The 144,179-nt window shown below is 41.6% G+C and overlaps 3 protein-coding genes across 6 annotated transcripts in view; 2 read left to right on the forward strand and 1 right to left on the reverse strand.

The window, feature by feature from the left end:
• The first annotated feature begins 23,917 nt into the window (after positions 1-23,917).
• RSPO3 (R-spondin 3) lies at positions 23,918-87,251 on the forward strand. The gene is made up of 5 exons (XM_083731493.1): positions 23,918-25,040; positions 56,107-56,295; positions 57,278-57,424; positions 59,905-60,102; positions 86,000-87,251. Exons 1-5 carry the CDS (start codon positions 24,944-24,946, stop codon positions 86,188-86,190), a joined length of 822 nt encoding a protein of 273 aa, XP_083587619.1. The 5' UTR covers positions 23,918-24,943; the 3' UTR covers positions 86,191-87,251.
• A 12,177-nt stretch (positions 87,252-99,428) lies between these two features.
• Positions 99,429-115,354, forward strand: RNF146 (ring finger protein 146). 2 transcript variants are annotated; one of them, XM_083731440.1, is made up of 4 exons: positions 99,429-99,778; positions 110,310-110,464; positions 111,111-111,282; positions 113,607-115,354. In XM_083731440.1, the coding sequence occupies exon 4, from the start codon at positions 113,608-113,610 to the stop codon at positions 114,655-114,657; it is 1,050 nt and encodes a 349-aa protein (XP_083587566.1). In that variant the 5' UTR covers positions 99,429-99,778; positions 110,310-110,464; positions 111,111-111,282; position 113,607; the 3' UTR covers positions 114,658-115,354. The 2 variants fall into 2 exon arrangements, with proteins under 2 accessions (XP_083587566.1, XP_083587565.1); XM_083731439.1 differs by lacking the exon at positions 111,111-111,282 and having other exon boundaries at positions 99,430-99,778.
• Positions 115,355-119,241: 3,887 nt separating this feature from the next.
• Positions 119,242-144,179, reverse strand: part of ECHDC1 (ethylmalonyl-CoA decarboxylase 1) — a 25,450-nt gene continuing 512 nt past the window's right edge. The window contains exons 1-6 of one of the 3 annotated variants that reach the window (XM_083731464.1): positions 140,030-144,179; positions 135,008-135,229; positions 133,186-133,328; positions 128,487-128,539; positions 126,944-127,024; positions 119,242-119,664 (exon numbers count right to left, since the gene is read on the reverse strand). The exon at positions 140,030-144,179 is cut by the window's right edge and continues 198 nt beyond it. In XM_083731464.1, coding sequence (XP_083587590.1) covers positions 119,259-119,664; positions 126,944-127,024; positions 128,487-128,539; positions 133,186-133,328; positions 135,008-135,229; positions 140,030-140,090 — 966 coding nt within the window. In that variant the 5' untranslated portion in view covers positions 140,091-144,179 and the 3' untranslated portion in view covers positions 119,242-119,258. The remainder of the gene's footprint in view (positions 119,665-126,943; positions 127,025-128,486; positions 128,540-133,185; positions 133,329-135,007; positions 135,230-140,029) is intronic. The other 2 variants (XM_083731466.1, XM_083731465.1) reach the window with 2 other exon arrangements.

Raw genomic sequence — 144,179 nt, forward strand, 5'->3', positions numbered from 1 at the left:
CTTTTAAAGATGTCACAACAGATAGCCACTTCAATATTATTATTATTATTATTATTATTATTATTATTATTATTATTTATACCCCGCCCATCTGGCTGAATTTCCCCAGCCACTCTGGGCGGCTCCCAATCAAGTGTTAAAAACAGTACAGTGTCAAATATTTCATTGCAGTTGATCTCAGAGAAAGGTGCAAATAGCAATAACATATCCAACTGAAAACCATCCATCCACTAAATCCCACGCTATCATAAACATCAGCTCAGAAGAAAACCCAGTAAGTAACAGTGGTCTTTGTGCATCATCATCGTTCAGGATAAAGTCACAACTAATACCCTGAGTAAAAGCATTTTAAGCTGGCACTGAAATAAGGAATAAGCATTACGATAAAGTTCAGAGCAGCTAATCAATATATGAATAGTAGATGTCATTAAAAAAAATCGAAGTGTTCTAGAATTTTTGGATGGAAGAGATTTTTTTAATTTTAAAAATTGTGCATTTGAAACTCTTTTTCAAAACATTCAAAGCACATATGCTTTGATGCACACACTGAGTCTCTGTGGCTAAAGGATTCCACTTTCACTTGAGCACATAGAATAGCATGCTCCATTGAACCATATGAAGACACTCATGTACAGGAGCTCAGTAGGTACATCAGAGTTTCAACATGTGCACAGAGCCACTAGATTGGAACAAAGTATACAGGCCACCCCAATCTACAGAGCAGTGCAAGATTTCAGGGCTCTTGGCACTTAACCAGGGTTTGTGCTTCCATTGGAAAATTAGACACAGCAGAGACTGTAGTGTCTTTATGAAATATGATTTATTTGCACATCTTTACAACCAAGTCTGGATTGAGAGGGGGTTACAAGCATCTCATCTCAAGAGGGTCTTGCTTCCCACAGTGGCACAGCATTGAATTCAAAGGCAGCCAAAAGGCAACCCTCCCTGTCTCCTCAGCATAAATTATCCGCCCACATATCATCTAGCCCTACCCTTATTTGTCCTCCCCTAACTCTTGCTAAAATGCAGCCCAAGTCTCATACAAAAAGAAAACACACCCCTGTGGTGACATCACACCCACTGTACCTTGGCAACCTCCCATTCCCAACTGTTGTTTTTTGCTAACACATGGCTGGGGGAGGGACTCCACCCCCCCTTCTTGTCTGACACTGAATTGTGTCTCAATGGCCCACCTTTTGTCAGGGGAATGACTTCCATCACTTGTTTTGTTCTTTGGTGGCCCTTCTCTCTGAGAATCTCCTGAGGAAGCTGGACTGGCATCTTTTAGGCCTTGCTAAATCCATTGATCAAACTCCACATTTACTAATTTCTGAAAATATGGAGAGAACCTGGCACCCAGGGAATCTTGCCCTCGGCAAACCCATGGTAGTATTTTATCCTCAAGCAGCAGTGTCTTTTAAAATGTAAAGATACAGAAACCGGGTTTATAGTTTTTACCTTTTTAAATGTATTACATTCACAGCGCCACTTCAATTGCCCAATGAAACAATGATAAAATTCAATCCCAGGCCCTGTCTGATACATAGACACAGAACAAGGTGTTGTAGCTTTTGCCAACTTTCTTGCCATAGCAATTTCATCTTGGGGTTACTTTTACTTCTACTAGTGAAGCAAACGGCAGTGTGATGTTTTTGTGTAGCTAAGATGATGAGAGTCACATGTTCCAAATCTGTTTGCTTTAGGCTGGGTTTGCTGGTAGGATGTAAACCACATCTGAAGTGCTAACACTCTCATAAGCTGGCTTCTCTTCTCTGATCATTTCTTTTACACACAGCTTCTGCTTGGCGTCAAAGAAAGAACCAGACCCTTCAGCGGAGACGCATGGTTTAGCATCATGTTCATTATACAACACATGGCTTCAAAGTCTCTATTGTCATTTTGAAGCTATGCAGTGCTGCACACATACTGTCTGCACTAGAAGATTTCAGTTTATTTTACTGGCAGTGTCGTTTCCTTAGGAGCACAATGGGAGAGAAAGAAATTGTTTTGTTGAGTAATGCGTAAGCAGCCATTTATTATTGACCTGGTATCCATAAAGGCTTGTTATAAGAAATAACTGCCAATGAACCCTTTTGCATAACACCTATATAAATAGTGGGGAACATACAAACTCCCCACAAACTCAGGTTCATTTAAAACAAGTTAACAGGGTTAAGACTGACCTCTAAGTGAGCATAGAATTCCTCCTAAGTCCTGATCCACCTCCACCACATTCACCATCTGCCTATTTTTGTTCCTGTGATGTCTACCGGCATTAGTGTTCCACTGACATAGTAAGAGCCTGACATAATCAGGCCAATGTCCCAGGTATTCCTGCATCCTGTCATCTTGGCGACCAACAAGATGCCGATGAGAAACGGGCAAGCGGGACCCAATCACAAGACCATTCTCTCCAACTGTAGCTTCCAGCAGCTGGTATTCTGAAGCACTGTTGCCTCTGACCATGGAGGCAGAGCATAGCCATTATGTCTAGCAGCCACTGGAAGTTTCCCACAGGTGCAACATTATCATTCAACCCCTGCAGATTTTCCTCAGTCATCTCAGCGCTGTGTTCTCTTGGTGGAGGCAAACCTGGAATTGCTCATTTCTTGATCCAGTGGATGGGATTTAAGAACTGACTTGCACCCTCTGAGTTAGCTAAATGTTTCTGTTTCGCTTAGGGGATGCCAATTAAGGAGGTTATCCTATATCACAGTAGCTTTTTACGAAGAAATATGATACATCAGACTCTTAAGGCTTAGGGTGTGCTGGCAAATTTAGTCAACTACATTTTACTACACATGGTAAACTTAATTGGCTGTAAAACCCAGAAAAGGGGATTTGTTCTCGTAAAATGCAACTTGCATATAAATGGGGAAATCATCTTATGTTTAGCAATCAAAGACATGGGGCACGCAAAATTGGGGCAAAAAACATGTGTGCTTTTTGAAGAACACATGCCACTCTGATGCAAATACACAAGAGACATATTTCTTTTTTTAAAAAAAAACTGTTGACACACAATTTAGTTGAATATCAGTAACCTGATCTTATAGAAATTACACTGAAGTAGGAGAACATTGGAAGTCTATGGCTCAGTGGGCTGATTTGGATGCGCTGGTAAACACTATGGACATGGTGAAAAGGACAATACATTACTATATTAGCATTATGAGAAGGGGCTTCAGTGAGCTCACCTGCCCTCTGTCCCCTCCTGTGGAGTCCCAAGGAGGAGCTCAGAATCTTTCACTAATCATTTTGATTAACCTTGCCATGCCATCTGAACCCAGACAAACTGTAGTTAATTTTTATATGGTCAGTTGGAAAAAGAATAGTTTATGATGATGCCTTGTTTCAACTAACCTGTGTTTGGATGACATGCTAAACTGTGGTCAATCGGAATCAGGAGCAGAAGATTCTGGCTTCTCATGGCTATGTCAGAGAAGGAGAGGCAATGCTTGAGATTGGTGCATACTAAGGCTCATTATCAGAAAGCTAGACCATGTTAAAACTAATCCGAACACAGCCAATGAAGGGGTTTGAATAGTGTTTCAGTGGCCAACTTCTGTCCTTTCTCCTCAGGTACTGCACAAAAGCTTTGCAGAGGGAAAAATCAGAATCCTTCCCATTGTATTTTGCAACATCCTATAGACCATTCAGGGTCACAGAAACCAGTACAAACATTTACCAGCCAATAACTGTGAGCGCATAGGAAGATATGCATAGGAAGATATATTTTAATATATGTAAGATTACCTGTAACTTCCCAAGTGTCACGAATGCCATTTTCTCTTTTACATCTTGGTGTTGCTGTGTTAATTGAATAAATATCAATAGTTTCCAAAATGCTTAACATCATCTTAGAATAGTCTTCCTCTAGTATGTTGTGGCCCTAACGTTTCTTATAGCTCATTCTACTTCTCAGCAATAATTAAATTATGATAGCATGTTTCGATCTGGTTTTTATATAAATAGTTCAAAATCCATTATCTCAAATATATATCAGAATTAAAATAATGTGTTTTACATTAGCAGAGTTAAAATGGTCCATGGTTGTCACCATTATTACTTTATCTGCTTAATTTCACAAGTATGTGGTGTACATTTTTCCAAGTATATGTATATTTTTATGGAGGGAAAAGATTTCCTAATTACACACTAACTGAGGACCATTAAATAATAAATAAACCAAAGGTTGTATAGACATGCAAATGGATTGTGCCTTCAGTGGTACGAAACAGCCTAACTTCCTTTGATTTCACAATAAACTGTCACTTAAACAGCTCCAAAGCAATAACTCCCAAGACATCTATTAGCCAAAGTATACAAATGGTTCTACAAATGACTTGAGAGGGTCAGGCAAATGGTCTCTCTGGGTTTGGCAGGTCTGTTGGCCTGTGTAAATAAAAGAAATATTACTAGAAGTGGGTTGTGTGTCATTTTACATTTACCATTCACTACTGCCACTACCATATGGCCCCAATGCCCTTTCAAGTCCTGCTGTTTCTTTGGGAACAAAACAAACAAACAAACAAACAAAAGCTGTTTCTTGGTGAAATCTAGCCACCCAACACCTAGTGATTATTTGATCATATAGTTTGACAGCTTCAGGATGACTGCCACAATTTAAAGAACTGTGCTCAGACGACATTAAAATAATAATAGTACTAGTAGTAATAGTACTACTACTGGTGGTGGTGGTAGTACTATTAATAGTAGTACTATTGTTAGCATCACTACTAGTAGTATTAGTAGCAGTGGTCTTAACAATAGTATTAGTATTAATTGTACTACTAGTAGTAGTAATGTGTAAAATGCCAATGAAGAAAAATGAGTCATGCAAGCATTCCAGCTTTGTGGTTTTCAAGTACCAGACAATTAATTTGTGTTACATTTTTTTGTCAGTTTGTGCCCAGGATTTGCTGAATAAAGAAATCCATAGCCCTGTCTCTAGGGTTAACACATATTTGATACAGGGATAAAATTAAGTTGATTAATTTATCTGATGAATTATAGCTGAATGGGAGCAGCAACGCATCAACCACTGCAGTTTTACCACATAGTAAACTGGCTGGTGGTACCAATTTCTGTACATAATAACGAGGAAATGTCCTGTATTGATATCAGGTATCAGGTTTCCATTGAATTAAAAGGAAAGTGTACTACCTGCCATTTCAATTTACTTGATGTCATGTTTTTTCCCCTCTTCCTCCTCCCTTGGGAAGTTAGAAATCTTGGAGAAATATGTGCACGCTCTTGAAAAATTTCCTGAAGTCAGCCAGTGCCATATGTTCTTAAGCAACAAACTGTTCTCTCTGTGGGTCATTCCTCATGGCATTTAGGTTTTCTAATTAGTGTGTTTGGACACCATGTAGTTTGCATTTTTCTAGGCTCCAGTGAGATGGTGATTTGTCTTCTCTCCCTGTAAAATGTCTTGGTTCTTAATTATTATCACCATTATCATTTATAATTGCAAACTTGCCTTTCATGAACTATATAAATTATGTGTGGCTGGTGTGAGTGCTCATTTGTCAAGTGCTCCAAGGAAAAGAACTGTTTCATGCCTTCAAAGGTTAAAAGGCTATTTGAGGAACTGTATGACAAGGCACCAGTTATAGGCTTTGGTTCTAGCTGGAGGTGGGTGAAAGTTGGCAAAAGCTCTGGAACTGATTGTTGACAGGTTTGCTGCTGCTCACTACAGACCTATCTAGCTTCAATCAGCTAAACAAATGCATCATTTGTTTTATTTATTAATGGTGCAATCCTATGACAGTATATTCAGAAGTAAGTCCTATTGGGTTTACTTCCAGGTAAGTCTGTAGAGAATTACAGACTTGCAACACAGTCCTAACCATGTCTACTCAGAAGTAAGTCCTCCTGAACCCAGGTAAATGGGGTTTGGTTGCTGGCGGGAGTGCCAACTTGAATAAAATATTGGGGGAGGCTGCAGGCAAGCCCTGCCCCATATTAATTGATCACATGACATGATGCACGCACACTATTTGAATGGCAATGTCCATCAACTTGGGGATGGGGCTCAAATATTTACCGTATTTTTTGCTCTATAAGACGCACCAGACCACAAGACGCACCTAGTTTTTGGAGGAGGAAAACAAGAAAAAAAAATTCTGAATCTCAGAAGCCAGAACACAAGAGGGATTGCTGCGCAGTGAAAGCCTGCATTCGCTCCAAAAGATGCACACACATTTCCCCTTACTTTTTAGGAGGGAAAAAGTGAGTCTTATAGAGCAAAAAATACGGTATTTGGCAGGGTGAAGACCTCTTGGAATTGACAAGCTGTGTCTACTCAGAAGCAAGTCCTATTTAAATCAACGACACTTACTCCCAGGTAAGTGGGCTTAGGATGGTAGCATTAATTATGCTCAGAGTAGAGTTGTTGGCATCTGTCTCGAAAGACAATGGAGTGTTACTCAAGAGGTGTGTGAGATAAAACATTTAGCTCCTTGAAGAAAATATACAGAACTCCCAATGTTGTGTGAATTTCTGCAGAGTCTCTGTTAGAAAAAGTAACCTGTTTGATTTGAAACAAGGATAGTATTTGTGAAAATACTAAAGTCTTTTCCTAAAAATGCTATTATCCATGTACTTCAATTGTATTCTACAACATCCCTTCTAAACCCACCCTACAACTGCTCTAAATAAATTCCATCACATGTGTGGTAGGTTTTCTGATGTAGAGAAAAGTTCACTAGGGACTAATTTGACACCATCAAACTCAATTTCCCTTTATTACCCTTACATAGGATTTAAACTAGTTTTCTAAGGTGAAAGGTTATAACATTAACCTGCTATGCTAGCCCCAGCAGGATTCAACTTCTTCACAAGCTAAAGAATTTTTTTAAAGTGCACTTTGCTCAATGAATGCCTTTGGCAATCTTCTGCATCCCTTCCATGTTTACTTTGGGCTGTTGTTTTCCTCTGCTGTCTGTGAATTCATATAAAGTCATAGGCAATGATCCCATACATCATGGTAAATCGCTTTGAATTCAATAGGTGCCATCCCAGTCCCTTAAATTTGCTGGAGCTTAAGGGCATCCATGAGGATCACATGGAGTAAGTGTCATATATCATTTTTTTGCCATATTTAGAACTAAAAATTAAAAATAAATGAATCCTGGTTTCTTTTATGTGACATAGCTACAAGGGATTGAGACCACAAAAGTAATTCATAATTGTTTTCTGGGTGTCATTGCTCATTCAATTAACCAGAACTTTCATCCTATTAAAAGCTATTTTCTCATGTTCAACTAAGAAATGAAATGAAATGAAATGAAATGTAAGAGGCTTCAGTCTTAGCAAGGGATGAGCCTAACTCCTGCTGGTGACCTGGTGTCATCTGTTCCCTATTACTGTCTGTTCCCAACTTCATTGCTTGGGAGCCCTTCCCATTACCAGTTCCATTACCACTACCCAACAGCACAGAATAGCTGGCCATAAGAATAGCATTAAAATCCTATCTGGTCCAGCATCCTATTTTCTGCAGTGCCCAACCAGATGTCTCCTAAGAAACCCACAAGGAAGACATGAAGGCAACATCTTATGCAGGGCCATCTTAAGCATATCCTGTGCTGTGGTGCAAAGATCCCTCCAGCACCCCCCCCCCCCCCGTTTCCCAGAGTTGCTGACTTTTTTAGGGAGGACAGCGCTGCCAGTGATGTGCCCAGCTTTGCGGGGCTAGAGGAGGTGGGCAGTGGCTGGAGGGCAGCTACTCGGGCAAGGGAAGAGGTGGTGGCTCCCGGCTCAGCCGGCCGCTTCGTGTCATGGTGGCCATGGCAGGTGGAGGCTCCGGGCGTGGTGCTGCTTCAGTGCGGCATGGTGGAGGTGGGTGAGGGTGGTGAGCTGATGCGGGGAGGCGCCCCGTCCAGCCTCCGCCTCTTTCCTGGCGCCCTCCAGAACTTGGCACCCTGGTACCCTGTGCCACTCGCCTCTATGGGTAAGACGCCCCTGATCTTGTGGAAGCAAATTGTGTATCTCCCCAGAACACATTCAGCATCAAAAGTTTTATTGTGAAATCAGCAGCAGGACCAGCAGGAGAGCAAAGCAGATGGCTTTAGCAGGGAAAGGAGAAGTTGGAGATGTTCCACGGATGAAGTGGATGAAGGATGGTAAAGGCTGCAGAAAATACAACTAAATCTGAGCACTTCCAGAATGTCACTATTTTCAACTGAGATTCAACCTTGTTATTGTTGTTGGCATCTGTCTGTCTTGTGAGACAATGGGAGAGAGATTCAGCCAACACCTGTAAGTTCAGGTTGCACAATTATAATTGACTAGCAGCCTCGTACACAGCATCGTTTGGGATTCCTGTCCTTTATTATTTATTTATTTCATTTCATTTCATTTCTATACCGCTTTATGTTTTTAAGAAAAATCTAAAAGCGGTTTACAGCATATTAAAACATCAATAAAACAATCCAGAGTCAAACATTTCTGAAGAAAGTCAAATATAGAGTACACAGTCAAAGCAACATAATTAACAGAAAACTAAAATATTATCTTAAAGATTTCAAAATAAAACATTACAAAAGGAGTTCAACTACAGAATACATATTTAGCATCCCATGGGCGTAGTTCATCCCATAGGCGTGGTTAGGGGTTGCAGCTGTCCCCACATCAAGTAAATAAATAAAAATACTTAACTGACAAATTGAGTTGCAGATAACTCGGTTGTCCCCTCCCCCCCAATGAAGTCTGCCCCACTAAAATAAATCCTGGCTATGCCCGTGCTTCCTCCTGAAGGAGCCCAGGGTAGCAAACAACAAGTGACAAAGCAATAAAAAAACAATTCCAGTACAGGTGCAGAAAAGAAAAGAAATATCAATTTTAAAGGCTTGCTGAAATAGGAAGTTATTCAGTAGGTGCCAAAAAGACAAGAGAGATGGCACCTGTCTAATATTCAAGGGGAGGGAATTCCAAAGGGTAGTTTCCACAACACTCAAGGCCCAATTCTTATACAGTGGTACCTCGGTTTAATAAACCGGTCTAAGAACGGAGGCCGAACGGTGGAAGGGCACCGGCGGCGGGAGGCCTCATTAGGGAAACCGTGCCTCGGTTTAAGAACAGTTTTAGTTTAAGAACGGACTTCCGGAATGGAGTAAGTTCATAAACCGAGGTACCACTGTATTGTGTGGACTGGACCTCTTGATAAGATGCCGTTCTTGAGTAAATGTTACGTTGGAACTCAGCCATAACATCATTTTTATCAGAAGTCTTCTCAAAAATTGTCGCTAGCCGTTTTAGTATGTTTTACTAATCAGCATGACAAATACTTTGAGGCCGAGCCATTGGCTGTTCTTCTCATGTTGCAGGTGTTCAGCTGATCAAGAGAGAATGACCTACATTCATTCGTCCACTGTACATAAGGCTGATACGAGGACTGGAATTGTGGCCACACTTGGAATGGACCAAATCCACGAAGAGTCATTTGCCAAAACAAGCACAAAAATTTTCCTGGTGAAGTGGACTTCCTCTTTGCTTGCTTGCTTGTTTTGTTTCTTAAGAGCATAATACACACTGACCTGATTCTTATGAACTGCCTGCATTAGCTGCCATTGTCACCTGCCAGTGGAGATGCCCTGCTTGAGTGACATTTCATTAGCTGATAGTTATACAAGGATCATGGGGAACAATCCAGCCAAAGTTAATCACTTCTTAATCCCATTCATTTCAATGGGAAAGTTGTTTTTATTCACTTACTTAAGGGATTAACTCTCCTGCTTAAATCAACAGGACATTAAAATGCTAAACTTTGGCTTCAGGGGCCCAATTCTTGACATTTCTTTTCCAAAATTAGTTAATAAAAGGGCATGCCTAAGAGGCAACAGCTGAGAAAATGTCAGATGATTTTGTGTTACAGAGCTATAAATGTATGAATGGTGCTGGAAGAGGAGAAATTAGGACTTTCCACCCTCCCTTTTTCATAATTTTAGACCAGGACATTGTTCAATGCAGTGGGCTTAGAATACACAAAAGGAAGGGGCCACTTCTTCACGCAACTCATAGTAAATTTATGAAGTTCAATGCCACAATACCTCTACTAGCTTAGATAGAACTCTTATGAGCCAGGGGTAGGGAACCTCCAGTCTAATTACTCCAGCCAGGCTTCTCCAATTAGCCTGCTACACACCCCAGCCTTACATACATGACATCAAGTGTGAGACAAGTAAATATGTCGCTGGGCCAAATGCAGTTTGCAAAGCCCTGTGCATAGCACTTTGGAAGTGGCAAAAAATCAGCTCCATGCACAGAACTCCGCAAACCCTGCCAATCAGCTGATCATCCACACAGGCAAAAATGGGATACCCAATGTCATTGTGACCATGAAGTCTCCATTTCTGAAGTGGTAAACATTACAATAATCATGGTACCTTCTTCCAGGGGCCTCTTCTGGATTAATCTTGTCTACAGATTGCTGAGCTAAGTAGTCTTTGGTCTGATTGAGCAAGGCTAATCTTCTGATTTTACATTCACTCAATTACTACTGCAAAAGTTTAAGATGGGAAGAGATATGATGGACCTTAGATGATGATGATGATGATGATTCTGCCGTCTCTATCAAGTAGTTGGAACAGCAAAGCAAGGATTATATATTATTTTTGAAAACTGAAAAGAAATTGCTATTCACTTTCCAAACACCTAGGTGATCTAAACATTTATTTTCAGAACATCCGAAAATCGTACTGTCTTTGGGGAAATGACCCATTTTGAAAACAATACCTCCCCATATTTATTTAGTTTATGAAATTTCTTTCTTCCTCGTTCTTAGTGGGGGAAAACCTGTTGCTTAGTTAAAACTTAAAACCAATTCTTCTTTTTTTCAGACTTAAAACCAATCCTTTTTTTTTTCAAAGACTATTTAATCTTGTGACAATGACACACAACTTTAAATAATGCCTTTTTTGAGTGCTATGTGTTCTTGTCCAATTCGAACATGTACAAATATGTACAAACAAAAGCTACTTATTAATAGGCAGGGATAAAATAGATAAACAGGAAGCACATGGAATGTTTTTAAAAAGGCCCAAGAGCTCAAATGCATGAAACATAAATAAACTTTCTTAGATTTGACTCCCTCTAGAGTATTTTTAAGGGAAAAGCTTCATAGCAGGCTTCATTTTCATTACAGAAAGCAGCGTTCCCACAAAAATGCCCCGATTTTGACTTTCTGACACACTTTTATTTTTACTCAGTATCTTTCCACTTCTGCATAAATGATTCAGGGACACAAATTATAACAACGATTGCTTTCAAGAAAGAATAGAAATAAAATATATGTAAAGACATTGGTAAATACTCAAATTAGTCCTGCAGAAAATCAAAGCCACAATCCAACACAAAGTTAATCACACTGTAGTCCATAGGAATCAGTTATTTTCATCTATCTCTGGCCTAGACTTAGGACTTTAGCAACACTGTGCATATACACATTGATATATCACACAAGCTAGCTCTGTCATCACTTATGCTGTTTTTTGGGACTATCTGTTGCATTACTTTTTTCTACATGAACTTTTCAAGCGTAAGGAGTCAACTGACTAGGAGATTAAAAAAAAAAGGTAAAGGACCCCTGACAGTTAAGTCCAGTCATGAACGACTTTGGGGTTGTGGCGCTCATCTCGCTTTACTGGCCGAGGGAGCCGGCATTTGTCCGCAGACAGTTTTCTGGGTCATGTGGCCAGCATGACTAAGCCACTTCTGGCGAAACCAGAGCATTCCTAGCATGGGGTGTGGAATCCATCGTGCACATGTTTAGCAAATGCCCTGCCAGGGAATTGGCTAAATGCCTAATGACTGATTTCTGATTGATTGAATGAGTGTGTATGACTTAGATGGCCACCTGCCTATTCCCACATTACAAAAATAACTGCTATTGGGATAGTACAGTACCCTGTCCTTCTCCATGCAGGTAAAAGTAATATGAGAATAAGCTTTTATTCTGCGGAGCCAATGTGGCAATAGTACCAAGTCCCCAGGGATGCCAACAGGATTTCTTGGGCTCAGTATGTTGTATGTGGGTTCCCGGGGCCCGTCTCTGCATCTATTGACAAGAACAGCTTATGTACATACTAACTTAGCCTACCTAACAACCTCACAGTATTGTTGCTGCTGGTATTAATTAATATTGCAGCATTATTACTTTGATTTCTTACCCCCTCTTCACCGTATGGTCCCACAGCAGGTTACGACATTGTAGAATTCATTATTAAAACAAATTTTAAAACAAATTGCACTTAGCAATAATAGGGTGGGTCCTATTGCAAAGATAAAAGCAGGGGAAGGGGAGGATAATGTATACAACCTTGAGCTCCTGAGTGGAAATGCAACATTCATATATATCTCATGTCTTCACAGCAGCCCCCTTGCTTTAACTGCAATATTTCAAAGTCCTGATATTGATAGCAAAATCCACTCCCCCCACTTTTTTCCAAACAAGCAAAAAACAAAACCCTCTTATATACAATTTCACAACTTTGGCATCTGAAGTACCAACTCTCAGCCTAGCCTACCTCACAGGGCTCTTATGAAGATAAAAGGATGAAGGGAAAGATGAGAAGCTCCTGGGATAAAATCACGACACAAATCTACAACAACAGATAAATATGTGCAATTTCACAACTCTCAGGAAAACACATACACAAAGCATTTTTTTCTATTTTTGAGAAACAAAAAGTATAATTGTCTTAAAATAGGGAATCTTTTCTGGTAGGAGGGTCAGATCTTTACCCCCACCCCCCACACCTGTCAGGCTGTCTATCTGCCAATCACCAGATGTCTGCCAGTCACCAGGACTAAACTTTATTATGTGGAGATCTTTACAAGAACGTCCAAGTGAAGCACGTTTACCACTTATACATGCTGTAAAATGCTATGGTTGTCATTCTTCTGAATCAATGACAGCTAACAAACTTGTGTGTTGAAAAGGCCCAAAGCTATTTCTCTGATCTCCAATGGCCCCTTCAAAAACCGTTTTCAAGCTGTAAGAAACAGAGATGCTACCTTTAAAATTACATTTCTTGGAGCGGGGATTGCATGTAATCTGTCTTTGCAAATGTACGAGTTGTTACTTCTGGATGGTATAAATGTTATTAAGAAGCTGGCTGTTCCAGGACTAGTCTGGAAAAGAAGGGTTCTTGACACTACTGATGTTGGCTGCTGCTGTTCAAGCTGAATCTTATGTTTATCAGGGGTTTTCCCTGCACATACTACAATATTTCTATAGTTCTGACTTCATTACTAGAGCAAACTCTGCTTTCTGTGTTTGTCATAGAGATCAGTGTACAAATTACAACATGTGCTAAACAATGTGCATGCTATTTCACTGGATAGTTTAAGAGTTGTGTGATGTCCACTAATGCTACCAGACCAACCCTAGTCTGAAGTTGCTTGTCTTTTCTGTTTATTTAAATGACACTGTTGTTTGAATTGATTGGGGGGGGGTCTTCTTAAGTCTTGAGTCATGAATTCTCAGACTGGGATGCTTTGCTGACCTGCTCTTAGCACCTCATTAATTACCAACTGAAGCAAAGTCAAACTGTTTTGCAATTCTGGTGCCTTCCCGTGATCAGATCACAATCCTGTGTCGGAATGTTAAAAAGGTTGATTATCTGCCATATGTCCTATTTGGTTCCATGAAACACAATTGGCATTTTAATCCCTGTAAATATAAATACTCGGGGCATTGGCACCCGTTATCAGTCAAGGCAGGCCCTTGGTGCTTTTTTGTGCAAATAACTCTATTTTGAATGCAATATCACATGATGTTTTCACCATTCCTGACAAATGGGTGCACAGCCACTCAAAGATAGGGATATGAATAAATAGCCCTGATGATGGGTGCTTTGCTCTGGAGATAACCTTAGTGCTCAAGACAGCACTAACCCACCCAAACATGGTTTGAATAAATGCACGCCTTGTGGAAACTGGGAGAAACTGGAGACTGTTCACAGTCTCCAAAGAATAAAAAATAAATACAACTTTAAAGAAGAAACAGATCTCAATTAGTGCAGGCATGGAAGAGTGAAGAGTTGTGAGTCTTATAATTAATTACATCACAAACACCATCCAGGAGTTGGCTGTTGCACTCATCGAAGCAAAAACAACAACAAACACTTCATGCAGCAGTTGTTTCATTTGTTTACTTATTTGATACAGTGACAGAGTGATTAAAACGTATAAAAAAACATAAAATTGCATTAAAATTCCATAAAATAAAATTCACGCATTACAGAGTAATCAGTAGTTTATGCAGCCAAATATCCCACCCTCTATACAACAAGGATGGGAAGCTGTGGCCATATTTCTAGACTACATCACCCATCATTCTGACCATTGGCCATGTTAGCTGAGTCTGATGGAAGGTGGAGTACAACAACTTCTGGATGGCCACAGGTTCCCCCATCCTTGCCTGACAAGATTATATTAGTGGGGGAAGGAATCACCTATTTATTTCCCTAGCAAAAGTTTTCCAATTCAGCACTTCCAACTTCACAAATTGAATAATATTATATACCTTCATTATAAGGGGGCTTTTTACTTTAGGGGGGAAGGTAGGTAAGGGGGAGAACATGGTTATGCATGGTCTGGAGAAAGTATACAGAGGTAGGGCCAAATTCCCTCTCTCATAACATCAAAATCTGGAACCATCCAATGAAGCTGAATTCAGAATGGACAAAAGAAAGCACTTCTTCACACAGCACATAGTTAAACTGCGGAATTTGTTCCCACAATTTGTAGTAATGGCCATCAGCTTCATTGGCATTAAAAAGGGATTAGGCAAAGACCATGGAGGATGAGGCTAACAGTAGTGACTAGTTACGATGGGCTATGTTTTGCCTCCAGAAAAGCAATGACAAACCTAGACAGCATCTTAAAAAGCAGAAACATCACCTTGCCAACAAACAGACGACAGAGGACAAGATGTTTGGACAGTGTTCCCGAAGCTACCAGCATGAGTTTGACCAAACTGCAGGAGGCAGTGGAAGACAGGAGTGCCTGGCATGCTCTGGTCCATGGGGTCATGAAGAGTCGGACACGACTAAATGACTAAACAACAACAACACCAACAACAACAACAACAACAACATGTTTTGCCTCCACTGTCATATGTTGGACTAGATAGGCCTTTTGTCTGATCCAGCAGGGCTCTTCTCATGTTCTTAAATTCCTAATTTTCATACTATGACTGCATTATGTTTTAACGTTAAATATAAAATATATTATCTGTCAGCCAGTCAAAGGCTTATTATTTGTAGCTGCGGAAGGATACACACGGCCCATTTTTTACCACTTATTCGGACTATGATATCGTACCGTAATAAGCCTGTTTGCAATGTTAAATTAACATCTTTTGCAATTTATCTTCAGCATAGCAGAAGATTAATTTCAAAAGCTGAATGTCAGAAACAAAAGATCTATGTCCAAAAACATGTGGGAATTGCAACAGGATAAGGAATATGGGAAAGAACGGTTTGATATAGATTTAAATCATCATACCTATGGCATCTCAGAGTTCAAAGACTGTTATTAGCCATAATAACTAAATGAAACCTGTTCAGAGATGGAATGCCTCTGAACACCAGATGTTGGGGACAACAGCAGAAGAGAGAATTGGTGCCTTCATGCCTTGCTTGTAAGCTTTCCAAAAACATCTGGCTGGCAATTGTTAGAATAGTAGACTAGATGGACTTTCAGTCATATATATTGAGGCTCTTCTTATGTTCTCATTGTCCTACAATATTTCTGGCTTTTCAGAATACTGAGCTTTCACTAGCATTATCTCAGAAGCCCTGTGCATTTTGTCACTTGGGATGGGGGATTCTTAAGTATTGTGTGGTTGAGTACATTTAAATTTGTTTTCTCTCCTGCTCATTCTTGCCTCGTGAGAACATCTTATAGGCAAAATCTTGGTGATGTCCAGCCATATTGAATTCAATGGCAGTATCCCCATTGGCTTAAGTCCAGGGTTGGTTTTTTGTCATAATCTGTGTCTTGTCTAGTTAAGATTCGGGGAGCTTTTGTCAAGAGAATGTTATTGCCTGCCCTGTATACAGGGAAGAACAAAAGGAGTTTTACGTTTGAAATATGAGTTGGAGACAGGCTTGCCCCTCTGCTCATGGAGGGAAAGGATCCAGAAAAGGCTCCCTGCTGAATGAATGTCACATAGTGCTGATTTTTCCCAGTTTTCCCCTTCAGCAGCCAACCCTAGGAAGCTTTTCAGGGGAAACAGGGGTAAAGGATAAATCGGTCAATATCACAACCCCTCCTCCTTCATCCAGTGTAATCAGAACTCCACGGAGTGCAAGTCTTGGTCAAACCCTTCACTTTTCTCTCTCTATATTATATTTGTACTCATCTGTCAACCTGCTGATGATTAAGTGTGCATGCTCAAGTAGAGTGAGCAGGCAAGAAGGTAGGCAGCCTAAGCTTCTCCTGCTAGCTTCTCCTGCCATCGTGCCCACCACTTACAAGGGCAAGCAGAATGAAGAAAGTCCTTCTGCCCTTCATCCATCCTCCCCCCTGCTGCCAACAACAAGAGAAGGAAACCTACATTTTAGAATGCAGGGTTAGTTCTCACAGTAATGGCAAGAAGGTGGACAAAGGGGAGAAATACATTCACTGCTTTATTTCCTCCCCCTCTCCACCACCAGTGAAGGCAGTGACAGTGGGAGTATGGAGATGGGTAAGCTGAGAATGGAGAGGGGGCATTTGGGGGAACTGTGAAGGGGTGAGTTGTGATGAGATGGGAAGGGGAATTGAGGATGGGCAATCAACACGAACAGAAGCAGTAGCCCCTAGTATATTAAAGATATACTAATAGATACTTCTATACTGAATATATTGTATGCTGCCATATCTTTTTTTGGATGAATTGACAGTATAGAAATACTCCTATAGATAAATAAATGAATATGGTAGACTGTGTAATACATTCTCAAGTTGCCAAGCATCTCTTCTCCCTTACATCAGCCAGCTTGTAACAGGTAAGACAATTGCATCGCTCATTAGCAAGACCCAAAAGTGAATGGAGCCAGTGTTTTCATGGCTTTAGGATAAGATAATAAGGAATAATCCAATTACTTTTAATTAATATATTTTCTAACTTCATGGAAAAAAATTAATCCATTGTCGTAATTACTACTAGGATTATGCCATGTGCTCTTTCTGGTAACAACTAAAATATTATTCTGCTGAAAACTGTAGGCAAGTGAGTTATTGAAAATATTTAGGAGTACTCTCATTTTCCTACTCATACTGAAATACTGCCCCTCAATAAGGCCAAATTTAGATTCACAAATGTTTAGGGATAGGCATACCCCTGCGTCCCCCAAGAAAAAAAAAGCACTGCTAGGGTCCATCTCAAATTCTTGTTTTGTACTGATACTAGTTCATTGATTCCAGCTTCTAAGTGCTTTTGAAAATCTTTTCATGACAACATTAACATCATGTTGCATGTTATGGAAAATAAGAGACATAGTTTCGGAGGAGGAGGAGAAGGCAGATATGGAAATAGTGTAGCCTTATCAGTAGTACTACTAAGAACAATAAGTTTCTAAATCACAATTAACATTGTGTTTGTATCTCACAACTGCGGCCACAGGTTCTGGATGATGATTTTATGTTAGACATATGCCCATATCAAACTTTACCAAAATTATATATAATATGCACAAAGCCATTACTTAATTGATTGTCATTTGGAAAATAATGAAAAGTTAATGGGATAGGTTGTTACTGATAATAATTTACTTAAAATCTTATAGATGAACTAAAGCATATTAAAGTCCCATGAATTTCTATGGGATAGTTAAACATGTGCATAATTCTTTTCTAGTAAGATCAGTGGGTCTTAAAATGTTAATGTTGGGTGTATCATGCCCAATATGTTTTCCTGTGCACGGGAGAAACATTTTATAGGTACTTCTAGCACATGCTGACCAATCCAGTTGTGCACAGTTAAGGACTACTGAAATCAACATGTATGCCTAGCTTTAAATTGGATCACAGCTAAGAAATGTTTATGACAATGGATGTTTTCAACTATGTGCATTGAACACAAGCCAAGATCCATTACATATCAAGAATATGTAAAATATTTTGCTTTTCTAAAGCAATGTAAATTTCCACCAGTCAATTCTCGTTTAGTACAGTCCCATTCCATGTCTACGTGAAACGATCTATATCTAATTTTACTGACAAAGATGCCTTTAGCTCTCTATATGTTTGCTTCACAATACTCTGGCTCCTGAAGGCTTCTTTAAATCCTTCATCTCAGAGTCTACAGTCTCCCCACCATCAGCTGCTATGGGTACCAGGGTTTGTGGCAGAACTCTTCCACCAAGATATGCATCCTGTATTTACACTGTCAATGTCAACTTTGCCGGTGGTGTAGTAACATGTTAGCAGACATAAAAATAAAATCCTATGCCTACATTACTGTAAAAAAAACAACAACAACCCACCACACACAGTCTTTCATAATGACAGAACTGGATTTCAGAAATATTGTATGTTCATTTTACCATCATATAAGACAATTAATTAATATACTTGGCCAGGCCTTAAAAGCTAATAAAGTGCAGAACATCTGATTTTGAACAGAACTTCCTTTATTAATCTCCCAGTGTAAAAGAATTCTCCTAAATCAATCAATCAATCAATCAATCAATTATAAATCAATCTCAAAACCTAGTCTTTATTTTGGATTCTTCTATAATCAGCTAATTAAATTCTGATAAAACCCTGTTCATTATTATAGCTGCTTCTATCAGCAGTTGATCTTTTTATAGTTAGAAACAAAGGGCAAGAAAATGAATTTGTTCAGCACCTATAGCTAAAATGGCGTAAGCCTCAATACCAAATTTTACATTTCACTCACTGTCAAAATAGGCACCAGCATGATTTTCTGTTATTTTCTTCTGCAATGCTGGCTTGCTTTATTTATTTATTTATTTATTTATTTATTTATAGCCCACCCTTCATTAGGGCAGGTGACAACTATTTTAAATAGAACATTAAAAACAAATTTTAAACTTAGAATTACAAAAAACCACAAAAATTCTCAATATCAATTCTCAATATCAATATGCAACATGCCTTCCCAATTACCCCCAATGAACTAGGGAATTATTTTGTTTTATTTATTATATTTATATGCCACTTACTACAAAAAGATTTATCTGGGGGCAAATTAACTTTAAAAAAACCCCACCCCACCATACTGTACCAAATTTGAAATACATCAGAAAATATTAACTATGAACTATGAATATTTTAAGATAGTGTTCAAGTTTTATTTTGCTTCTCGTTTTGGAAGAGCTTAGCAAATATTACTGCATTTCCCCTCCAATATAATATCAGAAAGCGGGACGGGACCAAGAATCTAGATAAAACCAAATGCATCAATTAAAATGGTTTTAAACAAAGTGTGTATTCTCCCTGAGATGGTGCAGTGAATACAGGGTATAACCCAGGCTGACGCTGAGAAGCCTTTTATGCGATCTGCCTAATAACTGGGAGCTGTGCATTAACAGCAATATAATGAATCTATGCAATGTGTCTGCATTGTGAAGCACTCTGGTGAAGGTTAGTCTGGAATACCTCGTCCCTGGAGAGAATGTACTGTTTATGTAATGTTTTCCTTATGTTTCCTCAACATTCCCACCCGCTTTTAAAAAACATACTTTTAATGTTAACACTTCTCCAGCAGAGCTGTCCAACTTTGCTGTGGGTTAGTATTGAATGTATATTCCTTTAGTTTCTTCCTGTGATTGTTTATTAACACCATTCCTTCCTCTGGTTACAGCAGACATTTCAAAAGGCAAAAGAGAAAACTGCACACACACACACACACACACACACACACACACACCCATCCCCAAATAATGCAGACTCTGTCTGTGTATGGGTGTATTTCTGAAGTTGAAGGCTGAATTGTCTTTCATTTTTATGTCTGTGGGGCAGTTCTCATCCCATCTAGCTCAAGTATCCTGGATTTAAAAGATTTTCCCTGGATCCCTTTTCAAAGGGAACCTCCCATAGATCTTTAAATCCCCCATATTTTCTGATTCAGATATTTAACAATGCAGTGAGAAGGGGAAAACTACTCTGAAGAAGTATTTTTCAAAGGAAAGCTGCTTTATGATTTCTGGTACAATACAAGTGGTTGTAGGTATTTTCCTTCTCTTAAAATGTAGCTGTATGTTGATAATAGGTAAGAGAAAGTAGATAATGTCTCCCTCCCACAATTCCATTTTCTTACAAAAACATTCCTGTATAAATGACAGTCTTCTGCATAAAAAAAGAGGTGAAAATCAGCATGACTTCTAAATAAATATGTTTGGGATTAAGGTGTGTATGTATTGGGTAATCTTTAGGCTGAAGAAATGCAAATATCAATTATTTGCAAAGCAATCGCCTGCTGACTGTTCTGATCCTGTTGTGTTTTACAAGACTGAATCTCAGTGATGGCATGAATTTTTAATGGGCAGAAACTCTCTCCCAGATTTCTGGCACTGTTTCTGATTCACAAGGACCTGCATTTCTTTTCTTTTCTTTTTTCTAGGAAAACAATGTTTCAGTGTATCGGGTACGGTAATAAAATCACTGGAAATTCTGTAGGAAAAAGATAAAACAGACAAGGAATATGATAATTTTTAATTTAAAATTCAGTATTCTTGGAAATGAAATGAATTAGATGGGGGCTAACTAAACACATTTTTTGACAGTGCAGTTGACTGCAAAGGCACTGCAATGTAGCCTGTGCATTTGTGCCTTGATGCCATTAAAAGATGTACGCACATTTACATGGGAATTTCTTACATACTGAGCACATTTCCATGGGAACATTCTGCATACATTTATTTGGGAAAGGGAACAAGTCCCAGTGAACTCTGTGGGTCTTGCTGGTAAGTAAATATACATAGGATCAGGTTGCTAAGACTGTGCTCAGAACACCATATATTCCAAACATTTCATTTGATTTCAGCAGTACTACTTCTGAGTAAGTTGCTTAAGCCATAGTTAATGATCAAAGTTCATCGGCTTCATAGAAGACTTTGCATGCTATGTTGTGTGCAGTGGAGTACAGTATAGGAGATTTTATTTTGAAGGGGTGCAGTGTGTTGAAACCCAAGTTCAAACTCTAATCTCATGGTGAAGTCACTGTCTTTCAGTCCAATCTCCAATGTGGGGCTCCTGTAAGGAATTATGAATTATTTTGTACACTTGAAAACACTATACGTGTGTGTGTGTGTGTGTGTGTGTGTGTGTTTAGAAATTCCTGCAATGAAAACCTCAGTAGGAGACCGCAGGATATTTAGGTTGACAGTAGGGCAAACATAACAGTTAATAACACAAAAAGTGTATAGGGTGGGGGAAGATCTGAATGATACTTTTCAATCAGGAACGGTGCCACAATACTGTTCTAGAACCCTAATATCACACAGCAGTAAGCTAGTTTTTTATAGTTTCACGGTACACTTTCTCACACACAATTTTAAAAGAGAAAAATGCAGAGAAGAGAAATTATGTGTGGTGGAAGCCCTGTAAGTATGCAATCCGTTATAGTTTTAAGATGATGATCAGGAAGCTGTAGCACTGCACTCCTGGAAGGACTACTGCATTTTTAAACCCTCTTCCCTCATAACCATAAGTTTTGATTAGCACTTCATTCACGTTTGAATAATTGTATTGTTTTTATACTTTCAGAGGAAAGGTGGCCATTGCCTCTTTCTCATACTTCGTTCCGGTGCAACCTGAAATCCTTTTGTACTAGGTACAACCAAAGCTACCAGTAAGTAGCCTAGCTTGGAATGTGTCCTTGACGTGTGATAATACCTCTCACATGCCAGGATGGAGAGCAATGAGTGCAGGTGTAGAAATCTTTTGCACAGCTGGAATTTAGCCTCACAGCCTCTGCACGGCCCAATTTTTTCTTCTGGCCCCATTCAGCAGTCACATGTGGCCCCCCCAGGAGGTTATGAAAAGTTATCCTCTGTTGGAAAAAGATACCCAAATCCTGCTGTGACATATTGCAAACATAAGTTCCCCCTGGTCCTGTACCAATATACTTGGTGACGCATTAGTAGATGAACACATGATCTGCATATGGAAAGTCCGGGTAAGGCTAGGGTCAACTCCCTACCTGAAACCCTGAAGTGCTGCTGCCAGTCAGCATGCAGATAACACCGAACTAGAGGACCAGTAGTCTGATTCAGGGCACTTCCAGATGACCTGTTTAATGAGCATTCATTCTGACTTGTTTGCCAAGACATTAGATGGTGTGGGCTCCTGGATGTGCTCCTGGACTTAGTCCTGAGCCTGGATGCCCAGGTCTCTGCAGAGGCCAGGAGTGCATTTGCACAGTTATTGATTGATTGATTGATTGATTGATTGAATTTATATACCACCCTATACTCGGAGGTCTCAGGGTGTAAATGAGTACCTTGGGTCAGGGACTCAAGGTTTAGGAAGCATATATAAAAACAACAATTGCGTTTAACAATATTCAAACAGCCTCTTCTCAAAGCTACTGCACCAGCTGCACCCATTTCTGGAAATGTCTGATTTGACCATAGTGACACAAATCATTCCGTTTGGATTACTGTAATGTGCTCTGTGTGGGGCTGCCTTTGAAAAGTGCTCAGAAGCTTCAACTGGCCCAAAGAGCCGCAGCCAGACAGTTGACCAGGGCTAGTTATGGGGAGCATATGATGCTTTTGTTCCAACAGCTCCACTGGCTACCGATCTGTTTCCAGGCACAATTCAAACTGCTGGTTATGACCTATTAAGCCCTATATGGCTTAGGTTCAAGATGAAAGACTGTATTCTCTCATTTGAACCTGTTTGGGCTCTGAGATCTTCATGGGAGGCCCTTCTCTGAGTTCTGCCACTCTCACAGGCATGCTTGGTACAGACACAGGAGAGGACCTTTTCGGTGGCTGCTCCCAGACTTTGGAACTTCCCCACCCTGATAAGAAGTTAGACTAGCCTCTTCCTTGTTCTCCTTCTGCCAGCAGATGGATACCTTTTTATTCCAAAAGTCCTTTAGGAACTGACTCTTTTAAAGGAAAGGTCTACTGTGATGTTTTTATCATTATTATATCATTTTTTAATAAACCTTATTATTGTCTATTATTATAAATAGATTATATTAGTGTTTAACTATTTTTAATGACTGTCTCTTCTATATTTTTAGCCTTTTCTATTTTATCTGTGTTTTTTGTCTTATCTGTAAGCCACATTGAGTCCTTTGTCTAGGGGGAAAAGTGGGATGATAATAAAGATATTTAATGAGCATTCACTCTGATTTGCTAATGGGAAGACTAGAAGACAGTGCATCAAAGCAGATATTACCCCACACTTTTCCCAACCCAGTTTTTCCCACTTATTGGAGAAAGTCCAATCTTGGGGGGGGGGGGGCAGGTTACGCAAGCCCTCCCTATCGATTCTAACTTTGCAACATGAATCTGTCTATACTGTATGTGATTAAATCCCTCAAAAAAGTGGCCGCCTGGGAGGGAGCGCCCTCAGTACAACGCAGCTTCTTATCTCTAATCATCAAAAAGGGGGGCTGACCGACTTCTGTGAAATCTGAAATCTAGCTGCACTCGCTGTTTTGTCCTTGTTAGTTGGCCCCAAGAAATGTTTCATGAGGACACGCTCAGGCATCATGCAGACTAACTCCCCATCCCCACCCCCACCGCCGATACTGACAGAGAAAAGCGTGTGGCTCCTCGAATTGTGCGGGAAGCGAAGGCGACGGCGAGCGACGCCCCAGCATCAGCAAGAAGCGAGACTTCTGGGCGCGCTCTCGCACCCCCGCGCGCGCGCACGCTTCCCCGCTCCCGTCGCGCGCCGCGTCCCTCCCTCGGCCGCTAGAGCCAAAGCCGCCCGCCAGCGATTGGAAGTTCCTCGCCCAGGCGGCTGCGCGTCCGATTGGAGTTTTGCTTTCCACACTTCGACGCGGGCTTCAAAAATACCCCTGGACTCCCGGAGAGGGAGGAGTAAGTGGGAAGCGCTCTCTCTCTCTCGCTCGCAGGCAGAGTCCGCGAAGGCAGCGGAAAGAAGCTTTGCTCCGACTCGGGCTGTCGCCCAGCTGTGAGGGACGGTCTGAGGGGGCTGCTGCTGCTGCCGTCGTTCGCCCCGCTGCCTTCCGAAGCCCTCGCCCGCTGGGAACGGAGCCGCTTCTCGCGCTCTGAGGCGCCTCACGCCTAGTGTAGCTGAGGCGGCGCTCCTACTACCCACGCCTTCCCTCAGAAAGATGCTGCTGGGCTTCGAGGCGTCTGAGGCGACAGCTCCCAGCCAGGTCCGAGGAGGGCGCGCTCAGCCCTGAAGCGGAGGGAGAGGGAGAAGCGCTGCCACCGGCTCGCCGGCCCCACAACCACCATCACCACCAGCTGCCCGGGCTCCTTCCCCGCGCCTGCCCTTGCCCTTCTCTATGGGGTTCCTCAGCGAAGGTGAGCAGCGCCCAAGAGGAAGGCACACCTGCCCATGGAGTATCTGACTGGGAGCGCCGACCTGTAGCCGGAGCCGGGTGGGAGCGCCCCGCGCCACGAGCAACCTTTGCCCAACCCTCTTATTGCCCTCTTTCCCCCCACCCCCACCCCCTCGCAACATGGTACCTGCCCTGACATCGACCAGGCGCCTCGCTCCCGGGTTCCCGCCGTTCTCATTCGCCGCCCTTCCGAGGAGGCTGCCCGGAGGCCATCGTCGGGGCGACTTGAAAGTGCAATAATTAAGAGCCCGCGCGCCGCCGCCAGTGACATTTGTTGGCTCGCTTGTTTGTAAACAAGAAGACGCTCGGGAGCCCTTGCCTCCCAGGCAGGTATTTCTGCCGCCCTCCCCCCCTCCCTCCCCACTCCGCCGCCTCCTCTTCCTTCCCCTCCGAAAAGGACGAGAGACGGGAACTTCTTACAGGGTTACTATGCAATTGCGACTGGTTTCTTGGGTCTTTATCACTTTGAACTTGATGGAATACGTCGGCAGCCAGCAGAACCCTTCCAGAGTCCGGCGGCAGGGAAGTAAGTGCGCCCTTTTTCCTGGGTCTCTTCTAAGGCAGGGCTGGGAAGGGGCTGGGGCTCACCTGTTGAGGATCTCTCGCTTCTCTCGTGGTGCCGGGGATGTCAAGCTGAAGGGGGAAAGGTATTCTGGTGCGGCAGCAGCAGGTCTCGGGCAACCCGACCCTCTGCATATTGGCTCGCTTTAAGCCTCGGTGAACGACGCTGTTCCTTAGCCGCGCAGCGCTAAGAAGTAAGTGCCTCTGGCCTCTTCTCGATGAAGCGCCGCGCGCAGGGCTGCGGAACTCAAGGAGACTTGTCTCCAAGGAACGTGGATAGGATCGCACTGCGCAGTTTTTTGTTTTGTTTTGTTTTGTTTTGTTTTTTTAAAAAAAGCTTGCATAGAGGAGAGGAGAAGAGCAAAGGAGGATCACGCCCTTCTTGGGAAGCTTTTTCCCAACCAACTTAGAAACACATCATTGATTCACACTATCATAAAGATTGAACTATAGCTATTTTTCCTCATGTATTGTACGATGCATTCTACATACATGTGGTTCAGGATTAAGGAGGCATCTCGGTGTCCCTCCCTCGGTAATGCAGCAAAGGGTCGCGCAGGTTCCTTTGGGTGCCTCGTGATTTTTGCCCGGCGGTTTGAATGGGATCTGCCTCCCACATAAGTGGATAGGGGGCAAGTTGATACTGTCTTGGATGAGTGCTACTACGATGTACCTAATAAAAAAGGAAGAGTAACGTTGGCCCTAAGCATCTTTTCTCTTTCTCCCTGGTGGTTGCTCGGCTTTGTAATTTCTCTGAAATTTGGGGGTGAGAGAAGCATCCGGTGTACGCATCTCTGTAGGTAATTACAACATCATATTTTTACAATCAGAAGGCGGCGGAGAGGGCCAATCTGAAAAATAGAAACACCAAAGAGAATGTTATGCATCAAATAATGGTGACAATGTTCTACTAGCGAGCAGGAGTTGGCTAAAGTTAAGCACGTTGCATGCTTGCCTCGAAAGCTAAGTGCCTCTGAGTTAAGTTGGACTTACAGGCCCCATTGATTTCAATAGGCGAGATGAAAGCACCGGACAGGAGCCCAGTTGAAGTTTGTGCTTCGAAAAGTGCCCCTGGATCGTGCCCCTGTTTAATTCACACGGGCATCGTCCTCGGAGGAGTTCGGAGACATCGAAGTGTGGGTGTTGGAAGCGTGGGGCTGTGGGTTGTGTGTGAGTTTCCCACCGAAGGAAGGCCAAAGCGACACTGTTTGAACCTTGGATTCCAGTAGATTGGCCTGGTCAGATAACGCAGGAGACACTGGTGAAGATTGCGGTGAATGGGGCCATTCTTTCCAGATTAGACAACACCTAGGTAGGACTTGCCCGTCAATGAGCCTCAAGGGAGAAGGCAGGGCGAGTGGGTAGAGGGGTTGAATGAGATAAACCCAGATGAGCGGGTGCAAATTTGGTCTCTTCATTTCGTGCAAAGCCTACTAGGAATCTCTTTCCTCCATCGACCTCGATAGGGATCCTCCTCCCTTCCCATATCTCCCCAAAGGCCCTTCCTAGAGAGCTGGGCGAGACGTTTCTGAGCTTCCTTTGGCGCTCTGTACTACTTGGTGAAAGGGGCTGTGTATTTCCCTCTTGCTTGACAGCTCTGCCCTGATAGGAAGAGGCCAACACACACAGCAGCCTGTTTTCATTCCGCCGGCCCCCCCTCCAAAAGTACACAAGGTTATTTCCTAGGTTTTGCCCAGCCTTCCCTTTCCCCACCTTGGCACAAGTATCCCTTGAAAGCTTCCTTTGTGCATCGGCTTCTCGAAAACAAGGTCTGATTCACCGAAAGTGCCCTGGAAATATCGCTTTCGCGAGGGATCTCTCCGCGCACGCTCGTGTCCGCTTCGCCAGAATGAAAGGCTGACGACGGGACGCCCTCTTGTTGCCCCGGGGCCACGGAGCGGCTCGTTTCCTCCAGAGCTTCCCAGAGCCCCTTGAGCCCTGTGAGCTGTTGCGAGATCTGGACGTGGTTTCAGACTTGGCAAGTCGAGTTGGGGAAAGGGTACTGGAAGGCACAGCACACCTTTCAGAAAAGGAGGTGCTGAAGGTTCCTGGTTCAAACAGTGCTAAGCTAGATGGACCGATGCTCTGGTTCAGTATAAGGCAGCTTCCTCCGTAGAAGGGGAGACCTTCTTTCTCTCTTTCTCAGACAATAAGCATCTGACTAAGGACTGACCCGAGAAAGACGTTTCGGCATTTGGTTTGCTACACAGCTGGACTCCAGTAAATAGACTTATCCAGGAGAAGTAATGAAATCGTTCTCCAAGACCAAACTAGCCCCGATTCCCGCGCTCCTCTCTCATATATGAGGTGGGGCTGTGGGGCGAGCTGTTTCGCACAGACTTTAGGCTCGCACATCATGCAGCGGTGATCTGCACGCTTGTCTCGGTGGGGCACCACAGATCTAACACGGAGGACTGGACTTTCGCTTCTTCTCCGACGCGGTGCTTACGTCGGGCACGCAGATCAGCCCCATTAAGTTCAACTGGGTAGGATAGGGTTGCTGCCTCAGATAGCTGCCCCTCATTGAGTGCAGAGCGATTAAGTGTATGCCACTGTATGCGAAATGTTCATTCATTTCGTATGTCAGGCAGCCGAGCGAGCGCGAGAGTATCTGATATTACTTACTCATGGAAAAGGAAAGCAACGCCCTGAGTTTTTCTTTTTCCTCTTCTTGGCATATGAGGATATGTTGTTGTCTCTTTTAGTTCGAAAGGACTGAGGATAAATTTGTTAGATGGTGATGGTGGCACGTTGTTTGGGCGTCATCTGCTCAGCCCAAGGTGGTTTGCTTTTCCAAAGCCCAAGGATCTCGCCCTCCTTCCCCCTTGCCCTGAATCTTCAGAGTTGTGAAAGGCGCGACCCCTGGCGTCCGCTGCAATAAGAGGGAGAGGGAGGGAGGGAGGGAGGCAAGGAGGGAGCGCTCTTTGCAGGTGCGGGCTCTTTTCATAGGGAGCTTGTCCCAAAGCTACGGAAAATTCAGGGATGCAGGGGTGTGGTGTGGCCGGCCGAGCTGCGAGCGCCAGTGTGTTGGTTTGACCCCCCACCCACCCACCTGGCTTCGTCCCCTACCGAAGCTTTTCCGTTGACTTCAAAGGCAACTATATCGGGCCTTAAACTTGGATTTGGAGACAATGAAACAACCTCCCCCGCACGCGCGCACACAACCAAAAAACGAGCGCGGGGATCAGATGACGATGACGAGATCAGAAGAACAGATGTTTAAACAGCACGGTAGAGAATAGCTTCTTATCGCTCTTACAAACTAATCAGGCAGTGCAAATCAGGCAGAAGATTTACTTCAAAGGCAGATACACCCCTTACTTGACTTCAGACCAGAGAGAGAGAGAGAGAGAGAGAGAGAGAGAGAGAGAGAGAAATATATTCAAGGAGAACAAACGGGTGCAATTTTAGAAGATGGCTGGGAAGGGGATTGCTACATCTGCCTTCTTTATGCATCTCAATGAATGGTGGGAGCCATATAAAAAGGAGCCTTGGGGCTGTAATAATATGTTGCTCATTACTCATCATGCTGCTGGTATTTTCCAAACTCCCCAGCCTCGTTGTCAATAATTAAACCCATCAATCCCAGCACATGCAAGTCCTGGAGGGGGGTGTCCAGTGCTTCTTCCTCTGCCCACAGAGCATCTGCAGCATGAGAGACAGAATGTTGTGGGGTTATTTGTTGATGGAGGAGAGGCAGGCAGCATGCTGTCTCCAAATGGGACTTAAGTAGAGGGTAAGACGTGAAGGGGACTGGTCCCTCCCCCCCAATTCCCAACTTCAGTCCAGGAACTTGGGAAGCAGGCAAAGAACAACAGGGAATATGGGAAGGGGAAAAGTCCAATAAATTAGGAGGGAATTGGGGGTGGGGTGGGGTGGGGGGTGTCCTGCTGCTTTCTGTTCACCCATCCCATCTAACCTCACCTGTGAAACGTTATGTTATGTCTGGGATCCAGACAATGAAGATTTTTTTGACATTTTCCTCCTTTGAGCCCCAGAACCTCAGGCTAAACCATAAACTGCTTTTGAAACTCTTTTAAGTTTTAGACTATAAGACTTTGACTTATGACTGAGAAAGCTAAGACAGTTAAACCACAACCAACAGAAGAACAGGGAAACTACTTCAACCACAATGCAATAAAATGGTGCTATGCGGTAACAAAAGAACCCTCTTCTTTAGTGGGCAGCCAGTTCAAAAAGAACCTAAACATAACTGTGTCCTGAATTCATAGCAGTTTGGAATTCTTTGGTTGTGTACACCATACATCTAAAACACATTTTTCCACACCTGCCAAAGAATTCTGAGAACTCTTGCTTACAGCTCACAGAGCTACAGTTCCCAGCATCATTAACAAACTACAGCTCCCAGGATTCTTTGGGGTTTGTGCTTTAAATGCACTCTAAATGCATAGTGTGTACACATACTATGTATAAACCAAAAATGGTCTTTCAGCATTAAGTTTTTAAAATGTTTTATAAGACAGATAATGGTGAAAATAACATGCTATCAATACAACCAAACAAATATTCTTTACCACATTTCCACATATGAATCAACCTGGACCCTGTGATCATGATCTGAAGCCCTTCTTTGTGTGCCTCCTCCACAAAAGGTCTAGAAGGTGGGCCACATGAGAATGGGCCTGTTCTGTGATGGCTCCCCACTTGTGGAATGTTTTCCCCAGGCAGGCTCACCTGGCGCCTTCATTACATATGTTTAGGTGCCTCTTCTCCCAGGTCTATGGATAATTAGACAATCTATTGTCTTTTAAAAAATCTATGGTCTTTTGAAGTTTTTGTTTTTGTTTGTTCCTACGTTATGTATTTTTATATTGTAAACCACCCTGTAATCCTTGGATGAAGAGTGGCATAGAAAATTAATAAATAACGACAATAATGCTCATTTAATTAATCACAATGAAAAAGGGAAAATATTTGTACTCTTTTACAATACACAGATTTCCTGTGCTGTCAAACTTGCTCATAAATATAAATTGGACTTTTGAAAATTGTACTTTCAGAGAAAGAGAACAAATATTTTCTAATTTTCACTCTTTGGATCTGTCAAAATACTTTGGGGCTAAGCCTAAAGAAATTAGTAGTCTCACTGAATTGTCACTAGAGCTACTCACTCCCTTTTACCTACATCTCCTTCTCCACTGAGGTCAAACATCCATTTCAGTTATATATAACACAGTGAAAAACCATTGAAAAATATCAGCTGTATAGGTTTACATTATGAAGGACTCTGAAGGAGAGTCTGTATATGGAGAAATCACGTGTCTAAAGTTAAGTAAATACCTAGTTTGATGCAGTTAAAGCGCCAGCCAACTTCTCCTGATCCATTTTCTTAACATGTTACATGTATGCTCAAAGTAGATTCTGCCAACAAACAAACAAGCAAAATCTGTGAAACTGTTTACAGTTACCAAGTAGAAATAGGAGTGCATATATATCATTTGGGAGAGAAGTTGTTTGAAGTTGCAGACCCACTCACAGCGACCCCTTCCCATGGAGCAAGGCCTAAACTAAGGAAGGTGAAGAAACTGGACAAAACAACGTTCTGGGCTTTAAAAAGTTATGGGGTCAGGCGCAACAAGTTTTTATTGGCTGGGGGCAGACTAGAGTGAAGCCTGCTCCACTCTGGTCTGCTCTCAAACCATGCCCACCCAGCCTGGCTGGATTGGTCCAAATTCAAACACTGGCTGGTGGGAAAGTCTGCCCACTTAAGCAGCTGGCCAGGGGAAGCCCACAAATGCCAGCTGACTGTCCAGCAGTCACCCGCCCCAGGATTGGGTAAGCAGTCATTTCTTTCCCCTCCTCTCTATTTATGGCTATTCGCCCTTACAATCTGAAGGATGGGACAGAGGGCTATTTTGGAGAGGAAGGGAAGAAGTCCCACCTGCCTTTCATCCTATAGGATTCTGCTCATCCCATCTCCTTCACTTCTTCAATTCTTCCCTCTTCACTTCTCACCTCTCTTCTGCTACAGCCTTCCTTCTGTACAGTACCTATTTTGTTCAACTGCTGCCACATCCACTTCTGTTTCTAGGCACCAGGTGAAGTTATAGTAATTGTAACTAACTCCTGTTTACAGTCATACCTTGGGTTGTGATCGCTGTGGGTTGCGCGTTTTCGGGTTACGGACGCACCCAACCCGGAAGTACCGGAACGGGTTTGGCACTCGCTCATGTGCAGAAGCGCTAAATCGTGCTTTGCACATGCGCAGATGCGCCAAATCGCATCATGCACATGCACAGACGCGGCACTGTGGGTTGCGAACGTGCCTCCCACACGGATCATGTTCGCAATCCGAGGTTCCACTGTATTTTAATCCCCATTAACTGGCTATTTGGTATCTTAGTCCTCTGTTATTGTTATTTTGTTTAGGTTTACTTTTATGGCATTTGCATTTGTTTGCTACTTTGGAAAGAGTAAAAAAAGGGGGAGTTAAAAAAACACCTCTTCATATAACTAACTAACGTGCTAAATAATTACCACCTCCTTTCCTGATGCACATGAGAATTGCCTATGAGAACAAAGTACACACACTCAGGATGCTAGACAGTATGTCAGGACATAGTCTTCCTTCCCCAGATGCACACAGTATGGAGAGATAAGAAGGGTGTGTTCCTCCATCCACATGGCTCCCATACTAGACCAAGAACTGGTTTCACGTATGGGAGAAATGAAGTGAGGCATCTCTGATCAGAGATAGTTTTACTCCCTGTCTCCTCCTCCTTCTGCAAGTCAGTTGTCTGACTTTTCTATCACACTCTAGTGCAGCCTTCCTCAATTTGGTGCACTCCTGGTGAAGTATGGCCCAGCCAGCATCACTGATGGTCCAAGATGGTGGGAGTTGCAATACAGAAACATCTGGAGAGGACTAGTTTGGGGAAATCTGCTTGCTTTTGACAAAGAAGGGAATGTTGGGAAGTAGCTATAACAGATGCTTGTGTGTGCTAGGAATATAAGAAAGAACAGAATATTGGGAACTGGCTATTTAATACATGAGTATGTGTGCGCGCACACACATGTATGCTGACCTAGATACAAAGAATGGTGTCACATGGTATGGTTACATTGCTAGCAGATGTGAGCCTGGCTAGTGCCTGGTTTGGAAGCTAGGTGTCCCCATGTCTGCTGCTCAGAGTTCCATGAAGGGCAAATTTTACCTTTGCAAGGACCATTGTGGGTTTTCTTCTGAAGTAAGTTTGCTTCAAGTACTCCTTAAGGTCCAGTGGTCCTAAGCCATATCATGCTTTAAAGGCCATAATCAGCACTTTGAATTGAGCCAGAAGTCTGGGCATTTGGCTCAAGACTGGCAATATATTTTCTGAATGCCTGGCCCCGGTCAGCAACACAGCTGCAGTGTTGTGCACCAACCTAAGATCGGGAATGATTTATTGAGTCAGCCAAATGTAAAACACATTGCAGTAATATAAGTGAAATGTCAACACGTGGATAAAAGTGACAAGGTTGTCTCTGATGAGGAAGGCTCTGACTCCCCAGGCTCAGCTGATGAACAGTGCCTCATGCACTTGGGCTTCCCAGAACAAGCCTGTAACTAACAGCAACTCCAAACTGTGCTTGCTTCTTAAGGGATATGCAATCCCACCCAGTTCAGACTGAATTCCACTTCCCTATTCTGATAATCTTCAGTTTATTGGCCTTTATCCAATTCACCACCCATCTCAGACACTAGTTTAGGACTTCACCTGAATAAGATAAAAATGAGTGGCAGAGTACACCAGGCCCCCCCAATTTCAGAGAAATATCAAACAGCATGGGGGACGGAATAGTGTCCTGTGATGTATCCTGGAGCCCCAGGCTGGCCAGTGCTTCTACTGATCACTTTCCTCCTCCCTGTACTCCTCCTCCCATTGCTGTCTTACCTGGGCATCTTTCCATAATAATTGGCAGTGGGAGCAGTAGATCTGCAGGCTGACCACCACCACTTCTGTGTGTCTTCTTCCTCTCCACATTGCTCTTCCTGCTGCCGCCTTACCCAGACTGACTCTTCGTCCTAAATAGGCAGCAGCAGCAGCAGCACTGGATCCCCAGTCCAACCACTGGTTCTGCTTACCCTTCTCTGACATTTGCGGGAATGAAGGAGAAAGTGGGGAGGAGGAAGGCAGCTAAAATTCACAGTTTCCTGGGAAGAGGGATTGATTGTTATACCACTCTGGGAACCATAACTCTCTGAGTGAAGCAGGAGTCTTCTAACAATTCTCATCCTTAACAAATTTCAGTTGCCAGGATTCTTTGAGGAAAGCTATGAATGTTTAAAGCGTTATGATACTGCTTTAAATGTATAATGCAGATGGGGCCTATGGCTGGTTACAGAATACTGTTTATACTGGTTCCAGTGTGCTCCCACTGCTGGTTTTTCAATCTCTGTTCACATAGTATTATCCAGGGGTAGGCAACCTAAGGTCCGTGGGCCAGATGCGGCCCAATCACCTTCTCAATCCAGCCCGTGGTTGGTCCAGGAATCAGCATGTTTTTACATGAGTAGAATGTGCCCTTTTATTTAAAATGCATCTCTGGGTTATTTGTGGGGCCTGCCTGGTGTTTTTACATGAGCAGAATGTGTGCTTTTATTTAAAATGCATCTCTGGGTTATTTGTGGGGGATAGGAATTCGTTCATTCCCCCCCCCCCTATATAGTCCAGCCCACCACATGGTCTGAGGGACAGTGGACCAGCCCATGGCTGAAAAAGGTTGCTGACCCCTGGTATTGTCAATGATCCAGATGTATTTTGCAGTTTTTGTGAAATACTGAGGTTTGATGCATATCCCACAAACCAGCTTTGATCCGACTGGGAAACTGTAGCCTTATTCAATTAACAGTGAAGCCCCAGTGTGTATACTTGAGACACTGACCTTTCCTTCTGGGTGTGGCTCTACATGTGTGGTGGCAGTATGGGCACGCATGCACAGATGAAGATGGTGCCAGCAATATATCTGCTTCTGCTTAAGTTTAAATACTTTCCAACTGTTTTGTAGTGGACTTAAAGCTGTTCTCAAGAACCTGTAATATGAGGCTCTGGTTTCCTAGCTCCAAGTGCCTCTGGGCTTAGCTTTTCACAAGTTAGTTCCAGCAGGGGAGAAGGTAGGTGGAAGGGTGAGGACACCCACCAGGCAGTTTGCATTGGGATATCCCCACGCCATCTCCACTCAGTGGTGTGGGCAGGCTGTGGGTGATGTGGAAACATGTCAAAGCATAGGAATGCAAATGCAAATTGAAACACAATGGGGGGAAAACACCTCATTGTGTTTTAAGATGGTAATGTGTACTCAGCCTATGGTAAGGATGTGTAGTTCAGGTAGGACTTGGATATGTTTACCTGCCTGGTATTACCCGGTAATGTCAGGCTCTGTTTTATGTTGGAGTGTTTTTGAACTGAGTCCAAATATAAATCACAAAATAGAAATGACTAGCTGATGTAGAAACACCTGCAGTGCATCCCCGGATCCTCATGCACAAATCCAACTGCAAATAACATGGCACTTTAATGTATTTTATAGAATTTATGTTATGAGCGCATCCAACAATACAACAGAATTTACTGAAGGTAACTTTGAGAACATGATATTTGATTCCTATCAGCTCTGTGGGTCAAAGAGAGGGAAACCACCCATGTTCCCTGCTGCAGGTCTCCCACAGACACGCTTAGCAACAGTAAACATTATTCCAGTGCTTCTTCTCCAAAGCTACAAATACCAGCATCTGCAAGTATTTTATGACTTTTACTACATCACCTTCTTGACATTGTCATAACTCACCCATAAACTTTCCTCCTATTCCTAAATAAGTGCTTCGAAAACTTACATACTTAGCTGAACACAAAATCAAGCCTAAAACTACTTACAAACAATTGGCTTCAGTGGGATGAATACAACAGGGGTGAAATCCTGTGCATGTATATTTGAATGTAAGTCCCATTATGTTAAATGGGCTTATTCTCAGGTAAGTGTGTTGGAATCCTAGGGAGAGGTTACTTCTTAATAAACACGCACAGAAGTGCAATGTGGAGTATATAAGAAGCAAAGAGCTGTACTATTACCGTAAATTTCGCTCTATAACACGCAGATTTTTTCTCCTAAAAAGGAAGGGGAAATGTCTGTGCGTGTTATAGAGCGAATGTGTGCTCCCTGGAGCCGAAAAATCAAGCAAAAATCAAATCGCGGGGCTGCACGCTGCACAGAGAAGCGAAACTTGAAAAGAGGAAGCGGCTGCTTTCCTGCATTCTGCCTCAGGGTCTTACTGCCCACCCTTCTCTGTTTCCTTGCTGTGTTTGCTGAAATGGAACAAAGAGCAGGGAAAGCCCCTCCCCTCCAGGCAAGCTCCGGTGCTGCTGGGGGAGAGGGAGAGAGAGGGGGGAAGGGAGAGAGAGAGGGGGGGAGGGAGCGAGGGAGGGAGGGAGGGAGGGAGGGAGGGAGAGAGAGAGAGAGAGAGAGAGAGAGAGACAGATGGCTGGCTGGCTGGCTTGGGTGGGGGAAAACTTTTGCCTTCCTTTCCTCCCTACCCCTCTCCTGCATTCTTAGCCAGCTGCTTCTCTGCACACCCCTCTCCTGCTCCTTGTCCCTTCTGTGTTTTTCCTTCCCTCCCCACTTAAAATGTGGTTACAAAGCATAGATCCTCAGGATCTTTGCATTGGGTCACCCCAAATTCACCATCAGATCACATAGCATGTCCATGGCTACAGCCTGCACCAAAAAATCACGCACCCACTGTTGCCTGGGGCTGCAATGGTGCAAAAATGTGGTTAAAAAGCATGGATCCACATGGATCCTCAGGATCTTTGCATTGGGTCACCCCAAATTCACCATCAGATCACATAGCATGTCCATGGCTACAGCCTGCCCCCCCAAAATCACGCACCCACTGTTGCATGGGGCTGCAATGGTGCAAAAACGTGGTTAAAAAGCATGGATCCACAGGGATTCTCAGGATCCTTGCATTGGGTCACCCCAAATTCACCATCAGATCACATAGCATGTCCATGGCTACAGCCTGCCCCCCCCAAAATCACGCACCCACTGTTGCATGGGGCTGCAATGGTGCAAAAACGTGGTTAAAAAGCATAGATCCACAGGGATTCTCAGGATCTTTGCATTGGGTCACCCCAAATTCACCATCAGATCACATAGCATGTCCATGGCTACAGCCTGCACCAAAAAATCACGCACCCACTGTTGCCTGGGGCTGCAATGGTGCAAAAATGTGGTTAAAAAGCATGGATCCACATGGATCCTCAGGATCTTTGCATTGGGTCACCCCAAATTCACCATCAGATCACATAGCATGTCCATGGCTACAGCCTGCACCAAAAAAATCACGCACCCACTGTTGCCTGGGGCTGCAATGGTGCAAAAACGTGGTTAAAAAGCATGGATCCACAGGGATTCTCAGGATCCTTGCATTGGGTCACCCCAAATTCACCATCAGATCACATAGCATGTCCATGGCTACAGCCTGCCCCCCCAAAATCACGCACCCACTGTTGCATGGGGCTGCAATGGTGCAAAAACGTGGTTAAAAAGCATAGATCCACAGGGATTCTCAGGATCTTTGCATTGGGTCACCCCAAATTCACCATCAGATCACATAGCATGTCCATGGCTACAGCCTGCACCAAAAAAATCACGCACCCACTGTTGCCTGGGGCTGCAATGGTGCAAAAACGTGGTTACAGAGCATGGATCCACAGGGATTCTCAGGATCTTTGCATTGGGTCATCCCAAATTCACCATCAGATCACATGTCTGTGGCCACAGCATGAAGCCCAAAAATGATACATCCACTGTTTCATTCAGAATGTTTTTTCCCTTGTTTTCCTCCTCTAAAAACAATGTGCGTGTTATGGTCAGGTGCGTGTTATAGAGCGAAAAATACGGTATTTTATAATTAAGGGAAATATGATTGCACTACTTAAATGAAATCCACAACTGGAGTAAAAAAAGAGAGTAAAATAAAAAAGTACCGTTATTATTATTTTACTGGAGTAATGACTTTCAAGCTGCTGAGAGCAGAAAGCCCATAGGTTAAATTACTGTATAAGAATACATGTTAAGAGACTTTGTCTGGAATGAAAAATCTAAATAGGCAACAAAGTTTGGGAAAAGGAAGCACCTCAGGATTATCTTGAAATATTATTGGGCTTACCACTCCTTACGTTCTTCGCCCCAAGGCATTACACATAGAACAGACCATAAACCTTGACAAAAGTAACCTTGAACTGAAAAGATGATGACAACTAGGGATTGTTCAAACAAACATTCAACTCCTCAGTCAGAATTTTTAAAATTTCTTTTCTTCACAACTCTCAAATACCAACCACAAAGTAGTATATTGCATTATCGTCACCACCATCACCACCAGCTTGCCTTGATCCGTAATAGACTACTATCAGGGAGTGTCCAGCACTGCTTGGGAATTTAAAGAACTCCCCTTTCAGAATTATGATTTTTAAATGGATTGTGTCATTTGTGAGTTTGGGGGTTATGTCTGTATATACAAACAAGCCAGGGTGCACACACATGCTACACAGGGCTCCAAACTAACCCGGAGAGCACCTGACTGAATCCTGAATCATTTTGGTGTGTGGAGTTAAGGTGCATTTGGGGTTAATTTGGCCCACTATCTTCATTCAAAATGGCGCCTGGCACTCAAGCCATTGATGAAGACTGCTGCTTCTACCTTGGGAACTCTTGTGTCAAATAGAGTGATGATATCTTGAGAGACATCCAAATTGGTACAGGTGAGGATCAGCAAATTGGGCAAAAATATCTTCAAAAGCATCCAAATCAGCAGAGTTTGGAACAGTCAAGCCAAAAGCCAGGTGATATCATGCCAAAGTTATGTTTTGGTCCACCATCTTGATTAAAAATGGTGCCCAGTGACCCAATGTCAACGAAAACCTTGTGCAGAGTTTGAAAGTGGCACAGTTTGGACCCCTTACACCAAAAATCAGGTGAAGTCACATCAAAACCATGCTTTGGTCTGCCATCTTGATTCAAAATGGCACCTGACATCCAAACATCAACAACAACCACTGAGCCCATCTCAGGAACCCTTGTGTAAAGTTTGGCAATGATATATCAAGAGGTGTCCAAACTCATAGAGAACAAATGGACAAACAGACAAACTACTTTTCAAAATATATACAGTGACCTCACTACGTTAGAGTTCAGTTCCGGTCATCCACATGCAAAGCCAAATTGTGTAAAGCTACCAGCATGCGTTTGACTAAACTGCGGGAGGCAGTGAAAGACAGAAGTGCCTGGCGTGCTCTGGTCCACGAGGTCACGAAGAGTTGGACACGACTAAATGACTAAACAACAACAACATAGGAAACCCTCAGAACCATGCCCCCCTCCTGTGCAACCATCCCTACCTGTCCGTAGCGAGCTTAGTCCTCTGCCTTGCTTACCAGGCCTCACACAACTTTCCCAGAGCCCAGTAGGCAAGATGTGGGGATTAAAAAGCTCTGTCCATGGTAAGTTTTCCCCACTCTCCATTTATTTATTTGGAGGCTGCAGTTGCATAAGTAAATTATGTGGAAGTGGCAGGCCCAGTGTAGTAGATAACAAAGCAGGTCCCTACCCTGAGGTGCTTTCAGACTAAAATTGACACCGGGAAACATTAGAGGAAGAGAGGGAAGTGGAGGCAGGGGTAGGCATTGGGAAGAATGTAGCTTTTTCAGTTGCACATTCTTAGACTTTGTTACAGGCTAAGTCAAAGTGGTACAGAATGGAAAGCTGGGAATTTCACCAAAGAGCACATGGAAAAGGTGAGTTTTCTTGGATATTTTATAGAAATGTGGGGCATGCAACCCCATATCTCTCCAAAATCTGCCCTGGAAGGCTCCACAGAATAGAGCGTAGAAGCAAGGGAAAATGCTTGTATTGACAGAATGATATCCTTAGTGCTACAATTTTTCTACCCATAGTTTGCAGATCTGCTTTAAGGCATGGTTTGCCAATTTGGATGTTGCAATTAACCACATCTAAGTCTTGTAAACCATAATTTGCCATTTCAAGTGAAAGATATGTTCATATTTGAATAATTGTCAACCAATGGCTCCAGCGTTGTGATGACTTACATGTGTGACAGCACCATCACAAAACAAAAAATGAACAGAACTTAACCTGGTTATTTTTGGGGAATGCATTCCTTTTCAGTAGAGGCAGTAATTTGTGCATTCAGCTGTGAGTTATTAAGTGTTAAGCATCTGAGTGATGAGATACCAAATGGTGTGTTTGCATGTGTAAATCAGCCCCAAGTAGAGTTACCTTTTCTTTAAAATGGCAATGTAATCAAAACCAGCACTTGAAACAATGAGTATGATCTAATGAAAGTTAAGCTCTTTTAACTCTCATTGATTATAATATGAGGGATGTAAACATGTGCTCAATACTCCCTGTGAAATTAATGTAAGTTCACTGAGCTTTATTTTGGCTGGACTGTGCTCAGCAAGAGTGTCTTGAGTGTGGAGGCGCTGCTGGACCTCTTGGTCTGCCTCTACACCAAGTGCAGCCAGAGGGACAGGCTTGCCTTGGACTTTCTCAAGTGGGAATGGACCCCCTGATTACTATGCTGACTCAACATATCCTTTACCACTGGCAATAGGCCTGAGAGCCCCACTGCCTCCACCATGGTCCACTCACTACCTGAGGACCCCAGCTGGCACAGCATTTGGCTGAGCTGTCTTAACAACAGGCATTATGTGTGTTTTTATTTTATTCTTTAAATTCCATTTATTTCATTTCATTTGACACATTTTCCAGATTTTAAATATATACATCATACATTTCCCAAAACAAAATAATGCAGAACAAAAATCACTTCCCTCAGGATTTCCCAGTCCATCCCCTGTGTTTTAATGAACTGAATAGAATGAAAGATAATAAGACATGTGATTGTGAAGAGTGTGCGTACAGACTTGACTGTGCATAGCTCTCTCTCTCTCTTTAGTTAACTATTTTAACTATTTTGTTAACGTTGATATTGTTTTATGGATTATTGCGATGCTTGGCTTATTTTTCAGTTGCTGCTTTGTTAATGGTGTTTTAGAGATTGCAATTATTTCGTTGATGATTTGTTATTTATTTTCTATGATTCATGTTGTATTCATGATGTTCCATTCTGTAATTGTTATTTATTGTTTGTAAGCTGCTTTTAGATGATTTTGAATGGAAAGTGGCATAGAAATACAATGAATCAAAATCAAGTCAATCGGATCTGTGTTAGCGACTGATCGCAGCTTAAGGAAAAAAGCCTGTTTTATCTTGCACTTCAGCATATATTTGAATGTGCTGGAGCTTTTGGAACCGTCTAAGGTTGCTCTCCATCAAAATGACTTGAAATTATCTAATGCTGTTGCTGAAACAACAAAGGAAATACCCCAAGAGCCCGGGGGAAGCAGCTGTAGGGGCATCTGCTGTTTTCACTGTTACATGGGACTCTCCCTGACATATTTTTTTTTACTATTTTTTAAAGTACAATGTCTGTTTCTTATGCCATAAATATATTCCCCATGCTGTAAATAAATAGCTTGCAAGCATCATAAAGCTGATACAGAAGAATAAATCTTAACTACATAATGTCAGGTCAGAAGTATAAATCTTATCTAATATGCCAGGTCAGAAGGAAAGAATACTTTCAGTGAAAAAAAATAGCAAGCACCTTCCAGTAACAGAGCTCTGTGGGGTTTTTTTCTTCACTCCTCTAAAAATATGCTGCTGCCAATAAGATGATTTGAACGGTCTCATTTTAGAATTTCCAAAAGAAAAATAAACATGCGGACCAGAATTAATTTATAAAATGCTCCAAGGTTTATTTTGGCAGAACACTTTTCAGCAGTGAGATTTTTCTCTCCCCTGCTTTCTTCTAGACATGCACACATTTACTTTCCTCTACTTTTCTTATAAAATGGACAAGTTATTTAGCTGTAATATAATAAAGCAAGACTGTGTATTCTATTTATAGCTAATACAGTGGTACCTTGGGTTAAGAACTTAATTTGTTCTGGGGATCCGTATCCGTTCCTAACCTGAAACTGTTCTTAACCTGAGGTACCACTTTAGCTAATGGAGCCACCCACTGCCGCCGCCACACAATTTCTGTTCTCAACCTGAAGCAAAGTTCTTAACCAGAGGTACTATTTCTAGGTTAGCAGAGTCTGTAACCTGAAGTGTCTGTAACCTGAAGCGTATGTAACCCGAGGTACCACTGTAGTAGAAGCCATGGTTTTTTCAACATAAGAGGGCTCTCATTTCAAATACAGTGGATTTTGTTGCAGCAGGGAACCCTACACCTTTGGTGCTTTAGCCCCAAACTTCATTACTTTATGTGGGCCCTGCAATGGGATTCTTGCTCTCATCTTACCAAGAAGTAATTTATGAATTCATTTATTTCCCCTAAATAAATAGGAAATCATGATTTGCCATACTAAAAATACTTCTTTGCTGTTGTCCCTTGTTCTCTTTTCCATGGACAAAGCTATGCTAGGTTAATGCAAATGCCTAAAACCAGTAAGCCATCTTTGAAAGTCTTGGGGACAAAAGTAGTCCCTCCACCCAGTTCCCTCCTTCCTGTAAAAGGTTGGGGAGTTATAGCAGGATGCCATAAGTGAACAGCCAGCTACAAGATAGCATTGTTTCTTGGACCTGGTGGGAGATGGGATGTACCCCATTAGGACTGGGAAGAACGTGCTTTTCAGGAACCTTGTCAACATGATCAAGGAAACTTTAAAACTAATTCCTGTGAGGAATGGAGGCAAAAGCCCAGAGCTGTATACTGAGTCAAGTACTAGGAAGAAGGCAAAAAAGAAAGAAAGAAAGAAAGAAAGAAAGAAAGAAAGAAAGAAAGAAAGAAAGAAAGAAAGAAGAAAAAAGGAGGCATTACAATGGAAGTGAGGTCTGGTAATTTTCAGGTAAATACAACAGCAGGGAATTTGGGAAGGTGCAATGGCCATGGTCTCTTATGGGAAATATGGGAAACAAAATATGGGAAACAAACAGGAAGGATCTGGCATCCTAACCAGGAAATTAAGGTATTACTGAGGTGTGATGAGGGGAGACTCATGATTGGAACATAGCAGCTAAAGGGTATACCTTGTTCAAAGTGGGAAGGGGGACAGGGAGTCTTATTATATGTAAAAAATGTGTACACCGAGTTCAAATTAATAAATCTCAGAGTGCCTCCACTGGGATCCCCCACCCCCAGTTCTTAGCAGCCCTTCCTTCCTTTCGATGGTGGGAAAAGCAAATGGAAGCTCAAAGATCTGTATGGAAGGTGACTTTGGATCCAGGAAGTCTATTTCTCTTATGACCTCTATACTTACAGATTTGAAAAGGTTATAGTAAGTAAGTGAGTGAGTAAATTTGAAACTTGATCCCAGGCTTGGCTTGCTCCTTGTAAAATTACCAAAACATAGAGGCCCAGTCATAGTGGGAAGATGCCAGCCACTCCTAAATTGAAAATATTAGATAGTTTTACAAAGTATTCCTCTTGGTTCTTGTAGTTTGTATGGATCTTCCTCACTTCATTTTAAGTCATGCCTGGCTGCATTGCTTTCACAAAAATATTGCAGTTGAGTGCTGTTGTTGCTTCATAAAGGATGCAGAATTAATAGGCAAGGACTCTGTTAAAATGTTCAGGCAATGGAAAACTTTGGGCAGATTCACTGCACCTTAACAACCCTGACTCTGCATATATTGTACCTTGACCAAATTTGACTGGTAGTTTCTTGGTTCATGTTCTTGACTGATCACCTACCCTGTATATGTATTGACTATGTGTTGCTATCTTGGCACTAATCTTTGCCTCACTAGTATCCTCCATCTGTTTTTTTTCAGGTATTTTTTCCTACCCTTCCTCCTTTAGCTTAGATAAATTTACCCATGTTACAAATGCTTAATTCCTTGATAATACACAACATACATGCATCTTGTGTTTTGTGAGTTTATGTGTAATCTGCAGAGGAGATCATGTGCTTTAGTTAATTGGTTGTACAAATTACAACCAATTGCTACTTTGGATTATGGTCAATTGATAGTGGGACCTCATATATTTGGGGGTTAGGGTCATATATTTGGGGGTTAAGGTCGGTCAAGACCTTATTGTGTTAGAATTCCATCTCTGATTAATTGCTGGCAAATGGTGACATCTAGTGCTATGTACAGTGGTACCTCGAGTTAAGTACTTAATTCATTCCGGAGGTCCGTTCTTAACCTGAAACTGTTCTTAACCTGAAGCACCGCTTTAGCTAATGGGGCCTCCTGCTGCTGCTGCGCCGCCGGAGCACGATTTCTGTTCTCATCCTGAAGCAAAGTTCTTAACCCGAGATACTATTTCTGGGTTAGCGGAGTCTGTAACCTGAAGCGTATGTAAGCTGAAGCGTATGTAACCCGAGGTACCACTGTATTTATTTGCCATTGGAATTAGAACAGTGATATTACCGTACTTTTTTGTGTATTAGACAAGGGTTTTTTTTTACTCCAAAATAAAGTAAAAAATGGGGGGGGGAGTCATCTTATACATGGGTAGTGCAGAGGGGGGATGGACGATTGTTTGCATCCGTAAGCAGGATCTAGCGATTGGGTGGGTGAATGGTGTTTGCCGCAAGGGCTGCTTTGTATTGGTTGCTGCTTTGTCAATTGGGTGGGTTATTTGTTCTGGTGAATTCTAAAATGTGCTTGTCTGTCCCACATTTGCCTTACTCAGTTCTGTGAAGGGTTTAGCATAAATAGTCTGAAGGAAGACCACTTAAAATTGATTTCTAGACTGTATTTCAATTCAATGTAGATGGCAGCAACCAGTTTACACTCTCTCACTCTCTCTCTCTCTCTCTCTCTCTCTCTCTCTCTCTCTCTCGGTTTTGGCATTTATATACTGCCAAGTTAACCATGTCCTCTGGGCACTTCACAACTTTTAAAAGCAATAAAATACAGCTGCAATAAAATAAAATAATTCCAATCAATATAAAGCCACTATGATGGTGGGTAAGATCAAGAATGATAAAAACAGCACTGAAGTCTGGCCAAGGGAGAAAACGAAATACCCTAGGTCAGAAACAAAAATGTTCTGGCAGAGCAACCCAGACTTTAGCCTAGCAGCAGAGGGTGTGACAGAGCTGTGTACTCCCACCACACCTTCAGTTATTGGTGCTCATGCAGGCTGGGATGGGAGTTGAAGATGGTGCAGGCAAAAGTCTGATCTGTAGCAATTGAACCCATATTGAGCCTGATGCCGTTAACTGATGGCAGTGGCACTGACTCAGGATCCAGCAGATCCTGGGCTCGCTCAGCCCATTTCCACCCCTAGAATGCTAGGTTTTGGGCTTTCCATGGGCTACCATTTCCTGCCAGTAGTATTGCCCACCTGCACTCTCAGCACATGGAGTTGGGAGCTCTGCACCAGCCGACTGATGCTAGCAGAGTGCGTTGGAACTATTCTGAGCTTGGCAGATTGTGGGTTTGGACTGCAACCTAATTATTAAATGACCTGCATGAATAGAAGTGTTTTCACCTGGCACTGAAATGTCTTTATATAGGTTCCAGGCTGCCAGGAGAGAGGGCTTTATAATGGGGCACCACCACTGTAGAGGTCATTTCTCAGGACACCTTTAGTTCACTAAGGGTGGAAATTTGGAGAAGGTCCTCACCTAGTGATGGGAATTTTAAAGTCTGGATAGATTTATATGAGAGGAGGCAATCATTCAGGTATATGGGCCCCAATAAAATTAGGGCTTTAGAGATTAATGCCAGCATTTTGAGGTGCAAATGACAAAACCCTGAAGTAATACACTGATAGTTGTCAATGCCCATCAATAATCTCACTACCCTGTGGTGAGCCAGATAGAGCTTCCAGGCAATTTTGAAAGGCAGCCCCACAGAGGAGTTTTTGTAGCCTACACCAACCTAGTGCCTGAAGGGAATTGTAGTTCAGACCATCTGGAGGACACCAGGTTGGCGAAGACAGTTTTGCCGAATAACATTTCCACTTGTCAGGAGTGTGGTTTCAGTAATCCATACAGCTCCTTGTCTTTTTTTACAGTTAACAAAAGCAAAATAAACCATGTAAAGCTCCAGAAAAACATGCAAAATAATTCAGTTTGCATAATTTTCACAGATAAGGAGGCACCTGGGAGGGAATTTTTTACAGGGGATTTCTGCTAATGTGGCTTGCATAACAGTCTACAGCTGCCACATATTTTTTACTTGGTTTCCGTCTTGCAGAATTTGGGTTTCCTTGTTGCAGAATTTTGTTTTTCTGACTGCAACTGCACCCTTGCCCAAGAGTAAGTCCCATTAGTGCAGAGCATTCACTGGCCTTCAGGAGACTGGGAAAATATATGGAAATCACAGCCAGTTGAGCTAAAGTCAAGATGGTAAACCATGCCTGTACTTGGACCCACCAAGTCAAACATAGCCATATATGGTGGGTCCCAGGGGCTTGCTGAAAGTTTCTTGTTTAGGTTGCCTGTCTGGGGCTTCAAAAACAAATGGGATGTCAACAAGCACCAAAAAGGCTGTAATACATGGCTGGTGAGCTGTGTTCAGTTTGGTGGGTCACAATTTGTGTAGGCATGCAATAAATTTGAGTGACTACATTAAGTCTTGTTTCTTAACAGTGCAGGCAGCGCTATAACTTCTAAGATGGAATTATGGGCTTTTTGTAGTTTATATTCTCTGGTATGGGGGAAAGGGGACTTTAAATATGCTCCTGCTGTTTTCCCCCTTGTGGTTTCTATTTCTTAAAAAGCCTGTGTGACAAAAGCGCTTGCCTCAAAAGGCTGTATGAGATACTTGCTACTGTAGTTGTGTAAAGCTGATGGTATGAACTGAATGACCTCTGTACTGTTTGAAAGCTGATGAGCAAATATGCAGCGTTACTAGCCAAATAGCTAAACTCAGCTTTTGGTTACATTAATACATACACAGTGACTTCTCAGTATTTCCTAAAACTGCATTTTTTGGTATTGTGCAAATTATCAGTGGCAGCTGTAAAATCTGGCAAGATGCTAGGGTTAATTGTAACTATATATTTAGGCCTAAATAAAGTCAGCGGGAAAGTTCCATGCAATTTTCATTTGCATAAGGCCTATAGTTTGATTGCATAGTGGAGCCTTCCCAAACAGGAGCTTTCCATAACCTAACATTATAGTCCTGGTTCAAATCTAAGAGGAATCCATTGTTTGCCACTCTGTTACCTTAGGTGGGTACATTTCCTGCCCCGCCCCCCTCTTATTTTGGGCAGCAGAGAATGAGACCAGAATTTTCCATTTCCATTTTTAAACATACCACAGTTCCCACACAGAAGTCACAATTTGAAGAACCATGATTTGATTAAATTCCAGTTTGTGAGACTCAGCCAGGTTTAAACTGTGGCTGAACCACTACATCTGAATGAGACCAAACACTTTAGAGCATGACTGATGGGTTGTAGCTGTGCTTCCCTCTCATCACAGACAAGATCCGAATAATGTATTTGATCAGCTAGTTCCCTAGGCCAAAAGGCAATTTAGATGTTTTTCATGAGTAGCAGCAACTCTGCATTTCACTTAACAAACTGCCTATAAACCTGGAATCTCAAAAGTAGGTTGTGATTTGTGTGTTGCCCAGTCAAAAGTTTCAATGTGTGGACTTCCGGTCAGCGCCAGCGATTAATGGCGGACTTTTCCCGGAGCTCCGGGAGAAGTCTGCTCAGCGGGTTCGGGTCCTGCCGCTACGGCGAAGCGGGGACCCTTAGAAATTACAGGTGGAGAAGCCTGTAAACAAGGAAGCTCGGCGGGTACCATTACGACCCCTCCGAACTGCGAAAGAGCCTTTTTAAAGGCTCTGGAACGGCGTCGGGGGAGCGCGGTGCTGAGAGCCGCTACCCAGCCTGTGGAGCGAAGCCGCGTCGCCATTATCGGAGAGCGCTGATTTCTTCCTGCAAATTGATCCTGAAAGCATCTACTCGTGAGTAGGATTAAAAGCTTAAATTGGACTTTAAAGAGTAAAGATTTAAAGACTTAAATTGCTTGAAAGTTTAAAAGATTGGCCACCACGGGAAAGGGACAAAAAGGAAGTCTACCTTACCACATTGTAGTGAGAAGAAAGCAAAGAGACTATTAAACTGAAACCTTTGAGGATTGCATTTGAATAACAAACCCATTGCCTAAAAGCAAGATACCCCCTCACTTAGCGGGCAGGAGCGGTGAGGGAGAATTGTCATTGAACTATTTAACCTGCATGAAAGGAAAGAATTGAATTTTATCCATTGTCTTTTGTATCCTGGGAACGGACTGCCCTGTAAGAAGGGAGAAAGAACTTTGAACTGTCAAAAGTGAGAGCCTTGAAATAACTGGGAAAGATGCAGTGTTGAGGACTTTTACCTGGACTGTTACATATTTGTAACTATTTAAGAAAAAAGTGCTGGAACTGGGGATTTTTTCCCCTTTAAAGAGACGGGGGGGGGGGACTTTGAGACAATATATCTGTTGTAAGAACTGTGAACTGTGAATGCAAGTTGCGAATTCCCCCCTCTAGAGGAGACTTTGTTACATTGTGAGAAACAACTAAGCAACTAGAAGCTGAGCCACTGGAAATTTACTAGTAAAAACAAATCTAGGAGTGTGGGACTGACCTTGGCCTGGCTGATAGTGGCATGGCAGATGGCAAAGGAAAGATAGATCAGGCTCAGGAGAAAAACCTCAGATCCGGCAAAACTTACAGCACTACATAGCCAAGAAGGGCCTCAGTGATAGGAGCAGCTGCGGCCTCACAAACAAAACCTAAAGCTATGTCTGCAGAAGATGCTTTGACGACAGCTCTTGGAAAAATAAATGAATCTCTGGAATTTTTAACGAAACAAGGGACTGATACAAGTAAACAAGTAGCTGAGATCTCAAAAAAAACTTGATCTGAATACTTCTAGCCTAAAAGAATTGGGAACTCAAGTTACTGCTAATGCTCAGAATATTGGGAGATTCCTAGAGGAATCAGCTACTACCCGAAAGATTGCTGAGGAGGCAAAGGAGGTTGCAACTGAAATTCAGGGAAAAATACCACCGTTGTAAAGAAACTGGCGGACCATGATTTATCCTTTGCTATGATAGATCTTCAAAGGAGGGATCGTAATTTAAGATTAAGATTTGTCCCAGAAAGTGAACAGGACAACTTGGTGGACTTTATTACAAAAGAATTTTATGACTTTTGGCAAGAAGGCCTGCAGGGGGAGGAGGTTAAGATTGTGAGTGCATTCAGACTTGGAATAAGACAAAAAAAGAACAAGCCAAGAGATTGCTTGATTACTTTGGGATCAAAGGAGGAAAGAGATAAAATTTTAAATTTGCACTATCAAAATACACTGCAAATTGAGGATTCTTTCGTGGAGATCTTCAAAGATATCCCAAAGCCCATTCTAGAAGCAAGAGAGGACTACAAAGATCTGGTTGTACTACTGAAAAAAAGCAGAATCTTCTTTAGGTGGGAATTCCCCCAAGGCCTATCTTTCAAATACAGAGGAAAGAAAGTTAGACTAAGGACACTGAGTGACAAAGACAAATTCTTGAGAGATCACGAAGAAGACTTAGTGAAGGAAGCAGAACTTGGAGAAGAGCCAACAATACCAGGAAAAGGAATATCGGACTTGGCAAATTTATCGTTTGGACTACAGCCACCAACAGAAGAAGAGCAACAATTGGGAGCAGTAGGAGGAGTAAGTAAATAATCCCATCATGGCCCTGCGACTATTGAGCTGGAACTGTAATGGACTGAATATTCCTCGGAAGAGGAAGAACGTCTTTCATATTCTACAGAAACAACAATTGGACTTGATTTGCCTGCAAGAGACACATGTGACAAGAACACATAGAAAACTACTTACCAATAAAAAATTAGGACATGAATTTATTTCATCTGACAGAGTGAAAAAAAGAGGAGTGGTTATATATGCAAAGGATAGATTGATGCCGAAACAAATATTTAAAGATGAACAAGGAAGATATCTGGCAATTGAAATTCAAGTACAAGGCCAGAAATTTTTGATTCTAGGAATCTACGCACCAAATGAAGGCAAATCCGAATTCTTTAAAAAGTTGCATGAGATTTTGCTGGACTACATGGATTCAAATATAATTTTGATGGGAGATATGAATGGAGTTGTCTCTACAAACATGGACAAAGCACAAAGACAAGTAATTTCTAAAGACGGAAGGCTACCAAAAACATTTTTTGAAATGACTGACAATATGGACTTAGCCGATATTTGGAGATTAAAAAATCCTCTTGAAAGAGAAGGAACCTTCTTTTCTGAAGCCAAAATGACCTGGACTAGAATTGACCAAATATGGGTTACTAGAGGACTGGCATCAAAGATAAAAAAAGTGGAAATCTGCCCAAAGACTTGCTCCGACCATAACGCCGTGAAGATGGAGATGAATCAAACAACAGCTGGCACTTTCAGATGGAGGATGAATGACTCATTATTCAGAGATAAAGAATTTTGTAAAAAGGCCCAAAAAACACTAAGAGACTATTTTGAAATTAACATGAGAACTAATGTGGAAAAAAGAGTAATCTGGGACGCAAGCAAAGCGGTTATGAGAGGTTTCTTGATACAACAAAATGCAATAAAGAAGAAAAGCCAAAACGAGAAAAAGGATAAGATATTAGAAAAAATTAAAGAAGGAGAAAAGAAATTGAGATCAAAACCAAAGTCTCAGGAGATCTTGAGAGAAATTAAATTATACCAAATGCAATATATGGAACTGATGAACCAAGAAATAGAATGGAAAATTAAACAAATGAGACAGAAAACGTTTGAATCTGCTGATAAATGCGGGAAATTTTTGGCTTGGCAATTGAAGAAGAGACAAAAACTAAATACAGTGACAAATTTAGAAGTGGATGGAAAGAACATTAACAACCCAACTGAAATTAGAAGCTGCTTCCAGAGATACTTTAAACAACTATATGCACAAGGGCCAGAAAAAGAGATTGATATAGAACAATTCTTGAAGAAAAATGGGATGAAGGAAATTTCATGTCAAGACAAAGTGCTTCTGAATCAGAAAATAACTGAACAAGAAATAGAAGATGCCATTCAAAACATGAAACTGGGCAAATCTCCGGGACCTGATGGACTGACTTCCAAATATTACAAGGCTTTAAAAGAATGGCTAATACAACCTTTGAAGGAAGTCTGTAATGAAATCCTTGAGGGGAAAGAAGCACCTGATACGTGGAAAGAGGCTTATACCGAAGACAGAGACTGAAAAGACCCAACTTAAGAACTACCGTCCAATCTCTTTATTAAATGTGGATTACAAAATTTTTGCTGACATTTTAGCTAAGAGATTGAAAAAAGTTTTGATGGGGGAGATTCATAGGGATCAATCGGGCTTCCTCCCGAGAAGACATTTATCAGATAATGTAAGGAACATAATAGACATTTTGGAAATGTTAGAAGTTAATATAAACACAAAAGCTGTTTTGATATTTGTGGACGCAGAGAAAGCCTTTGACAATATTTCTTGGACCGTTATGAAGAAGAATCTCCATGGGATGTGGGTAGGCCAAGGTTTTGAAAACAGTATAGGCGCAATTTATTCTGAACAAAAAGCAAAGCTAATTGTAAATAATATTATTACAGAAGAACTTAAGATAGAAAAAGGGACACGTCAGGGGTGCCCAATTTCCCCACTACTTTTTATTTCGGTCCTGGAGGTTTTGCTGAACATGATAAGAAAGGACCAGCTGGTTAAAGGGGTTCAGGTCGGAGCGAGACAATATAAATTGAGAGCATTTGCAGATGATTTGGTACTTACATTGCAAGAGCCGGAATCCAGTACGAAAAGGGTTTTGGAATTAATTCAAGAGTTTGGTCAAGTGGCAGGATTTAAATTAAATAAATTAAAGACTAAGGTATTAGAGAAAAATCTAACAGTAAGAGAGAAGGAGAGGTTTCAGAATGAAACAGGTTTAACAGTGGTTAAGAGTGTAAAATATTAGGGGATTAATATGACAGCTAAAAATATGAACTTATTTAAAGACAATTATGAGAAATGTTGGAACCAAGTGAAAAAAGATTTAGAAATTTGGTCGAACTTGAAGCTTTCTTTGTCTGGTTGAATAGCAGCTATTAAGATGAATGTATTGCCTAGAATGTTATTTTTGTTTCAAACATTGCAAATTGTTGATAAGATGGAGTGTTTTAAGGGATGGCAGCGAGATATTTCTAAATTTATCTGGCAGGGCAAAAAGCCCAGAATAAAATTTAAGATCTTAACTGATGCAAAGGAAAGGGGGGGATTTGCCCTGCCAGATTTGAAACTTTACTATGAATCAGCAGCTTTCTGCTGGTTGAAGGATTGGCTGCTCCTTAAGAACACAGACATTTTAGATTTGGAAGGTTTCAATAATTTTTTTGGGGTGGCATGCATATTTGTGGTATGACAAAGTTAAGGTTCATAAAGGTTTTAAAAATCATATTGTCAGGAAAGCATTGTACAATGTTTGGATCAGATATAAAGACCTACTGGAGAGCAAAACTCCAAGGTGGCTTTCACCAATCGAGGCAAAAGCTGTGAAAAAACTCAATATGGAGTGTATATGGCCGAAATATTGGGAAATTTTAGAACAGGAGGGTAGTAACTTCAAACTGTAGAGTTTTGAGAAATTAAAGGATAAAGTGAGAGATTGGCTCCACTATTACCAAATAATGGATGTTTATAAGATGGATAAGAAAATTGGCTTCCAGGTGGAGAAATCGAAATTGGAAACAGAATTGTTAGAATCCAATACTAAAAATTTATCAAAAATGTATAACTTGCTGCTGAAATGGAATACGCAGGATGAAACAGTTAAATCAGCTATGATTAAGTGGGCGCAAGATATTGTTCATAACATTATGTTTGCTGACTGGGAAAGGTTGTGGACCACCGGCATGAAATTTACGGCGTGTAACGCCTTGAGAGAAAATATTATGAAAATGATATATTGGTGGTACATGACCCCAGTCAAGCTTGCAAAAATTTACCACTTGTCAGATAACAAATGTTGGAAGTGTAAAGAAAATGAAGGCTCATTCTTTCACCACTGGTGGGCATGCCCAAGGATTAAGGCTTTCTGGGAAATGATATATAATGAAATGAAAAAGATGTTTAAATACACTTTTCTGAAGAAACCAGAGGCCTTTCTCCTGGGTATGGTCAGCCATGTGGTGTTAAAGAAGGACAGAACTTTGTTTTTGTATGCCACAACAGCAGCAAGGATCCTTATCGCAAAGTATTGGAAGACATCAGATCTACCCACTCTGGAAGAATGGCAGATGAAGATGACAGACTACATGGGACTTGCAGAGATGACGGGCAGAATCCGAGACCAGGAGAAAGAGACAGTGGAAGAAGATTGGAAGAAATTTAAGGACTATCTTAACAAATATTATAAGATTAAAGAATGCTAGATTGACATGGACTTAAAAATATTGGTTTTCAGAGACATTAGAGTAAGAAAAGGAATGGAATTAGTAAGAAACTTTTGGGAAATAAGGGAATGGAGTTGCTGATGGGATAATGAAACTAGAATACAAAACGGTGAGGTATGAGGAAGTCGGGGAAATAAGGTTGAGAAAATAAGTTTTGAAATTATACTTCTTGTTTTTTGTTTGTGTTTGTTTTTATTGTAGTTGTTTTGTATTTGTATGTTCTTATTGGAAAATTTAATAAATATTATTTAAAAAAAAAAAGTTTCAATGTGTGCATGCAAGTCAAGTCCATGGGACTCTTATGAATCCCAAACCATTTGTATAGGCATGAGTGACTAGATAATCATAGGAATCTGTTATGGCAACAAAGGGTAGGTGTATTTTGCTTTGCATGTCAGAACATTTAAAGATCCCCACAATGCCATCTTGAATGTTCACATTCTTAAAGGGGTACCACCAGAAGAAGCTGGCAGTAAATAATAGGACCGCCCTTGAAAACTGGATATTTTAACACAGCCGGTTTGTATGACGTGTGTTGAGCGAAAGGAATCACAGCCAGTTGCACCACCTGTCAGGAGCACAGTCCTGCCTTTGGGTGCATGTGCACAAATGGATCTTGCATTTGAATAGTAGGTACGTGTAGGGAAAAAACCACCAATGTTAATAGGGACAAAATGTGCAATTAATAATATTTTGTTCCTCCACAATGCATGGCTGGTCAGATTGTCTGAGCCTAGCCCATAGAAGTTAATAACTTCCACAGTCCTCACTGTAGTGAATTCATTATTTTATTCCATAGTCCCTTTATTATTGTAGGCTCTTTTTTCTTGCATGAAAGAAAGGTAATCATACAGTCTGCAGTCTTCAATTATAAGAAGTATCAGATTTTATAGACCTCTTGTCTGAGTAGAACAGGGTCAGATTGGATTGAGAGTGAAAAGTAAGTTGCCTTTGCCAGTAATAATGGTAATTATTTCTAGAAATTTCTGTTAGTGCCTTTCTTGGGGAGTATTGTTATGTCGTGCAGATTTTCCATTCAAATAAACCTCAAGGTACATTGACTCCTGTGGAATTATTTGTATTCTTTCCTGAACTGACCTATAAATATAGGAGAAACTAGATGGTATATTGGAGGAGGAGAAAAAAATCTTTCATTCAATATGAAAATAATTATGTTTTTAATATTATATTATTATTACCAATTTATTTATTTATTTATTTATTTATTTATTTATTTATTTATTTAAAACCAACTGGATTAAGCTCAAACCAGTTGTCATTCATGTGGCTAATCAAAGCTACTTCTATTGTGGTAAAGAAACTTAACAGACTGAATAAGTTTTACATACTTCTCTGGTAGATTTTCTCTTGGAACATTTCTCAGCAAATTCAAGATCCCAGTTTTCATAGTGCAGGTTTAGGTGTTTGACCTGTTACTGAAGAACAGACACATTTTGCCTGATATATTATTTGGTCTTTAACATTTCGTACTCGGACTGCATACACCTGCCCCAAAGCCACATCTGATTTAGTGCCTGATTTGGTGGTTCAGACCAGCCTGACCTAACCTGGAACAATCTGAACCTGACCCAACCCTTGGATCACGATCTGGAGAAAACAGATTGTCGGAAATCACACTTACTTGTATTGGGAAATCCAAAATGGTCACATCTTTGCAAGACTGGGAACCTGTATTAGAATCAGATATATTTAATTTTATAGCACAAGTTAAACCTGGAATACCTCCAGTTTAGTTTTTATTCCATTTGAATTACTCTACTCTTATGCTGATTGGTGTGTCACAACTCTCACCAGGCTATTTACCCACAATGCTAAATCTGGCCATGTCCCTCTTAGTGGGTTCAAAGCAGTGGTGGTGCCAGTTTGTTTAAATGGCTCCAAATTGCACCCAGTAAATTACAGACCAATAAGCATATTGTCAACCACTGGAAAACTGTATGCCATGCTGTGGTACCTCTGGATACGAACGGGAACCCGCGTCTGTGGGTCGCAATTTGCTGCTTCCGCACATGTGTGTGACGTCATTTTGACCGTCTGCGCATGCATGAACGGCGAAACCCATTGCAGGTCACCATGGAGCGCAACAAGAAGCATATTTAACCCGAGGTATGACTGTACATTGAAATAGTATATTGCTGAAGTGGACCAATATCTTGGAAGCTGAACAAATTGCTTTTCAAAAATGCTGTTTTCTATATTAAACAGCAACGTTTGTAAGTTTTGTTTCAGTGATATTGTCTTCAGAATTGTTTAGGCTCAGAAGGACAGTGAAGAAAGTACAGTATATGTATTTGAACCTTCTCATTTTTAGGTCTCATTGGTGATGATTATGCATACATATGCAATGTGGAGAAGACAACAGGTTATTGATTTTTCTTCTTTCATGGCTTGTGATGTTCTTCTTGGATTGGTTGAACCAAGTATTGTTTTAGAGCTGATTGCAAACTTAGTTCAAGGTTTGTTTTTAGTACATAGGCAATAACAAAAGCAAGATTGCAAAGACCAGGTGAGCCAAACAATAAAATAAGTAAGCCAAAACACAACAAATTACAAAACAATTAAATTTAAAATTAAAATATTCTTAAAACAACATACAACATTCACATCTGCATAATATTGCTTTGATTTCTCTGTTGCCAGTGCAAATGAAGCTACTTTTTCTATACTGTGACTATTTTTGCTTTTCAAAATTACCGGTACTCCTCTGCCAAGGAACTCTTCCGCATGTCTGTTATAAAACTCCAGCATGTTCTAGGTCACATGTTCAGTTTACGTAAGGCATTGGATAGGCCTTTTGGGCTTCACCATTGCCTCAAATGAAGTAAGACTGCAATCTGAACATTCCCACAGTATGAGATATAGGAAAGCAATAGGTAACACTGATGGTTTTAATAGTAGTATAATAATCTATTATTATTGTTCCTCTCAGTAGTAAGGTTTTGCGAAACACAGAATTCCCTAGAGCACAGTTTGGGGGGTGGCAAACTTATTGGATCAGTGGATAAAGATTAAGGATGTATTAGTCTCTCTTTTTAAAATTTAAATATTTATTCAAAAGTTACAATACAACTTTGTCCACTTGCCATAATATCACAGAATGATCCAGTCCTTAATCTACTTACTTGGGAGTAAGCTCTAGTTAACTTATTGGAAGGAATATAATTTAGTAAGACTTATGAATAACATGCACATGTTCTTGAGGCTGCAATCCTACAGACACTTCCTTGAATGCAAGCCCCATTGCACACAACGTATTATTCCAAGTAAACATATATATGTTCAGGCCGCTGGTATATTTTGTTATTTCTCTCTCTTTTCATAAGGATTGCAGAGCTTTATTTTGCATGAGAGTGATACTATTAATCATAGTAAAGAAATAATGCCCCTTGTGAAATGTGGGGTTCCAAGCTGTAAAAACCCCAAACCCCCCAAAAACCCTAATGAGGTTTCAGCAGAAGATTTATGGATTACAGAGATGTCATCTAGCTAACTCCCCTTTGTTTGTTTGTGTTACTTTTCTTCTTAGTGAATCTCGATATGAGCCAAGATTGCCAAGGATGTGCAACATGTTCCCAGTTCAATGGATGCTTAACATGTAAACCTCGACTCTTTTTTTTCCTGATGAGGAGTCAAATTAGAGAGATAGGGATGTGTTTTTCATCCTGCCCCAGTGGATATTATGGACAACGGTACCCAGAAAGAAATGAGTGTAAAAGTAAGTTGAAGGAAAAGTTGCAGCTACTCTTTTTATGCTTTCTTGTGAACCCTTGTCATAGATATGAGCCACTATTCCAACACTACCCCATCAGATAGTCCACTGGCAATGGGCCCCTTTGTTGTGTTGCTCTCTTCTTGACACCACCTGCTTCTCTGTCAAACCTGGGGGGGGGGCAGTGAGGCTCTCAGTGACTTACCATCCATTTACTTGGGAGTAGAGTGATGGCCAGCCAAATTCCCAGTCTCCACCAGAGAGCTCCAGTCCTTCACCTCTCCTTATCAACTTTTCACTTAAAGTTAGTAATGTAACTAAGCATAACCCTCGATGTTAGAAGAAACTGATACAGCTTGGAATCCAATTTATTCGAGTTTGTCTAAGGGAGAGAAAGCAGTGGCTATGCACAGTGAAAATAAAATGCTATATATTGGTCTCTCCTAGGGTACAATATGTTGGCTGGTTGTCTTGCTATTTAAAAAGTAAAATAAAGTAGCATAATATTTAAATGTTTGTTGTGTTGTTATTAATAATTTTGGTAGGAATGAAGTTTTTTTTATCTAAGGCAAGCCTCATTTTAAAAGAGATGTAAAACTACTATGGTAGTATGTGGGTAATGGGTTTTGTGATGTTGCAAAGTGACAGAACCTGTTTCCTTGAACCTTGATCCTGGACAGAAAATTATACATTGGGACATAGTGTGATGAGTGTGCTTCCACAGAGGCTTAACCACTCAAAATGATTTTGTCTGGATGCACTAAGCTTTATAGCTGGCCACATTGAGAAGCAGATAGATCATGGGCCAGCCTAGTGCTATAACTGTCAGTCCTTCCAGCCAGATTCTTCTTGCAATGGGGTTGACCCAAGCATCTTCAGTTGCTGATCCCTAACAGATACAAACTCTGTCTTGCATATGGCATCACACTAACTTAAGTAGATCATGGTATACATGGAAGATAGTAATTGCTTATTTCTCACCCTTCAGAATGTAAAGCTGACTGTGAAACCTGCTTCAATAGAAATTTCTGCACAAAGTGTAGAAATGGGTTTTACTTACACCTTGGAAAGTGCCTTGGAAACTGCCCTGACTGGCTGGAAACCAACAACCACACTATGGAGTGCAACAATATTGGTGAGTAAGCTGTCTGTCCCAAAAAGCTGTACCCAATACATCATTTCCATTTGTGGAATATAGTCTCTGTTGGTTTTTGCTTACCTGCAAAGACATGCAGTTTAAATCTTGCAAAGGGGAAATATTCACAAATAAAATGTTTGTACTTCAGAAAAGGGGTTTCTCCCCTTTGTAGACATTTGAAAGATTTTTTTTTGGGGGGCGGGGTTTGTTCTGTGGACTTACTTGTTATGATGATTGTCATAACTTTTTCTGTGGTTGTATGAGTATGGTGGAGGCCTGCTGGTGTATGGTAGTATTCTTGCCAGCGGATCCTAGTTGAAATACAATAAATTGAGTGTTTCAAAAGCATGGTGGGATGGGATGCACTGGATCCCAAGCCAGTATTACAGACATTGATTACCAACATCAGACTTCAACAAGATCACTGTGCCAGCTTGGAACTCACAATGGGTGAAGCCTGGTTGTCCCGCACCCTCCCTAGATTTTCTGCTACTGCCACCATGAGCAGCTGGGCTGCAGCATTTGAGTTAAATCCTAAAATACCAATTCATTTCAAAACATAATATCACAACCCAAATAAATAATTCCTCTTTTTTTTTCAATTCTAACGGTTGTGCCATTTTAAATTCACTATATAATATATGTATATGCATATGTGTGTGTGGGGGGGAACCAGTGGCCCATCATGTGCTTTAATTTCATTTCACTTTTAATTTGCATACCACCTTTCTATACACAATGTAGTTTACAAGGCGGAAAAAAGCAGAATATAGAAGATCATACCTGCTTATAACAATTCAATACAAATGTTGTTGAACTCCCAACTTCCTTCAGCCTCAGCCAGCATGGCCAGTGGTCTGGCATGATGGGAAATGAGCAACATCTGGGGGAGGGTGCCACATGTTCCTCACCCCTGTGTTAAAATACATAAACCAGAGTCAGGTATGACAAAACTTTCTGGCTCAGTTTATTATTACAACCAGAAACCAGTTCCTCAAAAGTGCCAAGTGCAGGAAGTGGCAATCAGATTTCTTAGACCCTGTAGTAGATGATCTGTCTCACATGCCCCACTGTGTATTATTTCCTGGTGCAGTTCTTAAAAGCAGTAACAGAGACAGGGTTGCTGTTCATTCTCTTCCCCTTTGCTCTGGATGCTCCCAGTGCTTCCATACAGTCCAAGTGTATCTATTTTTCATGTGTGTATTTATATTTTGACACATGAACTTATGTCTACATCCTCTATAAGGCATATGTTTAGTCAGAGATGACTGGTCACAACTTGGATCCATTCAATGGCCTCATTCTGCAAGAACCATGTTTATTTGACCAATGCCTAAATCTGTGCATAGCAAGCAATTCAGCCAATGCTGCTTTCCAAGGAAAGCCTATTTATTTAGTTAAAGCTTTTTCGTCTTAGGAGTTGTACTTACTAGATTACATGCTTAGCATATAGATTCAGGCTTTCTGCTGCAGGCAGGTGTGACTCTCACCAAATTAACAGAATCACACCTCCAAAAGCCCATGTTAATATGTCTCAAAGAGTACAGAACATATCAAGTTGTGTCTAATCACACTGATGTGCTAAAGCCATCACTATAAAGTTGCCATTAGTAGTAGGACTTCTGTTGCTGAATCTTACATCTTACATTTATCTGAAATACTTGAATGATAAAATACTTGTTTGGCAGCTAACTATTTACTAAGCTGTTCAAGTTGTCTCACTTAACAGCACTGAAAACCCAGTGTCATGCTAGGTGATGGTTTCCAACTGGCCCAAACAGATGATCTTGCATCAACCAATGAACTACCAGCCACAATGGCTACTACCCACAGTGCCTATGTTCTACCTCCATTGTTCAAGCCTCTGAATACTAGTTGCTGAGAATCACAGGTGGGGAGAGTGCTGTTGCGCTCAGGATCTGCTTGTGGGCTTCTCGTCGGCTTCTGGGTGACCACTGTGAGAATAGCATACTGGGGCGGATGGGCCTTTGGCTTGATCTAGCAGGGCTATCCTTATGTTAAGCTTTCTGCAGCATGGAGACAAACATTACCACTTACTAATGTTTGTGGATCAGAATGCTGCTAATGGCACAGAAACAGACGAAAGTGAAAAAGTTGGCAGTGGTCCTCCATGAAATTGCCCTTAGCTTTTACACTCTGCTTTGAGCAAGCACCTCATATGAAACAAACCTTTGAGAAAACATACATTCAAGATCATAAAGATTAATTTTCTGTAGACCTCTGACACACATGTAGATTAAATATGTGATGTGGAAGGTGTGAAAAGAATATATTGTGTAAGTTCTGCATAAATTTGGGGCTATTTGGCCATACATACTTGCTTTCTTTAATTTTTTTTATTAAAGATGTGTGTGTGTGTGTGTGTGTGTGTGTGTGTGTAACAAAAAACTACATGTAGCGTCTCCACTTTAAATTTATAGAGGCCATACTTAATTTATGTCATATTTTTGTTGCAGTGCATTGTAAAGTTAGTGAATGGAGCCCATGGAGTCAATGCAAGAAGAGAGGGAAAACGTGCGGTTTCAAAAGGGGGAATGAAACGAGGGAAAGAGAAATTTTACAACTTCCTACTACAAAGGGCAAACCATGCCCACATACAACTGAGACAAAAAAATGTATTGTGAAGAAAACTAGATGCCAGACAGGACAAACAGGTACTTGCGATCATTATTCTTTCATATTTTTGAACTGATGAATACCAATTCCTTATAAAGGCGTGATTTCGTCAGAATTTTTGTTGGGACTTAATAATACTTTGGTTTGAGAAAATCCTAAAACTTGGCATGTTGGGAATGTTGACTCATGATTTTCATTCCTTTAAACAAGGTTTGTTTAAACAAGGTATTATCCGGAAGCTGTAAGAGTCATTTATGCCATTATGCCATTCCTCAGTTGTGACACTTGGAGTTAAGTCACTGTTTAAACAGTCTGGCAGAGGAAGACTAGAGAATAGCTAGATATTCTGAATGTAATATTAGCTACAGTGTTTACAAGTTGTGAGTAGCTGAATACGATGACTAACCAAGCAAGCCGTTACTCCAAGTATGGTCCGGATGGCGTGGGGTGCAGGGAGGATATAAGCCGTTGCAGCAGCAGGACAGTGTCTGCCATATCCTTTCCTGATGCAGAACAGGAGGAAGAAAACACACAAAAAGCACAGAACGACAACCACTATGTCCATAGGAGCACTACTTGCAACCCCTCCCCCCCAAATATGGACTGGCGCATGGATGTTGCGGCAGTGTCATGGAGTGAATGTGACAACATTATGGCATTGCCTTCATGATGGCCAGATATACTGTAGATGGAAACAATTCATTCAGTCACAGGGACAGCTTGCCAGCCTCCCCTCTCCATGATGCCACAGCAACATCCCCACTCCTGCACTCCACAAGCTCTCACTGCTGAGTCAACAGCGGGACCCTGAGAACCCTGCAGGAAGGGGTTTGAGTCACCTTACACCACCCACATTTGAAGCTTTTCGACTGCATACCACAAAGGAAACAAAGTTGTATAGGACACAGCCTCCCTATACAGTAGATGTTTTGGATGGAGGCCTGCCTAAAGAGTTCAGAAGTCTTTCTGTAGGAAGTGGGGAGAAAGGAACTTTTTGCCAGGCAGAAAACTGGGGCGTGCAACAAAGAAAGCCACAAACATACCCCCTGTGGGATAGCCTCCCCAAAACTCAGTGCATAGGGCATGGGGCAGGCAAACAGGTTAGATTTCAAGGCCCATCATAGGGAATGCCAAGAAGTCCCACTCAGCTTTGGCATTTCTAGCCGGCAGCAGTCATGTCAGAGACAAATGATAGGAAGCTGCCAGGACTTTGGGTCACACCACAAACTCCACAAAGAAGCACCCAACTTCTTCAGCTACAGCAGTCAACTAAGGCAGATACGTAATATGACATTCATGGAGAAATGTCTCAGCTGCAATATGACCAATACATAAACCAGGATGGCCATGGCTGCAGAAGGAGGCCTAGCCCTGTGGAACATCTCAGATGTTGCATGCAGGAGGTTCCTGGTTTAATCTGGGAGAGGAGCTCCTCCTGGAAGAGAGTTCCCAACACACAGTGTCCCAGAGAGAGTCGTTTCTGTGCTAATCAAGGTGTGCTATGTGAGACAGTAGCCTAATTAATGTATAGACCAACCAGCCCTTTTGGCAACCATTGTGATCAACCCTCCCCTGCCATTTTGCCTGGTAGACTAGCCCCACTAGATAGCATGCCTAATCATTTATCACTTTCCCCTTGCCAAATAGTAGTGGCAGCCATCTATTTGTGTGTCATGAGAGGTCTAGCTCAGTGTTTCCCAACCTTGTGCCTCCAGATGTTTTTGGCCTACAACTCCCATCATCCCTGACCACTGGTCTTGCTAGCTAGGGATGATGGGAGTTGTAGGCCAAAAACATCTGGAGGCACAAGGTTGGGAAACACTGGTCTAGCTGTTTGTGCCAAGTGCTCCCTTTGTATGTAAAGTGCCCTTTCTCTATGGATTCCATTGCCAGAATTCTTCTTTGTGTGCTCTAAGTGTTCATGATATGTGAGGCCAGAGAGATATAGCCCCATGCCAAATGCTTTGTCATCTGAGTTATGGCCTCTGTTGGGGAGTTTATAGGCAAGTCTTATGGGTTGTGATTGAGTGCATAGTTATGCCATATCCTAGATTCTGTTGTAATGATGTGGATGGGGCAGAGGGCAGTGGGTGTAACCCTGAAATGAGTTTTATAGGTGGAATTGTTGTTATCCCAACTCTGTGATCGCCTAAAGTTTCGCCATTGTTGAAAACATATTTGAGGTCTGAAGAAATATGGGATTTGGTGTAAGCATGGTTCTCTCCTGTCCTTCCCATGTATCCACCTGTTTTGGTTGCTACCCCTACTTTCCTAGGTCATATGTAGAAAACTGTGATGTTGCTAACTATAGCCAATTGAATTGAATGCTGCATGTCCTATATAGTCGCTTGGTGAAACTCTTTTTTTCTTTAGAGTGGTGCTTTCATGAAAATATCCCTTTGTGTGTGATGTGTTTTAAAAAAAAGGTGGGGGTTTTTGTCTTAGTAATTTTTTAAATTCTGTCTTGTGTTGTTTTGCATTTATTTATTTCATAAAATTTATTGTTTAAAAAAACTTAAAGCAGTTTACAAAAAGAATAAAACAATAAAATTATTGGTAAAGATGGTTAAAAGCAACTATTTAAAACATTTTTTTAAAAAAATCAAAATCAGTGATAAAATATGTTAAAACACACATCAACATTCTACATACAGTATATGGGGAGGTTTGCCTAAACAAAATGTCTTTAACAGGCACCCAAAAGAATACAGTGAAGGTGCCTCCCTGGTGTCAATATGTATTAATGTAGAAGACCATTAACAGCGAGCCAGGTCTCAGAAAAGTCAAAAGTTTAAGTCAGAGTGGGGACACAACCCAGCCCACAGCTATGATATAACAGAGCAGTTGTGGATCAGAAGATGGCCAGGCCTGCCAAGGGTCATTGCAACAGCTTCCACCACTCACAGTTAGTGTCGAAGGCTGTTTTATGAATGCTGGGCCATGTGGTATCTGGATCCTTGTTGTGCCTGGTTATAATAAGGGAGAAAAGGAAGAGTAATCAGCAGAACACAGTGCTGTGTACTGCAGTGCTATACAGCTCAGTTGATTTGTGGACCACACCCTGTAAAAGTTTTATATGCCTTCCTGTTCATCTGATCTCTTTTCTACTAAACCAAAGTACCTTTTAGTTCTTTTTCATTGCTTTATTCTTCCTGCCCCACTTAGTGACTTGCTTGCTGCAAACTGGTTTGATATGCACAATTCTAAAGGGATCCCAACAGCTCATTATATTAATGTGATTTCCAGAGGTATTCTAGATACGCTAAGGAAGTATTTGCTATTTAACGACTCCATTAACTTTCCATTGATTTTTCACTTCTAAAAATAAATGCACATTAACAATTTTCACTTTTTGCAAATGGCCTTGGTTTCTACTGGCTAACATGTAAATTTCAAAGTTGTTTGCAAGAAACCATTGTTACGTATTCACACATTTTATGATTTGTCTGTTCACCTGAATGAGCCAGGAATCTATTTTATGGGATATGCCTACACGTCCAATTATCAATACCCTTTTGTTAGGTACTATTGGGGAACTTTAAGAGAATATGAGATGATAAGCTTCTAAAATATAAGAAGCTGTAGTGAAATATTTCACTTGACATTAATGGCTATAGAATCCAGCGCTTCAGGATAGTTCAGAGATGGTGTGAAAGGATGGGCAAAAAGGGGCAGCCTAGTGCAAATGTGACTATTGTCCTCTTCCATTGGCCATGAGTGGTTATAGATATATAGCTGGATTGAGGTGTCAACATGCACCTGCTTCCTACATATGGTTCATCTTTTGCCCATATGTCGCCCACAGGGATTCAGTTGGAACACTTTTAATTGGAAGAGGCTTTATTCAAAGCCACAGACTTTTGAAATATCTTTGGGAAACTTTTCACATTTACTTGTCTGCCAAGGGTTCTTTATACATTGCAGATAGTTCTGGATCATATTTTAGGCCACATGCATTGTACTGGTCAGCCCTGCTAGGACTCATCCTTAACCTTATGTGAACTGAATCTGGGAGCAAAGTCTGGAACACACCCAGCCAAAGTGGAAAATCTTCAAAGGTGAACAAGATGTCTTTCATGAAAGCTTGCCTGCTATTCTTGCCTTTCCCACTGAGGAACTACAGATATATTTCCAAGCAATCCCGGGGACACAGTTTGCAAACCCACTTATCTAAGTGATCTGATGATGGAAGGCATACCCTCTAACATCTCTCTGCTGAAAATAGGGATATCCTATTCCATAATTATAATTTTACTATTTATACCCCACACATCTTACTGGTTTCCCCAGCCACTCTGGGCAGCTTCAAACTTATATAAAAGTATAATAAAACATTAAACATTAAAAAAAAACCCCTTCACTATACAGGATTGCCTTCAGATGGCTCAGGGGTCAGATAACTCCATACCCTCCAACATTTCTCCAGTGAAAATAGGGATGTCCTAAGGAAAAGCAGGACAAACCGGGATGGCTTCTCTAAATCAGGGACGTCCCTGGAAAATAGGCACACTTGGAGGGTCTAGGAAGAGATTTTTTTTTTAATGCCTTAAGCTATGTCAAACATTTGAATTCATATAAAGATTTCATTTGGTTTTTGAAGAGAGGAAGGCCAAAATTTTGGCCACATCTAATAGTTTTATTTATTTTTTCAGATCAGTTCATCCATCCCTAATTAGTATATGTGTCCATGTAGTGCATCCAACATATTTGTAGACCGGATCTGATAAATATGCAGTTGACTCTTGTATATACAGAGTCCAGTCGGACGTCCTGTTGGGCTTTCAGTAGATTTCCTAGAACACTGTTTAGCTAAAATTCACAAAGCCATTCCTCAGTGTTAGTGTTGCTGTGGTTTTAGATGAAGACAATGTAACACAATACCAGCAGGCTCAAAGAATTAAGCAATTAAATTCCTCTTATTTACGCCCACTCTCATACCACACAGATTCGGACATCAGTGAAATGCAATGAGTTGCAAAGAATAGTGGGCTGCTCATTTAGCGTTCCTGTGGGACACGTTGTTGCAGAGTTCATCTCTGTTCACTTTTCTTTGTTTATGAGCAAAGATTCAATTAACATTCTGTGAAACTGCTCCAGAGAAAAACAACAGAAGCAGCATAATGCAGTTTATTAAAAGAGAAAGAGTTTTCAATTCTGTGCACATGTGCCCTGGAATGAGATGCCTTGCTCAGATGTCAGACAGACTTCTGAATAAATATCCTAACTAGGCATAGGTTAGGCTGAATATGAAAGAGGCTACAAAATAATTTACAGGCTGACATACATATGCAAAAAAGTTAAACCAGAGTACTTCTGATAATAATCCAAAGCAATCAAGTCCCACTGACTTTGGCTTCAATCGAAGTATTTTGGTGTTACCACTGAACAGTCTTTTACCAACCAAAATTTATGTTGGCGGTATGATTTGAATTCATGAATTTATAGTGAGTTTCAGAAACATTCATAAATGTGTCTGAAAATTGCTGTTATATAGTTTTTAAGTATGTTTGCTGTGAGCATGCTACAATATTATTCTGGAAGCTCTTTCATTCCTACCTACCAATATGATTACCGCACTTTACCGTGTGTAAGAGGAGGTGTTTTTTTTTTTACTCTAAAATAATGTTCAAAATCGGGAGTCGTCTTATACATAGATAGTGCTGAGGGGGGACAGGCGTTTGGTTGCAGCCGCAAGCAGGAGCTTGTCAGCAGCAATAGGGTGGGTGATTGGTGGCTGCATCAAGGGCTGCTTTGGATTGGCTGCTGCTGCGGCAATTGGGTTGGTTACTTGGTGGCTGCGGCAATGGCTGCTGTGGATTGGCTGCTACTGCATCAATTGGGCATACGCTTGCCGGCTGCTGGTTTATGGCTTCTGTGACGCGTGCAATTGGCAGCATTTGTCAGTCTAGTGAGTGATTTTTGGCACCCCCCAAAAAAGCTGAACAACTCTGGGCCATCTCCCCCCATTTTCTTAAATTGGATTCCCCAAAAATAGGGGTCGTCTTATACATGAGGGCATGTTATACACGGAAAAATACAGTATGTCATGCCTGCAGGTTTGGAAATCTTTTGTAAATAAGAAATGCCTTTTCTTTTACAGAGGGTATTTTTGGCTTTTAGTATTATTTTACATTGTTTTATTTTTAGTATAATCAAGGGGAACAAGCTAACGTTACTTTTTTTAAAAGCTGAGGACTCACATAGGCGTTTTGGGAACCACTGACTAGAAACATTGCAAGAGGTTGCCCCAGGTTCAAGAAGAGAGCCTCATCAGAACCTAGGCATCTTCATCTTGTAGTTTCCTATCAGATTCCATCACAGTGCTGAAGACATTATAACTACGGTGGCCAGTGGCAAAAGAGGAGCACATTCATGCACCTTATATAGATTAAGTTAGAAGAAGGAATTTCAGCAGGATTCTACCCCCAGTCAGTCTCAAAGTGCCCTCTGACAGTTTACCAGGTAAATATGGGCCTTCTGTGGGTGCCACCCTGTGAGGTGAGGTGGGTTGGTATCTGGAAGAGGACCTTCTCAGTGATGGCAACACAACTATGGTATGCTTTCTCCAGGAAAGTATGCCTGGTGCCTACTTTGTTGTCCTTTTGGCACCAGGAAAGGGCAGTCTTCAGCCACCATGACTTCTAAATAATTTTAGCCCTGCTGATTGTCTTTATCTGGCAGCAACCATTTTGCTCTGTGCTTGGGCCCCACACACATTGGCAGAGCATGCATAAACCCATCCCATCGTGTTCCACCTTGTTCTGCCCCTGTTCCGCCCTCTTCCAAGTCCAAAAAGACCCATGCATCAGCAGCACGTCAATTGGGCGTGAGCAAAATGGTCACTGCACTCTTCTTTTAATGTAATCTGTGTTGGAAATTCTTTGGAAGGGCAGTATAGGCATTTCTATACTTAAAGAATGTTCTGAAGCCTATTTTCAGGATCAGCCTTCAGTTGTGGATTATGTGGCAGTGTGTTTCTCTCTTTTGTAAATATATGCAGCCTTTATTGGGCACCTTTTACTAAACAAACAAGGGTCCATCTCTCTCTCTGCATTGAAGGATCTCAAGCAACCATGCCTGCTGCTCCTTTCTCTGCCCTTCCCTTCCCAGCAGAATGTTGTACAAGGGTTCAGTATCTTTGGCAACCTAGGCTGTTCTACTTCAAATATAGTTTTGCATGCAGGAGAGACCATGTTAGTCCCCAGCAACTCCAGAAGTGTTTGGGAAAGTCTCCTTGGCTGAACCCTCAGACAGCTGCTGCCAGACAGAGGAGACAATACCGAATTAGATGGGCTACTGATCTCAGTAGGGATAAGGTTGTTTCAACCCAAAGTGGCATAAGTTGAGTGAGTGAATAGCCAGAACTGGATATGACCCACAGCTGTCCAAGATTTTAAAACATAAAAGGGATTGTGCAAAACCTTTCATCAACACAACTCAGTTCATATAACTAAGATGCACTTTCATTTGGCAGTATGATTTCAGCATGTTAATTATAACATCTCCATTTGGCATTTAGGGAAGATCCACATCATGCACTTGAAGTGCATTCAATGTATATTACAAGCACAAGACATCCCCAAATCCTGGGAACTGCAGTTTACCCCTTATAGACCCACAGTTCCCAGGACCCTTAATAAACTACAGTTCCCAGAATTCTTTGTAGAAAATAATGAGCTTTAAATGTATGTTGGATGTGCTTCAAATGTATGCTGTGGTCCTGTCTTTATATACTTTATTTACTACTAGCACAAAATATTTTGGGCAATATTGTGTGCCACTGTTTTGCTCTAGTCCAGTATTCCCTGTATTGGAAAAGGGTGTGTGGACAGAACGCAGAATTTCCCTGGATTATTCTAGTGTGTCAGGAGTGTACAGTGCATAGTGCAGCAGGAATCTTGGATGGCAAAGAGTTAGGTGCAGCTCAGAGCTACAAAGCCTCTTCCCATTCCTACGGGGTAGTAACAAAATTGTAACCTGCAGTGGAGGATAACCTGCCTCTAGTATTCAAAATATGAAACATGTGTATGGTGGAAGGCAAAGCATTTCACTCCCAGTCTACTTCTTTCCCTGTCCCCACATCAAAAAACATGCTGCCTTGAGGAACTTGGAGCAGATGCTGAGACTCTTCCAGCTGAGGCGTATCACGCCAGCACTATCCTCTAGCAACAGCATGTGAATGACACCAATGTGGTTACGGTTAATGCCCTTTCTTTGTGGTTATTCCCCAGGCTGCTGAGACTTCAGAATTAACATGAAGCTAATTACCGTATCTCAGTGTTGACATTTTGCATACGCTGCTGGGTCATCATAACTTGGATTCTGTGACTCCAAGCTACTACTGTAATTATGAAAATCCTGTGAAGGGTTTGGCTGTTTATTTTTAATGGTTTCTTTCTGCCAGCAAATCCTCTTTTATTCCCCCCCCCCTTTCTTCTTTGCAGCAATTCCCCCACCCCCAAGGTAGCACATTTCTGCTTCATTTTGAGTACTCCTGAGAGCTCAGTTGCAGGCTCCCAGTTATAATCGTATTGTGACAGATTGGCTTCGGCTATGATGACTTAAATACAACCAACAGAGGGGAAGCATGAGAGATACTGTAATCCTTACCATCCTTCTCCATTAGCATAAGCAGCTGCCTTAGGGACAAGCTAGACATGAAGTTAATTACGTGAATGTGGTTAAGGCAGGGACAGTGAATGTGGTGCCCTCTCAAGTTGTTGTTGGACTACAGCTCCCATCATCCTTGCCCATTAGCCATGTTGGCTGGGTCTGATAGGGGTCACAGTCCGGAAACATCTGTAGCGCACCATGTTTGCTACCTCTGGGTTGAGATGCACACCTAAAAAAAAAGTAAATAGCAGAAGCAGAAGCAGAACTGTAGAGGTTGTAGAAGGAGTTTAACTCTTTTCCTCCCTCCATGTTCAGCCCCGCCAAATCCTCCACAGCTGCTATTTGCATCAGGAGGGAATCTTTTTATTGGTGCCAACAGATTCAGTACATTAATTTGTTTACTCAAGGAGACAGTACTTTCCACATCCTTTTTATTTACCATTGGTGGCCAGTGAGGTGATTCACCAGTAACCATTCTGTGGCGACCAAGGAGTACCATGGGATTCATTTCCATGCTTTGTCATTACTGACTGGTAAAAGAGATGGGACATAAATCTTTGTGTATAAGGTGCATCACAGCACTGGGAGGTTATGGAAGGGAAGAGGGAGGAGGCCATAGCCAAAGCCATCCGAGCACATGGTTGCTGATATGATATCCCAGCGCAGATCCAGGCTGCTTCTGCCTCCACTACCACCTCCCATCTCTTAAGGTACAAGTGAGAATTCCTTTCCTCTCTTGATTGTCAGGCAGCGGCTGCAGGCATAGCAAAGCCACCTCACCAGCTGCCACTGCTTGCTACCTAAGATGCCAAGGATTGAACCTGGGACCTTCTTCATGCAAAGCAGATGCTCTCTGTTGCTGAACCATGGTTCTTTCCCCAGCTAGCAGTATACTAAATGAAAAATACCTGAGAAAATCTGTAACACAGACCATCTGTAACACAGAAAATCTGTAACACACTTGAGTCACCTATACACAAACAATGCAGTGTGCTGCAACAGGGTTTTTGTGGGGTGTAGTTAGCTAGTTTGCACAACACGATAAACCAAACCATGGCTTAGTAAGAATGCATGGGCTCCAAGAGAGAGGTTTACAGCTGCTTTTCTCCTTTTGACTGTTGTGGTTTATTGGGCTAAGCCAAGACTTGGTTTAGCATGTCCAAACTGGGACTCATGGTTAAGCTTTATCCTCACTAACCACAAACTGTAGCCAGGAACAAACCTTGACTATTGCTCATGGTTAGTGAGGTCAGAGCTTAACCACAGACTACATGTTAAGCCAAGCCATGGCTTACTTTAGCATAGCAGGCCAGCAAGCAAAATGGGCAGGAGGAGCAACGTAGCTGCAAGCTTCTCTTCAGGAGCCCACACATTCGCATTGTTTTGGTAAGCCATAGTTTGGCTTAACATGTCGTATGAACAAGGAGGATGAATACTGGAGCCCAAGTTGAAGAAAGAGCCGAATATCTCCTTTCTAGCATTTCTGTACCAGTTCTACCGCACATTCTGCATCTGATCCATATATGGACAAAAGACAATTCCCCCCGGGTCTCAGAATGGTGCTGGGCTGCTCATTGCATTAGTAGAAAGCTCACCTCTTTCTCCCCCCAGTTGTTCTCTCTGCTTCTTAACTCCTCAAACAGGCAAAGATGCAGCAGAGGGGTCACTTGGCAGCCTTCCCCCCTCCTCTGAAGCTTGTGCTGAAAATGTGTTGGACTTAATGCAAGTAAACAACTTTATTAACCAGATTATAAATCATTTTGAAACTTTAAAGCATATGTTGAACACTCTTGTACTCTGCAACCAGAGAAAACATTTTTTAAAAAAATAAAGAATAAAGAATTGACCATATAATAGCTACTTTTTCTCAAACTGCTAAGCAAAGTAAATTAATCAATGTACACTTTTATGAACTTTTTATTATTCAGAGCTCTGCTTTCAACATTCTAAACACTGCCCTTCATCAGTGGCTGGCAGCTTATTACATGCTGAGGGCCACGTAGGCAAAATGTAATGAGCTGGATCACTGTAGTTAATTTAAGATGTTTTTAATTGCTAATTTACATAATTATCACATCAAATTCTAATTGATGGGTATGTTAACCTCACCTTTGCAATACTTTTATAGTGAAGCTGATAAGCTTGATATTTGGAGATAGACCTAATCCTCAAGTTGTGTGAATGGTATGGGAAATAGCTGTCTTGTGGTTTAGTACATTCCTGTTAGTGGAACTGCTCATTTTCAGGTGGTTCTATTTATGTGGTTTAAATTTATACCAAACCATATGGGAAATGCTTCACTCAAGCAGCTTCTGACATGGCTTGGGACCTCAGTTCCACTCTAGTAATGTGGAAATAGAGCCTTGCAAACCAAGAAACCCCAAATGTGTAATACTGTGGACAGCATTCAAGACAGAGAAAAACTAAGAAAGGACTGCATAAGACAACTTTCAAGGGTTTCATATTTTATTTTACTCTTATGTTTGACTGACTGCCACATTTCAGGATTCTCATAATACACATTTTTTTCCCCTTCAGGAGTTGATGAATGCATTAGATTTCATAAATAAATATTTTAACCAACTTTTAGTAGTAAAAAGCTAGTTGACTGATTCAGGATACTCATCTAGAAATTCACAATTCAAGGCGTGAAACTTAAATGGTAAATAGTACCACTTTCTGACACTCATGTGTCTGGCAAAAGGCTTATCCACACTTCCTATTATTATTATTATTATTATTATTATTATTATTATTATTACCCCTCCCCCCACCATTCATCCAAAGGTCCCAGGGTAGGTCACAACAATTAAAACACAACATGGATATTAAAAACACAATATTACTCAATACTGAAAACAGTTTAAAACAACTTAAAAGTATGCCTTTGTCTCCGTTTACACAGAAGTTCACTGCTTGTTTGCAGCATCTTAGCTTATTTTTTAAAAAAAATATTTGTAATTTTCATTTACTGTATTTTTCGCTCTATAAGATGCACCAGACCACAAGACGCACCTAGTTTTGGGAGGAGGAAAACAAGAAAAAAAATATTATGAATCTCAGTAGTCAGAACAGCAAGAGGGATCGCTGCACAGTGAAAGCAGCAATCCCTCTTGCTGTTCTGGCTTCTGAGATAGCTGCGCAGCCTGCATTCACTCCATAAGACGCACACACATTTCCCCTTACTTTTTAGGAGTGAAAAAGTGAGTATTATAGAGCAAAAAAGATGGTATATACATTACAACAATTATTTTGCCAAGTTTTAACATTTTCAATTTTGACCCCCTTTTCCCTTTTGCCGTTCTTTACATTTCTTTTCGTCCTTTCCTGCATACTCCAAATTGTCTTAACTTATTCTTTTATTCTCTCTCTCTCTCTCTCTCACACACACACACCACCTCCATTCTTTTCTAAAAAGTTTGTTGTCTTGATTTCTTATTCTTCCAGTAAGTTTTTCCATTTCTGCATACTCCATTAGTTTCTGTATCCACTGTTAGCATCTTTTCTTCAGAAAGAATATGAACAAATGGTTATGGATATGGAGGAATATGGAAGAACAATATATTAACTATTAATTATGTTTCATCTACTTTTAGAACAATTGAGTGAGGAATAAGATTTTCTTTTTTGGGGGGGTGGGAAGCTCTGTTGATGATCCAACGTCATGTTGATCATGCCAGGCAACTTAGCTTTAAGCCAGTTTAGTGTCACATAGAGGAGACTGCGTGGGTTTTAGTCACTTGAGGCAAAACAAAACCATACATTCGCACATCATGTTTGCACCAAGAACCAGTCTGCTCCACCAGACCCTTCCATGCACCCAGATCTCCTTCGCCTGGCATCTTTCCCAGGACTATTCTAAACAAGCAGTTTGCATCGCTTCTCGGCCTTTTGGCTAAGATCAAGTGTAGTATCTGTTCTTATCAGTTTAATATCTGATATGTCCTCTATTTGAGGACTATATATTAAATGGATTTTTGGAATTGGGTATTATAAGTTTAAAAAATAAATAAACAAACAAACAAACAAGCAGTTCGCCCTGCTGCTGCAACAGAAACAAGCAGCTTACTTTCCCCTGCGCTCGTTGAATGACTGCTGTTTATCTAGAGAATACTGACACATAGTGGAAAGGCCAGGAACTGGATGGACTGGGTGGAGGAGTTGCTCGTGGCACCTTCTCTTCTTGGATCTGGCATTTCATCCTTTGAATGTTGAAAATATCATGAGTGGAGGGGAAAGGAAGGGCAAGGAGGAGAAGGAGAAATAATTTATAAGTACCTCCAATAAAACATGGCCAAAGTATGCAAAACATTTTGGAAATGCCAGCCGCAGAGGAGGAAACATTTTTAAATGTAATGAAAGCAAAATTTAGTACTGTTTAATTATTTTTCCATGGAATATTTCCATGTATAGCAATGCTGTTACGACGCTGCTAACCACAGAATTCAGTAGTATTTACTTACTATTACTAGCCGGAGTCTTTATGGGCCGATTTCAAAGTGGAACAAAATCACTGGCATCTCTTTCCCTCAGACAAACTATTCCAAGCATCACCTTTACCAACATTTTTACAAAGAGAAGGCCTGCAAGGCACAGTCAGTTCCACTTATTAGGAAGTGGTCTAGAAAGTGTCCAAGTCAGCGTAGGCATTAGAAAAATGGTTACTGTTTGAGAAATGGACTGACATCAGGCCCAAACGGGACTGGTAAATCATCATCTAGTCTAGACTCTTGCCTAATACAAACCACATTTATCAAGCTATTGTGGTACTACGTGCAGCTAAACTAAAGCACATATTAGAGGGGGTGGGGGGAAAGACATCCAGGATTGAAGTAAATAGCAGTTTTGGTTTGGGTTTGTGTATCGTCTCGGACTGAATTAAAATGGAAGTAACTCTTCATTTTATGTGCATTTCTTTAAAAACGTGAGTTTTATGTTCCTGTGCCTATGCGCCTATAAGGGGTGAGGGACTCTGCTTCTACAGATGCACAAAAACATATTTCAAATATAAAATTATCCTTTTGAAAACATTCTTTTCAAGCAGGTGGGGTGGTGGGAGAGTGGACAGAGAATATTTTTTATTACCAGTAATGAAACAGGAACCAGTTCACATGTGTCTAAGATGGCTACATAACCACAGTCCAAGAAAAGCAGTAGAATAATCAGCTTTGAGAGAAATGGCATACTTCTACTAGACGTATGTAATGATAGATAATGTAGTTTCTCTCAATAGACAGACTGGAGTGTACATGTGTGTCCCTGCAGGATCTGACTAAGAAATGTGCATTCAGTAGTATGCAATACACATTTGTCTCAAGGCAGATTTAGCCCTGAGCTGGGCTGAATATTCATAATCACTCAAAACAGGAGGTTTTTTTGGGGGGGGATATACACTGTGAAGTGTTAGAAAACTAGCAGAACAACTGGGACTGAGAAGCAGGCATCTGTAGAACTGAACAGCATTTAAGAGAAGGAAACCTTCTTTGGTACTGAAATGCAGTCACATCTTTGCTCATAAAGTTTTATTTAGATTCATCTGTTTTTCCATTGTTTTATTTAGACTCATCTATTTTTTCTATCGTGGCATATCTGCTTAGGTTAGCTGGCACTCACCTATGCATCTGTACAGGTGTATGTGTAAATAAAAGATAGATAAGGTGAGTGGATAAATTTTATATACACACACAAACACACACTGCCCAAAAGTTTTTGTCTATGGACATAAGTAGCCTCAGTATAAAGATATTCAGGTATATCAATGCCTTGGCTTAGAATTTATTCAGATGGTTTGCTTTCTATTTGTCATCATCTGAGGGATTCGGTTTAAAACAAAAACAGGCTTCCAGAATAAAACACAATGCTACATTCCTGAAACATGAGATGAACAACCTTTAATTTGCACAAGCTTTCATTCGCAGGAACATGAAATGGATGGCGCACCATCATTATGGACAATGTCTCTTTTTGCTTTTAAGCCAACACAAAAGGCTAAGTAAGATGCTTAAACATTTAAAGAAATCTCCTGGTGGTCTCTCCTATTCTTTCTGTCTCCCCTTCATTTCTACTGATTACATGGATTGCATGCTGTGTTCTTCAACCTCTACTTACTGTTGGCTTGGAGTATAAGGCTCCCTCTTAGCAGAACCCTTTCAAAACTCTTAAGGTCAGATTGCGGAAAAATCTCAGCTGCTGGACTTGGATCCTCTGAGCTAGTAACCATTTATAATTAATATTAATGAATGGCAGATGACAGCTGTTTATTGCTTAAGTAGAAATGTGCATTGCAAAACCAGAAGGATTTAGTTTAAACTCCAAGGAATTGACTTCATTAGTGGGACAGATGACTGGAGAAGAGAGAAATTGCCAGTGTGGGATCCAAGTGCTGGAATACTAAAATCTGTACAATGCAGTGCAATCCAGAAAAGGTGCTCTGCTTGTTCTTTATTATGAGTTCATCATACAGGGCACTGTCTGAAGAATTTACCAAAGTATTCCAAGGTTTAGCTTTATTACGTTTATATATTGCGGTCCACTGCGAAAAGTTCCAGAGTGATTTACAATAATAAAAATACATAAACATATTAAAAACATCAAATCATTGATGCAGTGCATATGCCTGAGAAAACAAGAATGCATTTGGCTAAGGTCGAAACAATGAGAAAGTTGGCACCAGACTGGCCTCCTTGGCGCCATAGACAGGAACGTACAACAGAAAAGGCCCGTTCTACTGACTTACCCGTGCACTGAAGAATTCAAACTTTTGCCAAAGCAGCTATAGTAATGGTAGTTTTTAATACTCAAAAGTTACCCCTGCTTTGCAGATGTGGTACACACACAGTCAAGGCAGTGATAGAAAATACAGCATTGGAATTTAGGTCTCTTGGTTTTTCAGTCCAATGCCTGATTGACTGATTTATTACACTTGTTGATTACATTTGTATCCTGTCTTCCTTCAAGAAACTCAAGATGGTGGACACTGTCCTCCCACCATGGCCACCCAATTTTATCTTTATAGCAACCCTCTAAGGTAGGTCATGCTAAAATATAGTGAATAGTCCAATATTACCCATTGCACTTCATTGCTGAGTAGGGTTTTGAACAGGGGTTCCCTAGTCTAATACTCTAACCACTGCACTACAAAGCTCTGGTTCAATCAATCCCTTATTAACTACCCTTCAACTGAACTTGGTTCCAGTTCTGATAAAATGTTCCAGTCTCAAGAACAGACTGGCATGTCAATCAATCTGCAGTGATCATGAATCCCTCTTTGCCTGAACCTTTGGATTCTCCTACCCTGCCAAAGATCAGCCCAACTGCAGTTGAGTCCTCTTTTCATCAAATTAACCCTCAAGACCACAAACCATCAAGGGGTTGTGAATGAATTATTTATTACGATCACAGGCCAATATTATCAGACACGCAAATAAATCATACGGGGGATTGTCATATTGCCTGCGTGACTAATTGGCCCCAGTAGTGGCTTAAAAAACACACCACACACTAGTTTTTACATCCAAATCCTCAACCACCAATGTCCTGTCCCTTCTTCCACCCAAAATAAAGCATTTTCAGATACATTTACAGATGCATTTGTGGAATGGTTGTTATCATGTGGGAGCTGTGATCCCCCCTCCCCGGGCATTAGTGTGAGAAGAACCAATTCAGGTTCTTGACTAAATGGTACTAGTGGAAAGAACAAAATAATTGTCTTGTTAGGTCAAGTCATACTGCTAGTCTGGCATTCCGTCTCCAGCAATGGCTAGCCAGGCTGTGTAGGAAGCTTACTAGTAGGACTTAATAAAGGTGTTGCTTGTCCCTAACATTTGTAATCTAGGGCATACTTCCTGTGAACACAAATATTTCACTTTAGATACCATAGCTAATAGCCATTGACCATTTTATCCTTTGTGAATCTTCTTCTTCTTCTTCTTCTGCTTCTTCTTCTTCTTCTTCTTCTTCTTCTTCTTCTTCTTCTTCTTCTTCTTCTTCAAAAAGGCTATATAAAGTCCAGTCATACATTGTGGTGTGATTTCTGCTTGCATAACACCACAGTGGTTACATCTGAAACTGGCAATTGTGTGATCCAGAGATCTCATGGAAGGCATTCTTCCAGGGGGTCTGTCCCTCAGAAGAGTAAGGGTACCTAACCCTCTCCCACCCTAGTAACCCAGCAACTGGGATTCAGAGACACAATGCTTCTCCTGCTCCAGACACCCTATAGCTGTAATGATTAATATCCAATGACAGCCCTATCATCCAATGAATATTTAACCCTCCTTCAAAACCATCTAAGTTGGTTGGCAGCATTACATATTGTGCCAAGGAATCACATAGTTTATGCTTCGTGAATAAGTGCTTTAAAAAACAACAACAAACCTGTCCTAAATAGCTGATCACTAAGTGATGAACTTCCCAGCCCATAATATGCTACACAAGCAGAGTGACTTGAGATCAAATGTACTATTAAAATACGAAAATGTTAAAGAGTCATTTTGATGTTTTGGGGGTTTTGTAAGAGCATGACTGGATAACAAACTGGTAAACATATTGTTAAAAACCCCACAGCAGCATCTATTGAATAAAATGAAGATGCAGCCTCTGTCTCCACATGAATGAATCAGAGCATTAATCCTTCACATTTTCCCTGTCTCTTTATAAACAGTTGGCTGCTAATTTCAGTTTCTGTAAAAGCTATGGCACTACAAACAGCCATAAATTCACTGCTCATTCTTTTGGGGGTTTTGGAAAAGAATAAACTTGCTACATTCTTGCAAAAGTGAAACTGGATAGAACCTACATGTAGAAGTTTGTAGTTTGCATTTATATTCCCATCAGAGGAAACAACCCTAATTCACAGTATCATGATTTTTATTGCTAAGGGGCTGCTGGCACAGTGCAGAGTGAAATCAATATAGAACACGGATCTCACATGGTTTTGCTCATTTTTAAAACCAACTTCAGTTTAAGGAGCAGTAGAAAGGGGGTATACTGTGCAGGAGATTCACGCAGTTGCCAGGTTTATGAATGAAACAAATGAACAGCAGCTAGTGAGAAAATTGATGAAGCATAAATAGTTAAATACCACTTCACATATTACAGACAACTGTGGAATAGAGGGCCGTAGTGATGGCTGCTTCTCTGCACAAGATTTTAGCTCAGAAAGGATGCAACCTATTCCCTTTTTCAGTTCTGCTTTCACTCCAGGAGCTAAGGTGGAAACTCCACTCCAATACATAGGATCAAACTCATTATGTTTGAGAAATGCCAAAAAAGTATACTGACTTTTTCTCTGGTAACCAGAACAAATCTATGTAGGTTACACCATATCTTACCTTAACCATGGTACCTGGCTGCCCTTTTATTTCTGAAACTGAACATCTAAATGTTCCTGCCAACTATGCTTTGTATTCAGTTCAGCATATGCTGTCTCATTCCATCACTACACGGCAGCATTTGGTGGTCTACTACCTTTTGGGTTTTTTAAATAAATATTTATTAAAGATGTTCTTAGTACAATAGAAAAAACAAACAAAATAACATATAATTTTTCCAATATCCACATTTTCTTCACTTCTTTGGACTTCCTCGCATCTCTCGTTCCTGCGTTCCAAATTTTCGAACTTTACCCAGCAATTTATCACCTTGTTTCAATTCTTATATTATAATTTTCTGATATTGTATCCCTAATTTTAGATAATTTAACCCAGACCTTAAAAGCTTAATTTTAACATAATATTTATCCAAAATTTATCTTTTCTTATATTTTCATTTATCTTCATATTCCTTTTAACTAACTTATCAGTGCCATATTGTTGATAATCTTACATCTTTCTTAACATTCATACAATTTACAATATTTTTGTAGATAGTCCTTAAATTTCTTCCAGTCCTCCTCCACAACTTCTTCTCCCAGGTCTCGGATTCTGCCAGTCATTTCTGCAAGCTCCATATAGTCTATCAGTTGCATCTGCCATTCTTCCAGCGTGGGCAAATCTTGGACTTTCCAGTATTTAGTGACAAGTATCCTTGCTGCTGTTGTTGCATACATAAAAAATGTTCGGTCCTTCTTTAACACCCTCTGGCCGATGATGCCCAAAAGAAAGGCCTCTGGTTTCTTAGGGAAGGTATACTTAAATACCTTTTTCAACTCATTATATATCATTTCCCAGAAAGCCTTAACTCTAGGGCAGGTTGGTGGTCTACTACCTTTTGAAGCCTAAGCACAAACTGAATAATAATGTCAATTAATTCCACTATATCGAGTCCTGCAACAAATCCCATTAATGTCCCCAGTGATTCTCTCTGCTAGCATTTTTGGTGTCAGCCATAGCAACCAATCGCTTCAAAGCAGTTTCGCTAAATAAGACCTACAGTTTATATACAGCTAAAGGGTAGTGATGGTTGGGGAGATTCAGAGCCCATTCAAACAGAAAAAACCCCTCTTCTCCACATCAGAGATGCCCAGATCTACATGTGCTAATGGACTCAAGGAAGTGTGGCAATTGCTTGGAGTTCTGCAATTTGATTTGATTTGATTACAGCCCCCTTCACAGGATAAAGGGGCTACAGGGTTGCACCTTTTAGGCCCATTCCTGGTGTCACTTGGCTTCTTCTGACCACTCTCTGATGCTGTCCATAGCTGGGGAAAGTTCAGAAAGAGGTACGCCTGTCAAGTGCAAGCAGGCTACCCCTGTGGGTTGGAACCCTGACTATTCAGGTCTACAGTGTATGAAGACAGCTTGCACATCTTCAGCAGGCTTCCATCCTTCCCCCAGTGCATGAACAGCATGGGGTCAAAGCCAGAAAGGGGTGCACCACTACAGGAATTCATTTATTATTCAGCTTTATTGTTTCATTCATCTCATAGTGACATTCTGTTGGCAGGTAATACAGTATGAAATTGAGTCAATAAATGCTCCTGGGCAGAGAAATGGAAGCTTTCAGAAACTACTCTTTCCACATATCACCATACATTTAAAGCACATAGCCTCCCCCCCCCCCCACAAGGAATTCTGGGGGCTGTAGTTTACCCCTAACAGAACTGAAATTTCTGTCACCCTTCAGGAATGACAGTTCTCAGGATTCTTCGGGGGAAGATGTGCTTTAAACATATGGTATGGCTGTGAGTGCTTATGTGGGCTAATGCTATTCAAACCTGATCTAAAAGGGTGCATTCGGTTCCCCACGCTGGTTTTGCTTCCATATTTGGTATCAGGAAGTAGTTTAGAAAATATTTAACTCTCTCCGCCCCCTCTTCCTTGTTGCATATGGTTTGGCCTGAGTCGGATGGAACCATCTGTTCTACAAGTCTCTTGCTATGTTGCAGTCCATTTGCTTCTGTTCTCTGCTTGTGATATATGGTATTCCATGTTATGTGTTAAGTGGTGGGGAGGAGAATGCAACAGGACAAATGGCAAATGGTGTGTGGATTGATTCTTTCTTGAAGCAAGGTCATTGGACTTTACAATCAACTAGCCCTGATTTTGGGAACTAAGGAAATAGATGGCCAATGGCATAAGAAAAGTGTTGCACAAATTTCAAATAGTGCACAATGTATTTACACATTGGTTTATTTCAGTTGTTTTTAAGTGTGAGTTCAAAGAGAAGCAGTATCATTGTTCATTACAAAGTGGTTGGATTGCAAATCCTTTCAACATGAAATCAAATTATTCCTTTGGGTGCTCTCTCCCATTGCAATATTGTTCTAGAATGAGTTCAGATTATCTGCCAGGATAGAAGCATCTGTCTCTTATCATGTATAACTTTTCCTGATTATTTCTCAAAGGGCAGACTAAACATGCAGTTCTGACATAATACAGCATCAGATCTGTGTTTCTGGTTTGCTCAAATGCCTCCACTAGCTGAACTAAAATCTCAAAAAAAGAAAAGAAAAAAGAAAAGAGCAATAGCCGTGACCTCAGGCAAATCTAATGGGAGAGGTTAGAGTGCTGGAAGACCAATAACAAACATCACACTCACCTTATGCGGAAATGCTGCTGCTGAATGCATACCTGTAGCTTTTTCAGAACAATTCAAACTGTGTACCACCTGTTCAGTTCCTGTCCTAAGTGGTGGAAATTACTACAAAACTTTGTTGGTTGTTCTCTTCATGGTATGTCTGAAACAAGATGGTCAGATCATGTTGAATGTGTAAAGTCATTTGCAGCTCCCTTGCCTAGCATTAAATTAGCACTGGAAGACTTCCTAGGACTAAATTTGACAGCCCAAACGAGAAATGAATTCCATGGAGATCTAATATGTGACATCTTTTGCTTGTGTGTTACTGCCAGTCATGTGGTACAAAATATTAGCTGGCATTGATATATGCAACAAAGTCATCCAAGATAAGAGATGCCACACTGGATATTGAAGTAGCAAACATAGAAACTCTCTTCACAGAGCTGACAAAGCTTCAAAACAACTGGAAATGCCTGTTGAATGAAGCCAAACTGGTTGCATCAAACTTAAATACAGAAATAAAACTCTCCCGTAGATGTGATGGAGTCAGGCTCAAGAGGGCAAGGCTGCATAATGACAGCACACCTACTGCTAACGTGGAAGAAATGAATGGCATAGATGATATTCCAGAAGAGGCCTACTTCAGAAAGTGTGTGTTTTACATTTTGGTAGCAGGATTAACTGTCCGCTTCAATGCTTTTAGGCACTTAGCAGAAAATTTTGATTTCTTATAGAAATATTTCACCACGTCCAAAAGCGATGTGGAGAGGAAAGCCTTATCTTTATCAGAACAATATCCTGCTGACCTTAATGGTGAAGATTTTGGAAAGGAAATGCGACATTTACCCTCAGTATATAAAGCAAATTTTGTAAACGCACAGTTAAAGCCATTAGATCTGTTGAACTTGTTAACAGACTACAAAGTACAGATTTTCAAATGTTTGTGTTAGCTTAAGAATACTATTAACAATAGTAAGCAACAGTAGCTTCTGGAGGGAGGTCATTTAGCAAACTTCAGCTAATTAAAAATTATTTAAGGTCCACAGTGTCTCAGGAACATCTTGTGGATTTGGCCAGGCTAAGTATTGAATCAAACATTGCTAGAGCAAGTAATTTCCATGCTGTCATTCAAAACTTTTCACAAAAAGGCCAGGAAATATATTTTTTAAAAGTAAATATTAAGTTTATCTGCCCTTTTAAAAACTAATATAAATACTTCTGCATTGCAATGTAAAATGATGTTCTGATGTGAATTTTTTCTCCTTATCTGCATTACAGCATAAACAATTCCTTCCAGTAGCACCTTAAAGACCAACTAAGTCAGTTCCTCACTAACACACCAACAGATGTGCACCCGCATGGCCCCACAGTATGCCAACATCTTCATGGCAGATTTAGAACAACATTTCCTAAACTCCTACCCACTCAAACCTCTCTTGTACCTGCGATACATTGACGATATTTTTATCATCTGGACACATGGTCAACAGACCTTGAACACCTTCCACCAGAAATTCAATGATTTTCACCCCACAATCAACCTAACAATGAATCAATCTATGCAAGAAATACATTTTTTGGACACTACTATAAAAATACAGGATGGGCACATAGACACCACCTTATACCGTAAACCAACTGACCGACAAACATATCTACATGCCTCTAGCTACCATCCCAAACATACCAAACAGTCCATTGTATATAGCCAGGCACTATGTTACAGCCGCATCTGTTCCAATTCTACAGAGACTCTCACCTAAGAGATCTACAGCAAACCTTTTTAGAACTAAAATACCCAACAGATGAAGTTAGACAACAGATCAACAGAGCCAGACTGATACCCAGAGAGAACTTGCTGCAAGACAGACCCAAAAAAGAAAATAACAGAACACCTCTAGTCATCACATACAGCTCCCAAGTTAAAACAGTACAACGCATCATCAGAGATCTACAACCTCTCCTGGACAATGACAGTTCTCTTTCTCAAGCTCTGGGAGGAAGACCTTTCATTGCCTACAGACAGGCACCCAGTCTTAAACAACTCCTAACCCACAATAATACTACAACCAGACCTAACACGGACACTGGCACCAGAGCTTGCAATAAACCCAGATGCCAACTTTGCTGCCACATACACCCGGACAACACCATTACTGGCCCCAACAACATCACACATACCATTTCGGGACTATTTAATTGCTCATCGTCTAACATTGTGTATGCCATCAAATGCCAACAGTGTCCTTCAGCTCTCTATATTGGACAAACAGGCCAGACCTTACGCCAAAGAATAAACGGACATAAATCGGACATCAGGAATCACAAGACAGAGAAACCAGTAGGAGAACACTTCAATCTCCCAGGACATTCTATACAAGATCTCAAAGTAGCTGTTTTACATTTCAGAAATAGACTGGAAAGAGAAGCTGCTGAATTACAACTTATCACCAAACTTAAAACCATGGAGAAACCTGGTCTGAACAAAGACCTTGGATTCTTATCTCATTATACATGACAAAGCCATTTTTCACCTTTTCACCCCTTGCTTTTTCCTGTAAGACCTATTGCAGTCGTTAAGAGTCGCCAACAGGCTCATCACAGCTATCTGCCAATCACCCATTCCCACCACCCTTCTGAGTAATACCCCTCCCCACCTTCTCACTATATAGAAGGGTCTGGAAACTTCTGTTTCAGTGTATCTGAAGAAGTGTGCATGCACACGAAAGCTCATACCAAGAACTGACTTAGTTGGTCTTTAAGGTGCTACTGGAAGGAATTTTTTTTGTTTTGACTATGGCAGACCAACACGGCTACCTATCTGTAGCATAAACAATGTTATTCAAATCAAATTTGCTTTATTATCTCTGATCTTCTTTGATTTTATTTATATTTGTCTAAATTTATTGTGGAAGGAGTATACTAGCATAAGGCCTTAAATGCAGAAAATTGACAGAGCACCCCTCTCCACTCCTTTCTCCTCTTCCATATCCCTTTTGACCTTACAGGCTGCAGCTCATGGCCTAAAGCTGTAATGGATAAAAACAGAACGACTAAGAGGCCATGTGTTTGTGCAAATAATCTGGCTGCAATATTGTGTTTGTGCAAATAATCCGGCCGCAAGGATGCTTTGCCATAAGGTGGGCCAACGGAATAGCCTATTGCTGCTCAAACCTCTCTCTTTAAGTGATACGGCTGTGTGCTTGAGCCCAAGGGAACAGTGGAATTGTGTGGCTGCTGACAGACAGCATGATGTAGTGCTTGGACTAGGACCAAGGGAGGCCTGAGTTCAAATCCCCATTTGGCCATGAAACTCACCTGGGTGACCTTGGGCCAGACTCTCACTCGCTCAGCCTAACCTAAAAATGTCATTAGTAATAATAACTTGGAAGCCACATGTTCTAATGCCAGCATCCATAAAGCTCTTCATTCTGCTTCCAGTGGCAGCGAGACTGTGCTAGTAGATAATTTCATCCCAGCCTATAACCAGGGTAAAAGCTTCTTGGAGGTTGGGGGCAGGCTTGGCCTTTACTCTCTTCCTTTAGAAATGGCACAAGTCGTTGAGTACCTGAAATACTGGGGAATCGTGCTGTTCCTTGAATGAATTTAAAAAAGGCTGGCAAATGAAAATGCAATCACTTTCGTGCTGGATGGGAGCCTTGGGAGAAGGGGTCCTTAAAATTATGTTTTTGGCAGACATCTGTGGAGTTCAGTCTGAGTGTATTTGAAAGTTGGCCCTTCTCCAAAAAATTGGTCATGCTTCTTGGAAATGAGAAAGGAGCTAGGAATTTACGTAACATTGCATTAATGGACTATAGGTGACTTGAAGTTGACCCAGGAGTAAACAAGAATTGCATCAGTGGTTTTGGAGACACTGGCTCTTCCAGAGCATTTTCCCAATCGGGGATTGTTAATTGGAGTTATATATCTGTATGCTTTCCTTTTTAAGCCATATTGAATTGATTTATGGAAAGTGGCAACAAAAGCACTGCTAGCTGGGTGCACCTTAACAAAGCTTTCCCCACATAGCCTTGCACTATTGACATTGTCCTCCTACCATGGTGGAATTGCAGGCTAGTAATTCCAGGTGGGACAAGCTCATGGAGCTTTAAATTATACACATTTCACTTTATTGGGTCCCCTACCGCCTTTGCATTCCATGCATAATTCAGTGTGCAAGGTTCAGCAGGTGAAAGAGTAGACTTCATTTATACAAACATTCAGCACATTCTTGCAATTGTTAATAAGAATCTGCATCTCTGGTTCACAGTTTTTGATTACAATTCTCACTCTTGTTTCTTTCTGTGGGTTAAGCCGTAATACCACAGCACATTGGACTGGGAGTAATTCCCATTGAAGTCAATGGGACCTACTTCTGAAAAGTCAAATACAGGGTTGCACTGTTAGTTGTTTTATATTGACATTTCTGCAGCTGAATACTACAGCTGACTGTGTGAGTGATATCTTCCTGTATCCTCTCAGTGTGGTAAACCAGATTGATTCACAGTGTGGTTGAAAGAAAAAGAACATATATAATGTATACATCCAGGATAATAGTGCTCTTCACTCTCCTTCCTGTTTAACCCCAGACTTCTGCACAAGAGGATGGAAAGAATCCTCTTTTCGCATTGGAAAGAATCCTATTCTCTCTTAACAGACTGCAAAAGATGGGTTCAGAAAGCTCAATGGTGCCCCTTAGTGGATTTTTATTGCTACTTCACCTAAACCAATGCAATTTGTGACATTCAGAACTACAGAAATTGTTCGTTATCCATCCTTAATTGTTGCATTACAAATAATACTTCCAACACTGAAATCCAACTTAGTTTCATTTACATATTTCTTTCCCCATATATTTGTAGATGCAGGTGTCTCAAACCTACAAATGGGCACACACTTTTGAAATCCAGTTGCCACCAGCTGATTTATATTTCTTCCTAGCAGAATATATACAAATACTTTATGGAAAATATATATTGCTATAGAACATTCCTAATGGTTAAAATGTATGCAGCAAAGCCATGTTACTTATATTGAATTCTAGCACATTGCCATTTATTATGTCTAATTTATTTTTACTGATATGGCGGCTGCAACTCCTATTGAAGAGCAATTGGAGCAATCCTAGAAGGATTTTTTTACAAGAATGATTACCAAAATGTCTATGAAGTGTGAAATACTTAAAAAAGAAATGGGTGCATTTTGTGTATTGGAGTAACAGTGTCATGATTAAGACAAGAGTTTGAAGTGGTATGTGCTTCCAGTTACTGTTCACATTTGTAGAAATGCAGAGTTAAAGGGTGGGGGAGGGAATAACAACAACCTCTGAAGAAAAGTGAACGGTCTTGTTGCTTTTTGCTGTAGGAAGAAGAAGCAGAGAGGAAAGAAGAAAAAACCAAAAGACAGAAGAAAACAAGGAAAACAGGCAGGAAAACAGTGGCCGAGAATCTAGGAGGCAAAACCGAGAACGGGACAACAAAAGTAAAACACAGTTGAAGAAAAGAAGAGCACAGGATAAACAGCAGAAACCAGTAGCCACCAGCACTGTACACTAAATCGCCTTTACACCACTGTTTAAGACTTTTGCTGCTGCTATTTCCACCAGTTCTCTGAGGCTGGTGCTCCCCAATTAATCCACAAAGGGACAATATTTCCAGTTACTCTTAAATCTTAAATGACATTCCAAATATTTCCTATTATATTCTTCATGCAGTCATAGTTTATTCAAGAGACTGACATGAGCCAAGATTCTTTTTAAGTAAAAGAAAAACCCTTTAAATGGGATACTTTCAAACTGTTATATTATATGCTTCCATGCATCTCTAAGAGGCAATTTAAAAGTTTTGTATATAATTATCAATATGGTATAAGGTATAGCAATATATTGAATGACATCTGCGGGGGGAAAGTCTTTTTCCTTTGTAAAATATTTTTTCAATCTATTGTTTATGAAGCAAGAGATATCTAAGTAAAATATACAGTATCCCTTTGTGCATAATTATATATGCTACATAAGAGTCTGGAGAAAGAGGAACTCTGTTAAGAGGTGTTGGGAATCTAAGCTTTGATGCTGCAGATTCTTATCAGAACTCAGATACCTGGTGGTTCCCTGGTTTTCATCCCAGACTCATGTGAGAAACTCCCCGCTGAACAGTTTCAGGGCTCTGAAAGCCAAGGGGGTAAAGTAGGGGAGGCAGAAGCCACATTAAACACACCAGAGACTCTTTTTCTGAAGAACAAGCAATAGCACGTAGCTATACAGCGCTCCTATCCGCAGGACAGCACAATAGTTTCTGGTCTAAACCATGATTATGCAAGGCGTGCCGTTCTATCCTTCTTTTTTTGTAACTCTGTGTAACTTAAATCAGCATTTCAAACCTTCTAGTGACTGACACACCATATTTGTAGGAAAACAAACAAACAAACGAAACACGGAGCGAATAAAGAACAGAGAAGACAGACCACGTAAATATAATGTCATTTTGCACTGTTGATTTTTTCCCCTTTCATTTTTTTTTTAAAAATTAAACACCTATCACACAATCTGCTTTGTAAACAGAGAAAAAGATGTTCTTTAGAAATGTGCTATCTAATAAACTAAGGCCACTTTACTGAATCATGTATATTCGTGAGTGGAATACATGAGAATTAATTAGAAAAAGAATACTTCCAGACAAAGGTCTTTAAGGGTGACAAGCATCCTTATTCAAGATAGATTGTGAACTAACCAGCTGTTTGGGGAGATGTGCAGGGGGAAGTTGCTAGCAGCACAAGACAACTTTCAAACCAGCCCTGTAGCTCTGCCTCCAACAGGCTCCTGATCTGTAGCAATTAGCAGGCAAAGCTTTTGACAGCATGGAGGTTAATGTCGCTACCTGCTAATTCCTGCAGATCAAATTGCTTTTAAAGGAATAGCTAGAGGTGCAGTTCATAAGTGGGCGACTCTAGCATGAACTAAGAGTCCAATCCTTCCTGTACACAGTCTGGTGTAATGGGGGTGTTTGCACAGTACAGTTTACATTACAGTGGTACCTCTGGTTACGAACTTACCGGTAATTTGTAACCAGAGGTCTGTTCTTAACCTGAAACCATTCTTAACCTGAGGGGCGCTTTCGCTAATGGGGCCTCCCGCTGCCGCCACTGTGAGATTTCTGTTCTCATCCTGGGGCAAAGTTCTTAACCCAAGGTACTACTTTTGGGTTAGCGGAGTCTGTAACCCGAAGTGTTTGTAACCCAAGGTGTTTGTATCCCGAGGTATCACGGTATTCACAAAAACAACAAGCACAGGAGAAAAACTGTTTCCCTCACTTGCTGTGATTCAAAATATGATTTAAGTGACCTTTGGATGGTGGTGGGAACCTGAAGTAAGGCTGCCACAAACTGGAAAAATCAGTTTTAGCATTTGTTTCACAGAAAGCTAAGCAGATGCTACACCTTAACTCTAGTTCCACATTGTGAGGGGCAGCTGTATATTTGTCATCTAGAGCAAAATCGGAACTTTGGCGAAGGGCCCTCTCTACCCAGATTGGTTTGTGCGTGTGTTCTGCAAAATACCATTGAAGCAATCATGGTGCATTGGTGATACACTTATGCTAGACTGCCCACACATCATTCTACTTCACTAGTTGTTCTGAGATGCTCCCTCAATGTTAGTGCATTATTGCCATCTCGAGGGGCACTCATGTTCTATAGTGCAACAAAAGTGGGATGAAAAAACAAATAAATAAAATATTTTTATTTATAAATAAATAAAAGATTTCAGCAAAAAGTTATGGGATGTGCCCTGATCAGAAATTAAACAGTATTCATTCTTTTAAAAATCACAGTACTGAAAACGGTATAATATATATCTGCTCCAATGCTGTCCATATTCACATCTTTTTCTTTCTCAATTTTAGCAAAACATTTGCGCCTCTCTCGGGTAGGTCAGCATAGCCTCTAAAACAAAGGTCAGCAACCTAAGGCCCATGAGCCAGAAGCGGCCCAAGAGGGTCGCTTAACTGGCCCATGAGCAGCCCCTGAACCGAGCTGCCTGCCCGCTCGGCAAGGCCCCGCCCGCTGCACTAAACCAGCGCGCTGCAGTGCAGGAACTCTCTTCCATGGCTCCACAAATCGCTTCTGTGCATGCCCAGTTGCCGGAAATCACGTCTGCACATGTCCGCAGTGCCGGAAATCGCTTCTGTGCATGCCCAGACACTGAACACCGCTTTTTCGGCATCTAGGCATGCACAGAAGTGGTTTCCGGTTTCCGGACAGAGGATCTCCACAGGACTGATCCAGCCCATGCCCAGTAAGCCTTGCCGACCCCTGCTCTAAAACCACCAGCTCTGCAGAACCATATAACAAGACAGGTCATTACTGACATTGAGTGAACTCAGTATGAAAACAAATATTTGGCCTTCTCCTGCCCTCTCTCTCTAAAATGGGAGCTTAAGTGGTCATCGAATTGACTATACAGTTGCTCACGTCCATACTTCTTTTTAAGTATGTGATTTATGCTGCTCACATTTGTAGTGGTAGATAGGTGAAGAAGTAGTCACTTCTGTGTGAAGCTATAATGAGTAACATTAACAATTTTTGAAATAAAGTGCAAAAACATGCCAATGTCGACTGTCACATTGTCATTGCCCCTGGCTGCCAGCTCTCCTCACTGCATTTGTTAATTAAGCAGTAAGATATAACAGAAGGTGGAACACTGCTGATTAATGCATGCCTGGGGAGCGGAGAAAAAATCCTGTTATCATGAAGCTGGTGTCACCCAAAGAGTTCATCATTCTGCACCTCAGAATAGCACCATCTGGAGTGCCTGTGCTTTGAACATGGACATAGAGTCTTTTATTATATTCACAGGATGCCAATAAGAAGAACAATATTACTAACAATGGACAGATCATCCTATTTCCATTCCAGGTCAGCTTCCTATGTGTTCAATTATAGGTCTGTTCTGCTGACCCATATCTGTGGATTTATTTATTTTTTTAAATGAAGCACTATTTTGTATGCATTCTTTCCCTAAAACATCATGCATTTCTCCATGCTTTTCCATGTACGTTCCCTTAATATACACATTTTTGTGCAGATTTTTGAACCTAAACTGCGCTACAAAAATTGGAGAAGTGAGAAATCCGATGCAGATTGGAAACTCAGCTAATAATGAGTCCAGTTCACGTTAAAATATGGACTGAACAAAATCTCCATCTCTATTATGGTCTCCTATTTCAACTGGAAAATGTCACTTTTTATAGGACTTAGCAAGTGTTTATCAATGTTAGACATAGTTATGGCAGCTGTGGTAACTAATTGGAATGGCCTGTTTGTGTAAGCAGTGCAATGCATGAGCTTAGATGCTAGTGGATCTCAACTGTGGGCAGGTAAAGTGGCTGGTATCTATCTCTAGTTCTGAAATACTACACAGATGATCAGGGCCATCATAAGCATATCCGGTGCCGTGGTGCAAAGATCCCTCCGGTGACCTTTTTTAAGGGGGGGGGGGTGACAAAGTTGTCGACCTTTTTTAGGAAAGGTTCCCCAGAATTGTTGACCTTTTTTTAGGGAGCTGATACCACGCTTACACATTATCTCTGCTTGGGAAAAGAAAACAAGAAACATAAACAAAGAACCAGTAAACAGTTAGGATGCAGCTTTGCAGCTTAACTGTATCAGAAAGGCACCAAGCCAATTTGGTTGCCAATAAATATTCCTGCAGACATTTCAGAGATCATGGTCTTTCCAACTAGTGGCTTTGTTAATTGTCTTACTTTAAATGTTGTGATGAACCTATGCCCTTTTAAAATGTGGTTTTGGGGAGTGGGGGTTATTGGGGTTGTTGTCTTTATTTTGATGATGTATTTTGTGGTTTTATATTTTGATTTTATTCAGTGAAGCGCCCCAAGACCTTGGGGTATAGGGAGGTATGTAAATTCAATTATTAATAATAATAATAATCCCGCTTCCCACTTCCACATGCCCCTTTTTGTCCCTTTACAATGGTATGTTTTGCACCAGCTTTCTTTCAGCTGGCATAAATAGATAAAAATGGAAGTCGGGGGGGGGGGGAGGTAGCAGTGAGAGAAGAGAGACAGACATCCCCTCCCATATCCTATGCCTTCCTGCAGCACTAGGTAAAGGTAAAGGTACCCCTGCCCATACGGGCCAGTCTTGACAGACTCTGGGGTTGTGCGCCCATCTCACTCAAGAGGCCAGGGGCCAGCGCTGTCCGGAGACACTTCCGGGTCACGTGGGCAGCGTGACAAAGCCTTCATCTGGCGAGCCAGAGCCGCACACGGAAACGCCGTTTACCTTCCCGCTGGTAAGCGGTCCCTATTTATCTACTTGCACCCGGAGGTGCTTTCGAACTGCTAGGTTGGCAGGCGCTGGGACCGAGCAGCGGGAGCGCACCCCGCCGCAGGGATTCGAACCGCCGACCTTTCGATCGGCAAGTCCTAGGCGCTGAGGCTTTAACCCACAGCGCCACCTGCGTCCCCCAGAGCACTACTCTGCAGTAAATCTGACTCTGTATACAAAGGGGCTTACTCTCAGGTGCATTTACATAGGATTATCATTGCTGCATAAATTATACCTTTATATTGCTTTTAATTATCACCTGCCCCAGGAAGGTGACCTTTGCAAAATGAAATCGCAAGGCTGGGTTGCAAGATCAGAAATACCGAATATAAAAGTGGTAGGCAAGGGGTGAAGGGTGGAGACAGACGGCTGGTGACGCACAAACTACCAATGCTTCATCCAGCCCACATCATAGAAACGGCTCCCCCCGCTTTAAATTTCATGGTGGGGGGGAGAGCAGGGGACCCTTATCAGCCGCACTCAATAGAAATCATACCCCACCACATAGGTAAAGGTAAAGGGACCCTGACCATTAGGTCCAGTTGTGGCCGACTCTGGGGTTGTGGCTCTCATCTTGCTTTTTTGGCCGAGGGAGCCGGCGTACAGCTTCCGGGTCATGTGGCCAGCATGACAAAGCCGCTTCTGGCGAACCAGAGCAGCAGACAGAAACACCGTTTACCTTCCTGCCGGAGCGGTACCTATTTATCTACTTGCACTTTGACATGCTTTCGAACTGCTAGGTTGGCAGAAGCTGAGACCGAACAACAGGAGCTCACCCCGTCGCTGGGATTCGAACCGCCAAACTTCTGATCGGCAAGTCCTAGGCTCTGTGGTTTAACCCACAGCGCCACCACATACCCAACTATTAAAACTCTCTCTTGCCAAGCGGCACATGGGGGGCAGGTGCAGCGACGGAGGAAGCCTCTCGGCAACACCCACAGAGCGGGGCACACACACGGCGCCCATAGGGATGGCATGCGCGGTGCAGCAGGGTTAGCGATCGGCGGTGATCCCCACCCAGGCAAGAGGAGCTGCCCAGGAGGCAGCAAAAGGGGACGTGGGGCTGGAAGGGATGCAGTTCTTGGCTCCCCCTCACCCACAGCCACATACGTCTCGTCCTTCTCCTCCTCCTTTCAGGGCAGGGCAGGGACTTGGAGCCTTGCTGGAAGCCTGAGGAAGCAGGACAAAGCCTCTCTCAGCATGAGGAAGCCACTGAGCGGGCCCCTTGACAGCCCAATGCCAATCCCAGGCGCGCAGGGAGGAGCCGGGTGGCCACCTCAGCGCCTCGCTTGGCCCTGAACTCACGCAGAGCTCACAGCAAAAGAGCCCTTGGGAGCCCAGCGCTGTGCACCACTAGAGACAATGATTAAGACGCCCCTGCAGATGATTGTGAGGGAGACAGGATGATGTAATTATTCATGAAGTCAGATACACATCCATGCCTCTGTACAGATGCCAAGCATACTGAAACAATCCCAGGTTAATATGGAGATACAGATAACCTAATCAACCAATTGCAAATTCTCCATGCGAGCATTTTCGAATCAAATGAGCTCAGTCCTCCAGGGAAATCCAGTTCTGGTAGGTTTTAACAAAAAAGATACACCTCTAAATTACAATTCTCAAGGCAAATTTCATCGCTGAGGTCATGCGGAACTATCATACAGTGATCCAAATTAGTGTCAAGTATTTTTCTTAGTTATGTAGCAACCTCAGTATATATGGCACTTTACTGAATATCATAAGCAAAAAAACGATGGTCCCAAGAAGCATACAATCTAAATTTTGACAAAGATAGAGGAACAAAGAAGGAGGTAAAGAAGGGGGGGGGGTATTCAGAGAGACCAGAGTATCAAAGGAAGATTGGGGATGGGGTATAAAAGCAACAGGCATAGTTACATCAGATAAAGTGGAAACAAAAGACTTCTAAGTATTGTATTTTTCGCTCCATAAGACGTACTTTTTTCCTCTTTAAATTTTGGGGGAAATGTCTGTGCATCTTATGGAGCGAATGTGTGCTCCCTGGGGCTGGGGGGGGACAGGGGTTTCCCTTTTCAGCCCCAACCTGCTCTTTGGGGCTGTGGGTGGGGAAAAGCCGGGCTTTCCCCACCGCCAGCCCCACAAGCTCAGGGAGCAGCGGGAAGGCTGCGGGCAGCCTTTCTGCTGCTCCCCGACCTGCTTTTTGGGGCTGGGGATGGGGAAAACCTGAGCTCCTGAGCAGCTCTGGGGTAGCCCATGAAGCCTCCGCAGGGCAGCGGGGAGCCTTCATCCCGCTGCCCTGGGAAGGCTTCGTGCGGCTATCACTGGCTTTTGCAGGAGGTGGGGGAAGGGACAGAGCGAGGCTCTCTCACTTCTCCCACCTCCTGCAAAAGCCCCCAAGAGCCGCATATTTTTTTTCTTGAATTCCGCCCCCCCCCAAAAAAAGTAGGTGTGCCTTATGGTCAGGTGCGCCTTAAGGAATGAAAAATATGGTAACTTACAAATGGAAGTCGATTAGAATAAAAGGTTGATTCACATGTTAATTCCTATGTAGCAATTTTATCACATCATTTACACATGGGGAGTTGCTGGTGTGAGCCAGCAGTCCCTTGAAATACTGTGTTGCAGTTCTTTGACATCCCTAGTCAGAAGTGACCCTTCTCCCGTGAGCACTAAGACTGGTCCATCCACCATGGTTTGAAGGTTGTTGCTTTACTAATTTATCTCAACTGCAGAAGTTGCAGAAGCCAAAAGCAACCTGGGTTGTTAAGTAAACTAAGGTCCATAGTAAACATGGTTGGCCTTCAGGAGTAGCATCCTGTGTCCTCTAGCATGTGGTTCAAGTGTTTGGAGGTGTGCACTATCATCATCATCATCATTATTTATTTTATTAGTTTATTGAATTTATATACCACCCTATACCTGGAGGTCTCAGGGCAGTTCACAGAACAAAATCAATATATTACTAATTATTATTAATAGCCTACCCTTCAACCTAAGGTCCCACAGCAAGGGAAAACTTAAAATACATTAAAAACCTGTTGAAAACAAATTACAGTCACAAGAAAAGACAGTGTCCTAAAAGTATACATTTAAAGTGTCAAAGGCCAGGGTAAAGAGGTACATGATGGAGACAGGATTCTGCTGGGCTTTGTGCCCTTGGAACAGTACCTTAATCATCATCGGTCATTATTATGCTGACTTAGCATACAAATAGGCTAGGAATATAAGGCAAAATGGATGCGCCCCACCAGAGAATTAGCTAATTGACAGTGGTCCATTCCTGTCGATGCCAAGTATGAATTATTTATGATATATTAATTTGCTATAGTAAATGCAGAGGGGGGAGGAATCCTAATTAAGGTTTGGTGTCCCATTGTGTGACATATTGCATATGCATGGATGCACCCTAATTAGTCCCACTGATGTCAGCACAGCAAAGAGATAGAGGGCTTGAGTTCTCCATGAAAAACACTCTCAGGAGCAGCCACAGATGTTTTTCATTTTTAATTATAACCCTTATAACTGGCAAAACATCATCGTCATGGTTACATGCCACACTATTATTTTAAAAACAAGAGCCACTGGAATGTTCAGCAAGTGGAGCAGCCGAAACAACTTGGGATTCTTACTGTATAATATAATAGTGATTCATTAAAAGAAAAGCTCAGGTGCTTTGCCGTGTTGCTCCTTGCTAACATGCTTTGATTGCCCCTCCTGCCCAACCTACCATGGCTCTCATGTCACCAGAGAGATGCAAAGTGTTAACTAGCACTCCAGAGACTGAAACTCTGATATTTCCAGACAGAACTTCAGTGTTAATTTTGATAAATGAAAGATTCCTGTCAGTTCTTTTCAGAAACACACAGATTTCTTTGAAGAATGCAAACAGGATTTTTTTTTTACAGTTGAATAAGCTTGCCTGTCTATCTACGGTATCTATCTATCTATCTATCTATCTATCTAGCTATCTAGCTATCTAGCTATCTAGCTATCTATCTAGCTATCATCTATCATCTATCTATCTATCTATCTATCTATCTATCATCTATCTATCTATCTATCATCTATCTCTATCATCTCTATCACCTATCATTGTATCATGTCTTAGAAGCTCCCAGCCCCTAAGCCACAGTTGGCAAAAGACGTGATACCAATACAGAAACAACTGTTTGCCATGCTTATTGATAAATAGGGCAGGGATGGAAAACATTATTAGTCTTCCCATAGAATCTCAGAAAAGCCCCCACTCCAAGCTTTCTATCAACCCTGTGGTCTTGATCAGAGGCCCTTCTCTGATGAAGGTGTGGAGGGTGGCCACACAAGAACAGGCCTTTTCAATGTTCTCCCCAGGGAGACACACCTGGAACCTTCCTCGTATGTCTTTGGGTGCCCTCAGGCCTTTCATAGAATCATAGAATTGTAGAGTTGGAAGAGTAATCTAGTCCAACACCCTCCAGTGCAGAAATCTCAACTAAAGCATCCATGACTGATCCAAGCACCTTGGTCCACGTCCTTGAGCCTTACTAACTGAAACTCATCCAACATAATAGGACTAGACAGTGCTCTGGACACCTCTTGAGATTCATCTGCCATAGCAGTGGAGTCAAGGTCGTGGCATATGCAAGTGACCATCCTTATATGTCCCTTGCATCTGCGGAGGGGAAAAGGTGCCAAAAGCCTAAATCTCAACAGGAAGTGGCCTGACTATGGCAAGGGGTTGATGTCAATATAACCCATTTTCAGATCACCCTCTTCCTGCCCAGTTGAGGGGAAAAAATCCCAGAGTGGGGCTAGCCGGTGGCATGCATTTGGCCGGTGACAACTTGAGATAGCCCCATGATCATCATGGCAGCCATGAAGTTCTGAGCCATCCAAGAGCCAGTCGCCTCAGCATGGATGTTGAAGTCCCTTAAAACCAGTAGTCTGGGAGTCCTCAACATCATTTCCTACACCAGCTCTGTCAGCTCAGGCAGGGAGATTGCTGGGCAGCAAGGCAGATGGTAAATCAGCAGAATCTCTAATCTTTCCAATCGCCAAATGCCAGGAACACACACACTAGATTTACCCCACCCCTCCGCCAATCAACTGAAAAATGGAATAAATTGAGAACTCTCATTGTGATTTGGAAACCTCACTGTGAACTGACTTTAAGGTCAGTTACAGAGTGTTCTAGAAGCATGAAATCGGGGCACTTCATAGCTGACTGGAAAGTGGTCATACTGAAAAGAAACTTCAGAGTGAAATTTGAAAAACAGTAATTAAAAGGTTCAATGTGAATCAATTTTTTAAAAATCACCCTACATGTGTTAATTGTCTTAACAACAAGTTTTTTTTCTGTGTGAATGGCCTCTGCTAATAATATAATTATCACTGACTGTAGTTTCTGCATTTCATTCCCTCTGACTTCACTGTTTACAGTCCCAACTCAACCTAACTCTCTCTGTGTGTGTACAGTGGTACCTCGGGTTACGAACTTAATTCGTTCCAGAGGTCCATTCTTAACCCTTAAGAATTTAACTGTTCTTAACCCAAGGTGCGCTTTCGCTAATGGGGCCTGATGCCACCGCTGTACAATTTCCCTTCTCATCCTGGGGCAAAGTTTGCAACCCAGAGCAACTACTTCCAGGTTAGCGGAGTTTGTAACCTGAAGTGTTTGTAACCTGAAGCGTTTGTAACCTGATATACCACTGTACTTGCGGCTCAGGGCAATATTTCATGCATATTATGTATATGGAAGTTTTTAATGTCTGGTGTCTTACTGTGTTTTAATATGTTGGAAGCTGCCCAGAGTAGCTGGGGAAACACAGTCAGATGGGTGGCATATGATGATGATGATGATGATTTCTACCAGTACAGTTTGCTTATTGCTATTTTGTTAGTTAAGTACTGTGTGACTACAATTACATTTGCTTTATAATAGAGAATTTAAAGCACGAATTTTAATGCAATCTTCTCAGAGTTCTTTTTAGAAATATAATGCTTTTCTACTTTGCACTTATTAATGAAGAACATTTAAAAGACAATGCTGCTATTGTCTTTAGACTAAAGAGCGGAAGTAAGGTTAGTAAAGGGTTTATGTTTGTTATCCTTATGTTAGCTTTTAAATATTCATTATCTTAACAGCACAACCATATCTCCTACTGAGAGTTGGATGATTGGGACATGATCACATTCAAGTCCCCTTGTCTTGGCATAACACGGGTAATTGCCAGCTTGTGCACTGAGTCAAAAGCTGTGCTGTTCCAGCAGAAGACAATTACACATGTAACTATGGCAGCTGAACCATGAGGCGCAAGGGGAAATATGGGCATGTAGGCCTGAAAGAACAGATGCTAGCTTATTTAGCATTTCGAGGTTGGAGTTGTCTCTTGTGCATCCATGTTCTAACAATGGAATACAAGAACACACCAAGGATCCATCAAGCCTAACAGCCTGCATCCAACATGACCAATCAGACATACTGTATTTGCAAGATAGAGTAAGTCACACACACAATAAGTATGATTAAGACTACAGTGCTGAAAATATGGCAATGCCAGTGAAATACAGTGGTACCTTGGTTCTCAAACATAATCCATTCCAGAAGTCCATTCGACTTCCATAACGTTCGGAAACCAAGGCAGTGCTTCTGATTGGTGCAGGAGCATCAGAAACAATAGCCAACAGCCATATCGGACGTTTGGCTTCTGAAAAACATTCAAAAACCAGAACACTTCCTGGTTTTTGGCGTTTGGGAGTTGAAATGTTCAAGTACCAAGGCATTCAAGAATCAAGGTTCCACTGTACCATAAAAGTAGTGTTGGGCTTGGGCATGTCTACATTATGAAGCCGTTTCCAGAGGAGTAGCTGCATTGGGCTACAATCCTCATCCCAATTACCTGGGAGCAAACACCACTGAACTCAATGGGACTTAGTGTTACAGCAAAAACAACAAAAGGTATTGTGTGGAACTTTTTTTTCTTACTATTTTTTTTATACAGTGGTACCTCTGGTTACATACGCTTCAGGTTACAGACTCCGCTAACCCAGAAATAGTACCTCGGGTTAAGAAATTTGCTTCAGGATGAGAACTGAAATCGTGTTCTGGCGGCGCGGCAGCAGTGCGACTCCCCATTAGCTAAAGTGGTGCTTCAGGTTAAGAACAGTTTCAGGTTAAGAACGGACCTCCAGAACGAATTAAGTACTTAACCCGAGGTGCCACTGTACTATTTAATTTTTTTTACTATGGAACAAGTTTTCACGGACTACAGTGTCTGCTTCACCAAATGCATGAGGTATAATCCTCAGTTGCAGGAATGTAACATAGTTGCAAGGGTGCAGGGAGTTCTTTGCAGTGGGGGGGGGGAGTGAAAATGCAAAAAGGATAGTGATGGTTTAATTAGAGAATGTATGCAAAATAAGCACAGTAGCTATTTACAGCAGCACATTTTGGGAAAAGAGACAGTGCTGAGCTGACACAGAATCTGCTGGATCTCATCTGGCCTTGATGCCATTTTGTGACAAGACTAATGATCCAGATGGGCAGGGTATAAATAATAAGAATAATGATGACGATGATGCCTCCCCCCCCCCAATCAGCCTGGGTACTGGTGTAGTAAAAAGCTTTCTCCCCTCTCCCATATTTTCTGCCCTGACTGGTGGGGCTATGGATGCTGTGAGGGGGCTATGCTGCTCTGCCCCACTGCTGCTAACCAGGAGTTATGGTTGGGTTGCATCCTTGGAGTTTAACTTCTCCCTGGAGTTTAACTTATGGATGAATTGCAAATGTACAGTTTCAGGCTGGAGTCTCCCAGTGGAATTCCTTTGTTCCTATTTTCAGGTAGGTAGCCATGTTGGTCTGACGCAGTCAAAATAAAATTTAAAAAATCTTCAGATACAGTACACTGAAACGGAAGTCACCAGACGGGGTGATTAACTCAATTGCCTGCGTCAGACCAACACGGCAAGCTACCTGAATCTATTTACCATATCCATTGAGTCCATCACCCATCTCCTACTACCCTTCTGAGTAAAACCCCTCCCCACCCTCCCACTATATATAAGGGTCTGGTGACTTCTGTTTCAGTGTATCTGAAGAAGTGTGCAGGCACACGAAAGCTTATACCCAGAACAAACTTAGTTGGTCTCTAAAGTGCTACTGGACATTTTTTTTTATTTATATTTATTATTTCGACTTTGTTCCTATTGTGATTGTTACTGTTGTTGTTGTTGTTGTTGTTATTATTATTATTATTATTATTATTACAGCGTGACCTGGCGGACTGAAATGTTCCCCTACCGGCTTAGGGTTATATGGCCACTGATTTCTCCTGCCAGGCTTGAGGCTCTAGCGAAACCCTCTGGCACCTGCCACACAACACAGCTGCCATCCTGGGGCTCCTACACACGCTGTATATACAGAGCCGGTGACCGTCCTACTTCCTCACCCGCTCACTCACTTGCCTCATCCGCAAGAGGCGCTAGAGCGCCCACACCATCCCCCGAGCCCCATCCCTCCCTTTCCGTTCCGGCCGCGCATCTTAGCCTTGGCTCCTCCCACCTCCGGCGCCACTTCTACGCCCCTCCCTCTTTGCGTGCTGACGTCTCGGGAGCTCGAGCGCCTGCTCGCTGCCCCTCACGCGGAGGGAGGGGGGGGACGGCGGCGCAGAGCAGTCTCTAATCGCTAGGCAGAGAGAGAGAGAAAGGCAGACGACGGCCGGCAGGAGGAGGAGGAGGAGGAGGCGGGAGCAGAGCGGCGACGGCAACGACGCTGCTTCTTCGGCTTCAACCGCCTGCGGAGGGATCAGGCGCAGCGGGGAGGCGACTCCCGTGAGGGAGGTGAGTGCGCGAGTGAACGCTGCGCTTCGGGGGATGATGGAGGAGTCGGCGCTGTGGTGGCGGAGGCGGCTCTATTGTGTCCGGGGCCTTCTTCGCTCGCCCCCCCCCCCCCAGCGCCAAATCCCCGCCTCTCCGCGGCCGCTTCGCTTCTTCCGGGCAGCGGCAGACCCGAACAAAGGCCCCGTGTCGTTGTCCGCGCGCCCCGAGTGCACGAGCCGGCCTCTTTCTTTGGGGGGGGGGGAGGAGGAGGTTCGCTCGCCAGCCCTCCTTCTGGGTCACCTCTTGGCTCCGGCCTCTCGTCTCCGTCTCCCCTCGGATAGTCACTTGTTTGGGGAGCCATTAGCTCCCTCCCTCCAGCGCAGCCACACTGGGGATATGCGTGGGGTATCCTCCTCCTCCTCCTTTTTTAATAGTGTTATGGGGAGGGGGGTGTTTCTCTGCCTGACCATCCTTGCTGTCAACTGCGCATTTATTTCCTAGAGATGTTTTTCTTCCTCTCTCATACATAGCCTCAGTCGCTGCTGCTGCTGCTGTTGCTGTTGTTTTTCCTGGAGGTGGGGGGGAAGCGTAAAAAAAACAAAAACAAAAACCGACTCCCTCCTCCAGGCAGAATATTTGGGGAAAGGCTGTCGTACTTGATACCCGTAAATATTATTATTATTAACAACAACAACAACAATAATGTGCGATGACAACTTCTTGTTGGGCCGATTGTTGTTTACAGTGGAAAGCTCTCTTCCAGGATTTTAAGTACTGGTTGGTGGAAAGAGATATTGTTCCACTTGTCCTCTCAAATGAACAGTGGGGGGTGTATGAAAAAAAACACACTGCCCTGGCTCTCCCGTTGCTGCGCCACCTTTGAGGGGAGGGGACTAGAACAAAGAGCTACATGATACCATCCTTTGATACAATTGACAGCAGCTGATATTCAGGAACTGTCATTGTGAGGGGTAAAATAATCCGTATAAATATGATATTGTTATCATATCAACTACAGAGAGCAGCTGTAGTTGAAAAGCAGTACACAAATGCTTTTAAATGACAGTGTCATTTGTATGCTTTTAATTTTACTTTTTTAAAAAAATGTTTTTCAGTTAAGAGAAAATGAGATGCTTAGCTAAACATAAGTATTTGGCCATGGGGCCTATTGGTAATTGTTTCTAATTTGAAAGGACTGCAGTTGGAAAACTTTACATTTAAGTACTGTAGTAGCTGCTGCACATGGTATTAAAATCTAACCTTGTTTACGCATTTTTGTCACAACCACATTTTTTTAAAAATTGAGATCAAATGAAGCTAGCTCAATTTGAAATAGTTCAAAATATGTAGTTTTCAGGTAACATAGCCACAGCTTTTGGAACAAGAGGTTTGAAGTTTTAAAAAAGTGAAACGATACAGTTTGCTGGACAAATTACTTAGGCCATAGCTGTTTTAATGTTGATGGATGTAATTGGAGGTGTACTCATTGACAATGTGAGTGTGTAAAGGTGCTTCATAAGTCCTAGAACTATTAAACACTAAATGAAAAGAGGACTATCCTGGCCTGGAAATCATTGAATGTGGTTCATTGTAGCCCATAAGAGATGACTGAAAACATCAGAGGTGCCCTGATTCAGGTAACTGTAGATACAGTATAAATAATAAAAAATAATAATAAATTTTATTTATATCCCGCCCTCCCCAGCCGAAGCCGGGCTCAGGGCGGCTAACAACAATCAAATAATCAAACAGTCAAATAATCACACATTCTAAAAATATTTCATTATAAAAATTAATTAAAATCAAATTGATGGCAACCGATTAAGCAAAATTCTGTGCAGGTTGCCAGAGGAGGGAGTCAGGCTGCGCCCTGACCAAAGGCCTGGTGGAACAACTCTGTCTTGCAGGCCCTGCGGAAAGATGTCAGGTCCCGCAGGGCCCTAGTCTCTTGTGACAGAGCATTCCACCAGATTGGAGCTGCAGCCGAGAAGGCCCTGGCTCTAGTTGAGGCCAGCCTAACCTCTCTGAGGCCTGGGACCTTGAGGATGTTATTATTTGCAGACCGTAGGTTTCTCTGTGGGGCATACCAGGAGAGGCGGTCCCGTAGGTACGAGGGTCCTAGGCCGTATAGGGCTTTAAAGGTTAAAACCAGTACAAAGGGCAGCTTAAGGTCCATTGCTGCCCTTTGTACTGCACTCAACACAGCTCAGTTGAATGCAGTAATGCATGTTAGCCCACAGGTGCTGGCCCATAACTAGATTTGTACCATTTCACCCTTCATCTTTTGCACCTCAGAACAGTAGACATGCAAGTGGAAGCTCAATAACACTAGCTTTGGATTGAGAATATTGGTTTGATAGTTCATGTCCTGATCCTAAATTTATATTGTTAACATGAAAAGATGGCCTCACGTTAGGGGTACTGTATCTAGCTTTTTCTTTCAGCCTTTCTCAATTACTTTACAAGATTCCTGATAATATTTTCAATGTTTTTTCTTTACTTAAAGTTAAATTGCAGTGAGATAACATGGATAGAAAGCACCCAGAAGTACTTTGCTTCCATGATTCACAACTCTGAAATCTGACAACTAAGTGCTTTTAATGCTACTCTTTATAGCAGTCAGTCTGAGTTTTGCTGTTTCCTCTGTGTATAAATGGGAGGTGAAAATAAGTTCCTGGTCTACTTTGTAACAAACACAGGAGATTGCTTCTGTGCTGAATCTGGAATACTATTGGGAATAGATAGTAAGGAGATCTTATATTTGAACAGCAGCAAATTGGGTAATCTAGGCCAGAATAATAATTATATGCAGTGTGCCTATTAGGATGCTTTAATGTGCTTTATACATGGTTTTTTTTACCAGAAGTAAGATGGGCTTCTATGTTTTCGCTGTGTTCATATTTGATCTAGATGACAAAGTCTAAATGAAGAACAACACAACAGCAGACACATGGGTTTAAATCTGGTGGCCACTGAGAATACATGATCAGAACCAAAAAGCATTTAAGAACTTCTGTAAGCAGCACAATAAAGTGAATTGAAATAGAACCAGTATTTTCCCACTGGAACACATTCCAGTAGGATATATACTGTATCTGAATTTAGAATTGAACATTCTGGGTCTGTAATCAGTTTCTGCTGAAATGAGAGGGCAAATTGCTTTTGGGCCTACTAAGTAATAAATTGATTTGACTGTGATTGTTGAAATTTATTCTGTTTTAGAGAAATGCATGTTTTCCTGATGCCTCTTGGTCCACAAGGCCTTTCAGTTGTACATGTTCCATCAAGTTAGTCTTTTTAAAAAGTAGGGCACATTATTTTAAAGCTTTTTAGAAATTTGAGATGAGGTACCCAATGATATTCAGCTTTAGAACTGTGGCTGCATATGGAAAATCAAGTTGGTATCAAGGAATATCAACTTAAAATATAAGCAGATAAATTTATTGTGTATAAAAAGATGAACACACATATCCTTATGAAAGATAGTTAAAAAAATATTTTACCTACAACCCTAGGATGCTACATATCGAAAGAAAACAGTCATTTATCAAATGCAGATGTGCAAACAACCCCTGGTATCTTATGCATTCTTTTCTGAGAAAAGTGATAGCATGTTTTTATTAATGCCTATTGGTCTGTAAGTGCTTAGACTGGAACATAGGGTAGATGAGAGCATCCTATATGAGTATAGTGCCTCATATTGGGGGACTTAATGGCAATGATATTAGACAGTAGTAATTTCAAAAGAAAGAGACTCTAATCTCATGGATTTCACTGGGTCCACTAGCCTTATGTCAATGCGCTTGATCTAGAAAAGTTGGCAAATAGAGTGAGCACCTGAGTGCAGGTGTTATTAGCACTGCACTGTTTTCAGTGGGATGTTAATCCTCTCCCTATAACAAACTTTTGTAGGAAAGCAATTACAGATGCCAGTTTTCACTTGTATGACATAGAAGTCATAGTTTGGAAGGAAAACTAATGAATAGACAAAATGTCCAGGTTGGCATAAGCTATTTTCCAGAAGTGCTGCTGGCTGTCATTGTGCAGTACCTCTTATCAACCATGGCACATATATTTGCAAAAAGTTTGTCAAGCTGTAAGATTGGGGGTGTTTTAAGAATTGCTGATGTAATATATTATTATTTATAAAGTTCATGGACTCCAAAAAAGTTTCATGACACCACAAATCATACTCATGTCCAGAATAGTGTCCTTTTGACTTGGCAGTGAATTGTGTCTTTTCTAGCAATTTGGGTGCAAGACACTATCAAAGGTATCATTCTATCATATAACAGACAAAATATGCAAACAGGAGCTGGAGTTGTGCACCCCATAGAGGAGACTGTTTCCTACAATATGACATAAAATAAACTTTGAGAGTCTCATTGAGAATTGTTTCTAGGAGATGTACATATATAAGCTATAGTGGCCCAAAGCTGAACTTTGTTCTCTCTATATATTTCAGCAATTATTGGCATTATTATATTATAAGCACAAGGAACTTAAAAAACTTTGATTCACCTCAAGTGGTACAGGAGAGTGTCTTCTACAAGATGACTTAAAATATGTCAACATATATAGAATATAGTCAAAATATGTAGAAGAGAATAAGGAACTGGGGGCTGTGTACCCCATAATATATTTGTCCTACCACTAATCATATAAAACATACTCAATATATATGTCCTGTAAAAGGTGGCATAGATTCTAATAGGCTTCATATTGGGCAGAATATGTTTTATAGTGTATGGGGTTCACACCAATAACTACAAAAGGGGTATAAACTAACTCCTGATGGTTTGAGTGTATTTTTTGGGGTGGTCCAAGGATTGTTATGGGAGTGTTTACTCCACCCTACCCCTGTTCCTTGCTCATTTATAGGTACAATCTCCAGGGCATTTGAGTTTATTATTTGAGGTGGCATAAAGCTTTTTGTAGGATAAGCCCCCCCCCCCGTTCCTCCTTTTTCATATTTTGACTATTATTGACCTTTGATGTGTTTTGCATCCAGAGTTTGTCCAGATTCAGTTCACTGCTGTTTGATTTCTAGTGGCCCACAGACCCACCCCCTTGCTTATTTTCTATGTATTTTAGCATGGGGTGTGTCCAAATGAAGAATTGGCCTGGAGTCAATATCGTTCTATCTAATTAGGGTCACCTCGCCTGGAGGTGTGGATATATGATTTGTGGTGACCTAAAGCTTATTTTGGGGTGCATGCCCTCAGTTTCTTGTTCTCATCTACATATAGTATTTTGCCAATTAATGCCATTATGCCATTATAATTTAATTTAATATAATATGATTTTAGAAGTTCTCCCTCATAAGCATATTCAATATACATCTCATTGAAAGCAATTTAATGTGCTTTCAAAACAATGTGTGTTTTGAAATGTGTCTGAATTATGCACATACAAGCATCTTGCTCATACTTGTCTCCTCCAGATTGTGGAAGTGACTGCGTTTTCGTGGATATGGTATTTTATACTTGATAGATGTGGCAGGACCATCTTTCTACATTGTGATTCGACATGGCTGTGGCCAAATAGTAGAAGTATACGGTTATGCCAAACCTAGCTATGTTGATGGTTCTTAGATGTGATGGTGTCTTGACTCTCTATCCTCCATACTGTTTTCAGTCTAATGCCTTGACTTTAGATCTAAGAGAATTACTTTAGAAGAAGAAGAAGAGTTTGGATTTGATATCCCGCCTTTCACTCCCTTTAAGGAGTCTCAAAGCGGCTAACATTCTCCTTTCCCTTCCTCCCCCACAACAAACACTCTGTGAGGTGAGTGGGGCTGAGAGACTTCACAGAAGTGTGACTGGCCCAAGGTCACCCAGCAGCTGCATGTGGAGGAGCGGAGACACGAACCCGGTTCCCCAGATTATGTGACTGCCGCACTTTAGTTGAGGTTCATCTGCCAACACATTTTTTTCTGTGAAATTTCAAATGTATGACTGAAATTTCTGTGAAAATTCTGTGAAATTTTAAATGTATGACTACACAGTCATATTTGGTTTTTCTGTGTCAACTGGGGAAGGGAAACTTTTGGGTTCTAGGAAGACCTTTGTTCTGTACAGCAGTTCACTTGACAATAAGGAATTACATTCCCAAGGTTACTAGCTAAGATGCTTTTGTTGCATTTATATGGCACCATTCTAGTTTTCAGCCTTATTTTTCTCTTCCTGATGTATTTCATTGCTCATTTGTGCCCCTTTCATGCCTTAATAGATGAATAGCTTACCTTTTCTGTGTGTCACCAAATGACCTAGGAACTGCAGAAAAGTAACTCACAACTTACGTGCGTTTAACTTGTGCACATTCAGCTTTATGCACTTGACAAAAAAAGGGGGGGCAGGCATCTGGGAATGAAGACTTTGAGAATCCCACTCACCATTGAACCCAATGTGTTTTGACTATATGTGATTTTCATTTTACGCATTGTCCCTAGAATGTAACCCCAAGCATAAGTTGAGAGTCACCTGTATCTAATACACCTCTTCCTCTGTGTCCTACACTTTCTTGGTGGTTAATCTCTATATGTCAACCCCTCTAACCTGACAATCTCCAAGACTGAGAGTGTTCAGATGTGCTGTAAGACTTTCCTGATTTAGCCAATGTTTAGTGAGTGGAAGTAAATAAGCAGTGGTCCACAAAATAAAGCACACAGTTCCTTTATATAAAGATAGATGAGCCTGTAATTGAAGTATTTTAATCTTGCTAGGAGAGTTTGTAAGTACTGGATCTTCAGTGCATCATAGGTTAAATGCAGTGATTGAGTGAAATCATTTTCAAAACTTGCCTTTAAAACATTTATAGCCTTTAAAAATATCATTACTTCAATCTTATAATTATACTGTCGTCCGTTTCCTAAAGATAATTACATGCTTATTTCAATAAAAAACACACTTTCTTAACTCTATGATAAATCTTTAATTTTTTATCTCCTCTTTTAATTATTCATCCATCTTCCTTCCCTTCTGTCCATTGGAGGCTGGTTTACCCTTGCAGGTGGAAAACATTTTGACTTTCAAGTAGCGTGCACTTATGATTCAAAGGCTGTTGCACTGCAACATTTTTCAAAACAAATTTGTTCTGTCTGATAGGCAACTTATGAGGTGGTGGATGGTTAATGGTATTAACCTTGATGTACAACGTAAGGCCAAGTGGACTGGTTTTATCTCTCCTGGGGGAATTCCAAATGACTTTTGTTTGCAACCTTTTCCTGTGCTTTTTGGGGAAACAAGGCCTGCAAGTATGTATCAAAATTCGAGATGGGAGAATGACTACATCACTATATGTACCTTGTTTCTTCCTGAATTTAGAAGCATGTTACAGAGTTTGTGACAGTTTTTCTAGCCTCATACAGCCACCAGTTACATTGCAGAGCACCTGAGGCACATTTACCATATGAATTTCTGGGAGGATGAAAAGCTAGTATGCTTCTGAAGCAGAACACTGGAAGAAGGGGATGGGGATCAGGGATGAGAAAGAAATGGAGCAAAACAAGACAGTGAATAAAAGCAGAACTGAGACCTGGTTGAGAAAAATAGGGCCTTCAGCAAGACAGTGCTGTTACATTAGAGCTGGGAGTGCAGGAACCTGCAGTGTTGCAGATAATGAACAGTTGTGGGATACAGAAAAAGGGGTAAGATCCTGGGGACAAGAGAGTGCACTATGAGGAGTTCAGACAGAGCTGTGTGGATGCAGAGAGGAGAGCCCACTGTGAGGTGCAGAGAGAAACAGGAAGTTGTATGATAGATTAAAAAAACATACAGAGTTACAGTTTTAACTTAAACTATTTTTTTTACTGTTAACATAGCACCTGGCTCTCATGAGTTAGTAGAAATCTAAAAGTGGCACTCTAAGTGAATTGTGTGTCTCTGCCCTAAAGTAATGTTTTAAAAAGAAAAATCACATAACACCTGTCTGCCTGGTTATAGCCTTTTTATTTTTTAAAAAGGAAAAAGGTGAAACAGTTACATGCAGCACACAAGGGACTTCAGTGCAGAGGTTATTACTCAAAAGTTTTAATTGGAAGTTCAGTCAAAATCTTCCCAAAGCTCTTTTCAATTATGTACATTACCATTAACCTCTCTGCAGGACTTGTCGATTTCTTGACTTTATTTAGCTGTATTCATATGAGATGAATTTAATGTATGCAGTAAAATTTCACTTAAATAGATCTGCTTAGGCATTTGAAAGTTCTGCATCCTCAAGTTCAATAAAAAGTGCCTTTCAGTGTAACCTCTCTAGCAGAAAATGAAATGTAATGCATCTTGGTTAGATAGCTGTCTAGACATTGTGTTTTAAAACTCTAACTGCACAGGACTGGTAAATGCTGTGAAGCAGAACCTTTCAGTTTGGGGTGAGTTTGAGGTTTGCCATGAGAAAAGTCTGAATATGATGAGGAGAAAGGAGAGCATTGTGTTAGGTTAAGTGGTAGGATTTGAATTTTGGGTGCCTTTGCCTTGGAACCTGCAGACCTCAAAATATCCTGCCCTAATAGTCTAATAGAATATTCAAGAAATAATATGATGGCTCTTGACGTTCAACAGACTGGTTCCCCAGTCTTCCAGTGGACTAACATATTCTAGAGCAGCTTACTTTAATTGCCAGCATGAATTGATTGATTTTTATTTTATTTACCAAATTAATTGTATACTGCTTGATCGTTTTATTTTTGTAAACCACTTAGCAGTTCTACTGGCAAACATCAAAACTGTCAAGAAAATACAAAGTTAAATCAGGTACTTTTAAAAATTCAAAATGGAAATAAATAAGCAGTTAAGCAATAAAAATAGATTAAAACACATGTCAGCTTCTACATATCTGGATAGGCTTGTCTGAACAGAAATGTTTTTAGCCGGTACTGAAAAGAGTAAAGTGAAGCCTCCTGCCTGACGACAATAGGCAGGCAGTTTCAAAGTGCAGGTGCTGCTAAACCTAAAGACTGATTTCTTACAAGTGCAGAATGAATGTTTTGTGGTGTTAGTCCTGCAGATCAAAGTGGTCAGGTAGATATAGAGGGTAAATTGATCACTCAGGTAAACTCGTCCCAAGCTATTATAAGCTATAGTATATGCTAACAGTAAGACCTTGAAATTTGCCTGGTAACAAACAGAGATCTCTGAGCAAGGGTGTTATATGTTGACAATGTCTCTCTTCTGCCAGCACATTACTGCATCATTCAGCACTAACTGCAGTTTCCAGTTCAAGCTCAAGGGAAGACTCACATTGAGTGCATTGTAGTAATCCAGTTTTGAAGTTACTAATGCTTGAACTGGGACGCGGGTGGCGCTGTGGGTTAAACCACAGAGCCTAGGACTTGCCGATCAAAAGGCCGACAGGTCAAATCCCCGCGATGGGGTGAGGTCCCGTTGCTCGGTCCCTGCTCCTACCAACCTAGCAGTTCAAAAGCACGTCAAAGTGCAAGTAGATAAATAGGTACCGCTCTGGCGGGAGGGTAAACGGCATTTCCGTGCGCTGCTCTGGTTTGCCAGAAGCGGCTTAGTCATGCTGTCCACATGACCCGGAACCTGTATGCCGGCTCCCTCGGCCAATAAAGCAAGATGAGCGCTGCAACCCCAGAGTCGGCCACGACTGGACCTAATGGTCATGGGCCCCTTTACCTTAATGCTTAATGCTTGAACTACTATGGAAAAGTCCACCCTGGCTGTAGGTATTGTACAGGCTGTAGTTGGTAAAGGACACTTCTAGCCACTTAAGTTGCTTGGGCCTCCTGTAACAAAGATAGATCCAGACTGCAAACCTGTTGCTTCAGAGGGAGTGCAACCTGTCCAGAGCTGATCAGTTTCTCAGACACAAGAATCACTCGCCTACATAGTCTCTTTGATCTCAAAACTGTTTGCTACTTTGATCTTAAAATGACTTAAGAGAACATATCCATGAAATAAAAGAAAATGCATCAGATGTAATAACTGAGTAACTGAGTTCTCCGTGGAAGAGCCTCCAGCTGGAAGGCTATTGGCTTAACTGAAACTTTTGCCATTGCCTCCTCTGTTCTCAAAACCAATTCCATTCTCATCTGTTCTGTCTCATTGAAGCAACAGGAGAGGCAAGACGGTGTACGTAATGCCATCCATTGAACTGGCTGGGACCAGCTGCCATTTGGCTCCTTCTCTCCCAGAACTGTTTTGTTCACTGATTCTGACATCCTTGTCTATGGCACAGTGGGTCAGTGTGGCTAGCTGCTAACCACAATGTTGGCAGATACAGGCCACTCAGAGATGGCTGTGGGCAGGATTGCAAGGGGTTGGACTAGATGACCCTTGGGGTCTTCTTCAGCTCTACAATAAAATAGCTGATTACTAAATTTGCTTATTTTCATTCCCATCTCTTTTTGTACTTGTATTGTAAGCCACTATTATCATTGTGTGTTATCATGGCTAGTTGGACAGAAAGCTGCTATTTATAAATATAGTTCATATTTATAGTTCATAAATATATTTATATTATATTTATAGTTCATAAATATAAATAATTGGTTACTCTAAGTCTGATGGCTCTTTATTTTCTCCTTAACTTGCAGTGGGACGCTGGCATTGCCCATGTCCAGAAAGCAGCATGCAAGAAGAATAAGTTGTTAACTGGGAAACAAGGCGCTCAGCTCTGATTAGATACATATAAAGATGGTTTAATTTTGCAATATGTTCTAAGAAGAGTGATAAGAAGAAGAAAAAGAAGGTAAGGTCAATGTGATGTAGATCTTGTATGTGTCCAAGTATGGAGTTGGCATTTCAAATGTGACTTGTACTTGATACGGTAAACTACAAGTGCACAGTAAAAAAATCATCCCCTCTCAGACATCAAGCTAGAGAGAGGTTAAAACTAGCTGTTTTGTCAGTAGGTGGCTGAAGAACTCTGAGAACCTTGGCTGCCCACTGCCAAAACAAGCTCCATTCTTTTGTTCTGTCTTCAGGTGGGAAGGGTGGGCTGGCTTTTGAAAATGAGCAGCTGAGGTATTTGGAGTAAGTGGGCAGGCCAGCACTGGGGAAGCCCCTTCTGCCTTGCTACAGCTGTAAGCTAGAGAGGGAATGGGATTGTCCCTGGTCATCTGATGCTGTGTGAGGTTGGGGACTAAAACTGCAATCCTTAAAAGTTCTTACTTTGCACTAAGCACTACTGAATGCAGGGATTTTCTTCTGAGTAAATTTATAAGAAGGTGGTAAAGGGGAGTAGGTGAGGAATGTTTAACTGTGTTTCTGGTGCATTTTTTAAAATACTTATTTTGGTTTTCTATACACTACAGTATTTTAAAATGTGAGCCATCTTATAAATCTTTAAAATAAATAAATGTTTCTGGCAATCTCATGTTTTTGTTTGATTACAGGAGCCAGCCGAAACTTGTTGAACTCTGTTCCCTTACTAAACAAATGCTTTTGTACTGTTAATGGGTATTAGGAGGCTCTCAATGCATGCTGTCACTTTTTAATTGTGGAATTACTCAGGTGTACCAAGTTCTCCTTTTTCTACTTGGTTTCCCAACCTGCTGGGACACCCAAGTAAGTGGATATAGGATTGCAGCCTTAGTCTATGTGTTGCACAAACCTTCACACAAAATCTCACCTTGAAATTTTTAAAATCCGGAAGACAAGGCAGAATTTTTCAACCTTTTTGAGTCCATGGCTCCCTTGGCCAACTGCATTCTTTCTGTGGTACCCCTGTGGGGCTCAGAATCCCAGTTATGTCACCCCTTGCCTGCAGAGCTGGCAGCCTCTCACCCTTTTTCAAACACCCTCCCTTGTGGAGTGTTCCCTCAGCCTCCTCTCCTCTCCCCTCTCCTTGGGAGTCTTCTGGGCAGCCGCTGCCTCCGCCCTTAGTCTCTGAGCTGCCCCCCCCCTTCCCCAAAGGGAGCTGCCTCCTCACACTGCCCCACAGGGGTCTGGGAAGAGGATGCCCCCAGCCTTAGTGGCTCAGTGGAGACTGGCCAAATGTGAACCTGAGGCCTGCACCTTACCTTGGAAGCCAGCCCCAGAGGCACCATTTGCTTGTGGAGGTTATAGCCAGGGTTGCTACAACAAACAGCTGTGCAAGCCTTTGGGAGGCAGAGATGCAAGAGGGCATCAGAGGAGGGAGGGAAGGAAAGAAGGCCAGACGCCAGTGTTGCCGTGGCACCCCTGAACATCATTCAAGGCAACCCAGAGTGCCGTGGCACACTGGTTGAAAACCACTGACGTAAGCAGATAACCATGGTTTTCTATTCCTGAAGTCACATGTTCAGACATCCTAGATGGATCAAGCAACTATTGACTGCATTTTGCTAAATAAATACAGTAGACTTGGGCTAAAATCTTTATTCAAATATCTTTCTGGCCTTGTGTTTGCGAAATGCAAACATATAATCAAGATTTGGGACCCAGATCCTCTGACTTAACTGTGTCCAATTTTTTGATGTGTGATATTGTGCTGTGCCATATGCAAAAAGTAGGGAGTCAAGACTGACCAAGGCCAAACACTCTTTTGTACAGATTGTGATGGGTTCATTAATTCTTTGACAAAAAGCCATGGCATTTGTTCACTTCACTGTCATCTCAGCAAAAATTGCAAGGAGCATGATTGACACTTGTTTTATTTATAAACATATGCAGAATATACAATCTACTGAATGTAAGAAACATACTGCAAATAAATAAAATGCCTACAAGAATAAAAAGTTGCAGTAACACAGATGTTATAAGCTCCTTGGATGGGGAGTATGGGGAAATAAGGAGATCTGTGCTTATAGCACTGAAAATACATTAAAATGGGCGCCAGGCAGGCCCATCTGGGGAAGGAATTCAAGTAAATAAAATGCAATAAGAAGGTCATTTCTCTACTTGCCATTTACCTGAGATAGCAGGGTAACTAGAGAAGACTTTTGGTGCATGGGCAGGTTGATGCAGAAGCATGTCCCTTCAAGTATTCAGGTCTCAACCTCTGTAGGGCTTTAAAGTTAAGCACCAGTGCAGTAAATTGGCTCTACAAACAGACCAGTAGTCAGTAGAGATCTTTAAGCACAGACAAGATATGATCCCAACAACGAGTCCTGGTTAGTACCAAAAACAGCTGCTAAGATACTAATGGCAGCTTCTGAATAAGGTATTGTAGTAGTATAGCAAAGTTACTGTAGGTAATTTGTATCTCTCCAGGAGGGGCTACATCTGACATAGCTGGTGGAAGCTATGACACATAGGAACTAGTACCACCATCTACATATTCTCAGTTTATTCATATCTTCATCCAGGGTCCCCCCCCCCCCCCCCCCGTGATCTGAAGTATCAAATTTAAACTTCATTGCCTAACTTCAATCAGAGGCAAGAGAGCTGAATGTTTCATGCAGATAATGAGGGACCAGATAGGACCCTGTAGTGTTAATTCCTAGAGCTTAGCAGTAGTGACCCAGCACAATGTTCCAGAAGTTCCACAACGTTACTTAACTAAGCACTAGCAGTGGTGATCAGAGGCAAAGTAGTTATGGAGGACAGCTATCTTGGTGTTGAAACATTAATATGCAATTTTGTTTCACCCTTTCTCTAGTGTGGTACTGTAAACTATCATATTTGCATCCTGTCATTTATATATATTAGGTTGTTCATTTACTTCATTCTTGTAGAGTGAGCTTCATGAGCAGGCAGCAGCTTGAACCCAGATCTTCCAGCCCATATTTTCTGCAGCACGTTGATTGTCATTGCAGATTGATATTTTGTTTTGTCTGTATATGATGCTGTTCATGTACATTTTTGTAGCTTTTTTCAGTTGTTATAAACGGTTTAGGATAAAGTCCTGGTTAAGCAAAGTAGGCTAACAGTAGATCCTGCCAAATTATGATACTTTTGTTGTTCTCTAGGATGGCCGGTTGCGGTGAGATCGATCACTCAATCAACATGCTTCCCACAAACAAGAAGACAAATGAATCATGTTCCGGTGCAGCACCATCTCTCATGGTCCCTGAATGTGCTATCTGTCTGCAAACATGTGTCCACCCTGTGAGTCTGCCTTGTAAACATGTCTTCTGTTACCTGTGTGTGAAAGGAGCTTCCTGGCTGGGAAAGAGATGTGCACTCTGTCGTCAGGAGATCCCGGAGGACTTTCTTGATAAGCCAACCTTACTGTCACCTGAGGAACTCAAAGCAGCCAGTAGAGGCAATGGGGAATATGCCTGGTACTATGAAGGCAGAAATGGATGGTGGCAGTATGATGAACGTACCAGTAGGGAGCTGGAAGATGCCTTTTCCAAAGGTAAAAAGAGCACTGAAATGTTAATTGCTGGGTTCTTGTATGTGGCAGATCTTGAGAACATGGTTCAGTATAGGCGAAATGAGCATGGACGTCGCAGGAAAATAAAACGGGACATAATAGATATTCCAAAGAAGGGAGTGGCTGGGCTTAGGTTGGACTGTGACTCTAATGCTATCAATCTAGCAAGAGAGAGCTCTGCTGATGGTGCAGACAGCACACCAGCTCTAGGAGCTGCTGCTGGGCAGCCTCTAGCAACTGCTTCTGTTAGACCCCTTCCTTCACTAGATGGTCAACCGACAAGCCCTGCAACGCCATCACCTGATGCAAGCACTCTAGAGAACTCTTTTGCCAACTTGCAAATAAATGGAGACAGTATGGTTGAAAGGAGCCATAGGGGTGAGGGAGAGGAAGACCATGAATCATCGTCTTCTGGTAGGGTGCCAGTTCTTGACACCTCCATTGAGGAAACAGAATCGGATGCTAGCAGCGATAGTGAGGATGTGTCTGCCCAACTTCAGTTGCCTGTATCCTCTGCTCAGCAGAGACATCTGAATGCAAGTCAGCCAGCCTTGGATAGACCAGTGGTGGGGAGTGGGGTGGGAAGCACCAGTGTAAGGTCTAGAAGGCCTGATGGACAGTGCACAGTAACTGAAGTTTAAATCTAGAGCCATGTTTTGAAAACTCAGTCTTGTATATGTACATTTTGTCTGTATTGGCATTGCATTCCAGCCTAGCAATGTATTCAAAGTGTTTCAGGGTGGGAGGAGGGGAAAGGGAAAACCAAGCCTGGTCCTTGAACTTGTAAGAAAATCTCTTAATATGTCTTGGCTGGAAGATTCAATGTTTGAAGAAAAAAACAAAACCCTGGGGTGTGTTAATGGTTTGACAGCTACTTAGCAATACCCAGTTTCGTAAATGTCTCACGTTTTATTTTGTAGTATATGCTCATCCCCAGTAAAACCCTGTCCCCCTTTTTGACCAGTGTATATTCACTGTACAACTTGGAAATGTCATCATTCTTCATTGCATTAAGTATCTTTACTATCTGCATGGATTAATGTATGGAAGGAAAACTAAAGCGAACTGGAAATGAACAAGAATTGGGGGTATGAACCAGATGCTTAATTTTAACATAAAGTAGGTGTGACTTCTAAAGTTCAGATGTTTTACTAAACAAAGAGCAATCATCTTCCTGAATGAAATGTAAAATAACTTCTGTTGCAGAGTTTTACTTGTAAACACTTCATGGTGTCTTCATTGGCTCTTCCGTCTAGTCCCTGTAGCTTGTTTGTTTTCTTGTTCCGTCTGGTTTTTGTTACAAAATTTATAATTTAATAAACTACATTTTATCAACCACCTGAGCTCTGTTTCCACATGGGTCTGCACCCATGTCATCTTGAAGTTAGTTATCAAAGGAGGAATGGACACTGGTTAATTGTAGGACTTTGTGTGCTGAAAATCAACATGAAACACAATGTGCTGAAGATTACACAGTGCTTGAAAAAGATGGTATAATATATGGCTCTATAAAAACCCATTCATTTCTCCTGCCTTGCCTAATCTGCCAGGATAGGGAATCTGCAGAAATTTGTAATGTAGTGAGATAGGCAGAAAGCCAAACCACAGCTTGCTATTTTGGTTAAGTACCATCTGTGAAAATACACCTCTCACAGACTTTCTGTACTATTGCTAATATTGGGCAAAGACATCCTTTCATGTGGGGTGTGGATAGATTACGTGGTGGAAAAACCATCACATCCATAGCCTGCAGTTGGGTGAGTGGTAGTCCAAAGCTGATATGGTGTCAGGAGACAAAGGGAACATTGGGTCCTGTGGATTCACAGCTATTGTAGAACACTCCATTTTGCCCTACACTGTCACTAAGAACACCACTACTGGAATTTCCAGTGGGTGTCTTGGGAGGCCACTGCAAGTGTTGGTGTCTTGCCCATAGCCCATTTTGTTCATCTACTAGCTCCTTACATAACCTTTGGCTTTGACCCTTTAGGTTTCTGTGATTTTATGGACAGCTCCTTTGCAATTAACATATGCAATAGCTGACTATCAATAGTGTTCGGTACTGAAAATGGAAGTCTTAAGAACTGGAACTCCCCCAGTCTTTCATTCTAGGTACAGTCTTTGCTTCAATTCTTGGTGGCCGCCACTGAGCACTACCTCCTTTCACATTTAACAATGACCTGCATAGACATTGTAAAGTATCAACAAGTGTTATAACTAGCTATGTGAACCCAGTACCATTTATACATGAAGTAAATGACAAGCAGGCCTCCATAGTAAAGCCACAATCATGGCAGCATGAAGGAGATTCCTGACCTATCCATTAAATACATCTGAATAGCTACTGCACAAAATAGAAATCTCTTTTGTTATAAGCATATCTGTAAGTGCCAGGGTACTGTGTATCATTTGTTGGTTATTAGTCATTTCTGGTAATACTGTCTTCAATAAAAACACAAACCTAAGTTTGTGCTTCTGCACAAAGCTATTCTTTCCCTGTGTTCCCCACAAAAGAAGTGGCAGCTAACTACTTGAGTTACACATAAATAGGGGCTGGTTATAGATGCTACCTTCATGAACATCACAGTACAAACCTCATTTTAATGAGCCTGTTTGCACATGGATCTTTTGCAGCTCTGAAAAAATACTCTATCTCCATATGTACTAAAAAACAAGAGATGATACTCTTTAAAGTACAGTTCTCCATCCACAATAAAGCAATTTAAATAATTTATCCTAGTCCCATAATGTGAACTAGTTTAATAAAAGGCAGCTGATGTTTTAGGTCAGGAAAAGAGAGGGCTCCAAGGAAGAGTATACCTCTAAGCAGGGCTTTTTTCCAGCCGGAATTCAACGGAACTGAGTTCTGACACCTCTCAGGTGGTTGCCATTGTGATTCTAAGAAGTGGGAAGTGTTTATGGTCAGTTCCAGCACCTCTTTTTCTAGAAAAATAGCACTGCCTCTAACATATTGCCAGTTTTTCAGCTATCAATGTGTTTCACATAGCTGTGGGACATTGATATATACTGATATTGTACATGCTCTATTTTGCACCCTGGCGCCATGCCTTCATGTCAACAATGCTGCTGTATCAAGCAAAATGAAGGACGGCTCTAATAACACTTTCATCAGGAATGATTCTATAAATTAAGTGAATTCGGAGAGCCTAGCTGAAGTTATTTTGGATTCTCTGTGCAAGCCTCCAGCAGGGATTCACAATCCTTGGCTTGCCTTTATAACAAATCATGCTTGTTATGACTCACCGTGCCAAGAGATGAGCAGGGTCTTACTTCATATCACACCATTCTCCAAGCTAGGAGGTCAGTGGGCGTGGGGGGACGCTTGCTGCTTTCCAAGAGTCTCCAAGGATCAGTTGTTAGCTGTTGAGCATCTGCTCTTCTCAGGAGAAGCACATATATTCTTCCTCAGTATTGCACTCAATAGGTTGGAAATGTGCTCACCAGTGATATGTTTGTCTATGAGCACTTCAGTTTTTCTTGATAAATTGAGTTATGAAAAAGCTGTGCTGCAGAAAGCTTGAGTCAAGAGGTTGCCATGTATCACCCACCACTGCAAATGTCTTGCTGTAACAGACTTTCTGATTTGTCACAGCTTTGTATGCCGAGTGTATCACCAAAAAGAACAAAACAAATAAAACAAATCTGCACTCCTCTTTGCTGGATCAACTGCTATCATTACTGGCTCTGATAAGGTCTATTCCCCACCCCGCCTCCCAGGTGACATAAAAAGAATAACAGTAGGGTCATCATTAGAAAGGAAGAACTACAAATAATAGTATTACAAACAGAACAGAAGTAATGACTTGTTTGACTCAAAGTTCTTGCAGTCCTAACACAAATATGAGGAAGTTTATACTATAGAAACTACAGCTTTAAATGCATCAAGGATATTGTATACAAAACCAATTTACTGTTTCCACAAAGCAGCTAGATACTGGTTTTGGCACTTTGAATGCAATTGAAAGTTTGCAGATGCAAGTCATCTTGGAGATGCTTTTTTGTATAGGCTGAAAAAGGTAAGGTCAATTAAGTTAACCAGGAAATTCATCAAATATGTCTTTGATCCATATATGCCTAGACACCATCACTGATATTTGCAGATACAGCATAAGATTGTGTGAAAATCCGTTTTACATTTAACAATGTGTCTGCCAACTTTATCTACACAAAGACCTAAGATGAAGGTGAGATGTTCTTGCACTTAATACAAAATCTTATAGCACCTTCAAGAATAACAAATGCATAAGCTTTTGTAGATGAAATCCACTTAATCAGATACAATGTGGACTTGGGTTCATGAAAGCTTATGGCATAATAAATTTGTTGGTTGTTAAGGTGCCTCAAGATTCTTTGTTTTTGCTGCAACAAACAAACACAGTTCACCTTTCTGGTGTAAGTTTGAGATGGTTTAATAAGCTGAAGGCATGAGCTTTGGGGCTGTGCATGTAGTGTATGAGCTCACTGAGTACCACCTAGATGAAGTTTGAGGAAAGCTATACTGTTACTTACGGTATTTTAGTTCTGACCTGGCCAATTCTCAGTGTACATGTACACAGGGCTAAAGTTGCTTTTAGGTTAAACCTATTTTTGATCAAACTATGTCAAACTTGGACATGACTGTTTCCAGGAGCTTTGAACTGGAGACATCAACAACAACAACAACCAAACCCATTTGAAAAGGATATCATCTTACATCCATCTCAGGTCTATGCAAGGATAAACTTGGCTAAAATGCTGCACTTGCCTTTCAAAATATGCCCATACATAACATAATGCACATGAAAATAATGCATTCAGTGAAAATGCTTTGAAAGAGTAAGTTTAATTACTACTCCAAGTATGATAGCTCTTACTACGAGAGAGAGGAACATCTTACATATACTCACTGGGATGCAAATGTCTCCCGGCTGATTTGCAGACTTCCATATGCATACAACCTCCACGTGCAATATGCAGCAAGTTGCTGGAAGGGAAATATATATACATATATATTTACCCTACCTGGGACTAAGCTCCCAGCATTTCTTTTATTTTTCAAGAACAAATTTCCCTAATCTCCACTTTAGCTATGATCAGAGTATAGGGGGCTTATAATCAAACGTCCCAGAAAGTTAATGCCCACTGAGTTGATACAATTCTTAACAGTTTCTCCCAAATCCCTGTTTGGCAGCAGCTGTTTGTTTGGAAAAGAAAGATCAAAACCATTTCTTTTGTGTGTCATTTATTTATGTTTTGTTCTCTGAGCCAAAGCCTGCAAATTGGCAGGCCCACCCCAAACAGTTCCAAAAACCTCTTTTTCGGTCATCAAGGCAGCTTCTAACTGCAGCTCTCGTCCTGCAGAAACCACTTTCTTCACAGCCTGAATTACTGCAGGAGGGCCCTTTGTGTATGGTCTGAGCCATGTACGTGTTTCTTCCAGTGACTCAAGTTCATCAGACGAGGACAACACGGCTTCTACCAGGCCAATGCGAAGGGCGGTCTCTGGATCCACTTTTACAGCACCACTCAGCAACTTGAGGGCAGGGCTGCTGCCAAGGATTTGTATGAGCCTGGCAGCTCCTCCCCAGCCTGGTACTAAGCCCATCTGCTTGTGGACAAATCTAATTTCGCTCTCTGGGGTCATTAACCTGTCAGTGAGAAACAAGTATTCAGTTGTTAATTTATACTGAAGCTTAGCAGTCAAGCTATCTCAGTTCTCTCTGCCTCATTCCTATGCAAAGCACAATTTCGGATGGCAAGATGCAGACTGTAAGTGTTTTCTAACGTTAGGCAGGCTAATGCTACATCAAGCAAGCAATTTGCAGAGACTGAATCCAAAGTAAGGCAAAACAAATGGATTACTTTGAAAGGGAAGACAACAACCTTTAATCCAAAATGAGAAGCCAGCATTTTTATATTAGGTTGAATATTACCTTTCAGATCAGAAATACGCAAGGACAGATTCTTATTACCACCTCAGCATGGGTCAGGGGTTGTTTAAGGACAACCTATGCTCATTTTCAACAACTTCAGTCTGAGGAGTTGCAATGAACACATATCTTCTTCTTCGGCGATCACTCGTAGCCGAGTAAGATTGTCTTCCATAAACACGGTTTTAACAATGAGTCCGTAAGTGACTGGAGGCCAATTCTGGACCCACATGTCCTTCCACGGTGTGGACATTGGTTCCCAGGCGGGAGTTGATCACAGTATGGATTTGCCAGGCATGCCTTCCTCTTAGCATGTTTCTCCCTTGAGTCGAGTGTCTTCAAAGTCCATGACACCTTTGGTAAAGGCTGTTCTCCAACTGGAGCACTCGCAGGCCACTGTTTTCCAGTTGTCAGTGTTTATACTACATTTTTTTAGATTTGCCTAGACAGTCTTTAAACCTCTTAATGAACACACATAAAACCCTATGGGCATGGGGCTGAAATCAGATGGCAAGACTGGGAGGGATTGTTTTGCCATGAAGCAGCCCATGTTTTGCTGGGCTTTCTTAGCTAAGGAAACATTTTTTGGTCATCAGGATTCCATTGGTCCCATTTTTATTTTTTTTTAAAGGAATGCCAAATATGCTAAATGGGGCTTACTCCCAAGTAAATATGCACAAATTGTCAGCCCTAGTCCTAGTCTGTTTATTTATTCAAAGCCCTGGTCCTAGTCTGTAGATTTATTTAAAGCCCTAGTCTTAGTGTGTAGATTTATTCAAAACATTCACATTTTAGTGAAGAATCCAGGCAGCACGAGAATCAAGAAGTGATGGGGAAAACAACAGAGAAAAATGAGATTTTGTTCTATAGTTCAGTAAAAAAAAAAAGAGAGAGAGAGAGATGGCAATTGCTATAATTGTCAGGACCTTGCCTTTTTTTGCGTCTCATGTTATTGTGCTTTAAAAATAGAGAAGCACAATGCTGAGGTTAATGCCACTTTGCAGAGGAAAACTAGTGCAGTTACCAGCTGAATTGGAAAAGGCCAAGCAAAATGATAAAGGGGCTGAAGTAACTCCCATATGAGGAAAGGTCACAACATCCAGGACCCTTTTTTTTGGGGGGGGGGATAGGGCAAATAAACGAGAGAGAAAATGATATGTGCAAAATTGTGCATGGTGTGCAGAAGGAAGGGACACCTCAGGAAGCCAAATGTTACAGGTTTCAGGGCAGACAAAAGGAAGTGCTTCACACAGCACACAGGTAACTATAGGATTCGCTACCCCACAACATAGTGGTAGCCACCAACTCGGACAACTTTAAAAGGGCCTTATACAGATTAATGGAGGACAAGACTATCAAAGACTCCTGCCCATGATGACTATATATTAGCTCCAAAATCAGCAGCGATGTGCCTCTCACTACCAGTCGCTGGAGAGAACAATTAGGAAGAGTTGATGCTGCACTCGTGTCTTGCTTGAGGGATTCCTGCAGGCATCTGGTTGGCCACTGAGAGAACAGGATGCTAGACCAGGCAGGCCTCTGGTCTCTTCCATCAGGGCTCGTCTTATGAACCTGATGATATGTTTCTGTACTTTGCTGGAATAGGGCCAGAGACTTGAACAGGCTTGCCACAGTAAATTGTTCGGCAGCATCCGCTGGCCTTCACAGCTCACGTCTTCCACAACATCTATGAACTTACCTTATTGCGTACTATCGTTGTGGTGATAAAACCTTGGCACAGTCAGAGTGGATTATCAGGGGAGAGAAAGAGAGACAGTCGCACATAGGTCAGGAAGCAGGAAGGAATGAGGGGTGGATAACGGAGGGGAAGAAGAGAGGGAGCAGCAGGCAAGTATGGGGCGGCGGTTACGAAGAAGGAAGAATGAGGCTGAGATCAGGATCATACAGAAAACAGAGACAATATGCAGATTGAGAGCTTCTGGAGAAGCAACAATACATGCATAGGTTTTATTTGCTGGGTAGGCAGAACTCTGAGTTTCTCCCACTGATTTTAACCAGAAAAAAAGATTAAAGGAATGTATGCTGTAACAACCTGAACATGGAAGGCATAATTTTTGAGAGAAGAAGTTCTTATAAATGTGCAGGCACTGCTGCCACCATTCTCCATGCTTCCCTCGCAGGCCTACACAGGAGGAACATTATGTGGACATAAGCCAATATTATCACGTGTGCTACACAGAACTCAGTCATGCAGACAAATAATCTTCCGCACTGAACATGGACTTTTAAGGTTGTCTGGAGAATGCCCTGTTTAATATGTATCTGCTTGAATCTGCTTTCAAATATAGAGAAATTTGTTTGGATTATTGCTATTAATAGGTAATAAACAGAAAAAAACACACCAACAACTAGACAATAATCCAAAACACTGTGGTCCATGCTGCTGGGAAAATGGCAACTCTGGGCTATATACATAGAATTGTAGAGCTGGAAGGGACTCTGAGGATCATCTAGTCCAGCATTTCTCAACCTGTGGGACCCCAGATGTTGTTGAACTACAACTCCCATCACCCCTAGCTAGCAAGGCCGGAGCTCGGGGATGATGGGAGTTGTAGTCCAACAACATCTGGGGACCCACAGGTTAGTCCAACCCCCTGCAATGCCGGAATATGCAGTTGTCTCATACAGGGATTGAAGCTGCAGCCTTGGCCTTATCAGCACCATGCTCTAGCCAGCTGAGATATCAGACACATTGTTTGAAACAGGATGGAAATTAAACACAAGGGAAGGGCTGTGGCTCAGGAGTGGAGCCCATGCTTTGAATGCAAAGGGAGCCAGGCTGAATCCCCACCTTCTACGGGTAGTTCTGAGCCAGGCTGAGGGCAGGCAGACTGAGTTAGGTGGAGTCATGCCCATTTTTCTTAACAGGACAGCCTCCGCGGCTTGCAGCTCTAAAAACGTGTTTAAAATGCAGATGATTAAAAAGGCCGGTCTGACTTTTGCAGGTCACTGCAGATATCATGAACTCAGCTGACCAATGGAAGATTAAAAATGAGTATCCCTCACACTTCATGCATAAAGCGATCCCTCCGTTTCTTAGCTTGCACCTTATTTCTGTGAGCACATCATTGGCTCACATGAACACACTGCACCAAGCTCGCAGCAGTGTTTTGTCAGCTTACATTTCTCAAGAAGAGCTCATATGTGAATGCTCGGTGTGAAATTTAGGCCATATATTTGTAAGAAAGAACTGTGAACAGAGGAAACTTCATTTCGCATTAAAACCATCTTGTTTACTGGACCGCTGCTCTCGATTTAAAAAGAAGAAATAAAAAGACCATAACAACGCCTGTGTGTTCCTCTCTAATGATATGACTTGTGATTCAAGTGGCATGGTCTGGAATACTAATGATTTTTACAGTTTTCCTAGAAGAGAAGGATAAGCAACCTAGAAAATGCAAGAATTTGATCTGCCATAGCTCCAAAGCTTTATTCACTGGCAAGCAGGGGGAGTGAGGAGAGGAGGGGAGTGTGATGGAGCCACATATCTCAGAATCTACTTTGGTATCAGTTACAGATAGGTAGCCGTGTTGGTCTGCCATAGTCAAAACAAAAAAAATTCCTTCCAGTAGCACCTTAAAGACCAACTAAGTTAGTTCTTGGTATGAGCTTTCGTGTGCATGCACACTTCTTCAGATTACTTTGGTATCACTTACACACACAACAAAGCTGTGTGTATTTTGCCCATGTACAAATGTGCTTTGCAAATATAAAATTCTAGTTTCTAGTTAGGAGATGTGTAGAGATAAGGTCTCCCACATTTACAGGCCTGCTGAAGAATCAAGAGTTACAAATCCCAGACACCTCTGGCAGTATTCTAGACTGACTGGAGTGGGGGGGGGGACGATTTACAGATGTAGAGTCTGCTTCAAGAATATCATAGGTAAAGCTAAAGGACCCCTGGATGGCTAAATCCAGTCAAAGGCAACTATGGGGTTATGGCACTCATCTTGCTTTCAGGCCGAGGGAGCATTTGTCCACAGACAACTTTCCAGGTCATGCAGCCAACATGACTAAACTGCTTCTGGGGCAATGGAACACCGTGAGGGAAACCAGAGTGCACATAAATGTTGTTTACCTTCCCACCACAGCGGTACCTATTTATCTACTTGCACTGGCATGCTTTGGAACTGCTAGGTTGGCAGAAACTGGGACAGAGCAACAGGAGCTCACTCCATCGCACAGATTCAAACTGCTGACCTTCTGACCTAAAGTGTCTATAAAGGTCTAGGCTGTGCCTCCTCCATTTATCCAGACGAGGTAAGTGTGGGTTATTCAGGATAGAAACCTGCTCAGCATTTTATTTTCTAGTCCAATTCAAAGGTCACCTTCTCCCATAACCGGGTGATCAGTGGAACTGACCTCCAGCTTACAAACTTCTGCTTCCCAGCTCTGCATCTCCCTTGAACTGCAACAGAGAAGGGGGACCTGAGGGCTTCGTTCACATAGAGCGTGTGCCAGCAAGTTCCTCCCTATCTTCCTCGGATTTCTTTACTCTTCCCTTACCAGAACACTGTGAGACAGAGCGGCAGAAAAGCCAGCCATGTAATGTAGTAATCAGACCTATGCTAATGCCCTATTCTCCGTCCCCCCCTCCATTTCTATATCATTGCTAGTAGCACTGGGAGGAGCTCGAAAGTGATTGAAGTTAAAGCCATATCTTCAGTTAGCAGAAGCATTAAACATGAGATATCAAACTGAAGTTTCCCACCTCAGGCCAGCTTGTAATTATACAGTATTTCATGCTTGTAATTATAGAGTAATATCTAAACTGTGTGGCTAAATGCAGAGCTATTTTTAATTGATGCTTCTCCCCCCCCCCCCTTAAAAGAAGTTGAAAATTTGTTTCTGCACATAGCTCTTCAACTTCATTTTTTTCCGTGCCAAATAACCTGAGACCTAATTACATAGATTCAGACACAAGGAGGTGGCATTAGCACAGGAGTCGAACACTAAAGAAGGATGGCGGGTAGAGGAAGTGATCCATGGGTCATGGGTGCTTTAGCTGATATTCCTGCATTGCAGGGGTTGGACTACATGATCCTCAGGGTACCTTCCAACTCTACAATTCTATGAACACCCAGTACCCCTGACCATTGGCCAAGCTAACTGGGCCTGAACTCCAAATGGCCGGCATTCTTCTGGCATGCCTGTAACATTAGCTCATCCTCCAGCAGCACATGAGCATGGTGAATGTCCAGCCACCTGGAGAGCAAACCCATGCTGTGACACTTCCACTTCTGCCTGCCACCCCGGCTACCAGAAAAAAGGAACTCCCAAGAGTTACAGGTTAATTCACCACCGGGGAGGGGACAACTAGGGCTTTTTTCAGCCAGAACTTGCCGAAACTCAGTTCTGGCACCTCTCAGGTGGGCGCCATTGCCATTCTAAGAGAACAAGTGTTCTAGAAAAATGGCACTGGGGACAACCACTGGCTAACTCTCCTGTCACCAATCAGTGAGTTTGTTATTTATTTAGTAAGTGTCTATCCCACCTTCTCCCCAAGGGAGAAGTTCTCCCCGCTTGTCATTTTATCCTAGCAACAAAACAATGTGGTAAGTTAGGCTGAAAAACAGTGACTGGCCCAAGGTCACCCAGTGAGCTTAATGGCTGAGTGGGGATTTGAACCCTGATCTCCCAAAGCCTAGTCCAATGCTTTAACCACTGTACCAAACTGGTTGTTCAGGTCAGCCTGTTTCGCCCACCCCTGCTTTCCACCAATGCATGCAGTGTGAAAGAGCAGTCTGACATGCAGGGGGAAGCCCCCTGGGTCGTCAGAAGTATTCAATCAGCACCTCACACCCAGGTTTCAAATGAAGAAGTTTTTTATTAAAGTCAGAGATGAAGGTATAAGGAGAGGAGAGAGAGAACAGGTAAGATAGCGCAAGCAGAAAAGCAAACAGTTTACTGTCTAAGCAACCCACACTAGACAACAGAGCAAGGATTACCCATGATGTTGAGGAGATGACCGGTTTTTTTTAAACCCTGTAGATACAATTTGATACAATTCTCTATGCAGGTATGGCTGTGTGCACTCAAACAATCACTACAGGCACTTGGGGACTTGACAAGGGATGCCTAAGAGGATGAAAGGTTGATACTTCTCAACAAGCAAGGAAGGAGGAAGTAAAAAGGTGACAGCAGGGAGAGATTTCCTAATTACTTCAGGTAGACAGAATCCATGGGGGGGGGGGCATGTTTCAGCTTGCAATGCGACAGGAAAGTTACTATGTAATTGGGAATCTATGCCATTAAAGAGACGGGCATTTCGTTCTCAGGCTTTTCTCCAAAATGAGCTGTTCAAATATAAAGAAAGGGGGTAGTGGAATTGCTTGACTTTATGACTAAGCTACAGGAAGTAGTGATGGCCACCCATCCAGAAGGTTTTAAAAGAGGATTAGACAAATTCAAGGAGGATATGACTATCAGTTGCTTCTAGTCAAAATGGTTATGTTCCGCTGCAGTATCCCTCTGTATAGTGGTAGGTGGGAATAATGAGCGGGCAGAGGTCTGTTGTACTAATGTCCTCTTCTGAGCTTCCCATAGGCATTTGAACAGGATGATGGGCTAGGTGGGACTTTGGCCTGATCTCTTCTCATGTTCTTATGTAACCAGTTCTCTTATTGTGGAAGTTAAAAAGATTCCTTGTAATCCAACATTTTCACAACATAGGACAAAACACTCAAATGGGTGTAGGCGTTCCCTTTAAAATATTCCCTTTTACTTATAAAAAAAATGTTAAATTGCCTTTCTATCAACATATACTCAAGGCAATCTATTCTATTTAAAGCCAAGAACAAACAGCACAAAGTATTGTTTAAAAAAACCCACGATACTATGGCAGCATGAAAGAAAAGTGCTAGGAGAATGAAGTAGATGAGATTGTATCTGCCACTCTTTCCCTGGGCACAATCCAAATGTGAAAATAATGTCTGAACAGAGTCCCAAGTCTGCTCAGGGATGCATTTAACCCTACCTGAAGTCACATGCAGTGGTGAGTTCCGCTCCTCCTCCCAGAGCTTTCCCTTGCACTAATGCAACTGTAATCAGAGGTAACCTACACAGAACGGGCAGCAAGAAAGAAACCATTCAAAATTAGAACTACAGTCAAAGGGTTAAATGATCAAAAGGCATGCTATTCCAACCAAGACAAACAACGGTTTGTCTTGGAAAGTAAGCATGACACATAAACATAAGAAACAAAAGCAACAGTAAAAATACAAAAAAAAGCAGTAGATCTGCTTCATATTTATTTTACGGTTCTCTTTTGTAGGCTATCTTGAAAACCTAGATTAATAAAATTACGTTTTAATAATTTTTTTTATTTTTAAAAAAGGTGAAAGTAAGCATTAAAGTGCACACACATTGTGAAGACTGCCGGGTGGGGGGGAATTGTAAGCTTTTATGTTTTTCAGACTTTATGGAGGACTGGCACCTGTTTAGTTTTGTACATTTGTGGTGCCCTGTCATGACACCCCCCCCCCCCCCGGAAAGCTACCTTATCTCTGCATATATAAATAAGTTTCTTTTGGGGGAAAACACATAACCAGAGTCAGACATTCTGTTAAATTTTCTAATCTTTTTTATTCTGCATGACACATTTAGAGGAACAACTCAAAAGCTAATATGTGTACCTGGCTAGTGTGGTTTTGAGCTCTCAAGAGGCCAAAATTAGAAATAGTGTATGAAAGCTACAGCCCCCAACATTGACATGAACCGATAATGAAACTCAGTTATAAGATGTGTCACGAAGAACTGGAGACTGAGAGGTTATTGGCTACAAATTTTGGGGAATTCGTTTTCCGAAGCTCCCTCTCCCACAAGTTTGCCTCACGGTCTTTCATCCTCTGTCACCTTTTCCTCATGTGACCTTGGGCAGTGATTATTCTATGCAGCAGTAAGTCTGCATTCTGTTATAGAAACATCTGAAACAATGGGGAACAGGATTAAATGTCAGAGAAGGATGGACTTTTGTTTCTCATCTGGAAGTCCTTAGGTCATTCTACCAAAAAAAAAAGCCCTCTCATAAAACTGAAGGTCAGAAATAATCCAAAACAATAGCGGCACGAGAAATAAGGCTTCCCAGTTACTAAGAGAGCCTTAAGAAATGCTGGAGAGAGAGAAACCTTTGTGGGGGTGGGGGAACAGATGGTGGATTAAACTAACAGTCTCCTCCTCTGCACATGTTGCTTCCATACCCCTATGTAGGTTGTGGACATACTGCTTGCCAGCTTTTAAGAGATGACTTCAACACTTTCTAGAAATTGAGACAGAAGTTTCAGGGGGTGGTATGTCCCTGCCCCTACCACCAAAGGCTTTGTTGTCATTTCGGAAAACTTCAAGAGTTCTAAATGTCATCTGCTTATAAGAACCAACGTTTTAGTTTCCAACATCTCCAGGCTTACAAATCATGCAACATGCGAACATGAGATGCCACTTTTGGATTTATTTATTTTTTGCTAGACCTACAATTCAAGCTGTTGAACATTTTAAAAGTTAAACAGATAAAACACACTGACCTCATGAGTTTGGTTAAGGTGTTTTGCATGAACATACACATGTCCATCCCATCCTATAAAGAAGGAGGAAAACAGTTAAAATTATCCTGAGGTACACAAATGCCCAAAGGGAATAGCTGCTCTGGAATGTTCTACTGATTCCAACTGAGCTGACATATAATAACTTTCCTAAACGTTTTGCCTAGGTTCTGTACTCTAAACTGTACCAAAGACATTGTGCTCCAAATCAGCTACTGACTGCTACCAATGGCTCCATAAAGATGCTAAATAGCACTGGAGACAAAATAAGCACCGGGACATTCCACAGCATAACTGCCAGGACTCTGGTGCTTGGGTCCTGCTTACAGGTTTCCCACAGTCATCTATCCGGTTGGCCACTGTGAGATCAGGATGCTAAATGAGATGGCTCACTGGCGTGATCCAGCAAACTCTTCTCACGTTCCTTAGACACATAGTCATCCAATGCTACTCTATGGAACCAGCCCTGCAGGTAAGTACAGAATAGCATTTGCAACCACTAACCTATAGAGCTAATTCAGGAGGAATCTATAGTTGATGGTCTCAAATGCTGCTGAAAGATAAAGCAAGAGTCACTTAACCTTCTCCTGATGGTCATCCATCAGGGCTAGCAAGGTCAACTGGGCTGCAAAACCAGGTTCTACCCAAAACTGGTAAGGGCCAGAATAATTGGTTTCATCCAAGAACATCTGTACTAAGCATTTTCCCAAGAAAAGAGGTCTTTGCATTTAGGTGGAAGGTGTTGCCTGCCATTGGATCCAGGGCAGGCTTTATTAGGAGTGGTTGCAGCACCACCCTGCCACATAACGATGCATTAGCCACGTCCTGGACCCACCCACTATTTCCCCCCATCCAAGCGGGTTAAGAGGGCAAGTCAGCATTGCTACAAGCCCGTTGTCCACATTGTCAGGCCCCAGTGGAATGAGTGACCGGAGATAGTGTTTGGTGACCAAGTAGGAGTGACTGGGTTAATGGTGTGCTTGTGTGTGCTGGTGAAGATGTAGTATGGGTTGGGCGATATTAAATTAGTGCATATTGTATGACTTATGCAGATGTAGCACAGAATTTGGGTGGGATGGTGAACAGTGAGGCGAGTGTTGCATTTTGGGTCAGGGTGTGCCTTGGCAAGGGAGAGGCTGAAGAGGGAAGGGGCTCCTGACTAAAGACAATTCAAAATGTGCTGCTGTGTTTTTGCTTTGGGCATTTTTCTTTTTGTTATCTTGTATTATCTTGCACTTTCTCAGGCTGCTTGTTATATAAGCATATTGCATTTGTTATTTTGCACACTGCTTAGTGGCTGAAATAGGGACTCTGCAGTCTCTAGATGCCGATTCCTAGCTTTTACAATACACAGGCTTTTTTATTTTGCAAAACATTTTTAAAAAATGAATTTGAGACCCTTAGCCTTTTCTGTTTTTATTTCTATCTATTTGGCACACATTTTTGTTCTCTTCTTCGTCTACCTAAAGGCAGCCTGAGTGGCTGCACATCTCTCTCTCTGTGTGTGCAATTTTATCACTGTTTTGACATGGTATTGTTGTTGGCTTGCATTCACTTTTTAACTGTTGTAAGACACTGCAAGACAGCTCAGGGTGAAAGGCAGATAGCAAACCCTATATATAAATAATATAATTAGGAATACAAATTCTATTCATAAATGAAATAGGATTGAATAAAGCTGAAGAACAAAGACATTTTCCACCCTAAGCAGTGATCTCACTATTTAACTTAAAAAACACACTGAGCAGTGCACAAAGCAGTCCAGAAGAGAAGTCTAAAGTGTTGATGAATACAAAGATGTCTGTGTTTATGGAAGGGAAGGGGGGGGAGGAACTATTCATAGTGAAGAGTTTCAAAACAAAGCCACATTAATGATCTCAGAGCATTTCTGCTTCTACAAAGTAAGACTGTCAGCTGGTGCTAACTCTTGAATGGCAACCAGAAGGCGGACTGGGGAATGCAGGCCATTATTAATATCTTATTAATTAAATGCCATGGAAGGCAGAGACTGAAAAGGCTTTGGCTCTTGGCTTCAGTTAAATGAGCCTAGTAGATTGAAGAGGAGCCCTTGACGAATAAGACCAAAAGCACCTATCTGGTTCCACATCCTATTTCCCATGGTGGCCAATCAGATTCCTCTAGAAAGTCCATAGGCAGGTGAAAGGAGGCTGCATATATAGCCGTCATGACTAGTAGGTAGCCACTCATGGCCATGTCTTACATATCAAACATTCTCCTCTGACAAAACTGGCTGCTACAGAAAGACATATCCAGTGGTTTGGGTAGTTCTTTCAGAGAAGATTTCCAGCTAACATTTAGCTGCTCTGCACCGCACAATAAGTTAAACTATGGGCTACTGAGACCACACAAACATGTGAACTTCCAGAGAAGAACTTTGCTTCTCCCCAGTCCTTTTTGCTGCAATGCTGTGTTAAGCTAACCAGCGCCAAGTAGCCAAGTCTTTTCACCACTGCTGGAAAAGACCAGTGACATTTTTCGTATTTTCTCAACACCCACAGGGCAACACCATTCCCCAACAACAAAACCTGTTTGCGACCCTGTAACATGCTGTACAGTAAGCCTGCAACTCACACACACTTAACTTGTGAGCTTTAAGCGCTTGGCAATTTATTTATTTTTTAACAATTAAAAGAAGGGAAGAAAGGAGGCAGGCATCTGGGAAGAAAAGACTTTGGCAGTCCCACTTGCCATTGTACCCAATGTATTTTGACTATATGCATTTTGGCTTTGGGTGCAATCCCCAGAATGTAGGACTTACTGTAATTATTTTCAAAATGTGCAGTGAGAAACATCAAGCAAGGGTGAAAATAAATTACTGCCAGGCAAGATATAGTCTGAAAACTCACACTCAAGGTTCTTGAAAGACACTGGGAGTTCTGAGCCATAATTTAGAAACAACTCTCCTATGATTCAGATACCAGAAAGCAAAAGAACCTCTCACTGTAGTTAAACAGAGGGTGATATGCAACATTTGTCATATTCAGAGTAGGCTTAAATCCACTGATTTCAAAATGACTAATGCTGGATATCAGGGAATTCAGCCAAGTGAAAGGAATTTCAAAAGGGAGAGATTACAGCACATGCTTAGCTCTCCTATTGTAATCAAAGGGACATAGAATGTGAGATAACTTTACACAGCTAATTACCAAAGTGATTTGGGAAGTCTGACATGCTTTCAGAGAATGCAATTTAACAAATACTTAAAAAAACACCTTAGAAAACTGGGGTAAGTCTGCTGCTGAGAAAGTGTTTTAACCAAATCAAGTCAGACCTCCGCTTCATACTGTGAGGAATATACAATGTGTGGTCCATGCCAACAAACCCAGGAAACAATTTTATTGAACCAAATTTGGGTCACAGTAATTGCACAAGTTTATGACTCATGCCAAGGAGTAAATTTATTTTATTTCTCACATTTTGGAAATGAGATTTCCAAAGGATAGAAACATACAGCAATCAGTTGGGAGAGCACTGTCTTTTTTTCTTGCTGTAACAATAAACAAAGCCATTCATTTCATTTCGTCCTGAGGAAAGTGAGAGCACTTTTCAACGCTGGCTTGAAAACCGCTGTTAATTGACATGTGCAACACTGGACAGGTTACTCAGCACTAATGACAGCTTTTAGTTGTCCTATGTCGCTTTATGGATCCAAGTCCTTTTTAAAAACCTAGTATTAATCCTGCCATTATTTAAACAAAGGCTGTGGCTGAATTCTTGCAAAGAATGAGATGTGATTGCAGGGAATAAAATGGACAAATATCCTCTGTGGCCAAGAACAACAACCAGCTTGATACTGGGAATTTCTGCCTCATCCTATGTAGGTTTACTCAGAAACCCATCCCAGTGTGGGACTTACTTCCAAGTGTACATAGGATTGCTATCTGAGGAATAAAATAAACCTTGCAAAAATCTTCTCAGAAGTTGTCCCATTCAGTTCAATGGAGCTTGTTCCCAGATAAGTGGGTACAGTGGTACCTAGGTTGTTAAATGGCTTGTCTCCTGAACAAGTCGGCTCCTGAACGGCGCAAACCCAGAAGTGAGTGTTCCGGTTAGCGAATGTTTCTTGGAAGCCGAACATCGGATGTGGCTTCCGATTGAGTGCAGGAAGCTTCTGCAGCCAATTGGAAGCTGCGCCTTGGTTTTCAAACGTTTCCTGGAGTCAAATGGATGCCTGGAATGGATTAAGTTCGACAACCAAGGTACCACTGTATTTGGAATGCAGTCTAAATAGCTTCCTTTTAACAGGAGTCTCCCTCCACATAGATTTCTTTCCCATTAACTGAACTGCAGGTGAAGGAGACCGATCCACTTTAACAGCTTGGGAAACCAATCAAGCTCATCTTACTATCTGCAACCAGTCTCATTTCTCTGTGAAGAGCCCAAGAGATTTTAAAAAGTTTTAAAGAAGAAATGCAATAGGCTGAAGGAAGGATTTCCAGCGAGGAAATTCTGAGTAATAAATCAAAGACACGACCCCTACACTTGCACTACTTGCAATTTGTCATTCACTTCTGAAATGCTGACAGCACATTCAGCATCCAGACACAAAAGAGAATAATAATTATTGTTTTCTTATGATGATTTTCAGGGTCATCTTTCATTGAGGAACAAGTGGCTCAGAACATTAAACAGTGCATGAGAAATTGATTTCTACTATTACCTGTGGGCTGGACAGCGCCCTGACGGCATTCAGATCAGACCCTGAACAAAAAGTGTTTGCTGCACCATGGACAATTAGCCCTTTTCCATCCGTCCAGTTTTCCAATTCAGCAACCCTCTCCTGTAGCTCTAGCATCATCACACCTGCCATCAAAAGAAGGAACATGTGAGGGTCACCTTTCGAATGCATTTTATTAGAAAAAAGCTAGTTTGAAAACAATTATATGGTTCTATGATAATGATATACGATTCTATATGAAAAGGCTATACTATCAGCATCTATACTTTCTATTTTTTAAAAACAGAACTATTGTCGACTCTGTCCTGGCTGCACCTCTTTCCTACGCACTTTGGAAAGTGCTAGTGGAAGAAAAGTGCCAAGTGTCCCTCCAGGGGAATGGCTGGGTAGGGGTCACCAAACTTTTTTTAAGCCAATGAGCACATTTGGAATTTTGAGGAAGTGCTGTGGGTGCCAGTCGCAGGCCACAGGGCATATAGTCTCACAAAACGATGCTGTGGAGTGTGAGGTAACATGAAACGGCTGCTGGGAGAGCATGATATAATGGCTTACACATCTTTAAAAAACAAACAAACCAGAAAAAGAGACGGGACTAACCACAAAATCATGCTGGCCACACCCCCCCCCAACCTCCCAGAGGAAAAGAATTATCAGTCACTGCTCTACATGCTCACATGTAGATACTCCTCACACTTCTCTAGTGAATTATTTTTCTTGGTAAACCTGTGGCTTGACACTTTTAATACCCCCAGATGATTTAATGGATTCTCAATATGGAATATTTATTGATTTGAATCCTTTATTAGTTTATTTATTAGTATCCTATCCAAACTCTTGAAAGAACGTAAGCATGCAGTGGCCAAACGCCACCCAATGGGAGAATGTATCAGTATTCCAGGGTCTCCACGGTTATAAGTTTCTAGCTGTAATTCACAGTGAGAGGACTTGACCTATGATTTCCTAAATCCTCCACCCCTGTGGTCATATTTCAGTTTCCATGGTCAGCAATGATTAGCCTAAGGTTACCAGATTTTTTCCAATGAATCCGGGGACACTTTTCAACTTCAATGGATTTTGTATGGGTACTGATTTGTAAATCCGAGGACTGTCCCCAGGAATGGGGACGTCTGGTACCCTTAGACCAGCATACAGGTCTATAGAAAAGTGCTTGTCCAGCTTTTATGCCCTTTCTCTGGAACACTGAGGAAGTCAGAGCAACTTCCAGAAGCAATACAAGGTGTGTTTTTTTTTTAAAAAAATCCATGCTGGCATTCAGTAGCAATTTCTAGATCAGCATTTGGTTAATCCACCTACATTTCTATATTGAAAATCCTTATGAATATTACTTTGGACTTGGAGCCTTAAGAAAAGACCAGGTTATGAATTTAAATAAACCAAGAATTAAGTACATTTGGGCAGATATATAAAACAAAGAGAAAAGAACTGGGGCATCTGGCTTCAGGCTCACTGAACCGTTGTGAGAAAAGGCTTTTTCAACATCTAAAGTGTGGTATTACAGAGTCCCTGTGAAGAACACGACCCATTTAAAATCTCTGTGATTGCAAGATAATTCTCATCACATTTGAAGGCAAGTGTTAAGGAGTCATTTCTGCCTTTGCACATACTGAAGAGGAAGCAAACACATATTATTAAATGTATTAATAATTAAGAAAGTATTCACTTCTTTGCTATACTAGACACCCAATAGCTATCACTCTCTGGGCATCATACAAAGAGGAGAGAGAAAGAATATATAAATGTACATAACAAATTGCAAAAAACATCCACAACACATTGCTAATACCTGTAAACGCATTCATAAACCTTGGATTGTTCAATGTCAGTATCCCAATCCCATCATCTTCTTTAGAAAGGTCAACAGATCCACCTGCAAATTGCTGAAGCTTCTTCTTTATTTTCTCCTCCTCAAAGCCATGAGTATGGGTATGGAGGGACAAACTCACTTGTGGCAACAATCTGCCATTTGTAATTCGATGAAAACTCTTCCATAATAAAATGGTCATTTCTGGAAAGGAGCACAGAGGAGAAATCAATCCAGGTTGATGATGCCTAATTGCATCTTATTTTTCAGACCTATCTAAACAAAATAAACAAATTCCTTCCAGTAGCACCTTAGAGACCAACTAAGTTTGTTATTGGTATGAGCTTTCGTGTGCCTGCACACTTATTCAGATACACTGAAACAGAAGTCACCAGACCCTTATATATAGTGGGAGGGTGAAAGGGTGGGAAGGGGTATTACTCAGAAGGGTGGTGGGAATGGGTGATTGGCTGATAGGTGTCATCCACACCTATCAGCTACCTGAAGGTACAGGTATATCCCTATATGAGCCTGCCTGGGTGTCAAGATCTTCAGTGAGGGGCCTTCCTCTTGGCTCCACCACCCTTAGACACATTTGGTGGGGACACGAGAGAGGGCCTTCTTGGTAGCTGCTCCCACAGAAGGCTAGGCTGGCCCCCTCTCTGCTTTCCTTTCGTTGACAAAGACTTTTTTGTTTGGGCAGGCCTTTGGCCACTAATTGGCTGTTGCAGCAGGGTCTTTTAATGGCTGGCTTTGTATATTTATTTTCTGCTTCTCTTGTTGCATTTTGAAACAGTTTTAAGTTATTTTGATTCAGTGCTGCTTTTTATTTAGAATCTTATTTAATAGTTGCTATTATTTTTTACTATTTATAACTAACTGGTTAGTTTTTTTAGCTGTATCTGTTTCTAATTCATGTTGCAAGCCGCCTTGGGTCCAGCACTGAAGGAAAGGCAAGATATAAATAAAAATAATTTTGCCTTGGCAAGTCAAAGGGCAGGTAATGTGGACATTACAGCCAGGTGATGCTCAGGAGTCATGAACAACAAGTAACACAATACAAGGTACTATCACAAAATTATTTTTCTCTCCCCGCACCCCACCCCTCTTCTCTAATGCTAGTCATTGGCACACCATGATTTGGGTCAAGCAGAAAAAGATTGATATTTTCAAAACACAACTGCCCTGGAAAGTCTGATGTCAAAGCTCACGTTTAAACCTCTTTTAAAAAAAAATTAAGATATTAATATTTGATTTTGAATAGGGTTCTTAATTTATGGAATGTCTGACATTTTATCTTGCAGGCGTTCAGCAATATAAATGGCCAATTAGCATTTTCATAATGCCTCCTTGATTTATTCCACATGAAACCAACCAAGTGTGTTTTGAAGTTCTCCAGCAATAACTAGGTCAGTCCTTGAAATTTTTGTTATAGGTCTAGTAAAGCATAACCACTAATAGTTCGACACCAACACCAAGAACCCAGTCAGCCATCAACACCACTCTCTAGCCACAGTCCCCACCTTCTTTACTAAACTATGGCTACTCAATGGCTTTGCTATATTGAATGCTGGAGAAAAACCAGCAGCAACTTTAATTGTTATGTTGCTACTGCTACATAGAAACATTCCCCTATAGCTTCCAGTTACTACTATAAGATTAGCAAATTTGATAAAATGGGATTAGCACTCATGTACATCCCGAGGGACGCGGGTGGCGCTGCGGGTAAAACCTCAGCGCCTAGGACTTGCCGACCGCATGGTTGGCGGTTCGAATCCCCGCGGCGGGGTGCGCTCCCGTCGTTCGGTCCCAGTGCCTGCCAACCTAGCAGTCTGAAAGCACCCCCGGGTGCAAGTAGATAAATAGGGACCGCTTACTAGTGGGAAGGTAAACAGCATTCTGTGTGCTGCGCTGGCTCGCCAGACGCAGCTTGTCACGCTGGCCACATGACCCAGAAGTGTCTACGGACAGCGCTGGTTCCCGGCCTATAGAGTGAGATGAGCGCACAACCCTAGAGTCTGTCAAGACTGGCCCGTACGGGCAGGGGTACCTTTACCTTTACCTTTTTACATCCCAAGTAGGTTCACAAAGTATTCATATGAAAAACCATGGTGCCTGGGTGATGCCTTTTAAAACATCTATTGGATTTATTCTAACCAGATACTCCATTGTTTGCATGTATTCCACTGACATCTCCAATTTAAATAATGCCAATTTTGTGTCACTGTTACTTGATTTATTATTTTAAATTGCTTTTATTTTATCTCAGTTGCCCTGATAGAAGCTATTGGGTACTTTTTCTTTCTCCCTCTCCTTTTTTTAAACTTGGAGGGCCTGTTAGGCATTTCATTAACAAAACAGACGAATAAGTCTGAAGGTATATGTTAAAATCAGCATTCTTCCTAGTTATTTCCCCAACAAAGTGACTTTCTACCTAACCTAGTTTCACCTGCAACTGCTAAGGTTTTCAAATCCCATTCAGGAAAAGCAAATCCTGCAGCATTCTGGGGGACGGGACTCCTCCCTGATACAGAGGATATGAAGATTCAGGCCCAAATATGATCCACAAAGCTACCCTACAATAATTGATTTGGTTCAGGTACAGCATTTGTAAAGACAACATCTTTCTCTTTCCGAGTTAGGCTCTGAGGCTTTCTGAATTAATACCTGGCAAAGTTCCCCCATCTCTGCAAGATTCATGAGCCTAAAACACCAAGGTACTGGAAGTTTTCTGCTTTTTATAGTTATTAAGAGAGATTATAACCCAACAAAACCCTTACTTTCCTTTCCCTCTGGTAATAGCTAAGAGGAAAAGTCCTCAGCTTTTAGACAAATAAAAACTGGAATGGGCAAAGGTATTTTTTTCCCTTTCAGTTTTACCTCTGAACAAGACACGCTTCGCCTAACCTAAATGAGAAAAAAGGAGATGAAGATAGCAATCACCACCAAAAATTACATCTGCTCTCTTTATTGTTTTTCCTTTTATCTAACTTAACATATATTTCACTTCCCTAATTTCATCCCATTTCTTTTTCCCCACAGGCATCATTACTTTGAAGTGCTCAATTTTTTGGATGGCAAAGCAAGTGCTTTCAGATTTACATAGAATTCATTTGTTCTGTCTCTTTCATGTTCTATCGAGATTTTGGATTTTCTTTAGCCAACTGAAAGCCCACACATCTCTTGGCCTGGTTTGAGGAAAAGTTAGAGGCAAAATATTCCACATGGAGTTTTATGGTTGTTTTTATGATGGTAGTGACTCCCTTGTTAATTAATAAAATTATTTACTTTTGATGTTATTTATTTTCAAATGAATTTCTTTCTTTCTTTCTCTTTCCCAAGAGGGCTGATAACATCAGAACATCTATGTACACCATTTTTTTTTCAGATGAATGCGGATTTACTTTTTACCCTAACACTTATTTTGAGTATTTATAAATTGTCTCTATATTTTTAAAAGAATCTAACATGGTTCACAGCACACATTTTTAACAGCCAGATTCAAACCCCCCACATTTGCTTCCCTACCCACACAAATTCATCTGAAAATGAATAATAATCTCCCTTCTCTCCAGAACTATAATCCTAGCTAAAAATAAATATTGAGTTCATTTGAAGGACAGGTGACAACCGATTTAAAAACAACAAAAAACACCCAAAATGACTTATTTAGAATTCAATTAAATAGAAATCAAAAGCTATAAACCACAATGGAGATTTATTGATTATTTATTTGATTTATTATCCACCCATAAGCCTAAGGTACCTAGGTAGGGCACAACCATTTAAAATACAGCATTAAAAATAGTTTAAATGATATGACAATCACAAGAATAGGGTGGGTCCTAAAAATACGCATCTCAAGTGTCAAAGGGCAGGGTAAAGAGGTGCATAATCAGCATTCAGTGTAAACTGTACAGTGAAGGTGTCAGGCAAGTTCTGTGAAGAGGGAGTTCCACAGCTTATGGGTTGCCACAGAGAAGTTTTATGATTGTTTTTATGATGGTAGTGACTCCCTTGTTAATTAATAAAAAAAATAAATCTGGGGCAGCAGAACTACCAAGAGGGTGACCTCTGCTGATCTTAACATGTGAGAGGGTCTGGAGGTAAGAAGGCGGACTTTCATATATTTGGGGCCTACCACATTTAGGGCTTTAAACACCAACATGTGCACCTTGGATTGGGCCCAAAAACGAACCAACAACCGATGCAGCTGTTCTAAAAGGAGGTTTACTGTTACATGCCACCCTGATTTCCAAGCAGTGAGAAATGCCAGGGGTTCCAGCGGTTACTCCGGGTTTGGTATCCTTGGAATATTTATTTACACATATATACAACCTGGGCAGAGGTTGGAGGGGTTCACAGAATTAACACCCCAACAGATCTTGCTTCTCCGCTGTTTCCAGGAGAGCCCCAAAGCAGAGCTAAATGTGTCTCGCTGTCCTCAGCTTTACAATATCCTTCTGATTCTTTTGCTCACTCACACAATTCTCTGCAATGTAGCAGCCCTTCCTTCCTCCCCATTTGGATGCTCCTGACAGCTCGACCCTCTGAAGTGCATATCAAGGCTCTAGAAGTGGCCATCTGGTCTCTGTGTACAAAGGACTCGCTGGACCGGTTTCTTATATTTGCATCATATACCTTAATCTTCACCCCCCTAAAGTCAGCAAAACTGAAAGGTCTCAGCTGATTTTCAAGAGTTGTTCTGGCTAAGCCTTTGGTGTATTTTCAAATGTTGTTTTGAAATAGTAAATGTGTTGGCTCTTTAACCGTGTCTGTATGTGACCACTACACAGGAGGATGGAAGCCGGAAGCCCAATAACTGAAGTCTCATAAATGCAACCAGTGCTGAGGAGTCAAAGTGCAATTTTTCTAGAAAAAGAGGTGCCGGAACTCACCATGAACTCTTGTTCTCTTAGAGTGGCGCCCACCTGAGAGGTGCCGGGACCCAGTTTTTAAAGAACACATGATCAAATGCTCTGGGAGCTGTTGCTTAGTACTTACTTTGTGCTAAAGCCAGGAAGCAGTTTCTGACTCCACCAGGTGAGCAGCAATGGATGCCCATTTCATAGTTACAGGAGCGGTTTATGGCAAATTGTAAAATGCTTTTTATTGTTCTGACTACACAGGCTCACATCAGCAAGATCAGTCACAGAGGTTGGCTGTAAAAACCCTCACTATAGCCAAACCATTTCCAATTAAAATTCACAGTCTCACAAAGGTGAAGTAAACCTACATTCCTTCTAATACATCTTTGCTTTGAATGTTCAGCTCCAGACTCGGAGGTTTGGTTACAATCATGTGGTTAAATAGATTTTGTTAAACACAATTAGAAAAGCCGTGCCTTATATAGACACATGCATGCAGGACATTCATATGTAGCAGCAGGAGTGGGACTGGCCCAACCCCCAACACTGTGTTCCCTTCACCCTGACTTTCACATATTGAGCAAAGAAGTCTGAAAGAGAACTGTTTGCAGAAGCTCTACACAACTGGGAAGCCCATGCAATCAGAGATGCAATGTTGGGGTGGGGTGCTACATTCAAGTGCACTAGACACAAGTTAGTGTGTGATTAGAGCTTCACTGAAGGTCCTTTAGGACGCAAAGTGGGAACATATCGATCTTTAGACCACAGCAGTGACAGAAAATACCAGACCTCTCTTGTCTTCAATGCTGTTGGATCAATTTTAATTGATGTTTCCCACACTCATCCCAGTTGAACACTACACTTTAACCACAGGGCATGGTACCAAGCAACTGAAGGATCTATTTAGCATGGTGGCTTCCCTTATATGAGTTGACTACCTTCACCGACAGAAAGGGATGGAGGAAGGAGAAAGGGAGATTCTCTGGTTCAACGCTTTAAACTAATCAGTGCAGACTGTGACCTATAGCCTGAAGGTTTGGCAGATGCTGAATCAATGCGTCAGGAAACTGGAGGAAATGTGCCAACAGACCCTTAGAAATGCCTTCTGTGCCCACTCTCATATAGCTGCATCATCTCAGGGTGGGATTTTTAAAGGAAAAAGCAGAACCTGGATCTAGTGCAGATAAGCACAGAAAAAAAAGAGGGAGGGAAGCAAGAAGCACTCCCCTCCCTTAGTCACGGCTTTCTTTTGTGCCAGAGCCAGGAAGCAGAGAAAACTGAATTGGGCACCTGTCCATGGAATCTACGTTCATGACCTCAGAGGAGAGGAAAAACCCAAACCAATAACCACACAGCACACTTTTATTTGAAATGGTTCCGACAGGCAAATATACATTTGTCCCAATTTTGGAAAAATGTGCATCTAAGTATATTTGCTAAATGACATGGGCAAACTACGAGTGTATATTTGCAGGATAAGAAACTGTTGGCAAAGTGGTTCTTTAGGCAGAGGTTGGCCATAAAAAGACTTTTGGCCCTTTGTAAAGTGCCATGCACACCAGTGGGGGTTGATAAATAATAATGTTCACAAATTTTAACTGCTTTTTCATTCATGATGATGACATATAAAATCAGAGAATTGGAAAGGACTATGAGGGTCATCTAGTCCAACCCCCTGCAATTCAGGAATCCTGCCCAGAGTCATCCCTGGGTGGACTCGAACCACCAACCTTCTGGTTAACAGCCAGAAACACTGACACACTGCGCCACTGGAAGGATTTTAATGCCTTTCCAGTTGCTAGGTAGACTTGAGGCATCTACAAACGCAGTGTTAGCAAATTATTATCAAAGCAGCTTTTCTTCATAGGGTTTCTATTTTACATTCAATATTCATTGGGTACTTAGAATGAATGAGAACACAGGAGAAATGACTTTGGAATGGTGGCTTTGAAAATAGTGATGTTCAAGATTTTTAAAACTGCACAGTATTAACCTTTGTTTTTCAAAGAACAACAGTAGTCAGAGAATCATAGAATTGTAGAGTTGGAAGGGATCCCAAGGGTCATCTAGTCCAACCCCCTGCGATGCAGGAATCTCAACTAAAGCATCCATGACAGATGACCCTTTAGTGTTTTATACATTTCTCCAATTGGGAGCTCAAAGCTTCTTTTTAAACAAGACTGCAGTAAGGATTTACCCAATGCACAACAAATGCCCTACAGACCACACAGTGTCCCATCCACCTCTCTAGGTCATATTAGCCTAAAAAAACCCTCACATTTTTTAAAAAAGTTGCATCTCTGGATTTATAGCTCATTCAAAGGCTGCAAACTTTCCCAAAAATAGAAAGCATATATAAACCTTAAGGAATCTAATCTAATCTACTCTGGTTTGAACATAATTTTTGCCTTAGCAGCTGTCATTGTCCATCTCTATTCTCCCACCCTGCATGATATTTACATTTATGGAGGCTTCTCAAACGTCTGTGGGTTAAAATGAGCAAAGACATTCATAGCACAGCAAATCTGGAAATAATCAATGCAGTATAGATTAAACAGGTAGTCAGTTTGGTAATAAAATTCCAAATTAGAATTTCTTGCCTGGCACTGATTTAGAATTCTGTGCACACTCTACACTGACATTTCACTGTCAAATCTTTGTACATTAAGCTTTAGGAAGAGAGATTGTGCAACAGCCTCAGGATATGCTTGAAGAAAACCAATTTTTGTACCATCAACTCTAATTGCCTTTAAACTAATGGAAAAGAGCGAAAATAGTTAAGAGACCATGAAAAAGGGGAAAACTAGAAAGTTTATGCTGCAATCCTTAGACGTTCCATAGCGCATTTAGGCAGATAAATACCATTTTTTCTTCATTTTAAACATGAAATATCTTACAACCTCTTATTTCTCCTTATTGTCTATTATTCAGGTATATCCCAACTTAACAGGACAGACTCAAAAAGCAGCGAAGGGGATCTCTCTCTCCATCACACACAGTATACTCTATCCAGGCCACCAAGAGTTCAAGGACACATTAATTTAAAGGATAAACATTTGGAGAGAGGAGGTGTGGTAGACATTCATTCTAAGTACCCAATGCCCAGGAAGAGTCCCAAGGGGCAGTCAGAGAGGCTCGGAGGGTTATGTTTGGTCACTGGGCATGAGGTTAGATACAGAAATACTGTATACCGAGCCAGACCATTCATTCATCCACACTGGACTGTGGGAAGCTTCTAAGGTTCTTAGGTAAGAGACATTCTCAGCCCTACCTGGAGATGCCATGGGGTGAACACGGGACATTCTGTGCGCAAAGCAGTGCTCTACTGCTGAGCCATGCCACTTCCCCAAGAAGATTCCCCATTGCTGCTCAAAAGGGTTTCAAAAGTCATCTAATTCAATCATTGGGCAAAACTCATCCATCAGGCCTGTACCAATCACTCCACTTAATCCAGATTGCAGTATACTAGAAAGAGCACTTTCAGCCCTAAGCATGTTTCCTTGGCTGTTAAGTCCTACCAGATTCAATATGGGTAACTCTGAAATAAGTACACTTATGGTCACAGCCAGCATTTCAGAACCTTACAACTCCTTCAGATTCTGAAATTACATCAAACCTTTTACTTTTGAGAGTTTGATCATGACACTATAAAATGAACAAGCCCAAGAACTGTCAGAGGCAGCAGGACTCTTCTTTCCATATTAACAAAATATGGAAATAAAGAAGTACATAAGGAGATGACTGTATCACTCCCTGCAGCATATTAAGAGCTTAATTTGAGCCAAGGTTATTGCCTAGATTCCTCTTAGAAGAGATAAAACACATTTCCCTGCCAAACTAATTATCAATGCATGTGGTAGTTGCACAAACCTGCCACACAATAAACGTTTGTGTAGAATTTTGTAATGTGTAAAGCTGCCAGAAGGAATCACGACCACGCTGTACTCCGTTTTGGGGGTGGGGTAAATGCTATTCCAGCTAACACTGGTCTCCAGCATGTGGGTCGGGACCCACACGGTTGCATTCCAGGATGGGTCGCAACAGCTGCGCTACCACCATGCAAATACAGGGCAAGAGAAAATCAAAAGGCGTCCTCACGCCCCCGTTTAGATTAGATGTGGGTCCTACGTCTGAAAGCACCCCAGACTAGAGTCCCACGCATCCTCCTTTCCCAACCAGGCACAGTTTATTTACTTATGTAACCATTACGCCTTAATACAAAGGGGGAGACAGGAAGGAGAAAGCCAACCAACAAAAGCAGCAACTCAATTACAGGAGAAAGGGAA

Source organism: Podarcis gaigeae (assembly GCF_964106915.1).
Source record: "Podarcis gaigeae genome assembly, chromosome: 3".
Taxonomy (NCBI): Eukaryota; Metazoa; Chordata; class Lepidosauria; order Squamata; family Lacertidae; genus Podarcis; species Podarcis gaigeae.

Excerpts from the sequence above, each read along its gene's own strand:
- RSPO3 (XM_083731493.1), top strand. The coding sequence starts at position 24,944 with ATGCAATTGCGACTGGTTTCTTGGGTCTTTATCACTTTGAACTTGATG. Across the intron at positions 56,296-57,277 it reads AGAAAGAAATGAGTGTAAAA|AATGTAAAGCTGACTGTGAA; the intron begins GTAAGTTGAAGG and ends CTCACCCTTCAG. Across the intron at positions 57,425-59,904 it reads TATGGAGTGCAACAATATTG|TGCATTGTAAAGTTAGTGAA; the intron begins GTGAGTAAGCTG and ends TTTTTGTTGCAG.
- RNF146 (XM_083731440.1), top strand. The coding sequence starts at position 113,608 with ATGGCCGGTTGCGGTGAGATCGATCACTCAATCAACATGCTTCCCACA.